We start from the raw sequence: 144,179 nt of genomic DNA, 5'->3' as shown, positions 1-144,179 counted from the left end.
ACAACTATGATTGAAGCACTGCATTTCGTAACCGAAAAACACAACTATGATTGAAGCACTGCATTTCATAACCGAAAAACACAACTATGATTGAAGCACTGCATTTCGTAACTGAAAAACACAACTGTGATTGAAGCACTGCATTTCGTAACTGAAAAACACAACTATGATTGAAGTACTGCATTTCGTAACCGAAAAACACAACTATGATTGAAGCACTGCATTTCGTAACCGAAAAACACAACTATGATTGAAGCACTGCATTTCGTAACTGAAAAACACAACTATGATTGAAGCACTGCATTTCGTAACCGAAAAACACAACTATGATTGAAGCACTGCATTTCGTAACCGAAAAACACAACTATGATTGAAGCACTGCATTTCGTAACTGAAAAACACAACTATGATTGAAGCACTGCATTTCGTAACCGAAAAACACAACTATGATTGAAGCACTGCATTTCGTAACCGAAAAACACAACTATGATTGAAGCACTGCATTTCATAACTGAAAAACACAACTATGATTGAAGCACTGCATTTCTTAACTGAAAAACACAACTATGATTGAAGCACTGCATTTCGTAACCGAAAAACACAACTATGATTGAAGCACTGCATTTCGTAACTGAAAAACACAACTATGATTGAAGCACTGCATTTCGTAACTGAAAAACACAACTATGATTGAAGCACTGCAATTCGTAACTGAAAAACACAACTATGATTGAAGCACTGCATTTCTTAACTGAAAAACACAACTAAAAAACACTAAAATCATAAAAGCATGTAAAAATCTTTTCAAAGCACATAGAAACAACTCAAGCATATCTAGATATTCAGCAAGAATAACACAAGATAAAGGATGCAAGCATATGAAATTTTTGTACTTGTATAGCGCACTGCTGCCCCAGCAATGGGGCGTCCTGGCGCTTGTACTCATACCGCTGTGGAACCCTTCCTGGCTTTCCCAGTGAAATGTCCACTCCTGGGTACCCCCAAGGTGAAGCCAGGCATCCCCAGTGCTGTTGAGGCCGTTGTGCAACTCAGTAATGCTCCCAATGTCTCAAATGGCTAATACTGGAACTTCTACTGATGAAGCAGCCGAACTCTTCAACTCAAAAAACATTTCCCACCAAATGCAGATCATTTTTGTGATTCTTTTTTCTATTTAAACAAACAGTCCTTCTGTTTGAAAGACACACAGCCTTCTCACGTTTAACTTCATCTCCACTAAACAGTTCATTGGTCTAGGCAAAGAAGTTCCCCATCTGGTTTGTTCAGCTACAGGACCTCAGCTTGCTTCGTCCGGTGATCACTCCAGGCTTGAGGGGAGGGGAGGGGAAAGGAAGGGTCCCACCCATATGGGGACATGGGCAGAGACATCAGGCACACCAATATGTCGCAGTATGATGACCTGGAAAAGAAACAAACATCACTTTTCTTGCAAACATTTTTTTTCCAAAAAGCACATGTTTTCCTGTCCCTGTTTTAAGTCTAAAGGCACAATATTATCATTCCTGTCTGCACGGTTCACTGCTGGTTCTGTGGAATTGTCTGAGAATTCTACCCACCCTTTAGCCTCTGAATTCTTGGTATTGGAGTGAAACTCTCTTTTTCCCTGCATAGTAAGAAGGGCTGGGGCAGTCTCCTTCCTGACTATTTCTCCACTCATTGCTGAATACGTGCTCCCTTTATCAATTGGCAGAAGCCCAAGCCCAAGGCAATCCAGCTGCTCTGTCTGCTCTGATCATTTTCCTTTCTTCAACTCGCCCCTCTCCTTCTGTGGGACTGGTCTGGCTTCTGTATTCTGACACAAAAGAATCACAATTCTGAGTAAGTCTAGGGGGATATTCATCCTTTCATTTTCTGCCCACCTGTTTGTATGGTCCTTATCTCCTAGGTGCCGTATTTAGTCATGCACACCAAATCTGAATCGTGTGTCACCACCTCTGTCTCCAAGAGTTTAGCCTTTTCCTCTGCAAGGGAATTAAATGTTCTGTCATGCACAGTAGCTGCGCTTTGCAGTACAATCTGCCACTTCACTGGGGAATCCTGTGTCTCAAATTCTACCCCTGGACTTTCTATTGGGACCTGCGTGAACTGTTCATGCAAAACTGCAGTCTCTGTCTGTATATGCCATTTTATAAAATTGGCTTCCTCCCATTGATAAATCACATTGTGTTCTATTACCTTCTTTCAATGCGCAAAAGCACAAAAGCATCTGTACTTGTTTAACGTTAAGAAATGTTACAGTCCACAACTTTAAAAGCATTCTTTTCTTTTCCTGTTCTTCACAGTACCTATAAAGAGCACACTGCTCTTGGACTGGCACACAAGATACATGTCACACTTCTGAATTGACCACATGTTTGAAACATTCTGCACAGTCTGTTGTGCAGATTCAAAAACACATTGCTGCATTTTCTTTTTAAAAATAGCGTCTTTCCATGTAAAGCAATATTCATAATTCACTGACATGTTTGATTTATACCTGCAACCAGCGATCGTTAAGTCTAAAGAACTGGTCTGTTTATTTTCCTGCACATCCACATCTTCTTGGTTCATTTCTGGCTGAGCAACGTCCTCAAAAGAATTAATTAAGACCGTCTGTGAAGCCTGCAGATTAACTGGCACGTTCTCCAAGTTCACATTTTTCACATATGACTCATCGCTGGTCTAAGCAAACGGCTTCAGAGCTTGGTACATGTTTAATTCTGTTTTCAAAGACTTATTTTCAAATTGAACATCAGCCAACTCTCTTTTCAGCTCACTACATTCTTGTTCTAAATGTTCACATTTTTTAAACAAGCTAAACAACACATTCAAGATGACACCACGGTCTCTGTCTGAAATACCAAATTGTTTTCCTTCTTTGAGAGAGACCAGCTCCCTTTGAAATAACTCAGTTGGCATCTGGGATTCTGTAAGCGTTTTAGAAAGCTTTTTCCCCTTTCAAAATTCAACGTTCGAATCCTGTCCGTGATGCCAAGATGTAATGAATGTGCTTTTCACTAAAAGGACACACCCAAAGCCTGCACTCCCACTTTGGAGGCAAATATATCACTGCACCTTTAAATAATACACTTTGAGAGGCAAGAAAACAAATTCAGGTGCATTTAACACAAGTTTATTAATGTAATGTTTAAAACAGAAGGCCAAATATATCAGTAAATGCAGATTCCCAAGTGCCAATTAACTACAATAAACAATTAGAATAAAATGCAGTATATATACCAATAGCAAAGAGTAGAAAATATATACATATAAATGGTTAGGAACACCTTACCGACTGAATTTGCATCATTCTTGCCAATTCAAGCTAGGGAAGCACTTCGATAACCCAGGATGGAGTTCAGTCAGGACTCAAGTTCCGTCACCTCAACAGCAATAAGTCTATTCTGTGGTGAACTTTCAACTGGCCCCCGCAGGTTCCCAGCTTTTTTTTTTTTTTTTTTTATTTTGTCACAAATTACAATTGGTACATTGTAGCACAGTAGTAGATATTATTCACTGTAGTTATATTCGTACTACATAGGTATACAATTTAAATCTTCTTATATATTCTTACGTTATTTGTTTACTTATACTAAGATCTACAGTTAGATGGGGTTGGCACAGAATATTTAGTCTTCCATTTAATCTCCATCAGTCACTGACATCTGATATTGTGTCCGCCGGGTGGGGGGGGGGGGGGGGGTTCACATATATTGCCGCGGAAGGTGTTCCATTTTCCCCATATTCGGGCCCATTTTTTTGGGCACCCTCTAGGGACATATACCGCTTTTTCAGTTATCATTGCATTGTCCAAGGTTCCCAGCTTTGATCCTATTACTCAATGTGAGGCGAAGCTTCTAGAAAACCTTGCCCCCTTCTCTCCAATTGGCTACCTTCCAGTGGGAGGTGTCCCGCTGATATGGCTGAACAAATATTGTTTACCGACCTGCAAGCAAGACCAGAATCCGCTAGTTGTGGCAAGAAGTTTACTACCAAATGCAACTGTAAATCCAAGGAATCAACACTACTCTTGTTGCACCAGCTAACCCATCTCCTCTATGCTGATTTATATGTCTGGCATGGTCCAACGTTCTGCGGAATTCTTCAAGCCAGGAATGCGAGTAGCACCATGGGGCTCAATGGATAAGGCTGACCTACCAGGTCGAACAGTAGGTCCTGGAAAGTCAGACATCTCACTGGGTAATTACACACCATACCAAGCAACGCCAGAAACCATGATTGAGCGTTCCACATCAGAGACACTAAGATTTCCTCTGCTTTCTAATGGCTCACTTGAGTCAAGCCCCTAGAGATCATTGCAAATCGAGGTAAAGCATAATTCGGTTCTGCAACCAGTCCTGGAAAAACACATCGGTAGCTTGCTCCATCGGATCTGGTCATCAACTGGAAAAGACAGGATGTTGTTTGTTCAGACGTGACTTAAACAGATCCACCAAGCAGTGGCCCCAGATCTGATTGAGGGTCAGGGCTGGACTGGCTACCGGGCGTTTTGGCATGCTGCCGAGCTGGGGGCTGATGTCACTGCAGTGGGGGCTAATTTCGTTGATGGAGACCTGCGTGTGCTTCGAAATAAACAAAGCAAAACGAATTTCATTCACCACACGCAGGTCCCCATCAACAAAATCAGCCCCCAGCTCGGCAGCATGCCAAAACGCCCGGTAGCCAGTCCGGCCCTGTTGAGGGTCTTGCATACCTGAGGTTGTAGCCTCTGTGCTGCTTCAGACTTGACACAACAGGAACACAACTAAGCTCAGAACTCTCAAAATGAGGCAAGTGTATATATTACTGCACCTTTAAAGGACACACGTTGAAAAAGTCTCAGCACTCTCAAAATGTGGCAAGTAAACTGATCCAGGTGCTTTTAAAATGAAACACGTGTATTTATTAGTACAACACTTTTAAAAGGAAGACAAAATATATTTAGCAATGCACCTTCCCAGATGTCAAATGAAAGTAGTCAAATATAAAGAGTATGTGTACAAAACAGAAAAACATATGAAATATACCCATGGAGTGATGAAAATTATAGTATATATACACACAAAGTAAGTAATCGAAATACATCACCAAAGGAGTGTCTTTCAAAATTCTGGCCAGCACAACTGGGGAGCCCCCACAGTCAGTCAGAAGTCTCGATTGGGAACACCGAAAGTTTCTGTCACATCGCGTCCGCTTCACACGCAAGCTCCTGTATTAGAGCCAAGATTGCCCTTCAAAAAGTCACTTAGCCCACATAGAATAGGCCCTTTTGGAGGAGTTGAATGTTTAGTCGCTGAAGGGCTCTGTAATGCAGAGGCTAAGGAAAAATCCCCTGAATAGACGATGCCAAAAGACCCACTATTCTGTCTGGATCTCAATAACACATTCTGGTTGCGCAACGCTGACCTCAATTCCTTCTTGATCATCTTGACTTTCTGAGGAGGCAACCAAAGTTGAGCTTTCACAGAGTCAATGTGGACTCCCTGGAAATCTATGTATTGATTCCGAGCCAATACCAATTTCTGTGCATTTATTATGAACCCCAGGTCCTGTAACAATTGAACAGTCCAGTTCAGGTGTAAAATCACGAAGTGTTAGTCCTAAACCAAAATAATCAGATTATCCAGGTACAGGATCTCCTCTGTTTGAGAGTTTCCACAATCAGTCTCATCAGCTTTGCAAAGCACCATAGAGCTGAAGAGTGACCAAGCCAAAGGGTAGTTCCCTGAACTCATAACAGATGTCTATACATATGAATTGTAGAAAATGCCTGTGAGGTGTAAAGGCTGGAATCGGCAAATAAGCGTCCTTGAGTTCTAATCGCACTGACCAATCACATTCCTAAAGGAGATTCCTTCGAAGATAGATGCCCTCCATCTTGAAGTGTCTATACATTATTCAGTCTTGAACTCAACTCCCTCATATCTAAAACCAATCTGAAACCCCAACCTTATTTTCCACGAAATAAATGGCATTGATGAGACCGTGGGGTGGTGGGAAGTAGAGCAAATCGCTCCCTTCTCCAGGAGTCCCTGAATTTCGAAATCTTTAAAAGTCTGCTCGCACAGGGAACCCCAGATTTGTCTTGGAGGGTGCTGTTGGAGTGCTGTGTGATGAAACTCTAGTTTTTAACATTGAACAGTCTCCAGGAATCCTCAGATTTCTGCTGCTAATTGTCCACAAAGTGTTGCATGCCCCCACCCAGTACCGCCTCGGTTTCTTGTACAGTTGCTGAGCTATCCTTGACCACCTCTTGACCTGGACCGAAAGAAGGGTCCTCCTCTTCAATTATCATACCATCCCCCACATCCTCGGGGGCACAGCCACTCTGGGGCCCTTGAAAGAGACCAGGGCCTGGCAATCGACCCCTAATTTGCCCAGACCTGTCAAAAAAAGCTCTGTTGGAACACCTTTAATAGAGATAATTGGGCCTTGTCAAGAGCACTGTAAGTGGAAACAAATTTACTTAAGTCTTCAATAAAAGGATTGTCACATAGGAGCCTTTCCACTATTGGTCCGTCCTCGGAGCTTGCAAAGTCATTTAATTTAGGGCTTATTCTCACCAATAGAATGCATCTTTCTGTCGAAACGGCACAGTTGGCATTACCCACCTAGTATCTTTGTGAATTGGACTGACATGTCCAGCATTTTGTCTTGGCAGTTACGCCAAGCTCGGTCCCATCCTTTTTTTGGGTCCTTGGCATATTTCTTCAAGGGACCATTGTGGGATCAATGTCAGAGGTCTTGGTCACTGTGTCTGGGAGGGAGGGCTGGTCTAGGACATTCTGCTAGCGAGCAGCCCAAGTCTTCTTTCTCAAAGCCCTTTTGAAAGCACGTCCATACATATCAAGTTTAATTGGCCGCACACTGCTCGTCACACCAGCAAGTTGCCCCAAGGAACTGTGGACGATGTAGTAGCGACGGCGAGTACGCCTATGCTACAAAGTGTATGAGTAAGTATGTGTCGCATTAGCCATCCCTGGACACGTGTTTCGAGGTAGTTGCCTCTCGTCAGCAGGGAGCAGGTAAGTGTAGAGGGGTGCCGCGTGGACTGCCAGTAATTAAAAACAGGTAGAGTACCTTTCACGGCGCGCAGGTGCTGGTCCAAGACTCGTCAGTCCGCTGGCTCAGGGGAGCCGTAATGTATCAAGTTTAATTGGCCGCACACTGCTCGTCACACCAGCAAGTTGCCCCAAGGAACTGTGGACGATGTAGTAGCGACGGCGAGTACGCCTATGCTACGAAGTGTATGAGTAAGTATGTGTCGCATTAGCCATCCCTGGACACGTGTTTCGAGGTAGTTGCCTCTCGTCAGCAGGGAGCAGGTAAGTGTAGAGGGGTGCCGCGTGGACTGCCAGTAATTAAAAACAGGTAGAGTACCTTTCACGGCGCGCAGGTGCTGGTCCAAGACTCGTCAGTCCGCTGGCTCAGGGGAGCCGTAATGTATCAAGTTTAATTGGCCGCACACTGCTCGTCACACCAGCAAGTTGCCCCAAGGAACTGTGGACGATGTAGTAGCGACGGCGAGTACGCCTATGCTACGAAGTGTATGAGTAAGTATGTGTCGCATTAGCCATCCCTGGACACGTGTTTCGAGGTAGTTGCCTCTCGTCAGCAGGGAGCAGGTAAATGTAGATGGGTGCCGCGTGGACTGCCAGTAATTAAAAACAGGTAGAGTACCTTTCACGGCGCACAGGTGCTGGTCCAAGACTCGTCAGTCCGCTGGCTCAGGGGAGCCGTAATGTATCAAGTTTAATTGGCCGCACACTGCTCGTCACACCAGCAAGTTGCCCCAAGGAACTGTGGACGATGTAGTAGCGACGGCGAGTACGCCTATGCTACGAAGTGTATGAGTAAGTATGTGTCGCATTAGCCATCCCTGGACACGTGTTTCGAGGTAGTTGCCTCTCGTCAGCAGGGAGCAGGTAAGTGTAGAGGGGTGCCGCGTGGACTGCCAGTAATTAAAAACAGGTAGAGTACCTTTCACGGCGCTCAGGTGCTGGTCCAAGACTCGTCAGTCCGCTGGCTCAGGGGAGCCGTAATGTATCAAGTTTAATTGGCCGCACACTGCTCGTCACACCAGCAAGTTGCCCCAAGGAACTGTGGACGATGTAGTAGCGACGGCGAGTACGCCTATGCTACGAAGTGTATGAGTAAGTATGTGTCGCATTAGCCATCCCTGGACACGTGTTTCGAGGTAGTTGCCTCTCGTCAGCAGGGAGCAGGTAAGTGTAGAGGGGTGCCGCGTGGACTGCCAGTAATTAAAAACAGGTAGAGTACCTTTCACGGTGCGCAGGTGCTGGTCCAAGACTCGTCAGTCCGCTGGCTCAGGGGAGCCGTAATGTATCAAGTTTAATTGGCCGCACACTGCTCGTCACACCAGCAAGTTGCCCCAAGGAACTGTGGACGATGTAGTAGCGACGGCGAGTACGCCTATGCTACGAAGTGTATGAGTAAGTATGTGTCGCATTAGCCATCCCTGGACACGTGTTTCGAGGTAGTTGCCTCTCGTCAGCAGGGAGCAGGTAAGTGTAGAGGGGTGCCGCGTGGACTGCCAGTAATTAAAAACAGGTAGAGTACCTTTCACGGTGCGCAGGTGCTGGTCCAAGACTCGTCAGTCCGCTGGCTCAGGGGAGCCGTAATGTATCAAGTTTAATTGGCCGCACACTGCTCGTCACACCAGCAAGTTGCCCCAAGGAACTGTGGACGATGTAGTAGCGACGGCGAGTACGCCTATGCTACGAAGTGTATGAGTAAGTATGTGTCGCATTAGCCATCCCTGGACACGTGTTTCGAGGTAGTTGCCTCTTGTCAGCAGGGAGCAGGTAAGTGTAGAGGGGTGCCGCGTGGACTGCCAGTAATTAAAAACAGGTAGAGTACCTTTCACGGTGCGCAGGTGCTGGTCCAAGACTCGTCAGTCTGCTGGCTCAGGGGAGCCGTAATGTATCAAGTTTAATTGGCCGCACACTGCTCGTCACACCAGCAAGTTGCCCCAAGGAACTGTGGACGATGTAGTAGCGACGGCGAGTACGCCTATGCTACGAAGTGTATGAGTAAGTATGTGTCGCATTAGCCATCCCTGGACACGTGTTTCGAGGTAGTTGCCTCTCGTCAGCAGGGAGCAGGTAAGTGTAGAGGGGTGCCGCGTGGACTGCCAGTAATTAAAAACAGGTAGAGTACCTTTCACGGCGCGCAGGTGCTGGTCCAAGACTCGTCAGTCCGCTGGCTCAGGGGAGCCGTAATGTATCAAGTTTAGTTGGCCGCACACTGCTCGTCACACCAGCAAGTTGCCCCAAGGAACTGTGGACGATGTAGTAGCGACGGCGAGTACGCCTATGCTACGAAGTGTATGAGTAAGTATGTGTCGCATTAGCCATCCCTGGACACGTGTTTCGAGGTAGTTGCCTCTCGTCAGCAGGGAGCAGGTAAGTGTAGAGGGGTGCCGCGTGGACTGCCAGTAATTAAAAACAGGTAGAGTACCTTTCACGGCGCGCAGGTGCTGGTCCAAGACTCGTCAGTCCGCTGGCTCAGGGGAGCCGTAATGTATCAAGTTTAATTGGCCGCACACTGCTCGTCACACAAGCAAGTTGCCCCAAGGAACTGTGGACGATGTAGTAGCGACGGCGAGTATGCCTATGCTACGAAGTGTATGAGTAAGTATGTGTCGCATTAGCCATCCCTGGACACGTGTTTCGAGGTAGTTGCCTCTCGTCAGCAGGGAGCAGGTAAGTGTAGAGGGGTGCCGCGTGGACTGCCAGTAATTAAAAACAGGTAGAGTACCTTTCACGGCGCGCAGGTGCTGGTCCAAGACTCGTCAGTCCGTTGGCTCAGGGGAGCCATAATGTATCAAGTTTAATTGGCCGCACACTGCTCGTCACACCAGCAAGTTGCCCCAAGGAACTGTGGACGATGTAGTAGCGACGGCGAGTACGCCTATGCTACGAAGTGTATGAGTAAGTATGTGTCGCATTAGCCATCCCTGGACACGTGTTTCGAGGTAGTTGCCTCTCGTCAGCAGGGAGCAGGTAAGTGTAGAGGGGTGCCGCGTGGACTGCCAGTAATTAAAAACAGGTAGAGTACCTTTCACGGCGCACAGGTGCTGGTCCAAGACTCGTCAGTCCGCTGGCTCAGGGGAGCCGTAATGTATCAAGTTTAATTGGCCGCACACTGCTCGTCACACCAGCAAGTTGCCCCAAGGAACTGTGGACGATGTAGTAGCGACGGCGAGTACGCCTATGCTACGAAGTGTATGAGTAAGTATGTGTCGCATTAGCCATCCCTGGACACGTGTTTCGAGGTAGTTGCCTCTCGTCAGCAGGGAGCAGGTAAGTGTAGAGGGGTGCCGCGTGGACTGCCAGTAATTAAAAACAGGTAGAGTACCTTTCACGGCGCGCAGGTGCTGGTCCAAGACTCGTCAGTCCGCTGGCTCAGGGGAGCCGTAATGTATCAAGTTTAATTGGCCGCACACTGCTCGTCACACCAGCAAGTTGCCCCAAGGAACTGTGGACGATGTAGTAGCGACGGCGAGTACGCCTATGCTACGAAGTGTATGAGTAAGTATGTGTCGCATTAGCCATCCCTGGACACGTGTTTCGAGGTAGTTGCCTCTCGTCAGCAGGGAGCAGGTAAGTGTAGAGGGGTGCCGCGTGGACTGCCAGTAATTAAAAACAGGTAGAGTACCTTTCACGGTGCGCAGGTGCTGGTCCAAGACTCGTCAGTCCGCTGGCTCAGGGGAGCCGTAATGTATCAAGTTTAATTGGCCGCACACTGCTCGTCACACCAGCAAGTTGCCCCAAGGAACTGTGGACGATGTAGTAGCGACGGCGAGTACGCCTATGCTACGAAGTGTATGAGTAAGTATGTGTCGCATTAGCCATCCCTGGACACGTGTTTCGAGGTAGTTGCCTCTCGTCAGCAGGGAGCAGGTAAGTGTAGAGGGGTGCCGCGTGGACTGCCAGTAATTAAAAACAGGTAGAGTACCTTTCACGGTGCGCAGGTGCTGGTCCAAGACTCGTCAGTCCGCTGGCTCAGGGGAGCCGTAATGTATCAAGTTTAATTGGCCGCACACTGCTCGTCACACCAGCAAGTTGCCCCAAGGAACTGTGGACGATGTAGTAGCGACGGCGAGTACGCCTATGCTACGAAGTGTATGAGTAAGTATGTGTCGCATTAGCCATCCCTGGACACGTGTTTCGAGGTAGTTGCCTCTCGTCAGCAGGGAGCAGGTAAGTGTAGAGGGGTGCCGCGTGGACTGCCAGTAATTAAAAACAGGTAGAGTACCTTTCACGGTGCGCAGGTGCTGGTCCAAGACTCGTCAGTCCGCTGGCTCAGGGGAGCCGTAATGTATCAAGTTTAATTGGCCGCACACTGCTCGTCACACCAGCAAGTTGCCCCAAGGAACTGTGGACGATGTAGTAGCGACGGCGAGTACGCCTATGCTACGAAGTGTATGAGTAAGTATGTGTCGCATTAGCCATCCCTGGACACGTGTTTCGAGGTAGTTGCCTCTCGTCAGCAGGGAGCAGGTAAGTGTAGAGGGGTGCCGCGTGGACTGCCAGTAATTAAAAACAGGTAGAGTACCTTTCACGGTGCGCAGGTGCTGGTCCAAGACTCGTCAGTCCGCTGGCTCAGGGGAGCCGTAATGTATCAAGTTTAATTGGCCGCACACTGCTCGTCACACCAGCAAGTTGCCCCAAGGAACTGTGGACGATGTAGTAGCGACGGCGAGTACGCCTATGCTACGAAGTGTATGAGTAAGTATGTGTCGCATTAGCCATCCCTGGACACGTGTTTCGAGGTAGTTGCCTCTCGTCAGCAGGGAGCAGGTAAGTGTAGAGGGGTGCCGCGTGGACTGCCAGTAATTAAAAACAGGTAGAGTACCTTTCACGGCGCGCAGGTGCTGGTCCAAGACTCGTCAGTCCGCTGGCTCAGGGGAGCCGTAATGTATCAAGTTTAATTGGCCGCACACTGCTCGTCACACAAGCAAGTTGCCCCAAGGAACTGTGGACGATGTAGTAGCGACGGCGAGTATGCCTATGCTACGAAGTGTATGAGTAAGTATGTGTCGCATTAGCCATCCCTGGACACGTGTTTCGAGGTAGTTGCCTCTCGTCAGCAGGGAGCAGGTAAGTGTAGAGGGGTGCCGCGTGGACTGCCAGTAATTAAAAACAGGTAGAGTACCTTTCACGGCGCGCAGGTGCTGGTCCAAGACTCGTCAGTCCGTTGGCTCAGGGGAGCCATAATGTATCAAGTTTAATTGGCCGCACACTGCTCGTCACACCAGCAAGTTGCCCCAAGGAACTGTGGACGATGTAGTAGCGACGGCGAGTACGCCTATGCTACGAAGTGTATGAGTAAGTATGTGTCGCATTAGCCATCCCTGGACACGTGTTTCGAGGTAGTTGCCTCTCGTCAGCAGGGAGCAGGTAAGTGTAGAGGGGTGCCGCGTGGACTGCCAGTAATTAAAAACAGGTAGAGTACCTTTCACGGCGCGCAGGTGCTGGTCCAAGACTCGTCAGTCCGCTGGCTCAGGGGAGCCGTAATGTATCAAGTTTAATTGGCCGCACACTGCTCGTCACACCAGCAAGTTTCCCCAAGGAACTGTGGACGATGTAGTAGCGACGGCGAGTACGCCTATGCTACGAAGTGTATGAGTAAGTATGTGTCGCATTAGCCATCCCTGGACACGTGTTTCGAGGTAGTTGCCTCTCGTCAGCAGGGAGCAGGTAAGTGTAGAGGGGTGCCGCGTGGACTGCCAGTAATTAGAAACAGGTAGAGTACCTTTCACGGCGCGCAGGTGCTGGTCCAAGACTCGTCAGTCCGCTGGCTCAGGGGAGCCGTAATGTATCAAGTTTAATTGGCCGCACACTGCTCGTCACACCAGCAAGTTGCCCCAAGGAACTGTGGACGATGTAGTAGCGACGGCGAGTACGCCTATGCTACGAAGTGTATGAGTAAGTATGTGTCGCATTAGCCATCCCTGGACACGTGTTTCGAGGTAGTTGCCTCTCGTCAGCAGGGAGCAGGTAAGTGTAGAGGGGTGCCGCGTGGACTGCCAGTAATTAAAAACAGGTAGAGTACCTTTCACGGCGCGCAGGTGCTGGTCCAAGACTCGTCAGTCCGCTGGCTCAGGGGAGCAGTAATGTATCAAGTTTAATTGGCCGCACACTGCTCGTCACACCAGCAAGTTGCCCCAAGGAACTGTGGACGATGTAGTAGCGACGGCGAGTACGCCTATGCTACGAAGTGTATGAGTAAGTATGTGTCGCATTAGCCATCCCTGGACACGTGTTTCGAGGTAGTTGCCTCTCGTCAGCAGGGAGCAGGTACCTCGAAACACGTGTCCAGGGATGGCTAACGCAACACATACTGTTCTTTATACATCGTGGCATAGGCGTACCCGCCGTCGCCACTACATCTACCACAGTCCTTTGGGGCAACTTGCTGGTGTGACGAGCAGTGTGCGACCAACCTTTGCTTAATTCATTACGGCTCCCTTGAGCCAACGGGCTGACGAGCCTTGGATCTGCACCTGCGCGCCATGAGAGGTACTTGACCTGTTTTAATTACATTTTGGCAGTCCATGCGGCACCCCTTTACACTGACCTGCTCCCTGCTGACGAGAGGCAACTACCTCGAAACACGTGTCCAGGGATGGCTAACGCAACATATACTGTTCTTTATACATCGTGGCATAGGCGTACCCGCCGTCGCCACTACATCTACCACAGTCCTTTGGGGCAACTTGCTGGTGTGACGAGCAGTGTGCGACCAACCTTTGCTTAATTCATTACGGCTTCCTTGAGCCAACAGGCTGACGAGGCTTGGATCTGCACCTGCGCGCCATGAGAGGTACTTGACCTGTTTTAATTACATTTTGGCAGTCCATGCGGCACCCCTTTACACTGACCTGCTCCCTGCTGACGAGAGGCAACTACCTCGAAACACGTGTCCAGGGATGGCTAACGCAACACATACTGTTCTTTATACATCGTGGCATAGGCGTACCCGCCGTCGCCACTACATCTACCACAGTCCTTTGGGGCAACTTGCTGGTGTGACGAGCAGTGTGCGACCAACCTTTGCTTAATTCATTACGGCTCCCTTGAGCCAACGGGCTGACGAGCCTTGGATCTGCACCTGCGCGCCATGAGAGGTACTTGACCTGTTTTAATTACATTTTGGCAGTCCATGCGGCACCCCTTTACACTGACCTGCTCCCTGCTGACGAGAGGCAACTACCTCGAAACACGTGTCCAGGGATGGCTAACGCAACATATACTGTTCTTTATACATCGTGGCATAGGCGTACCCGCCGTCGCCACTACATCTACCACAGTCCTTTGGGGCAACTTGCTGGTGTGACGAGCAGTGTGCGACCAACCTTTGCTTAATTCATTACGGCTTCCTTGAGCCAACAGGCTGACGAGGCTTGGATCTGCACCTGCGCGCCATGAGAGGTACTTGACCTGTTTTAATTACATTTTGGCAGTCCATGCGGCACCCCTTTACACTGACCTGCTCCCTGCTGACGAGAGGCAACTACCTCGAAACACGTGTCCAGGGATGGCTAACGCAACACATACTGTTCTTTATACATCGTGGCATAGGCGTACCCGCCGTCGCCACTACATCTACCACAGTCCTTTGGGGCAACTTGCTGGTGTGACGAGCAGTGTGCGACCAACCTTTGCTTAATTCATTACGGCTCCCGTGAGCCAACGGGCTGACGAGCCTTGGATCTGCACCTGCGCGCCATGAGAGGTACTTGACCTGTTTTAATTACATTTTGGCAGTCCATGCGGCACCCCTTTACACTGACCTGCTCCCTGCTGACGAGAGGCAACTACCTCGAAACACGTGTCCAGGGATGGCTAACGCAACACATACTGTTCTTTATACATCATGGCATAGGCGTACCCGCCGTCGCCACTACATCTACCACAGTCCTTTGGGGCAACTTGCTGGTGTGACGAGCAGTGTGCGACCAACCTTTGCTTAATTCACGTCCATACATACTCTGCTTCCTCAGGCAGAGGTATCCAGTCCAATTGTCGGGGTGGACAATGTCATCTGAGTCAATGTCCAATACCTTTATATGGTTCTTGAGAATATATGTAACAGAGCCAGTTTCCTCTTACTTGGGTCACGTTTGTCATCATCCTGATTGGAGTCCGAGTAGGAGGAAGCATCGGTGCCATCAAGGTTTTTGCCTTTGTCATGAGTCTTAGAACCTGAAACGCCTAGTATTTGTGACACACTATAGCTGTCACCATCGAGGTATGCACTAGACAACTTGTCCAGGGCCTCTGTGTATGAACACTTTTTTAGCTTTGCTTTGCCTTTTGACAGCTTGATGTTGGTAGTGCCCTTCAAATGAGGGGTTTCAGTACCTTCCAACTTCTCATGGCATTGGGCGTACCTCTGGAGTTGTTTAGTGAAGGGCTGTAAAGCGAAGTCTGAGGCCCTATTAACAGACCACTGGAGACTATTATCTAAAGCATCAACCAGTCCTTCTTTCTGCTCGAGCTCACGCTCATCGTAACTAGTTTACTTCAACATTAAATGTCAGCTATAATGCCATATTACCCAGTATCTTTAAATCGTCTGTACTAATCAGTGATAATAATAGCATCGGGGTTAGTGACTCCATGTCAGGCCCAATGGTATGGGCTAGGATATGGAGGGAGCAGCATGACAGAAACACTCCTCGAGCGACCCTTCTGAATTTTACAACCCCAACTGGACTTCAATGGGGAGCACTTACTGAAATTGTTGATGGAGAAATTGAGTACGGCCTGGTTTCTGTATAGGAGCCCACACTGAAACTGCAGGGGGTCGTGGCGTCTCTAGCTGCTTTCAAAATGCCATGGGTCGGAGAGCATGCATGTGTGATGGGGCAGTAGGGAATACAATAAGACTGCGCCTGTCTATGTCAGACGGCACAGTCTTCTCCCTGCTAGCCAAGAAAGGGACCCAGCTTTGAGCGCTACTTTTGGGGAAAAGGGAATGCGCTGTCAACGCTCCCACAATTGAAAGGGATAACAGGCAAATAATTAAAAAGCTACCAGACAGCCTCCTGAAGAACAAGGCGGTTACTCTTGTGATCGGCATGGTCGCGGCACTCGTGATTATGGCTTAACTTAAACAATTATCAATAACATCGCTATGCAAAGCTAAAACATTCATCTTAGAGACCTACGCGGTACCTAACGTGGCTGCGCAGCAGCAAAGAAAGACGAGGGGCTATGTACTATCTGATTGGTGGATAGAGCATGACGAAGTAAATGTGGTTATGGGGAACATTGTTTATTGAACGTAATGCTTTTCATTGGCTGCTGTCATAGTACCCCCAGGGGCACCCCTCTGTCCCCCCTCCCCCAACATGCATACCCAAATAACACACACAGAGACTGTTGAGTTGGGTAAAATTGCTGCAGGTTTATTACATAATCCAGAATATGTAATATCTGCGAAGCATGGTTCATGTCGTAGCTGCTCAAACACGTGCAGTAAACTGTGCTGACCTCGATACTGTGGGACTGTTGTTAAATAGACATGCTCCTCTATGGATTAATATTAGTCAAACAGTGCAGCACACACCACGGAAATTAATTCCATCATATCCCTCCTTATACCACTTCTTTCAGGCTTCGCGATGGTACAACATAGCCGCAGTGCCAACCGGTGGCGTACTATTTGCCACATGGGCAAGCCTAGAACTGGTGACTGTCTTGTGTACTAGAGCAACACATTCTAGATTAGACATTCAGTCCGCAAAGCGTGCGGCCTCGACCTGAAGGTATTGGAGAGCTGTACATGAGTACTGCCTTTGCATTGCATACTCAGGCACGGGGGGAGATTAAGTGATTTGCCCAAAATCACAGGACACGACCTTGAGGCTCGAACCCTGGTTTCCTGCACCAGAGTAGACGGCTGCACATGAGTACCATATTTATATTACATATGCAGGCACGGGAAGATAAGTGATTTCCCCATGATCACAGAACGCGACCTCGAGGCCCTAACAATGGTTTCCTGCAATAACGTTGGCGGCTGCACATGAGGACCGTATTTTCATTACCTATTCAGGCACGGGGAGATTAAGAGATTTTCTCAAAATCACAGGACGCAACCCCGAGGCTCTACCCTTGTTTCCTGCACCAAAGTCACGCTTGCTAGGCAAAGATGTGGCATCGGCGCGAATATATAATATATATATATATAATTTTTATTATTCTTGGCGCACAATCGGCTGGAGATATTGGGCGCCACGCATAAGCACCAGTTCAGTTACTCCCACATATTTATCTCCCAGCCGCCAAGCATCCTCGGGCTCTGCCTGCACTTGCCACTCGAGGAGACGTGCAGGCCCGCTCGAGGTCACAGACAGCAGTGTCCGTACTGCTAGCTCAGCGACCACAAGCTTGCGATGTTAAAGCTGTATATGTGCCGCCCCAGGCCTCGAGTCAGCTGAGAGAGGGGGGGGGTGCGTGGGCAAAATAATCAGGACGAGGCTTAACACACGTGCTTGCTTACTTAGTTTAGAGTGGTGAGTCTCCTGACCTGTATGTCGCTGTTCCTTCCGACATCCGGATAGAACCAGTAACATGCCTACGCGATTTTCCCCATTAGGCCCAAACCATAGGGAGCAGGCTGCCTTGAATAATGCTGTTTCTGTCATTGCATCCAGCTATATGAAAAACGTCACGTCGGACCTACCGCAAGTCAGCGCTATTGGCTTGTCAATGGTTGTATGTTGCAAGAGCTGAGAAAGGCAGTAACTATGCATGCACACACTCAACGCGTGCCGTTGCTGCGGTGGGGGGGCTCGAGATGCAGGTTACAAAGCGTCACGTGCAGCCCGGATCGAACTGCACGACCCTTGCTTTAAATAGCTCTTTTATATTGCGCGAACTCGATCCGAAGGTATAGCAGCGCTGTGCATGAGCACCGTATTTACACACATATTCGGGCACGGGAGTGAGATCATGATCCGACAGGTCCGCGACCCTCGGGAACCCAGGCAGACCAGGTCCAGCAGCTCGCATACATATTCCGGCACGGGGATATTCATTGATTTACCCAGACTCACAATCACAGCGCGAACTCGATCCGAAGGTATTGGCGCGCAGTTCATGAGCACCGTATTTACGTACATCATCGGGCTCGGGGAGATTAAGTGATCTGCCCAGAGTCACAGCGCGACTCGCCCGGCGGTATTGGAGCGCAGCGTATGGAGCTGGAGCACCCTATCGTGTCACAAGGTTGTCTACATTGTTTGTAAAGGTGCAAATTGTAGGCTAAACCTTATTTCATCATCCAAGCACAGTGCAAACTCGACCCGAAGATATTGGAGCGCTTTACATGAGCCCCGTATGTACATTACCATTCAGTCACAGGGCGATAAGTGATTTGCCCCGAATCACAGGATGCGGACACGACCTCGAGGCTCGAACTCTGGTTTCCGGCACGGGGAGATTAAGCGATTTGCATACCATCAGTGTGCCTGACATCGCGTGCGCACGCACACAACCTCCCCCCTGTTCCCGCATTCTTACTCGGGCTATCGATTCACGGGGGGGGGGTACGGGATCAATGGCCTGCAACGCTGAGCTCCCATTGTGGTGACCCGGCTCCAGGGCTCGCGCACACATCCCCGCACATTGGCGGCAACACAGGACCAAGCGGCCCGCACCGCATTCATCTGCCCAGGATCACAGGAAGGCGCCACTGCCACGAGGCCCGCAGCCTTCCCCCACCGCACCCTCGGCGGCAGCGCACCATTTGCCCCGGACCACGAGGCCTGCTGCAGCCAACGGGAGGGAATGGGGGGGGGCAAATAACTACCCATAAATCAGGTATGTGGAGGCGACCACGGGGCTCGGAATTCGCCTAGGCGCCCCCGGAAGGCCGTGCAGCAACCGGCCCCCACTTGACACTCCGCTCAGCCTGCATCACAGCGATGACCCTACCTCCCTGCTCGAAGCTGCTTCGCCGCCCCGTGGCGGCAGCGCAGCCGGATAAACCACCCCCTTTGTCGAGGATAGTAGGGACCCTTGTACAATAGATCTGAACACAGACAGAGACCATGGGACCTGCAGGCTTGAAAATAAGAGTCTCAGACCTTAACAGTAGGCCACAATGACTCTGCGAGAGCGGGCCACTCTGCCCCGAACCCCCCTCGGAGCCTAGCTCGAGGTGCGGGGAGGGTGACTGAATCGAACCCCCCCTCGGACCTGGCTCGAGGCACGGGGTGGGTGAATGATTATTCCGGAATTGCAGGAAGGCCGGCCCCAGCAAGTAGCTCGTGCACTCGATTACCAATTGAGACTGGGGGTGCGGGCATTGCTCCGGCTACGTGGTGCGGGTAAATGATTAGCCCGGGATCGCAGAAATTTGCTACAATGCCGGCCCCATCCCGGAGGATTTACAATTAAAAGTGGGGGAGGGGCGGGCATAGATCCCGCTACACGTCCGTGCACTGCTCAATGCCGCCCCTCTGCAGCGCCACCCACGGACCGCGGCAACCGCCCATTAAAAGCGCCAACCATGCTTAAATCTTGCGCCCCCTCCACCCGTGGCCATCCAAGCCACAGGGCCCCGTCGACCTGGTACTGCCCAGGCCCGGGGCGGAGTGGGAGCAGCAAGACTCACCCTAGATACTAGGTCACGGCGACGACGAGACGGGACAACGACCGATGCTGCGTAGCATGTGGCATGGTGGGCGACAAAGAGGTCGCCAGGAGGGTGGGGGAAGGCTAAATAGCCTCCCCTTCCCTACAGGGGCCGGGAAGTGACGCGCTTGCGCGTCACTTCCGGCCAGCACGAGGAGGGGGACACTGGTCGGCGTCCCCGCCCCCTCCCCCTGGGAGGGGGTGGGGAGGGGTGACCGGTGCCCCGGTGGCACTAGGGCGCTGACCACTTTAGTGGCCCCCTGCGGGGGCCACGGTCGGCGGCATTTTCTGCAGTAAAGATTGAATAGTATTGTTGAGCCTTCCCCAGCCCTGGAGCATGCAGATGAATTTCGCCACACGGCAGCCATAGCTAAACACTTCTTTATTCTTCAGCATACACTCACACTGCACATTCAATGTCGGGACCGGAGGCTGGGATTATGCATTTCTTTCTTCTCACTTTATTATACGGAAAGTTCAAAGATCAAGTAAAAAAAAAAACTGCGAACACTACATATCACATAAACCAAAGTAAGGAGTGTTCATGACAACCATTAACCAATCATAATACAGTCTGAATGTCCATATAAATCCATGCTCTACGAAGTCCTTTCACTTTCTTCACTGCTGCGTCAGTTAAGTCCCTAACTTTTCTTAACTACTGCTGGGTTGTAGCGGTTTTGGGGTTTGTAGAGTGCTGTATTGCTGCATATTGTAGCGTGCCTGCAGATTTTACAGTGTTTTGTGCTATCACTTGCTAATTATAGCACAGTAGGTTTCGGCTTGAGTGTGCCTTGGTACCACACAGGTCCCATAGGTGGCACTGTTTCACGCTGCCAAAGGTTCAAGTGAGGCACGTTGCAACCTGTTGAGCACGCTCCCTACCAACTCTCGACTGACACTGCATATGTGGTAAGTTTCTTCCCCGGTCATTGGGCCCTTCTGTACTGATGCCACCTAGTGGCTACTAAATGCATTTATTGATTTTAGGTACCTGTGAGGTAGCTACCCTTTTTAGTCAATTTTTGGCAATTTCTTTGCATTGGTGCTCTCACCCTTTACTATGGAATCCTACAGGGGCCTGGACTATTCCCCTGACCTTGCCTCTGATGAGGAATAGCCCCCTCAGTGCCGCATTCCGGCAGAGGCGGACAAGCTCCCTTCCCAGGCTATTGCCAGAGCACTAGAACACTTGCAGGAAAGTGTGGACAGGTTGGTGTCCCAGGTCTCCAGTGGCACTGGGATCCTTGGGGACATAAGCGCAGGGTCTAGTAGGCTCACCACAAGTCCATCTCATAAGGCCCAGAAACATGACGCAGGGCAACTGAAAGGCTTCGATCATTTGAGAGATGGCTTCCATAAGAGTGTGTGCATGTTGTAGAACACACCCTACTGAGAGGAAGAGTTCCTCAGAGAAATGAATGACGCCATCGCACCGTACTTCGATCCCAAACAAGGGGAGGGTGACACAGATGAGGATGGATCCTCTTATGAGGGCAGGACTCAGGGAGGCACTGATACCCCGGTTCGCCCGCCTCTGGATCCTTTGATGGGGACTCTGATCAACTGATATGTTCGAACCTGATGGTATCTTCCATCCAAGATCCTCTGAAGGGCTCCCTGACAGAAACGTGGCAGATTATGTTGCCTGTAAGATTCACCAACCACTGGATAAGGAGGTGCGCACACACCTGAGAGCGGAGTGCCCTAGGCCTGCCTTTGGGGATAAGGTAGAGGCCACTCTGGACATAGATCCCAAACTTTGTACCTTTTTTGAAGAAATACATAAAGGACCCAAAAAATATGATTGACCGCTCCTGGAGAAAGTGTCAGGATAAGTTACTAGACGTCATAGGGTCCTTGACCAAGATCAACAATCCGGCAGAACAGGTAAAGCAGACAGGGATTGTCATACCCACTGATATTGTGACAGGTTGGGCACAGTGAGCCGTTTGCCTCCTTGGCAATGCCAACTGCGCTCTCTCCACAGAGCGACAGTGCTCACTTCTTATCAAGATAGATCCTAAGCTAGGGGAGCTGACATCGTCTGAGGCAGGGGCGGCTGCATGAGGCAAACTGATTGGTGATCCCTTTGTGTAGAAGTTGGAGAAACAGCTCTTGACAAGCCGCAGAGGTCTATAAAAAAAACTGCCCGGGGAAGGTTTTTGGCGGGGTCGGAAGAGGCAGGGGTTGCTTCTACGGCTGCTCTTTCCATCCAGGCCCCATCAGAGCTCAAGCCGCCGCAACAATGGATGGAACAAGGGCAGACAGTGTACATTCTACTCCACCCGGAGAGACAGAAAGGGAAGGGCCAACCGCGCCACTGAGGCATTGTAAGCAATATCTTTTCTTTCCCTCAAAGACTGGGGGAGGACTGGGATTGTTTGTACACAAATGGATAGAATTCACTTCAGACCCTTGAGTCTTGGAGACCGTACAAGGCTACCACATAGAGTTCTGCGGAACACCAGTTCAGATGGCAAGGCCACATTCTTTGTTTTTTTTCTGAACAGGGCATGGAGCTTATAGACTTAGAGGTGCAGGATCTTCTCACCAAAACAACAATCCGGAGGTCAGTATTACATCCCTGAGGTTTCCTCTGCAATCTTTTTTTGGTGGAAAAGAAGGACAAGGGGGTTTGTTCGGTGATAAATCTTAGAGGATTCAACGAGTGGCTGGTTTATCGCCACTTAAAGATGGAGGGCATTTACCTCCTGAGAGATTTTTTGCAGTGGGACGACTGGTTGGTGCGTCTGGACCCCTAAGACGCCTACCTCACCATCCCTATTCTTTTGCCGCACGTCGCAGTTTTCTACAATTTGAGTGGCGGGATCAGATCTTCGAATTTCAAACCTTTTTGTTGGGCTTGTCCTCAGCACCTTGGTGCTTTACGAAGCTTATCAAACCGGTGGTGGAGGCGCTCATAAGGAAGGGTATCAGGCTGATCATCTACCTCGAGTATATCCTCCTAATAAATCAATTGCTCAATCAACTGCTGTCTCACTTGAGCACGACCATTGCGCTCCTCTAGGACATATAATTCATCATCAACAAACAGAATTTGGAATTGATTCCAACACAGACCATGAGCTTTCTGGGGTTTCTCATAGATTCCAGGTCAGCTACTCTGAGTCTCCTGGAACCGAAGATCCTCAAGATCAAGAAAGAATTGAACAAGGTCTTCAGGAGGGACAGGATTTCCCTCAGGCAGTTGGCTAGGATTATTGGCTTGTTGTCATCCTCGATTCAGGTCATCTCCCTCGTCCCTCTGCACTACAGGGTACTTCAGTGATTGAAGGGGACTCATCTACGGAGGGGCCTCACCTCTTCAGAACTGGTTTCCCTGATGACGGGGGCCAGGACGGAGCTACAGTAGTAGATAAACCACATGGAGGCGTGGAACAGTCAGGCGATGTTCTGGTCTCTCCCAGACCTGATAATAGAGTCAGACGCCAGCCGGCAGGGCTGGGGCGCCAGATGTTGCATGATCTCCATGGGCGGAAGATGGACAGAGGAGGAGTTGCGATTGCACATCAACTGCCTGGAACTACTCGCAGAATCTTTTGCAATCCGATCCCTGACAAGGAATAAGGTATCATGCTGTGTACTCCTGAGGATGGACAACATGACAGCAGTCCAATATATCAATGGGTTAGGAGGTACTCGATCAACAGTGTTGGCAGAGCCTCCATCGACAGATTTCAGTGACGGCCGAGTACCTGCTGGGATCTCAAAACACAGTGGCAGATTAGAATTCCAGACATCTCATGGATTCCAGCGACTGGATCCAACGATTTTTCAGGCTCTGATGGTTCTTTGGGGTACTTGCAATGTAGACTTGTTTGCCTCCAGATTGAATGCCCAGCTTCCTTGGTATATCAGCTGGAGACTTGATCTGGGAGCAGTGGTGGTAGATGCCTTCCTACAAGACTGGCTGACAGTATAAGCATATGCATTCCCACCGTTTCTTCTGATTCAGAGAGTGGTGGCTCAAGTCTGACGTTAGATCTTTTTTGGTTCTGATAACGTTGATCTGAAAGTCTCAGGCATGGTTCCCCACTCCTTTGGAACTGTTGTGGGTCACTCCAGTGCAACTTCCATCGCTCCCCGGGATCCTTCAGGACCCCCACGGCCATGCTCATCCAATGGTTCTACAAGGTCACCTCACCCTCATGGCTGGAGGATTTCAGGTGATGATGGGAAGACAGCCACATTTCTGACTGAGCTGAGAATCTCATTCAGCAGTCATTGGCCCCGGAGACAGTCAAGAGATATAAATCTGCATGGAGAAGATGGGTTCGGTTGTGTGTAGAGGCACCTGGATCCCGTGGGGACAAACATTACAGACGTCCTGAATTTCCTGGCAGAACTGTCCAGCGCGGGGCTTGCTTTTTGCACAGAGGATCCCTCCAGGTCGGCCATTTCAGCAGGACACTACCCCATCAATAAAATTCCGGTGGGGGAACATCTGCGTGTTTGTAAGCTGCTCAAAAGTGTCAAAATGTCATGAGCCCATGTAACCCAGATATTATGGGTTATGGGATGTCAATTTGTTTCTACATCTTCTTTCCAATTGGCAGGATAACCAATACTTTTCCAGGAAAGAGATTCAGCATAATGGCCTGTGTTACTCTGCCTCATCACTTGTAAGAGAGATTCGGCTGTCAGAGCGATTGACATCAAGGCAAGATTTTTCCCTTCAGAAGGGGTTACTTTCACCATATCTCGAAGGTCAAATCTAATACCAGGTCAGTAACTAATTCAGCTTTTGATGGTTCTCCCAAATTTGCGTGGTGAGATGCCTTAGATGGGGAAACAGCCTTTACAACGCTGTCAATACCACGCAGGTAGTTAACAACGTGGTCGTTACAACGACCATGTTGTTACCACGCGTGGCATTACATCACAAGACGTTTCAATGACTTGCTCTAGGTGGCGTACAACATCAGGGAATGTGTGGGATTTTAAATCCAACACCTTCCCTGCTGTTGCGCTAACTGGTGTAGGAATAGTAATTTATACTATTCCTAAGTCCAGCGCGCCACCTAGCGCAAGTCGTTGAAACGACTTGTGATGTAATGCCACGCTGTAACAACGCTGTCATTGTAACGACCGCGTTGTTACCTACCGCGTGGTAAAAGCACACGTTGTAACGTGCTACATTCCATAAGACATATGAGGAGGTAACTGCAGAAGTGAGGCCGCCAGATGAGAAGCAACTATTGATTGCCATCAAGCAACCGTTCAGGGTGGTATAATCTCCTTCCATTGCTAGGTGGGAAAGAATTATTATGGCAGAGGCTGGGATTAATGCACACCTTTTTGGGGCCCATTCAACCAGAGGCACCATGGCTTCCAAGGCAGTTCAGATAGGTGACAGACTAGAGGACATTATGAGTGCAGCAGATTGTTCCTCAGAGTTCACCTTCAAAAGTTTTTATTTCAAACCAATTTACGATGTTGCATCACTGGCAGTAAGTAAACTTTGAACATGCATAATCCTCCGGTTCTGGCATAGAATGAAAAAATTCCTAGTTGACAAGAAGGAAAGTTTCAATTATTTTAAGGACACAGTGGCGAGGATTATCCCACCCTTAGCATATTTACAATCTGCCATCACGCCCCCTTTTCTGAGTTATAAGGAATGTATCTAAATCTTGTTATGATTCGATGTACCCTGTCACCGGCATATATCAGGAAGTAACATGCACAGGTGTGTGCTGATCATTATTGAACTCTTTTTTTTTTTCGTGAACAGTGCATTGGAATTCATGTGTTATTGTATTGTTGTAACAGTACGTTTCATTTGTTTACTAGGAATCAAGTTCATGGATGAGATATTAAATGTTCTTTAGTTAATCGATGTGAGGATTGTACTATGGTCACTGGATTTGCGATTGTAACAGGTCAATGAATTACCATGTTCTGGTTTATTTAGTACAATACCAGCGTATGCTTAACAGAGTACGTTCTATTCGTAGCTTCGGATTCCAAGATGGATTGAAGCTGCTTGAACTTAACTTCCTACAGTGAAGAAAAGAAAGGACTTTGTGGAACATGGATTTATATGGACATATTGTGATTGGTTAATGGCTGTGATGGACACTCCTCCCTTTGGATCATGTAATATGTAGTGTTCATATGTTATGTTATGTTATGTTAAAAACTATTTGTAACGCGCACTTTCACCAACGGTTTCTTGGCGCTCAATGACAAGTGACGATGAGCCAGGAGGAGAGAGTTAGTCGTATGCAGAGTGGAAAAGCAGAGTTTTTAAAAGTCTGCGGAAACAGTCATATTTTGGGCAGAGACGGAGAGAAGATGGCAAAGAATTCCAGGTGGACGGAGCCAGGACAGAAAAGGACAGGCCACCGTGCTTTTTCCTTTTATACTTAGGGGTATCAAGGAGATTAAGAGATGCGGATCGGAGAGTTCTAGCGGGGATGTGACGGGACAGGCTCGAAGAAATAAAGGCGGGGGCTGCATCCGAGAGGGCCTTAAAGGTAGAACATGCCAGTTTGAAAATGCAGCGTTTAGAAATAGGGAGCCAATGCAGACTGTGGAGGAGGGGGGTGACATGCCGAAATTTGGACTGGTGGAAGATCAGGCGGGCAGCCTGATTCTGCACCAACTGTAATCGATGAAGGTGGCAGGCAGGAATGCCCGCGTACAACATGTTGGCGTAGTCGAGCCTGGAGGTGATAAGTGCAATGACCACCAGGGTCAGGGCTTCTTTGGTGAGAAACCTACTGATCTTGCGAATCCGCCTGAGATGGAAGAAACAGGCTGAGGTGACCGAGTTGATTTGCGGTTTCATCGAAAGGTCATCAGAAATGATCACCCCCAGGCTTTTGACAGAGCGCAGAGGAGTGGGTGCAGACCCTAAAGATGTAGGCCAGAAGGAGGAGTTCCATGGGTGATTGGGGCCACCTACCAAGACAAGCTCAGTTTTTGTAGGGTTAAGCTTTAAGTGGCTGTGATACATCCATTCCGCAATGGACAACATGATGGACTGGAAATTAAAACGGGAGGAAGGGAGGGAGTCAATGGGAAAAATTAACTGAAGGTCGTCCGCATAATTAAAAATCGTGGCCGGGGAGTTGCGGAGGGAAACTAGGAGGGGTTGGAGATACAAATTAAAAAGAAGAGGGGATAATGCCGAGCCTTGAGGGACGCCGCAAGGAAGGGATGTGTAGGGTGCGGAAAAGGTGGAGAGATGAACGGACTGTGATCGCTGGTGAAGGAAGGATCTGAGCCAGTCAAGGGCCACTCCCTGGATGCCGGCATTGTGGACACGGTCGATCAGGATGGAATGATCGACCGTGTCGAAGGCCGCCGAGAGATCTAGAAGAACAAGGGCCTGAGAGGTGTTATTGTCAGCGCCCTTCCTGAGAGAGTCCATGACTGCTACTATGACCGCCTCGGTGGAGTGGAGGGGTCTGAAACCCGCTTGTTGAGAGTCCAAGAAGGAAGATTCCTCTATGAAAGAGCTCAGACAGCGGGTAACGTAGGTCTCTAGAATTTTTCCTAGGTAAGGGAGAAGGGAAATGGGTCTGAAGTTACTGAGTGTAGAGGGATCGGTATTGGGTTTCTTTAGGATGGGTACAATGGCTGCTTGCTTGAAGGAGAGAGGGACCTCCCCCGTGGCAAGAGAGTTGTTGAGTAGTGCAAGGGGGGGGCCGGGACATGCGAGGAAAGCTTCTCTCAAGATCTGCGGGGGGCAGCAGTCATTTGGGGAACCCGACCTGACTTTGTGCAGGAGTGAGGTGAATTCTTGTAGGGAGATGGGAGGGAACTCCGACAAGGTGCTAGTGTTTTTAGGGGGAAGAGGAGGGGGAGTAGGAGATGCCGGGGTCGGGATGTTGTTTTTTATTGTAGTGATTTTCTCTATGAAATAGGAATTAAGTGAATCGCAGAGGGGTTGAGTCGGCTGGGGCTGGGGGGTAACCCTATCCGGCAGGGAGAGCTCGTTTACAATAGAGAAGATGACCTTTGGATTGTTATTGGAGTCCAAGATTATCTTGGAGAAATATGCCGTTTTAGCTGCCAGGATCGAATGTTTGTAGAGTTTCTGAGCCTCAGTGTAGACAAGTTTGAGCTGGGGGTCATAGTGGCGACGCCAGCGGCGTTCAGTTTGCCGCAAGGCAAGTTTGTCCGCTTTAAGTTGGTCCGTGAACCAACGTTGTGCGTCGTGGGGGCGCTTAGCTTTAATCTTTTTAAAAGGGGCTACTTTGTCACTAGCCTGGCGTAACCATTTATCAAGATTGTCATAGTTTTTTTACGTGCTCTTTGAACATGCTACATAATAACGAGTGAAGCAAGACATGCACAAACCTTGCCGCTGCATCCTCAATAGATTTGAAACTTTCCTTCAGGTCAATTAGGACTTTTTTTAATGATGTCGTAGTCAACATTAATCACACCCTAACATTAACACCTCCCCGCATATGATGTTCCTGTTCAGAGTCCGCCCTAGAATCACAAGGGTTCCAGTGCCTATAACATCCATATGCTACAAGTATAATCGGAGCCTCCCGTCCTGACATAGAATTGAAACTTTTCTTCCTGATAGGTAGGACATTTTATATAGGTGAAGAGTTGCAGACAACTGTAATGTAGTATGTCATTACCTGAATGATGACGCTGTGAGACGGTGGTATATGGCTTTTTAATTACTTTAATTAACTCTAAGGAGAGCGCCGGGCAATGCACGACCGCGCGGTCGATTCCCCGACTCGCGCATGCGCAGATCGTTCATTCGCGCTGTCCTCGCGCGCTACGCAGCCACGTAGCGTGCGAGGACTAGAGCGCAACACTACATATCTCCCTTCTTTTATATTGTCCAATGAATGTAAGGTCCTTACAGTCTTGCAGGGTGCTTAGCTCCCCTCTAGATCAAAGTCACGAAAGTGGCTGGGTCTTACCACCACTCTGCCTGCTCTGGTACGCCTTACCGGAGTGGAATAAGCATCTGGGGTACCGTCCTCAGCTGGGCTCCCCGCCCTGTCTCGGGGAGTGCCTTGTTCACCTCTCCTCGGGGTACCGCTCTCCTCTCCCTGCAGTTCCTCCGTCTCCGTTGTCCCTTGATCTTCCTGCTCCTCACGGGTCTCTTCCTCCGTCGTGTCTCTTTCATCCGCTGATTTACTTCCTTCATTTACGCTTGGCTTAGGCTCTTGTGGTGTCTTTTCATTCTCTTCCAGGGGCCATCTTAGGATCTTGTTGCATTTGGCCATGCGATCATGGGACCACACGTTCCCATCGCTGAGCAACGCTGCCCTCTCGTACACTTCCTTCACCTGTAGGGGTGGACTGTACTTGCTGTCACCTTTCCTTTTCCGTATAGCTAATCTGACTCTCACCCATTCCCCTCTCTCCAGGATTGTTTTCTTCACTTTCCTCCTCTGATTGTAGTACTCCGTGTATATCCTCTGGGCCTTCTCTAGATTGTGCTGTACCACCGCAGGAGACCATTTACTGGTGATCGTCTTCTCTCTCCAGATCACGTTGTCCTTGGTGAAGGGGTGTCTTCCTCTTAATATTTGGAATGGACTATACCCCGTGCCCTTGGGGGTGATGCGATAGGCCCAAATCATGTTCTGTATCTCCTTCTCCCAATCTTTTCCCATCATGATGGCTGCTTGAATGGACCCCATGAGGACTCTGTTGAATCGTTCCACCTGTCCATTGCTCGACGGATGATACACTGCGGTGTGTAGTAGTTTGATTCCGTTTCTCTCGGCGTACTTGTACCACTTTTCCGATGTGAATTGAGGCCCATTGTCACTCAGGATGGTTCTCGGAATACCTTCCCTTAGGAACACGGTAGTTAGAAACTTAATCACTGTCTCTGCATCCATTGCTTCTTGTATGTGTACCTCCGGCCACTTTGAATATTTGTCGACCAGAACGCATAGGTATTGGGGCGTTCTGTGGGTGTCCAGCACAGGTCCCACAATATCCACGGCCACTTCTTCCCACGGGCCACTTGGTAGTGTGAACTTCCCCAAAGCTGGTCGTAGGGTATTCAGTGTTTTGTCCGTTCTTTGGCACTGATCGCATTCTCTCACATGTCTTTCCACCTGAGCGTCCATTCCTGGCCACCAGTACATGTGCTTCGCTCTCGCTTTGGTTTTTACTATTCCTAGATGTCCTTTGTGTAGTAGTGCGATCAGTCGAGAGACTAATGCTGCTGGGGGAATTACTTTATCACCTCTGTACAGGAATATGCCTTTGTCCCCCACTGATAGTTCCTCCCTGACTTCGTAGTATTTCCTGAGCATCTCACCTAACCGTTTCTTTTCCGGCCAGCCATGAATTATGTTCTCTTTGACTTCACGAATCTCCCTGTCTTCTTCGTACGCTAGAGTCCAGTTTTGCTTACTTATCACTCTTTCTGGATCTTCCATCACCGCTACCATTTCTTCTTCTTCTGCTGTTGTGTTGAGGGCTTCTTCCATGGCCGCCGCTCTACTAAGGTAATCTGCTACTTTGTTTCGTGTCCCCGGTATGTACTCCACGTCATACCTGTACTCCAGTAACTTGAGTGTCATTTTTGCGATGCGTGGCGTGGCACTGGCATGCCCACTCGAGGTGAGCACTTTAACTAGTGGGTGGTTTATGATCCGTTTTGAGTTTGAACCTTGTGCCCCATAGAAATTGGCAGAACTTCCCCATGGCCCACACCACTGCTAGCATCTCCTTCTCAATTACGCTATACTTCTGTTCAGTGGGTGATAGCGTTCTTGATGCGAAACTAAGGGTCTCCGTCGTTCCTTCTCTCCTCTCCTGCATGAGGACTGCTCCCAGTCCTTTCTCGCTGGCATCCGTCGTCAGTACTGATCGACCGTGCTTGGCTGATGTCTTTCTTCAGGGTTTCAAATTCCTTTTGTGTTTCTTCTGTCCACTTGTACACCGTTTTGTCCCTCGTTAATTGTCGTAGGTGGTGTGTTTTGGTGGCAAAATGTTGCACGAACTTGCTGTAATATTCTGCCATCCCCAGGAAGGATCACACCTCTTCTTTGTTGGATGGGGCCATAGCATTGCATATCGCTTCCACATTTGCGCGTTTAGGCGTGATGCCTTGTCCTCCTATTTCATGACCCAGGTAGGTGACTGACGTCATTCCCAGTCGGCACTTCTCCCATTCCGCGGTCAGGCCGTTGTTTTCCAGCACACGGAGCACCTTCTCCAGCTTCTCATCATGATATTTTCTATCTGTCCCCATCACCAGTATGTCGTCTTGGAAGTACTGAATGCCCTCGATGTCCTGGAATAGTCGATGCATTAATTTCTGGAACACCGCCGCTGCTGAGGCGAGACCGAACGGCATTCTGCGGAATTGGTAGCATCCAAAGGGTGTTTGTCAGGGGGTCCCTGCCTGCCACGAGCCGGGGGAGGACTTTCATTCCTGTTCGTTTCCGCCCCGCTTGCAGGACAGCCGTGGTCCCTTTAAGAAGGACAGGCCATTCCCGGAGGAGGAGACGCCGCCTCTGACATCACCGGCCGTCCTCCAATCAGATGTCCTGTTGCCATTGAAAGATCGACGTCAGGACGAACACGGCGCGACACAGCCCCGAGAGGAGAAGCCGGACGAAGCAGTTGCAGGAGTGTTCGTGAACCAGGAGACGAAGGCATTTGGAGTAGAGCCGTCGGAACAGGCGAGGAGAGACGATCCGGAGACGTTGGCGTCCCAGGAGACGAGAAAGCCAGGAGGCCAACGAGACCATGCTCCGCCCCGCCACACTTCTGGAGAAGTGTGGCACCACAAGGTACGAGCCCGATTAAGGGGACTCGTTTTCTCACAGGGAGGGAACCGGTAGGGGTGGGTGACGGTAGTCAGAGGGCGCTTGGGTGGGCTTTTCACATTGTCAAAAGAGCACACCTCCCCTACACAACCATATTGTTGCACGGTAAAGGTTCCCTGGTGATCCCGTCACTTCCCCTCCCCCTCCTTTCAACATCGGGAATCCCGACATTGGATATAACCCCGGGTTTTGTTTTCTTTCCGAGGGACACCTCTGGGCCCTTGTCAGCCTCAAGCCAGAAGAGTACCGAGCTGCGACCAAGAACGACCAGACAGGACTATTGAGAGATTTCCGAGTACTCCGTCCTCCTCCTGGACTGTGGCATTGGTGGTCTGATTCTTTCCTTAAACTGGTACCCCGTTCAATAAAAGTCTTACCTTACTACTGTATCCTGGTCCTTACGTTCCGGGGCAAGGGTGTCCCCTCAACCCCCTCTTACAAGTGGCGAGCCAGATAGGAGGTTAAGACCGTCCTCTGATACAAGATGGAAACCATTATCCAACAAATGAAGGAAGGACAGGAAAAACTCGAATGGGCAATCGGACAAACAGCCACTCAAGTGGAAGCCGACCGCACAGCGTTTACTTCTGCCATACAGGCACAGGCTGCTAGCCTATTGAAGCTGGCAGAAGGTGTGGCAGCGCTAGGACAAGGGAGAACCAGTGCCCCTCTCCCAGGAACAGTAGTCCCGTTACAAAAGTTCACTCAAGGGGATGATCCTTTGGCTTTCTTCTTGAATTTCGAAAGGGCCGCTAGGGCCAGCGCTTGGCCCGCTGAGAGGTGGCCTTTTTATCTTGCCCCTCTTTTAACAGGGGAGGCGCAAGCCGCTTATCAGATAGTGAATAAGGATGGTACTTCCGGGTACGCTTTGGTGAAACAGTATATACTCGACCGGCTAGGGGTAGATGAAGAGACCCATCGCCTCAAGTTTCGCCAAGAACGCGGCTCCCCAGGAGATCTCCCAAAGACCTTGTTCTTCAAGTTGAAGGCAGCCGCCGACCTCTGGCTCAAACCCCAGGAAGGTAATATGGACGCAGTAATGGAGAAAATATATCTTGAACAGTTTTTGGAAGCATTACCGTATGGGACACAACAGTGGCTGAAACAACATGCAGGCTTAACCCTTGAACATGCTGTCGAGATGGCTACGTCTTATGCGAGGGCCCAGGGACGACACCCTATAAGAGAAATAGAGAAAACCAATAAGGCCATCCCGGGAAAACCCGAAAAAAAACTTACAAAGCCCCCTGTAGAGCCTTACCGACCACGACCCCTAAAACCAGACTTTCAACCCAACTCCGGTCCACAATGCTATGACTGTGGGGAGTGGGGACACATCTCCCGGTATCGCCGAAAACGAAAGGAAAAGGAAGACGAACCTATGGATGTGAGCTATGCTCCCTACTCACTTCTGTACGCCCAAGAAACAGGCCAGGTCTTCTATGTGAGTGTAACTGTATATGGGAAAGTGGTTCGCGCCTTACTTGACTCGGGATGCCGGCACTCGGTGGTTAAAAAGAAACTGGTCCCCCCCTCATGCCTCATACAAGGGAAACGGGTACACATAAAATGCGTGCATGGTGATGTCAGGGAGTATCCCATAGCCAAAATCATCGTTTGCACGGCCTCAGGCACCAGAACCGAAGTAGTCGTTGGGGTTTTGCCTACTTTACCAGAACCTGTGATCATAGGTACCGACAATCCGGGCTTCGTCGCTCTCATGTCTGAGGCTTTGCAAAACACTCCCCGCCCCACTTTTCTTGCTTCTGAACCATGGGCCAGGGATACCCATTTTCGAACAGCCCAACTAAACGACTCCTCCCTTACCAATGCTTGGCACATCGCCCGTTCAGGTCAGGATCCTGTAACAACTACGTATCCCACCTTCATTGAAAAAAATGGGTTGTTATATCGGCTGGCCAAGTCAGATGCAGTGCCCCAACTCCTGGTACCGGTTGCCTTTAGGGACCAGATTTTATTCTTTGCACATGCACACTTACTGGCAGGACACTCAGGGGTGGAAAAAACCGGGCAGGCCATTTTGCAACACTTCTTTTGGCCAGGGATTTACGCACAAATACAACGATACTGTCAAGAGTGTCAGATATGCCAACGTAGAAACCCCTATGTTCCACCTCCAGTACCTTTGAACCCGTTACCGATCATAGGCAACCCGTTTGATAGAATAGGCATGGACCTAATCGGTCCCTTACCTAAGTCGGCTAGGGGCCACCAGTATGCCCTGGTCTTAGTAGACTATGCCACTCGCTATCCCGAGGCTTTTCCACTCCGGGCAGCTACATCAACAGCCATCGCCCAAAAACTCATTGAGGTGTTCGCTAGGATGGGTTTTCCTCGCGAAATCATTACTGACCAAGGAACGCCTTTTGTCTCCCGCTTAATTTCACAGGTCTGTAAACAACTCCAAATAACTCACATAAAAACGTCTGTTTACCATCCCCAGACGGATGGTTTGGTCGAAAGGTATAATGGTAGCTTAAAACTCACCCTGAAGAAGCTCCTCTCTGGGGATGGTAAAAAGTGGGACCAACTGTTACCATTGGCTCTTTTTGTCCTTAGGAGCTAAAAACAAGCCAGCTTAGGCACGTCTCCTTTCGAGTTGTTGTTTGGCAGAACCCCAAGAACCCTATTGGAAATAACAAAAGAAAGCTGGGAAAAGGAAGGGGTACAAGAAGCAGAACCGAAAGAAACCGAATACCTGCCACTAATGGATAATAAATACGGCTCTAGAGAGGGTCCGGATAGTTAAGAACCACAACCAATAGGCAAAACCAGGACACAGGATGGACAACAAGACAAAGTCTAAGGGAATTTGAATATTTTTTAGAAAAGAGTCTTTTTATTTCATCATTGTTCTTTATATAGATATGAAGGTCATTTTTTAAGAGAAGTTTAACAAGGTAGATTAGAGAAAGTATTAAGGAAGGTAATCAAAATGATACAATTTCCAAATAACAAATTGCTAACAGTCCCACAACCACTCCTTCAGACAACCATACACTCATACTCTCTCACATCCGACAACATCATCAAACAACATATGACATAAATATGTGCTAATTAAAACATATACAAGTAGAAATGGTCATTTAACAAATCAAATAGGAAGAAATGGACTTTGAACAGCCCATACGGCTATAAAGCACCAATAGGCACGTTTACAGTAACAAGAATTGCGGTGACAGAGTGCCGACGCGCGTTTCGGTGAACAGGCCCCGACGGGGGCTGCACCTTCATCAGGGCGAAGGAGGGCCGAGATGGTGGGACAAGCGCACCTATAAACAAACAAAATGTTAAACAATAATAGGAAGAATGCAGAAAAGATAAACAGTATATAAATACATACATGTAAGGCTCCAGATACAAAAACAATCGAAACTACAACAATGGATATATAATACAATCTTAGACTCTAAACAGGGGTCTATTGGGAATTAAACCTAACGTGATAAATCATAAGTCATGAACAGGTTTGCCACAAAAGGTTGAAGCGATAATATATACATTTTAGCAATATATAAGTGTCAAAACATCGGAATAAAGTGCAGTCAGGGAGATCTGATCTCCATCCAGTAATATGAGAAAGAAAAAATATTATACATTAAATACGTATAACTCAACATACAGTAAATATAAGGACAAATAAAGAATTACTCTCTGAATAAGTAAGGGATGAATGCATGCTGGGACAGCAAAAGAGAGACGTGAGCCATAAAGTGTGATCTGATATCACTTCAGATCTATCGGAGTTGGAAGGACCAATAGAGAGGGGGCAGAGTGGAATGGTGCTCTCCTTATATCCCTTAGGGTCTGTGAGGGTTAAAAAGGCCACCACGAGGTGGGAGAAACAAATGGGTGCCCTCCTCAGGGGGGATGAGCCAATACCTAGCGGTCAGTGAGTCTCAGGATAAAGAATTCAGCCAAGGCCTGGCGGTACGGAGATCAAATGCCGACCAGCAGTAACAGAGTTTCTTCAAGGGGATGGCGGGCGTCTACTGACATGAGGAAGCCTGAAAAATTGTTTTAATATATATATATATAAAAAAAGGGCAATAGTTAAATAATAATAAGCCCCCACAATGGTAGCTGCACAGATGATAAACAGAGCTGACAGGGGGAGGGGCTCAGGATAACCTACCCGTATGTGGTCGAGATTAGTCGTCCGCGGGAAGAGGTTTTCCTTTTAGCGGGGCAGCGACTAGACGCACAAAGACACCCTCAATCAGAGGGACCAAGTCGGATTTAGGAAATATCGGCGGGAGGGATGGTAACGCCTAAAACGAGGCAGAGAGATAATATTAGGGCCTGTCATGGAACAGGTATCGCAGAAAGGAACCAGGTCTCGGGGGGGGGAAAAAGACTAACCCAATTTTAATCAGCGAAGCGATAAACAAACAGGCTTGCGGCACAGATCTCAGCGGGAGCACAGCGGGTGAGCGGCTTCCGGGGTAGGGGATGTCAACAAGGTAAAACAACTCCTTTTATGTAAGGGTGGGAGGTTGACTGGCCAGTGAAGGGCTAGGGGTGGGGAAAGCTAAACAAGGAGAAACGAAAAAGGATGGACATAGAGAAGGGGCTCGGGAGGAGACGAATGCGGCGGCCATCTTGGAACAGCCGAATAGGGGGTGCCTAAAAATAGGGAACTAATAAAGAGAAATCATAGGGGGATGGAAGGGGATGAAAGAGGACACCAAAAAAATGAAAAGAATCAATAAAGAACTAAATAGCGGAAACCCAAACAAATCTATTAAGGGAATAAGGACAGAAGAAGGGTCCAAAAAATGAACATGGACCAACAAATCTTAAGATTTGTTGGTCCATGTTCATTTTTTGGTGTCCTCTTTCATCCCCTTCCATCCCCCTATGATTTCTCTTTATTAGTTCCCTATTTTTAGGCACCCCCTATTCGGCTGTTCCAAGATGGCCGCCGCATTCGTCTCCTCCCGAGCCCCTTCTCTATGTCCATCCTTTTTCGTTTCTCCTTGTTTAGCTTTCCCCACCCCTAGCCCTTCACTGGCCAGTCAACCTCCCACCCTTACATAAAAGGAGTTGTTTTACCTTGTTGACATCCCCTACCCCGGAAGCCGCTCACCCGCTGTGCTCCCGCTGAGATCTGTGCCGCAAGCCTGTTTGTTTATCGCTTCGCCGAGTGAATTTGGGTAAGTCTTTTTCCCCCCCCCCCCGAGACCTGGTTACTTTCTGCGATACCTGTTCCATGACAGGCCCTAATATTATCTCTCTGCCTCGTTTTAGGCGTTACCATCCCTCCCGCCGATATTTCCTAAATCCGACTTGGTCCCTCTGATTGAGGGTGTCTTTGTGCGTCTAGTCGCTGCCCCACTAAAAGGAAAACCTCTTCCCGCGGACGACTAATCTCGATCATATACGGGTAGGTTATCCTGAGCCCCTCCCCCTGTCAGCTCTGTTTATCATCTGTGCAGCTACCATTGTGGGGGCTTATTATTATTTAACTATTGCCCTTTTTTTATATATATATATATTAAAACAATTTTTCAGGCTTCCTCATGTCAGTAGACGCCCGCCATCCCCTTGAAGAAACTCTGTTACTGCTGGTCGGCATTTGATCTCCGTACCGCCAGGCCTTGGCTGAATTCTTTATCCTGAGACTCACTGACCGCTAGGTATTGGCTCATCCCCCCTGAGGAGGGCACCCATTTGTTTCTCCCACCTCGTGGTGGCCTTTTTAACCCTCACAGACCCTAAGGGATATAAGGAGAGCACCATTCCACTCTGCCCCCTCTCTATTGGTCCTTCCAACTCCGATAGATCTGAAGTGATATGAGATCACACTTTATGGCTCACGTCTCTCTTTTGCTGTCCCAGCATGCATTCATCCCTTACTTATTCAGAGAGTAATTCTTTATTTGTCCTTATATTTACTGTATGTTGAGTTATACGTATTTAATGTATAATATTTTTTCTTTCTCATATTACTGGATGGAGATCAGATCTCCCTGACTGCACTTTATTCCGATGTTTTGACACTTATATATTGCTAAAATGTATATATTATCGCTTCAACCTTTTGTGGCAAACCTGTTCATGACTTATGATTTATCACGTTAGGTTTAATTCCCAATAGACCCCTGTTTAGAGTCTAAGATTGTATTATATATCCATTGTTGTAGTTTCGATTGTTTTTGTATCTGGAGCCTTACATGTATGTATTTATATACTGTTTATCTTTTCTGCATTCTTCCTATTATTGTTTAACATTTTGTTTGTTTATAGGTGCGCTTGTCCCACCATCTCGGCCCTCCTTCGCCCTGATGAAGGTGCAGCCCCCGTCGGGGCCTGTTCACCGAAACGCGCATCGGCACTCTGTCACCGCAATTCTTGTTACTGTAAACGTGCCTATTGGTGCTTTTTAGCCGTATGGGCTGTTCAAAGTCCATTTCTTCCTATTTGATTTGTTAAATGACCATTTCTACTTGTATATGTTTTAACCCCTTCGCTGCTGCGGACATTCCGCTGCAGCGCTGGGGGGGCAGGGGGGCAGCGCGGTGGGCCTGTGCTCATGACGGAGCCGCTCCGTCATGAGCCACAGTTGAGCTGTGCTCATGACGGAACGGTTCCGTCATGACTCCGCCCATTTGCGTTATCCCCCCGCACAGGCGGGGAAACAGCGCCGCGCAGGCGGAGCGGCCGCCAACGGGCGTGTCATGACGGAACCGTTCCGTCATGAGCACAGCTCAACCATGGCTCAGGGAAGGGGTTAATTAGCACATATTTATGTCATATGTTGTTTGATGATGTTGTCGGATGTGAGAGAGTATGAGTGTATGCTTGTCTGAAGGAGTGGTTGTGGGACTGTTAGCAATTTGTTATTTGGAAATTGTATCATTTTGATTACCTTCCTTAATACTTTCTCTAATCTACCTTGTTAAACTTCTCTTAAAAAATGACCTTCATATCTATATAAAGAACAATGATGAAATAAAAAGACTCTTTTCTAGAAAAATATTCAAATTCCCTTAGACTTTGTCTTGTTGTCCATCCTGTGTCCTGGTTTTGCCTATTGGTTGTGGTTCTTAACTATCCGGACCCTCTCTAGGGCCGTATTTATTATCCATTAGTGGCAGGTATTCGGTTTCTTTCGGTACTTGTTTATTCCCCTGGTATACCTGCCCGTATCTTTGCTCAGGGGTCCCCCTTCTTAGTGGAAGTACAAGAAGCAGAAGCCTTGCTAGATTACACCCGACAGCTTCAAACCCGGTTACACAAATTGAGGACTATGGCACATGAGCACCTAGCCATAGCCCAGACAAAACAAAAAACGTTTTATGACAGAGGCAAGAAGTGGAGAGAGATGGATGTTGGGGAGTGGGCCTTGGTTCTGCTGCCCTCGTCAACACATAAAATGAGGAAAGAATGGAAGGGCCCTTTTAAAATTGTTAGGAAAATCGGTAAAACCACATACATCTTACAAGTCCAAGGTAACAAAACACAAATGTGCCATATAAACTTGTTAAAAAAATGGCTGGGAACACCTCCTCAAGCAGTCAATTCTCTTACCTTAGCCGAACATACCGTGTACGACACCCCTATCGACTCTGACCTATCCCTGGACCAACGGGAAGAAATACTAGCCCTTCTTCTCCAGTATGCAGACGTCTTTTCTGATCAGCCAGGGAAAACCAACATAGCAATGCACTCCATCCCTACGTCTCCGGGGACGGTGGTCAAACTAAAACCCTACCGTGTCCCCGAAGCTAGGAGGCAGGCCTTCCAAGAAGAGGTGAATCAAATGTTACGCTCTGGTGTGATAGTACCCTCCCGCAGCAACTGGTGTTCTCCAGTTGTCCTCGTCCCCAAACCGGACGGCAGTATTCGATTTTGTATCGACTTCAGAGCAGTAAATAGGGTGTCCAAACAAGATGCATACCCCCTTCCTAGGGTAGACGAATTGCTAGAACGCCTTGGGGAGGCTCGTTATATCACCACTATAGACCTCACCAAGGGATATTGGCAGATTCCCCTTAACCCTGCTGATCAAGAGAAAACAGCTTTCTCTACCCCCTCTGGCCATTATCAGTTCACAGTCCTACCATTTGGACTGCACGGTGCTCCGGCAACGTTTCAAAGTGCCATGGATACGGTATTGTCGTCCCATACTCTCTATTCTTCTGCGTACTTAGACGATATTGTCGTCTACAGTAAAACGTGGAAGGACCATATAACACATCTGAAAAACATACTCAGCAGTTTAAGAACAACAGGCTTTCACATAAATGCGAAAAAGACTAGAGTAGCCTTCAGAAAGGTGAAGTATCTAGGATACGTCTTGGGAAACGGTAGGATAGAACCACAGCTAGAAAAAGTCAAGGCTATCCTTGAAGTCCCCTATCCCAAGACCAAAAGAGACCTACGAGCTTTTTTGGGCCTAGTGGGCTATTATAGGAGGTTTATTGCTCAATTCGCTGACTTGGCTGGCCCTCTTACAGACCTTTTAAAGAAAACTCAGTCGTCACCTAGACTACCTGCTCCTACTCCCAGAGAGACTCGTGCATTCGAGGCATTGAAAACCATCCTCACCACTGCACCCGTGTTGATCTCCCCTGATTTCTCGAAACCCTTTATCCTACAGACGGATGCCTCAGGGGTGGGTATTGGGGCGGTCCTATCCCAGGGGGATTCAGAGGGATCAGAAAGCCCGATACTCTTCATCAGTAGTAAACTGTTCCCCAGGGAAGTGGCTTACTCCACTATCGAAAAAGAGTGCTTGGCAGTTCGTTGGGGAGTGGACAAACTCAGGTATTACCTGGAGGGACGACCGTTTATTTTGTATACGGACCACGCCCCGTTAACCTGGCTACAAAGGAACCGGGGTCACAATGATCGCATTCTTCGATGGTTCTTGGCTCTGCAACCCTTTCAGATCGAGGTTCGGCATCGGAAAGGACTGGAGCAGGGGAATGCAGATTATTTGTCTCGATTCCCCTTTTCCCCCGATCGGGGAAATCTCGGGGGAGGGATGTGTCAGGGGGTCCCTGCCTGCCACGAGCCGGGGGAGGACTTTCATTCCTGTTAGTTTCCGCCCCGCTTGCAGGACAGCCGTGGTCCCTTTAAGAAGGACAGGCCATTCCCGGAGGAGGAGACGCCGCCTCTGACATCACCGGCCGTCCTCCAATCAGATGTCCTGTTGCCATTGAAAGATCGACGTCAGGACGAACACGGCGCGACACAGCCCCGAGAGGAGAAGCCGGACGAAGCAGTTGCAGGAGTGTTCGTGAACCAGGAGACGAAGGCATTTGGAGTAGAGCCGTCGGAACAGGCGAGGAGAGACGATCCGGAGACGTTGGCGTCCCAGGAGACGAGAAAGCCAGGAGGCCAACGAGACCATGCTCCACCCCACCACACTTCTGGAGAAGTGTGGCACCACAAGGTACGAGCCCGATTAAGGGGACTCGTTTTCTCACAGGGAGGGAACCGGTAGGGGTGGGTGACGGTAGTCAGAGGGCGCTTGGGTGGGCTTTTCACATTGTCAAAAGAGCACACCTCCCCTACACAACCATATTGTTGCACGGTAAAGGTTCCCTGGTGATCCCGTCACTTCCCCTCCCCCTCCTTTCAACATCGGGAATCCCGACATTGGATATAACCCCGGGTTTTGTTTTCTTTCCGAGGGACACCTCTGGGCCCTTGTCAGCCTCAAGCCAGAAGAGTACCGAGCTGCGACCAAGAACGACCAGACAGGACTATTGAGAGATTTCCGAGTACTCCGTCCTCTTCCTGGACTGTGGCATTGGTGGTCTGATTCTTTCCTTAAATTGGTACCCCGTTCAATAAAAGTCTTACCTTACTACTGTATCCTGGTCCTTACGTTCCGGGGGAAGGGTGTCCCCTCAACCCCCTCTTACAGTGTTATAAAGGATGTAAGTTTCCGGCTTGTAGGATGTAGATCTATCTGGTGATAGGCCGAAGTAAGGTCAATGGTGGAGAACCACTTTACCCCTTTGGTCTTGGACAACATTTCTTCGATGCGAGGTAATGGGAATTTCTCCACGACTAGGCATTTGTTCAGTTCTCGAAGGTCCACACACAGACAGACTTTCCCATTGGGTTTCATTGTCACTACCAAGGGGGCGAGCCATTCCGAGCTGTCTATGGGCTCTATTACTCCATTTTGCTCCAATCTACGAAGTTCCATTTGCACTGCTTCTTTTATGGCTAGGGGCACGTTGCGGACTTTGTGGGATACTGGTCTGGAGTTCTCTTTGAGTTCAATCTTGTGTGTGAATTTCTCCAGTTTCCCTACCTTCCCTCCAAATACCTTCGGGAATTTGCTTTTCATCTCTTCCAGTCCCGGCCAGCTCCCGGGCGTGTGTCCCCTCCTGGATCCAACTTGATCCCTAGGTCACCTTGATCCATCCATCCTAGGACGGATGGGCCCTTTTCCGCTACATATAGTTTGCACTCCACGCTTCTTCCTCTGAATTCAAAGATCAGCTTCCTGTATCCCACCATGGGAATCGGTTCTCCAGTGTACGATACTGGTCGTATATCTGGTGGTTCTAGCCTTGATCCCAAACTGGGTTTGAATTCTTCCTTCCACGCTGCTCTTTGGATGATGGTGTATGGGGATCCCGAGTCAATTACTATCTTGATTCTCACTCCTCCTATGACCATGTCACATTGTGGTTTGCGGGAGCGCTTTCCATCTATTCCCAGTACTTGGTCTTCCACGCATAGTACCTCCACATCTTCCTCTTGCTCTTCTTCTTCTTCCTGTTGATCTTGCCTGACGTACTTCACCATCGGTCTCTTCATTTTCCGTCGACAAACCTTTTCATAGTGTCCCATTATGCCGCAGAACATACACTTCGCTCGAAACGCAGGGCAACGTTTGTCCTGGGCTACATGTGCTTGACTCCCGCACCTGTAACATGACGCGTTGTTGTCTCTATTCTGCTTCCATGTTTGCCCTTGTTTCCCTTTCCATTTAGTTGGTCCTTTACCTACCGGAGGCATGGTTTTGCTCCTTCCCTGTGGTTCGCCGTCGTCGACTTTGTTCACCATGGTCTTCTGGTGCGTCTCCCTTTTCGCTGCATCAGCGCACCTTTTTGTCAATTCCGTCTTTTTTACCATGGCTATTACTTCTTTTAGTGACGCCTCACTGTTTGCCCACAACTTATCTTGTACACTTTTGTTGGTGGTGTGCATGACTATCTGGTCTTTTATGAACTCGTCATGCAGAGCTCCATACTTGCATGTCACCGCTAACTTCCTCAACGCTGCTACGTAATCGTCTATGGATTCGCCAGTCTCTTGTTTCTTTTGTTGGAAATTGTATTGGTCAATGGAAACACTCACCGCTGGGCGGTAGTGGGTGTCGAGATCCTCAATGGCGTGCTTAAATACGTCGTCGTCGGCAGCTTGTCTGGGTGCAGGGACTAAGTTCTGAAAAACTCTTATGCCTTCCGGGCCTAAGTTGTGCAGGAGAATCCTTTTCTTCCTCGCAATGGGGAAGGGTTCTCCGTTTTCATCTTCTAGAGCTGCGATGTAGTTCTTGAAATACTCTCGCCAATCCTCCCACTTCATTTGGGGTTCTCCCGGTCTCAGCAGGAACGGGATTGGTGTCGTCAGCGAAGATCCTTGCGTGCTCATCTCGGCGCGTCTTTCTGGCGCCGCCCCTGGGCCACTTGGACTACCTGGCACGTCCGCGCTTCCTTTCTGCGCTTGCTCCTGTCGCGTTTCTTCTGCTCCCCTGTCTCCGCACGCTGCTGCCTCCGCCAGGGTCCCGATGGGTTGGAGCCTTCTGTGTCCTTATCTTGCTTTCTACCCCCACTGCTGGTTTCTCACCCTGTGGTTGCTCCTGTCTTGTCTTGTTGCCTCTGCCGCGCTCTCCCTCGTTTATTTGTACCTCAAGGATGGTCTTCCTACTTGCAGTCCCCAGTGGTGGCTTCCAGGCTGGCCTGTGCTTGCAGGATAGATGGGTATGTGTTGTGTCCTGCTGGACACAGTCTAGTGTTTCTGCCAGCCACTCCCCCGAGGGCTGGCCCACACACACACACACCCTCACCCATCCAACACGGACGTCACCAGTCAGGTGACCCCGCAAATAAAAGAGCCGGAGTGCACGTGCTCTGGGCTAATTACCAGTACCACACTCCAGTGTCTGTGTCTTCCTTCTTACACTATGTGGGCCTAGGGCCCAGAACATAACACTGGCGACGAGCGGGACCTGCCCCGTGTGTACGCTGACAGCAGCGTTGATGTGCCGAGAGGAAAGTGTGGCCGGAGTTCAAGGTGAACTCCCCTGCGCCTGCTGCCAGCTTGTAAGCTGCTGTACTATGGTGAGAAGACACACAACCCGGCACGTGAGGATGGTGCCTGTGGTGGTGAGGAAGTCGGCAGGAGGCGTGTGAAGACGGTAGGAAAAAGCGCCTTGTATCCCCCTATGACCGGAGAAAAAAGGAGCTGCTCGAAGATACGGTGAAAGATGCCAGGCAGCCCTGGTAAGAATTCACTGGCACGAAAAAGCCACAGTGGTGCCTGGAGACGAAAGCAGGACCGTGCGCAAGGGAGGTACAGCTTTTGCAAGAAAAGGCACCCTGGGCTGGTCAACGTGTGGAGGGACTTGTGCATGCCCAGTTTCCCGCCTGTGAAGATTCCCGCAAGCTGCCCCGATAACGGTGTATGGAGGCTGGTCTGCCTACGACGCTGACCTCACAGTGCCCTGATGAATAAGGCGCCAAAGCGGGCAGATGCAGCAGATCGTTACACCCCACGACGAGTGGGAATGACACAGCAGCAAGAGAGCAGCCCGTCTGCTCATGACGCAAGTTAATCAGTCCACGCTGACCGTGTGAGCACGGGTACAGCAGCGCCACCTAGCGATAGTCCATCGCACCTTGCCAAGCCTCAGGGAGTAAAGTGAAAAGAGAAATACATAAATAAAGAAACCGACACCGCCGAGGGAAAATAAACTGCCCACACAAACTCAGGCCGACCCTGTCCCCGACCTGAATAAAGAATCTGCACCACCTTACCTCAACGACTTCTGGACAACAGGCCCTGTTTTTCACCAGGGCAATCCGCATGCAAGAGCTGCAGCGCCCAAACAAAAAGTAAAAGAGCAGGCTGTCCAGTGCCAACAGTTTTTAAAGTCAAACCTGCAGTGTATATCCCCTCCCAGCAGGTGAACGTAGCAGCGGAGCTCGAGGGAGAGAGTGTGCATGAGGCACACAGCGTTTGGAAAACTGCAGAGGCTGTGATCAAAGAAAGAAAACACTTACTTCGAGAGGTGACAGCCCCACTGCCGTGTCCTGGGGCGTGCAGATGCCTTGCAGTGTGAAGGAGAGACGAGCACCGGCAGCAGCAGCATGGGTAGCTTCCCTACGGTGCAGGCAAGAGCTGTAGGGCCGCATATCAGAGGAGGACTGCCTGAACCGGCAAAATAGAAGTGCTGCACCGCCACCTAGTGGCCTCCAGTGGTACTGCAGTCGCCCCAAACCAGTCATACTATAAATAAACACATGCAATGGCCGACTGGTAGATTTGTCAAACAAGGGAGATGCACGGATATCCATTCACAGACACGCTGACACCAGTGGGCCACATGCCCAGTAATCGAGGGTAAGTGGGGAAGGAAGTTCAAGGCCCACACCCAAGAAGAGGGTGCAGTCAACCTACCCACAACACAGAAGAAAGCACTGCTCGGACTCCATCGGCAATCACATAGAGTGCAAATACACGCCTCTACCTATTCTGAGTGGCTCTTCATCCCCTACGAAGTAGCAAGCATTTGGCCATACACCCCTAGTGGCTGCCTATTATCTGAAGGAGAGACAGTTAAAATCCCCAAGGAGCACCAGGGACCCCAGAGCTGCACATCCAAAGAAGCTGCCAAGGGTCCCATGAGTTCGAGAGCAGCCATATCCCAAGGCCTAAGGAGAGCCAATGCACAACTGCACCAGAGTGAGAGAGTACCCAGACTGTTTTCCACAAGAGGCAGTTCAGATGAGTTCATTTGGATTGTCCATAGAGATGACTAACTCTCACGCCTGATTGCTAGGCCCAACGTTGGCAGCCAAGAAAGCTATCCTAGCAGTGAAGAGAAAACTTATCGAACTTTATCCTCAAAGGGAGGAAGAGCATTTCATGACCCCGGTAGCTGGGCATACTCTCTGCAACAAAAAAAAACAAACAACAAAAAAATACACAGGGCGCAAGCGGCAGCTACACAATGCATGGCTAAATAGAAAGAGCAGCACCAGCTGCCCAACCAGCACTACCTAGCCACCCTTCGACATTCAGGGAGAATATCACATGCCGTGACTAAGCATGCAGGAACCAATGTCATGACGGAGTGGCCTCAAGTGCAAGAGCAATGCCCTTGACCGAAGAGTAGGCGGAAGGGTAGCACACACACAGCCCTGTACCTGCCAGTTGAAGAGCAGAAAGACTGGATACCTAAGCAGAGAAGCCCAAGAGGAAAGGAGACTGTACAGCAAGCACCACTGCCAATGCCTTCAGCCAGAGAATTACCTACCCTGGAAAGCTGAAAGTGTAGTGGACCGAGAGAGAGAAGAAGAGACCCCCAGGCCGGTGGAGAGAAGAGATCCCCAGGCCGGTGGAGGGAGACAGAGAGACCCCCAGGCCGGTGGAGAGAAGAGACCCCCAGGCCAGTGGAGAGAAGAAGAGAACCCCAGGCCGGTGGAGTGAAGAAGAGACCCCCAGGCCGGTGGAGTGAAGAAGAGACCCCCAGGCCGGTGGAGTGAAGAAGAGACCCCCAGGCCAGTGGAGTGAAGAAGAGACCCCCAGGCCAGTGGAGTGAAGAAGAGACCCCCAGGCCAGTGGAGAGAGAAAAGAGACCCCCAGGCCGGTGGAGAGAAGAAGAGACCCCCAGGCCGGTGGAGAGAAGAAGAGACCCCCAGGCCGGTGGAGAGAAGAAGAGACCCCCAGGCCGGTGCAGAGAGAGGGAGACCCTCACCCCAGGCCGGTGGAGAGAGAGAGAACCCTCAACCAGAAGGGAGACAGAGGCCCCGGGCGTCCAAACACCGGAAGGAGAGAGATCGTGATCACCCCACCTGCATCAAAATCGCCCAGCAGTGGGCCAGAGATTATTCAGGGTGTGCCCCGTTATTGCCTTGAGACTGTGGTGTGCAACAGTCCGTTGCAGGCAGGAGGAGAGTCCAGCACTCTGAGTGGCACGTCACCACTACTGATGCAAGAAAAGGGAGATACTTACCTCCCACAACAATACTCAATTAGAGCCGGAACATACGGATCCCTCAAAGCACGCCTACTTCCACTACCGTCCCTGAAATTGGAGGACGCACCAGAGAAGACGCCCCATCCTATCTGACAGGACTGGACCAGTGAGAGGTCTGTGGCGGGAGCAAATGCAAAGCTCAGAGAACACGACGGAGTGAGCAGGAGATCCCTACAAGTCTGTGTAGCCTTCTCAACACATTTTCAGAAAAGATACGGAGTGGAGAAATATAGGACGGTAACGGCCCAGTACAAAAAAGCAGACGACAACTGCTGCGCAGTGAAAGTCAACAAAGGGACGCCGTTCACCAGAGTGCACCTTCTAACACACGCCAGCCACTGGGGTGCGGGGTCGTCATTCTTCTCAGTGACCATCAGCCACCTGTCGCCGGCTGCGTAAAGAAAAGGGCATCCCTGTTCTGCTTACACAAATGCCAAATCAGAAGAGCTGCACCAAGTGTCCGACGAGTATCATGACTGCAAAGATTTGCCAGTCATCCCTACTCACTGCCAGTCATCGCCAAATGTTTTGCGAGTCGTCTCATGGCATCCACTCCATCATCTGTCATGTGCATCACTACCATCCTTGGAGTATCAAGTACAATAACTGGAGTCCTACACCACTTGCCAGAACAAGCGATGATCCGAAAATACAGTAACCATCTGTTTAACCGGCGCATGTCCTGATCCTGGTAGCGAGAGCATGTTTCTGACCAAGACACATCCACCCCTGAAGTTTGCACGAGTGGCGACACGGTGGCTCCAGAGTCAGAGCCCATATGCAGTCCCGGGGCAACTCATCCAAGGGGCCTCCCAGAGCGTGAGAGATGGGCTTTACTGTGCCCCACCAATGGATTCCAGGAAGTAGCCAGGCCATCCAACCGAAAATTTCAACAGGTCACAGAATGCCAAGACTGTCTTCAAAGGATCAAGCGACACAATCGTCCGGTGTGTTACAGTGGACTCATCTATACGCTCCTGATGCACCCATGTTTGAACAAAAGGACACGAATTGCATCACAGCAAGAGTACGCTGGACCGATGAACATCACGTAGGTGGACCATCCCTCAACTGAAGCGAAGCTGAAAGGTCCGGATATCATCATCACCGTGTTCGTCCCCAGATATACCTGGTTAAAGTATGGACATGTGCCAAGACGTCCGGGTGCTCCCAGCTGCACCTGTCCACCGCTGTCCTGCGAGCTACATCTCTGAACTGTGAGACTTCTTTTATTTTAGTTGTTTTCTCATTCCTTCCCATAGGTTGGACTTTTGTTTGTTGTTTTTCGTTTTATTAAAATTTGGGAGGAATGTTGTGTCCTGCTGGACACAGTCTAGTGTTTCTGCCAGCCACCCCCCCCCCCGAGGGCTGGCCCACACACACACACACCCTCACCCATCCAACACGGACGTCACCAGTCAGGTGACCCCGCAAATAAAAGAGCCGGAGTGCACGTGCTCTGGGCTAATTACCAGTACCACACTCCAGTGTCTGTGTCTTCCTTCTTACACTATGTGGGCCTAGGGCCCAGAACATAACAGGTATGGTCTTTCAATTCTTCACCACGTTCATTAAGATCCCTTAACTCGTCGCCACTGTAATGTAGTATGTCATTACCTAAATGATGACGCTGTGAGACGGTGGTATATGGCTTTTTAATTACTTTAATTAACTCTAAGGAGAGCGCCGGGCAATGCACGACCGCGCGGTCGATTCCCCGACTCGCGCATGCGCAGATCGTTCATTTGCGCTGTCCTCGCGCGGTACGTAGCCACGTAGATGCGAGGACTAGAGCGCAACACTACAACAACCATCAAGGCTTTTTATTTTTTTAGGATATTAGTATACATATCACCTCTAGTGACATCATGGAAGGCATAGGTTACGTGATCACTTTATCTGACGCCATACATGATATTTATTACCTAACTTTTTTCCTGGCTGAACTAGGAGTGACAAAAGGCTCCAAATTCGCAGTGCGCCTGCGCACAAAAGACAGCGTCTCTCATGCGAGTCAGCGAGTCACAGGCTCCTCATAGGACGGTGCGCATGCATCGTGCCTTTCCGACTGTCAGAGGGCGCTAGTTTGCCAGCGCGTTTGCGCATGAAACTTGCCATGAGAGGTCAAACGTTGGATTTCACCTAGCGCATGCGCACAATGTTTCTAACGTTGGAGTTTTCAGACAGAGGTCTTGCATCGCATATGGTCCCCGGAGCAGTGCTGCTTCCTTGCGCATGCGCCCCAGAGCAATGGCTCTTCACTGCGCATGCGCAGTCATTCGCATGGGAGTCTGCGCAGGGCACTGTATGTGAAGCGGCCCTGGCTCTCTTCTCCTCTCTGTCCCCTCCGAGGAGTCCGGCGGGCGCTGCCGCGACCGAGCCTGTGCTGCGAGGCGCGATGGAGGCCAGGACAGGCCTGCAGAGGCAGGATTCTACCCAGGCAAGTGCGCGATGCTCCTGTCCGTGCACCGGGGCCTTGACCCTGCTCTCACCGCTCCCTCCGGGCTGCCTGTCACATCCGCCCGCCAGTGCCCTCCCCTGACTCTCCCGGCTGCTGTCACAACCTCCCATCCGGGCCCTTCCATGACTCTCCCGGCTGCTGTCGCACCCGGCCCCTCCCCTGACTCTCCCGGTTGCCTCCTCCTGTCACGAGCCTGGCGCTCGCCCTCAGCTCGAGGCGGGCCTCCAGCCCCGGGGCTCACTCTTTCCAAAACCCCAAAGCGAGACCTTGAAACCCCCGCCCCCCCCGCTCTCCTGCCCGGTATAAACTGTTCACAAAAGCTCCTGATCTCCGTCTTCCTTCCTCTGTTTTTGTCGTTCCTCCTCTTGGTTTATATTCATTTATAACCTGTATTACTGTACTCTTTGACCTTTTTCCACGTCGGTTAGTCAACCAGTCAGTCAGGATTTATCAAGCGCTGCAAATCACCCGTGAGGGTCTAAAGGCGCTGGAGTTACTAGCAGCTTTGCGGAGAAAGCAGTGAATAATGAGGCAAAAGCAGGAGAAAGCACTCAGAAAAACAGGGAGAGAGGAAGGAGAAAGCACTGAAAAACAGGGAGAGAGGAAGGAGAAAGCACTGAAAAACGGGGCAAAAGCAGGAGAATGCACTTGTGGTGTCCGGCCTCAGGCCCGCATGACGGCAATGATTGACACAGACACCAGGTGGTAGGCTACAGTAACTGGCCATGAGCACGTGCACTCGGGCCCTTTTATTGACGGGGCCACGTCACTCGTGGCACCTGTGATGGATGGGTGTGGGGGTGCAGTGTGTCCAGCCTTCGAGGGAGTGGCTGGTGTGACAGCTTCCTGCGGGACGCTAGAACGCGTCTCGCAGGACACTAAATTCCTCCCCAACTTTATTGAGGGGCAAACAAAGTGTCAGTCCAACCTGTGGGGAAGAAACAAACAATTAACTAAATACCACTGGGTCCATCAGTCTCTCGAGTCAGGTGGCAGGACGACATCAGACGTGGGCTGGTGAACTTGGCTTGCAGCAGGACCTTCTCGGCGGGCACCCGTAATTTAACCTGAGGGACTCAGGTCACGACCGCTGGCTTGGAGACGTCCGCTGCATACCGTCAGTTCGCTGACAATGACATGTCTTGCATGGCTTCCATTTTGCTGACGTCGGTGATGGTCTGTGGTGAGTTCTAACAGTTCCTTTTAGTGGGCTGCGTCGTAACCATGGATGGAGTCTCAAGTCAGATTTCACAGAGATGTTGCTGGACCGACTGTCCCTGTTGAACTACTTGGCTGTGGCCGGTAACCTGTCGGTGGGGCAATGTCTCTCCTCGCTTTCCCGCCTGGGGAGGCCCGTCGTCTTGGTTGCTGCGGGACTGTAGGAAGGCTGCGCTGGAGCCGCTGCTTGTGTGCCGTCTGGGGGCAGCTGCAGGACCGCCGAGGAGCCCTTGCTTGGTCGCACGCACAACCCTCACGGGTGGATGAGTCTTGGTCAAGTCTTGCACTCGCTGCCGCGGTTCCGGTGTAGGCCAGGTTCACAGGTGGCTTCTGGTTTCTTTTAGTCGGCTTGTGTGGCAACCGTTTCGGACTCCAGTCCATCGGTACTCGGGGAGTGGTGTTTGACGCATGTGCTGGTGGCTGGCGTGATGACGGTTGCCAGCCATGTGGTGGGTCGGAATGACAGGTGGGGGTGACTTGCTGGGAGAGCTCGGATGTCAGGATGAACCTGGGCAGCCACGTGCCTCCGCCTTGCTTTTTTTATGTGTCTGTGGCGGCTTAACTCGTACAGTGTGTTGATCCTCTCTTGCCTGGCTTGGGGCCACTGCTGACTCAGTCTTGAGGCGGTGTGAGGACAGACACTCGGTGCTGATCTTCACCCGTAGCATCTGCGGACAGGAGCAGGGATGCCACTTGACTTAGACTGCCGCCGCTTGGGGATGGACGGTCGCCTGGGGAAGCGTAAGGATGAGACGCGGTTTGCGCTTGCTGCGGCTTATGTTCGGTTCACCTGTGGAGCTGTATCCAGGGACGTCGGTCCGCCTTGGTAGCTGCCTGGTATATCAGGGTGTGCTCTTGGCTTGCTGTGAATCCTCGGTCTTCTCCCTTTTCTGGTCTGTTCAGCTCACCTGTGTTTATCCGGTTTTCAGGGTGACAGGGCTGTCACTCTGCTTTCTTCGAGGGCGTTGCGCTTGGACCTAGAGGCGGCGCTGTCATGGTGCCGGCTTCTGCCTTTGCTCCGGCGTGATCCTTGCTTGCTGGGCGACGTGACATCCAGTCACGTGTCGCTGGCGTTGGAGCGCCTGTTGCTGTGGCGGCCTGCCACGTGGTGTGTGCGACTCCTGTCGTGGTTCACCGCCGACTCCATCTGGAGGCAGTGTTGAGGAGGACACTGTTGCTTTCGGCCCACTGCGGGGCTTCGCTGGTGCAGTGGAGACGTGGTCATTCTATGTGCTGCGTTCAGCTGTGTTTCTTTGTTGAGATGTCTCGTTCTTGGACGCTTTCTTCTGGCATTCGGGGTGCCTGTGGTGTTGTGGTGTGGTTGGCGATTGTGCCTGTTCACCAGTAGGGCGGGTGATGCAACCTCTTCACTGGCGGTGGCTTTGGGCAGCCATGTGTGTGGTGCGAGCTCTGCACCAGTCTTTCTTGCGCTGTTGTTGTGGGTAGGTACCTTGTGACGATGCTGTCTGTTCAGCTTGCTGCTTTTGGGACCTTGCAGAGTGACTGGCACATTTTTTCAGTGTTCAGTGGTTTCGGAGCTTCGCTGGTGGCGAATGAAGCAATGCCCTGCTGGGGTGTGCGGCTTCTCTTGTCTAGGTCCTGGCTTCTGTGTCTGTCTACTTTCTTGCAGTGGCGGTCGTTCGCTACTCGGGGCATGTGATGTAGTTTCCTTGCTGGCGGTGGCGTCAGATAGCCACTGGGGGGTGTGTAGCATAACACCTGCTGGCTGTTGCACTGGTCAGCCACTGATAGTTGCATGCTCTGCGCCCACCCCTTTTGTTCCTTGGGGGGGGGGGGGTGGCTTGCTTGCTGCCTTTTTAGGCCTTGCTGTTGCTGTGGTTATTTACAGCCACAGGCGGCGTGTGGTGTAATCAGCATCAGTCCTGGCTGTGTCTTTCATAGCCTTCCTCTCCATTTCCTGTGGAAGCCTTTCATGCCACCACTCCCTTTTGTCAGTCCATGTAGTGAAGGAGAGCGTGACAACAGTTCACGTTTGCTGCTGTGCTTGCAGTGGAGGTAGATGCTAGGGGGTGTGCAGCGCACAGTATCCTTTGTGGCTCGCTATCTAGCAGGGCTTCTTTGCTGTGTGCACCATTCCTCTCCTCTTGAAAAAAGTAGTGAGCCTAGTTTGTTAGTATGCTTGTTGTGGCACTTGGGAGTGCAGGGCACTGGAGGTGACAATGTGGGGTTTGTAACGTGCATTAGCAGGCTCAGCATGGCATGAGTCTCTGTTTTATTGGCACTAATTAATTGCCGATTTGCCATCTGGTACACTGCTGCAATTGGCTTGTAGGTGGTACTGCAGGCTATTCCTTGGTGCATGTGTCTGCGCTGGCCTGAATATGCACAAGTGGTTTATTATGCTGGGGCCATCTTCCTTTCAGTCAGTTATGGCTCTGGTGCTGTGCAGTGGACTTTACGTGCAATGCCTCTTGCTGGCCACTAGGTGGCACTGCGGTGATCACGAAGAGGCCAGGTAGGTATTCCAGAGTGCTGTAGGTGTTCTCGAGTGCTGCAGGCGTTCCTTGTCTTTCTCGGTTGCTGCAGGAGGCCACAAGAACTCCACTCGTGCTGTGAGCCTCAGGTGCATTCGAGATGTCGGCGTTCCTCTCTGTGAGGTCTGGCCGCGAGGATCGCGCTGTGGTTTACGATGCGGGGCAAAAGCTTAATAAAGCTTGAGGAGCGCTTACTTCTTCCCCATATCACTGCTGAGGTGTGGCGCCAGAAATCACCGCTAGGTGGCGGTGCTGCCACTATTCACAGACGCTCCCTACGGCTGCTGGTGGCCTCGGCTGGCGTGCGGCTTCAATCTTCACCCCTTAATCAGGAAGTTTGTTGGAGACAATCCCGACGGCATTGCAGCTACTCCTTCCCCGTTGCGCAGGGGTTGACGATGCAGGTCTGTGCGTTCTCTTTTATTTATTTTCCGTGCACTAGCCCTTTGTCCACATTGCCCTTTTGCTTCCGATGCGCCGCATGGTGCGATTCAGACCCGGTGGGTGCCAGGGCCTCTGGATTTTCACGCCGCTTGGGGGGCGCTTTGGGGGTGATCTTTACTTAAGGCAGAGGTCTCCTGGCGCAGGCGTGTCAGCACTCTCTTGCGGGCATCGCGGGGTCTTTAGCTGGGGACACAACGGCAGGCAGCTGCCGCAACAGGTGGCACCTCATTACTCGAGCTCACACTTGTAGGGTTGCAGCCATATTCTGTGCAGTTCCCTTCGTTGTGGCCATTCCTCCTCCCCTCTTTCGTGAAGACAACTGGCGGTATGTGGATGGCAGCAACGTCACAGCGGTTCAGCAGGGAGGCACCAGGGGCCCACCTCTCTCACGCTGCGGCTTCCCTTCCGCTTACGGGAGCCTCATCGCATGAGCATAGTTTCGCCTAGGCCCGAACATACCTGGAGGGGCTAAAACACCTTCTCCCTCGGCACCTTGCAGATAGCGCTGCCTGTCTCACACCATCAAGCGATAAGCACGGCGTTAGAGACGGCTCTTCTCCATCTCCTCCGCCATTCCGGCGAGGCCAGGGTTCACCCTCTTGTCGGGGGGACGTGCGCATTTCTACAGGCAGGCAGTTGCGACAGTTTGTACGTCCTGTATATCGCCCCTTTTCCACGGAAGCTGAGGTACGATGTGGCACGCAAGTGGGGTCTGACCCCGTCGTCGCCAATGTGGTGTCGGGCCTCAGGCCCGCATGACGGCAATGATTGACACAGACACCAGGTGGTAGGCTACAGTAACTGGCCATGAGCACGTGCACACGGGCCCTTTTATTGACGGGGCAACGTCACTCGTGGCACCCGTGATGGATGGGTGTGGTGGTGCAGTGTGTCCAGCCCTCGAGGGAGTTGCTGGAATGACAGCTTCCTGCGGGACACTAGAACGCGTCTCGCAGGACACTACAGCACTCAGAAAAACAGGGAGGAAGCAGAGCGGTGCAGCAGCACGGGAGAGCTGGGCCAGGGGACCATATAGGCAGGTTTTCGTTAGCTGCCTGCACTGCACCCAGAAGGGACATGGGAGGCTTTAGTGTGCCTGGCAGTCAGCTGCTGGGGTTTTGCTTTGGCACATTTTGATATCTACTACCCCTGCAGTGCAGGCCTAAAGGTGGGGTGATAAATAAAGTGACATGCTTCATCATCGGGTTCCCACCAGAGAGGCCGAGTGCCTCTCTGGTGTGCTACAACGCCTGAATTACAGCGGAGCTGGTTTTTGAATGTGGAGGGGAGTGGAATTAAAAGGTAAATGGTTTTAACCATCAACTTATTTAATGTCTGCAAACCAAAGACCAATAAAAACGTGAATTGGGCAAGTTCTGGCTTGTTAGGTTAACCAGAGCTTAACCAATTAGTGATAAGGTCGACATGACATGTTTCTGCTTAAATTTGCCCAATTGGCTAAGCTTTCATCAGGACCACAAGGGTCTCCACGGCAGTATGCGCACGCTAAGGCGCACCCTAACCTGTGGAGATCAAAATGGTAAAACTCACGGTTTTACCGAATAGCCATCCTAGTATTTCCGGGGCTATAAAAGTCTGAAAAAGAAAGAAGACAGACATAACATATATAAAAACATAAAGAGACATAAATTCGTCGATTTACATTTGTTTCGATTTTGCTCGTTTTGGTGAATAAGCAATTTGATAATCCCGTGTTGTGGAGCGGGAGTGGGTGTCTCAATAGCAATTGTAGCTTGAAACGCTCAAAAGCGAGTGATTACTCGTCGCAGAAAAAGGGGCTCATAGAGGTGTTCTCCATAAGACCCTGTGCACTATTTGTGTCTGCATTCGATTACATTTATGTGGTGTCAGGGTAACTGACAAAGTGCAATCGTAGTAGCTAGTCTGCCACTGTGTATGCCGTAGGAATAGCGGACTCGTGAAGTGATAGGCATGCTGAAAACAAGCGTCTGTGGTGTTTGCCAGGCGCCGTTTGCTCCAGAGCATGTCTAGCGTTTACAAATTAATTGTGAAAAAACAGCTGCATGGATAAAAAAGGGGTTATAACCATCTTACTTAAGTACTCGATGTTACTAACATCATGGGTCCGGGAGGGGGGTAGTGAGCTATAGTTTCTGTCAGAATGGAAGACAAAAATTAGAATGTTGCGTTCTTTTTCAAGAGATAAGTTGAACGAAACTAGTTTCTAGCCAAGGAAAAGTTCCCCAACTTACTTCCATGCTCGCACACTCCCGCAGTCAGCCTCGATCTGTCCTCCTCGGCCCGGATATTAGTGAGTGAATGAGGAACGCGGAAGTAAATACTCCGTGGTTCCAGTCACGTGGTTTGTTTAGGCGTATGGGTGTGCGTAATGCATTCCGTGTATGTAAAAAGTTTGTAGACGTGCTCGTATTGGTTCATCCTTCGTAATGGACAAAAATGAACCGGCGTGCTTAGTTCGCCAGGCGAAGAATGCTACAAATAACCATGTTGTTGGTGAGCAGGAATACTTATAGGAATACACCGATTAGAAGGGAACCCATTACAGTAAGGTGCATACGTTTTGTATGTTTGAAAAACTTGGTGAAAGCGTTCATTTTAGTTCTCCTCTGTCATGTGAATTTAAAAATGGCGTTCATGTACTACAGATTTTTAATGCTCCCAGTAAACATGATATTACCAACTGAGATTATTAAATCGAAAAAGCGCCATCTTACAGGGGGAAAAACAAGAAACGCAAAGAGCATATTTCAAACTGTCAATGACTAAGGGCAGGCCTTGTCACCATGAAGTTGGAATGATGGGGAAGTCTAGTGACAGCGAAAATTGGCAAATCTAAAGGCATTTAATGTGGAGAGAACTGCACGGAGGCTATTTAGGTTATACCGCTACAGTGGCTTGGTAGGATCTGTAATTCAGTGTTTTAATATCGAACTCCAAGGAATATTATCATTCAAACCCTGAAGATGTGTCGATAAACGATAGATCCAACGTTGTTCTTTTTCGAATAGTAATTGTTGCTCTGGAGCAAACGGCGCCTGGCAAACACCACAGACGCTTGTTTTCAGCATGCCTATCACTTCACGAGTCCGCTATTCCTACGGCATACACAGTGGCAGATTAGCTACTACGATTGCACTTTGTCAGTTACCCTGACACCACATAAATGTAATCGAATGCAGACACAAATAGTGCACAGGGTCTTATGGAGAACACCTCTATGAGCCCCTTTTTCTGCGACGAGTAATCACTCGCTTTTGAGCGTTTCAAGCTACAATTGCTATTGAGACACCCACTCCCGCTCCACAACACGGGATTATCAAATTGCTTATTCACCAAAACGAGCAAAATCGAAACAAATGTAAATCGACGAATTTATGTCTCTTTATGTTTTTATATATGTTATGTCTGTTTTCTTTCTTTTTCAGACTTTTATAGCCCCGGAAATACTAGGATGGCTATTCGGTAAAACCGTGAGTTTTACCATTTTGATCTCCACAGGTTAGGGTGCGCCTTAGCGTGCGCATACCGCCGTGGAGACCCTTGTGGTCCTGATGAAAGCTTAGCCAATTGGGCAAATTTAAGCAGAAACATGTCATGTCGACCTTATCACTAATTGGTTAAGCTCTGGTTAACCTAACAAGCCAGAACTTGCCCAATTCACGTTTTTATTGGTCTTTGGTTTGCCGACATTAAATAAGTTGATGGTTAAAACCATTTACCTTTTAATTCCACTCCCCTCCACATTCAAAAACCAGCTCCGCTGTAATTCAGGCGTTGTAGCACACCAGAGAGGCACTCGGCCTCTCTGGTGGGAACCCGATGATGAAGCATGTCACCAACTAGGTTGGTGAGTGAGGGTTCTTTTAACAATTCCTTTTGGTTTTTTCCCGTGTCTTTTTGCTCCTTCTTTTTCCCTTGTCACTCTTTAGTTGTTTAACTGATTTAACCCTGGGGGAACAAGAGTGATATTCCCTCACCCTCTTAGTGTTTTTGGTGATAAATAAAGTGACACTGCCAATGTTTTTAGGCATTGCCCCCCCCCCCCCTTCCTGGCCCACTGCTGCACAAAGAGGAGGACCACGATAGTGGCAGGCCTGCTTTACACACTTGATTTTAGTCATTCACGGAACCCAGGGTGGTGAGGCCTTGACACATGTGCGCACAAGACGTGTTCTTGAATAATATTGTTCTCAATTCAAATAACAACGCTCAACTCCCTGTGGCCCACCGCTCGCAGGCCACAATCCTCAAAGAAACAATACCAATAGGAAAGGAGCGTATCCCCCTTCTTTCAATGTTATCAATCAATTATTGAATTTCTCAAAAAAAGTCCAGTCCACAGGCCATTTTTTTTAGTTCCAAAGAATTTTTGTTCCAAATTTATTAAAGAAAGAACATTGTATGTCATTCATTCAATTTCATCAAATCTTTTCAGACAATTTCATCAAATCTTTTCAGCCTATGCGTTTTGTCCTAACCCGGACTTCATCAGGGCTAAAAAAGAGAAATTATATACACCAATCAATTCCATGCAATGTGATTCATTATTATGTTATACATTATACTGATACCAAAACACTACTCACAAAAATCAATTCAAACCCACAATACTACATAAACTTTTAGATGCCTGCGCCAGTCCAACAAACATACACCCAGGACGGGATTTCAATTAGTCCAATTGCTTAAAAAAAGATGCACGTTTGACTTGTGATATGAATAGAGGTCCAACAAGAATTGAACAAGGTACTTTTTTCAAAGATTATTTAAGGGAAATAGGAAGGTGCATAAATAGGCTTTACATTGAAAAATTACACAGTAGGTCTCTGGGTAAATTTAGAACATTTTTGGAGAATTTCTGACTCTTCCTTAATGAGCAGTGAACAATAGTTAATAAGGGCTTGCAATAATGCAAAGTAAGGGAACAGGGATGTCCCTGGTATTTTGGAGAGAAACAATGAGGCAGTGGAGGTTTTTCTTAGGTAAATAACCTAGGTATTTCAATGTCATAATCATGTCGAATGCGCAAGAATGTAAAAATGACGTTAAAATGTCAATAAATATGAAGAGTCTTTTGATAATTTTACAGATTTACTAATAAGTGTATTATTAATGACAATTGGACTAATTAAAATCCCGTCCTGGGTGTATGTTTGTTAGACTGGAGATAAGCAGGCATCTAAAAATTTATGTAGTATTGTGGGTTTTAATTGATTTTTGTGAGTAGTGCTTTGGTATCAGTATAATGTATAACATAATAATGAATCACATTGTATGGAATCGATTGGTGTATATATTTTCTTTTTTTTAGCCCTGATGAAGTTCGGGTTAGGACGAAACTCATAGGCTGAAAAGATTTGATGAAATTGAATGAATGACATATGATGTTCTTTAATAAATTTGGAACAAAAATTGTTTGGAACTGAAAAAATGGCCTGTGGACTGGACTTTCTTTGAGAAATTCAATAATTGATTGATAACATTGAAAGATGGGGATACGCTCCTTTCCTATTGGTATTGTACACTTGATTTTAAAATAGCTTTTGTTCAGTGTGGTGTGCATATGTACTTCTAGTGTTTCATAAATGTGATTTCACTTGACATGAATCAGCGTTTACCAAACCTCACAAGCATCCAATAGCATTGATTTGCTGTTCATGAATCCTTAGAGATACATTTGCCCAAGTGCACTATGGATTTAGGGGATACAGACAGCATTTTGAATACTACGGGTGTGCAGCAAGGGTGTGTTTTGGCCCCTTTGCTCTTTTCCTTATTTTTGTAATGATGTTGGGTCATATCTTGATAACTTGAACTTAAATTGTCAGATGCTTGGTTATACACGTATCATTGTGTTATATGCATACGATGCAATGTTGATCTCTCTTACTGAAAGTTCTGTGCATAAATTGATAAAGGGCTTTCCAGATTATTGTGACATGAAACATATAACTATTAATATTCCAAGACTAAATGTATGATACTGGAATCTAGAACTAATTTAAATCTCTCCTACTCGGTGAAAAGTGACTCATTTGAACAAGTAAACTATTTTAGTTACTTGGGAATCTGGTACAATAATAAAATGTCATGGAAACAGCGTAGGGAAACAGTGGCTGCAATTTTGAGGCAGGCAGCTGCCGCAGTTTTTAGGTGCAAACAAATAATAGGATGGCAGTCTCAGAGCTCATTATTACATGGGTACAGAGCAAAAGCCGTTACAGCTGCAATATATATGGAGCTGAAATTTGGGGCTACACAGATTCCTCTGCATGTCAGAAAAAATAGAATAGACTTCTGAGGGCACCATTATGGCAGTGGCCGGGGTATACCTTTAGTATCGCTACATTTGGGACTGGGCATTAGACCAGTTTCAGATATTATTGCCCTAGCCCCAGTAATATACTGGTTATGCCTACAGAAAATGGCCCTGGCCTGCCAGGAAGCCCTGGTGTAAGCATGTTTATAGTACATTAATGCAGCTGAATCCTGACATTATTCGTAAGTATCCCACGGTGATTGACGGGGAAACATTAAATAAGGTAAAGGATGTCTATTGGCAATATAAGAATTAAATTACATTTTAGTTAAGTATGAATTGGATCCTGGGTTATCTAAAACAAATCTAATGTTGGTTTTGAACCCTGGTTGGATGACCTCTACCCTGAGCTACAATGTTCTTTCTACATACATTTCTGCCTGGGGCTCTTCCCTTTGAAGACTTATGGAGCAAGCCCAGGGGGACTGATGCGGTATGTGATTATGGTGAAATTGAGACCATTACCAACTTCATGCTATTTTGTCAAATGTAGCGGAGTGCACATTAAATGGCTTGCTCCTTTATTTTACACTTAAAACTTTTTAAACTAAATGGACACTTTAGGTCTCAGTTACAGAACTGATTGCCGAGAGATATACCTTGCAGTTTCTATGTTCATTTGGAGCACTCGGATTTTAGCTGGGAAATGGGTTTTTAACAAATTTGTATTACTATAGTATTATAAGCACTTAGTAAATGTTTTAAATATTTATTGGGGCGTGGTACTATTTTTCCAATCCCTTTGGTTGGTATTTGTGTTGGCAAATGCAGAGAAGAAGAAATAAATAACATAAGGTATCTGCAAACGCACAGACATGTCTGAGGCCCGTGGCATGGCACCTCAACCACTGCGCTAGCAAGAGTAGAATCACAGGACCTGTTGGGTACTTGGCTGCCTACACCACCCTTTTCAGCAAAATAGGGCATGGAAATGACCCTTTATCAGGAGCAGCATCAAGGACAGAACCCGTGTTGTCATAACTGAGCTGCAGGGTTTTAAGTACTTTCTCAATACTTCATGAAAGAGGCTGACCAGTAATCCGGCCTCAGTCTCAGACTGCCAGAAGGGATAAAAGAAAAGCATAACGTAAACATGGGGCCTTTTTCATTTTTGAAAACCCAGCTTTTTCTTCATTTATTCAGATTATTGTAGGTCTCGCGCTAAACCATTTTAAAAATGGCTGTAATAACTGACAAAAACTCGACCGCAGCCTGGATTAGATTTTATGTCAGTGATGTAATCGCATTGATATACAATGTGCCTCCGTGCAGTGGTATTGCAGTGGCAGGGGACATTATGAAGGACCAGATATAAGAGTGGGGCCAGTGTCATGGGCTGCTCAAGGTGTGCTGGCAGTGCATGGAAGATCTAATTAGGTAGGTTACAACTGTGAAGCACTTTGTGTGTAACTTGTAAAAGCACAAATGATTATTTTGTGGTGGTTTAAGGTGTTTGCAGTTGATCATGTTGCTATGAAATTCAGATGTAACATTTTGAAACATGTTAGTCGCCCAGATGTTTTAAGCTATATGCGTTATAAAAATGTATGTACTTGTTTTAAAGGTTGCCCTTTTGAGTCACCGCTGCACCATGAATCTCGTGATGAATTAATATAACATTCAAGTTTCAAAAGTATCCTTCTAAATCTGTATCACATATGAGTTTATGTAGCTGAATAACGTGTGATTTGAAACGTTCTGTTCCAGGCGCCACTTACATTCTGCGACGTCGCAGCCTGTTTCTCTGACGAGGAGTGGAAGCTCTTGCAGCACTGGCAGAAGGAGCTGTACCAGAATGTGATGAAGGAAATCCAACAAGCGTTCACCTCCCTCGGTGAGGACACGCTGCCAATCTTTGTTTTATACCATAGGATGTATTAATCCATCCAGCCTGAGTCTGTTTCAAGAGTCAGAAAAGTATATTTGACATTTGTAATATGAATGTGTAAAACCAAATAGTGCTTACTCATTACAATATTGGATTCTTTTGATTTATTTAGGATTTGACATAAAAGCTAAATATTTCAGTGAACGAACCAGAAGAATCCTCCCACTGCACTCTAAGCTGTGATTGCAGAGTTCTAGTGACCACTGTTTACATTTTCTAAGGAGAATGTCTGGGATTTCGGTATCTCGCAATTCTCCTCAACTACTGCACACATTTTCTAAAGTGCAGTTCCACTTACAAACAGAAGCCGTCGGAGATTGTGGCCCTCGTTGAGTGGGTGAAAGTCATATACCTTTTGGGTTTTGTGTTAAGGTTTTCTACAAAGTGGGGGAAGGATGACTGTTTGTGCCAGAACGAAGGGTGAATAAAAATAGAAAGCGCCTCCAACTCACTTCACATAAACCAAGTGATTTATTAAATGAAGCACAAACCCAGCCTTTATGGGAAAATAAAGTAATCCAAAAGAGGAAGAGAGGGCCCCCCTTTACCACAAAGGGACAGGGCACACAAGGAGTATCTACCCGGCCAGTATTTTGAAGGTATATGTTGGACCTATCCTAATGGCCTTTTAAATTCCTATATCCCTAAGGTGTGGAGACTGCATTTCCCACTTGAGACACCTCAAGGTTTCTTTATAGATTACAAGCACTTGTTGGGCCTAATCAATTTGGAATATCTACAAATCAACATTAAGCGGATTGAAGAGTGAAGACTGTAAATCCCACTGAAAAATCGACAAGAAAATAGAGCGAGAAAAAGGTTACAGTTTTATCGTACTGGTCCAGATATCTATGCACAGTACCTTCAGGGACCAAGGAGGGTGGCTGTTTCAGTCACCAATTAAATGTAACGTTAGTGGGATATTGATTTTTTTCCTGAAGAAGGTAGTTGAGAATTTTAAGAATCCGCCGAAACGCGTCGATGCAATTTCTCCACTAGATCATCTAAGCATTGATTGGAATTATGAAATAAGTATAAGGAACCTTATTTGAAAGGGGGTTTGTTCAATCGATGATTTACTTGATATTGGAGTTTTTGAATGACAAAGTCAATTGTCTAACGTATTCTTCCGTTTTTTTATAAATGTTGTGTGTAATAATGTTTTAATTGTTTTTAACCGTTTATGGTTAGAGTTAAGAATCATGAGGCTGTGTATTTTATGATATTGTATATTTGTGAATCATACAAAATTGAATGAACGAATGTACTGTTTTTAACTAATACGAAGTTGTACAAATAATGCAAACATCTGATTTAATATAATTTTTGAGGTTTTATCTTGGTGATATCAGCTAGATTCTTGGATGAATGATTGAAATCAGGATATTTATGAAAGTGGGTTTGTGAGCTAACCCAAAGGGAAACTATTTATTGACTTATTGTTGGGGAAAAAACGTAATGCCATACCCTTGTGAGGGACATATATTCCTAACTTGTAAAGTAATTCTGTGCAGCCTGAATCAGTCACCACGGAGCAGAGGACATCATAACCTTTTGTTCTGCACATATCAAAGGCAAAACATAATCTTTCCCTTAGTATCCTTCAGCTGAGCCACCTTCTGAGTAGAACGTCCCATGGCACCTTTCCCCTCAGTACCCAGATGGGACACAAAACCTCTCATCCTACAGAAAAATCTCCTCTGAACATAGACAATTTGTCACGTTAAAGATCCATTGACCTAGCTCCCCTCTGAGCAGACGAAAAACACAGCCTCTCCTGAAGAAGGCCCTATCGCATGTCTTCCTTCAGAGTGGAAGAAACGTACACCATCCTCACAGGAGGTTCTTCAGCACAGTTCCTTCTTCCCAACTCCTCCTTCCCCATCCCCACTAAAAGGCGTAGTACAAGCCCCTTTCATTGGAGATCCTTCAGCACAGTTCTCCCTCAGAGAACAGGCAAAAGTAATTCTACATCCTGTAATTACAAATCCTGTGGTATTGATCATTTTAGGTGCCAGATTACTGTATCTGAATTCCAGCGGAACTCAGAATATGGGCCTGTGTTGAGTTCAGCTGTTTAATTTTGCTGTTTTCTCAGCACAAACATAATTACTGTATTTTTACAATTACGTGCATTCATTATGTTCTGTTTCTCTTCATGTAATAGGTCCTTTGATTGCCACCTCTGTCTTTTCGTTAAGACCTAAAGAAAAGGAAGACCAGAGTTTTCAGGACATTGAGATTAAAGGCACTATTACCTCTATCTCAAGTGAGTAGAAGTGACGAGTGAACTACTGGCACATCAGACAAGCAGTTAGTATTGTTTTGAACTCCTGGGCGGTTTCCAACTTGGAAGGACTTCAGTGTTAATATATTTTGGCAACACTGTATACATCACTTTTATGATCCTCATTTTGTAAGCAACTGTTTTTCAAGTTCTGATTCACCCCTCCCTTACCTACACAGCAGACCTCCATTCTTCTCTCCCATGTGTGCATGTATGTACAACCTAGTTCCCGCTGAGTCTTGCGTTTAGGCTGGGTGATAATTTGTGCACAATCCTATCTACTTCTGACGTATTCTGATGATCCCTTCTAAAGTTTGCCACTCCTCTACGTACAGTAGGCATTGCCCAGTCATATGATTTAAAAAAAAAAAAAACAGAAATCCAAAAAGTGTTAGGCACAGTGGACAAAACCACAATCTTACATTTTTCGATGTTAAAAGCAAACATAGAAAATCCAGTACATTTTATATTTATATAACTCATGCCCAGGTGCAGATAGATACACAATTTCTACACACACGCTCTCTCTCTCTCTCAAACACACACGCTTCTCTCTCATCTCAAACATTCACACTGTCGCTGATGATACATTCATGGCTATATCTGGAGAGCAATATGCCCACAGATACTCATGGCTACTTGGACCTGCTGAGAAATAGTAACCCTTCTCACGCCCCCAACCTCACACCAATAGTTCCCAGTAGTAATTAACACCAAGGGTCCCAGTTGGTAATTAAAACCAAAGGTCCAGTCAGAAATTAACAACAATGGTCCCAGTCAGTAATTCCTACACACACAAGGCGTGAGAAGTGAAATATTCTTATACTTTCTCCCTACTTAAAATACCACTACACACAAGGTAAAGCAAGACCAGTCATCACTCTTGTGATACTACAATTGTTTTCACGTACGCTCAAATCACTTGTGGAGGGACAATAGAGCCCTCAACTACATTTTTGTGATCTGCTTCATCATAAGGCCTAAGTTCATCCACAACATTATTGTGTCTAGATGGGCTCTACCAAAAAAGTAGGAGCTCTTGTTTTTATATTGGTGATCGGAATAGATTTATTCAGTAGCAGAGGAAATCTGACTAGAGTAGCCTAAGAAGTAGTTAACTGGTGGTGGCTCTGGCAAGATTAAAAACCTTCAGAAGAGCAGATGGTTGTGAGATACAGTTATCCAACTATCCTGTTTTCATTGTCGGCATGTTTCAGCCTGTATAGATAGCTCTGTGGGTCAGTTGGCCTTCGTCAGGACTGAAAAGATCCATGTTGCATTGCCTCGTTAGTATAATGTTCAGTTATGTACTTGTAGGTGGATGAACAAACACAAAACATACACTTGGTACTCGCTCATATCATTCATATTCATTGGGATTTCCTGTATACAAAAATATAAAACGCTCACAAAATGGTTAGTATCGTCATTATCTTTCGGATAATTATCGCGTGCAGATGCGTGGGCCAATGCTGTGGTAATATACTGCACTCCAGTGAGAGGGTGGGTTTCCATGAATTCTCACCTCACACACATGTATCAGTAACACAATCCTTCCCCTTTACTACTTGTCTTTGTGCCACATGGGAGCAAGAGAGGGAACATTTTCCAGTTGTCTGATACCGGATGAAGGAGGTAAATAAGTTATGGCCTGCTTCTCTTTGGCATGGAAGTCAGTAAGTATCACAAATGGTCCCTGTCGCTAGTTCACACCTGTGGTCCCGGTCAGTAATTCACACAAGGGCTGTCCGTTAGTAATTACAACCAAGGGTCTAGTTCATAATTAACACCAAGGGTCCAGTCAGTAATTAACCCCAGTGTCCCAGTCAGTAGTAAAGGTCCAGGGTCCCAGTCAGGCATGACCGCAATAGTCTCAGTTAGTAATCCGTATCCGCTGCCTCGGGCAGTGACACCCTTTTGACCAGTGGTCAGTCACTCCGCATGAGGAGGCAGAGAGTGGTTTTTGGACTGATGGCGCCTGCTGCTCTGCTGACGGGCTCATTGCTTAGACTGGGGGGCATCAGGAGTCGCTTTATCATCCCATAAACAGGCACAGAAGGCAGCAACACATCAATTTTGTACAAAATCCCACTGTTTATGTGCACACCAAGTCTAACTACTGAGACCGCTAGGAGGCACAGAGAAGTGGCTGCAGTCTGTGTTTCTGAGCTGTGCTAACTGTGGCTCATGCAGTATTATTGAAAACGGTTGAAGCTGCAGTTTGTTGACTCCGTGCTCGCCCTGGTGTGTTCCTCCCAGGATGCCATGCGTGTTGCTCATCCAGGCGCTGCGGATTCGTGCCCAAGACTACCATCAATTATACGCACAGTGTACAACATATTTTAAAAAAGGATTTCTCTTGCTATGCAGACTTCTTCAAATGAAAAGAAAGTACTCCAAAAAGTCATTACTTAACCTTCCACTACGAGAGGTAAGAGGCCTTTACCTTCAATCAAGCCTAAAATATCCTTCAGCACAGGAAAAACCCCACAAAAAATGTGGTTTTCATATGAAGATTTGAGGGGTACAGGGGCAATGACCATAACACAATAAGAATTTCCACTATAATCCAGAGAAAAGCGTAGGGCCTCCACATAGGAAACCCCAATGAGGGGCAGGGTATGGCAACCAACAAAGAGGGGTCAGAAGTACAAAGGGGTAACCTGTGTAAAAAAGACGGTATGTTTTACTCCCCAAAGAGTCCTAAAAGAAACGTCACTATGATTTTAAATATATATTGTGTAGATATGCAGGATTATACATTCAGTAAATAGACTCACAAGTGTGGCCATGAGCAGAGCCACACCATTGCGCTCACATACACTCCAGCACAGCTGCACACGGCATACGTTTGGCCAATTGGATGTTGTTGGGATTCTTTTCATCACAAGCTCACACCGTATGAGATTTTCAGAATGATCCCTTTTCCAATCAAGCCAGAGCGGGTTGTAGTTTACTTTGGGGCCAGTCAGGACAGCCTCCAGGTGAAAGGCTTCTTAAGTATTCCTAGGAGTTCATTTGTTGACATTCTTGGAAGGGAGTTGTGCGGGGAGTTTGTTAAATGGAAAAGGTCCTCATCTGAATGGCATACTTCAGACCATTCATTTAGCGTTAAAGATGGAGGTTGGACACAGGGACTCGCAGGTGTCTCCAAGCACCACATCTCTTTGGTCTTCAGTAAAGAATAGTCCAATGTTAAGTTCTCTTTCCATCCCATGAACTTCTCAAATTCTGTGCTTTTTATAGACTGCATTTTTAAGTGGATTCTAGTTTATTAGTAATACTCTCTATGTACGCCCCGTGGTTCCTGTCCACCATGCTGCATGTGTTTATCCTCTGTGTGCTCCCCCCCCCCCCTCAGAAGTTGATCCTTTGTGTTTGTAAGTAAAATCCTATGTTTCTCTTTATTTTACAGGAGAAGCGGCTGCTAAGTCGGATCTGTCCTTTGAGGTAAACCAATGTCTGAAGGATCCTCCGGGTTCAGAGGAAAAGGGAAGCAGAGATGGTCCCAGTGCAGGTTAGAAAAATGATGGGAATAATTGCCTTTTCTGTTTAAGCTTCGAAAAGCATGTATTAAACATTAAAAAATTACTCTCTGTGCATGCCGCTGAATAGGGATAAGTTGTCCCGATAACCATTTCCACTCAAGGTGAGCGTGAGCAACTCCAAAACATGTTTTTAGCTTTATTGAGTCTAGCAATCCAGGAGAGAATGTTTGAATTGGAACAGGGCGAAGGCTGCGTTGGTTCATGGCGGGTCCCTTTTTAATATCACAGATGAGCAAGATAAATACGGTGTGCCATTCTCCTAAGGTAATTTCCAATGGTACAAATTAATTCAAGTATTTCCTTGTTTGCTTTTTTTTTCGACACAGTTTAGCATGCTTTGGTACCTGGCATGGTTTCTGCTCGGGTGTGCAGCATGGCAGTGCCCTCATTTGCTAGAATTCAGGTGATATTTATAGACCGAAGATACTTTTTTCCCTAGTTAAAACAATATCCCCGAATTTGCATGCCCAGACTACGGCATAGTTGCCGCATTTCATGCCTTTGGGCAAGTATCACTTTGTTGTAGCATGGTGGCCTAGCGTCTTGCGAAACACGTGAATTTTTAAAACATCATGTTCACAAAGCAGCCAGTTCTGGTCACAATGATACAGAGAATGAGCCATTTGGAAGTGAACTTATCTTCACCAACTCGTATAGTACACCCTGGTTCAGGATAGGTTATTTGTCCATTGAGAGATGCTGTGAACCACAACCACTGAGGTCAAAATGAGAGTGATTCCCATTGTTGACTCTAAATTGAGGAATAAATATTTCCTTTTGGTGAACAGTAATCCTAACCTCAAAGACTCAAAAAACAATATATATATTGCCAAATCAAACCATATATGGTGGTAACTAATGTTACAAAATGTACAGGAGGGATTGGCAAAGTTAGGTTTGTCGTTAGTTTGTATCGTCTTAAGAATAACTACTAGAAGTTACTGACCGAGTGCTTCCTCCTTCAGGGTGACAACTTTCTTGACTCATTATTCTTCTCTGTGTCCATCTGTAGGAATGATCAGGGCTTACCGTAACTCATTCTTTGCAAGGACTGCTTCTCTTATTAAATGTTTTTGTTTACAAAATATCAAAACTAATCAATTTATTGCATGTTTTTATAACAGGGCTTGAAGTTACTGCACCTGTTTTCTCAATCAGCATTAAAAAAGAGGGAGAATTAAGTTCCATTGATCGGTCGGATCCCAAGAGTGGAGGCAGCGTCTCCAGTAAAATACGTGAGTGGAATACTACATATTGGAACAGAATAACCTGAACACATGTATTTATCCACATCTTCAATGGGTGTCAAGCGTAGAACTTCAGCTGCCCCCAGTGGGCTACATATTTCCTGCACGCTCTGTTTCCCACCTCAGTTGAGGTTTCCATATTGTGTCGTGAAAGAATTGAGGGAGGTAGCAGCATACTTTTTACTTTTTAATTACTTAATAAATAACCCATTTAGATCCGCTCCTGTCTCGGACGACTTGGTTACCCTCTTAATCAGTAAACCACTGTGAATCCATTGGATGCAAACAATTCTCGACCTGTTTTCGAATGTACTTTTTCTTTTTTTTTTATTAAGCTTCTTGTAAAAGTAGCACATTACAATTTTAGAAACGTCGTACAACTCACAAAACATTCGGGAAATAGCTGCCTGGATTTAATAGGAACTAAGTCCATTCTAATCGACATGCAATCCTCTATATCGGTAGCAACAGATCAAGGTTATCCAGCTATTCTCATGCTGCTTTGTTTCCCTCAACAACAGCATTGTGCGAGGCGGGCTAAGGGAGTCGTTGAAGGTGTCAGATAACTTTAACATTTTATAATCGTGCTGAGGAATGACATCCACATGGTGTTTTATCTTTCTAAAGATCATGAAGCAGATAGGGAAATCTTCATCGAAATGAAAAAATTGATGCAGCATCCCATTCATAGGATCAGAATAGGAACTTAAAACGATGAAAGACCACACCTCTCCTTCCCAGCGGGCCTGTTGCAGATCACGCAGAAGAGTAAGGTGTGAACATTTAAAGTTTATTTGATAAAACTATATCAGTAAAGGGCTTAGTGAGTACCTTGGTTGTTTCAGTAAAGTATCATCTGTGCCTTCTCAGGGTGCAACTTTTGACGGAAGAGCAAGGCCGGGTGACTAAAGCCAGGGCAGTAGCTGAAAAACGCTGATTCCTGCATGCACTCTTTTTAGGGTCAACAAAGTAAAACCTGAAGAAGCTGTGAGCAGTACAGGACTTATACTTGCTGTAATAACCTTACTACTGTTTTGGTATTTAGAAACAACGATTGTAATACAACTATCACTAATTTTACAAGTGTAATTTTACTACCAGAAAAGGTACTGGTAGTAAAATGACATGTAGTTTGTGAATACCAAAACAGTAGAAACTTACTACAGCAAGAGTAAACGTACATGAGTGTATGTTTACCTGACTTTACTACTGTTTTGATATTCACAAACTACAAGTTCAATTTTCTGCTACTAATTTTATTTTAGTAAAATTACTAATAGTAAAATTACACTCGTAGCTTGTGAATTCAAAAAAGTAGTGAAGTTGCTACAACAATTGTAAAATGTACCTTTGTGAATTAGGGCCCAAGTGTGTAAACCCGTTAGGCACTTGAGGCCAAATGCATTAAACTTTCATCTGTAATTTTTGGTACGATGGCTTAGATACAAAAGCAGTATATGGTTACGTCCATCAGACCCTTCTGGTCGCAAGGATGTGTAGGGTTTGTAGGTTTTCCAAAAACAGGCGATAAGCAGAGCCAAAAACGGAGCGGTCTGTTATGATTTTTCATCATGTACCGACCATGCAGTAATTCATACGGTAAAATCCAACATGTGAAAAATAGGTACGAAGGAAACCTATGTATTTCTGAATTGTGCTCAAAATACTGAACTTGGGAACAGTGCTCATTTGACCCTTCTGGTCGCAAGGATGTGTAGGGTTTGTAGGTTTTCTTATATACAGTGTTCTTCAAACCTCAATCGTTGGCAAAAAACATGCATTTTTCTCACATTTCTGTGAGAGCAAGTTCTGGATTCTGCAGGGATATACACAATCTTGCCACCAAGGTTTGGTAAATTTCCCTGAGTGGTAGCTGACCCTGGGTCTCAATACCACAGCTACCCCTACTGTCAAGGTGTCTACATTGTGTTTTGGGGCCTTTTGTTTTGCAAGCGCTGGCTGAGCCACACTAGTGGGTGTAGCATTTTTATCAGAAGTGTGGGAACTCTAGGTGGTAGAAAGATTGTGGGCCTCCACAGTTTCTGGAAGTTTAGCTTACAGAAATGTGGGGAAAATTTGTGATTTGATGCAAAAGTTGAATTTTGATGGACATTGTGGGTTAGAAGACTTTGTGGGATCCGTGCATGGCACACCACCCTGGCCCTCACTCTGTGTTCAATTTTGAGAAATTCCTGGGTTTGGTAGATTTCCCAGGGTGGCGTCAAATCACAGACAGAATAATCCAGCCATTGAGCATGGCAAATTAGAAGAACTTTGGATTTACCTCCGCTCTGCCGGGCCGTATGTCAAAACTACTTACATAAGAATCCAAATGCCCTCTTTTGTACTGTGGGGTGGGGATGCCCTGCACGCAAGACAGGCAGAAACATAGTTGGGGATGGACTGGGGCAACCTGCCAACACCCACATTTATTTCCTAACACAAAAAGCATATTCCTGGTGTCTAGTGGGCTTTTTGACAAGTCATTGCAGTTGAACTCTGACGTCACAATGCCTGCTGCCAGAGCCAGAGCCAGCAGCCAAGGTGAACGGTACATCACAGAACATAATTACATCTGCACTTTAAACAACAAAAACGAGAACTGGGATTACATTCTTCTGATACGTTTTTCTTAACTAAACACTGATCAACAGAAGGGAGATATTCAAGGCAGCATGTTTATTTTTTCCATTATATAGATCATACAGGAAAGATGGAATCTCTGAATGTTTCTACACCATTCGGAGGCACAGAATATTTAAAAATCGGATTAAAATTAAACGTAACTTCTTGCAACAAATAGTTTTTTGGGTGTCTTTAATTTTGCACTACAGGTTCTACTTTAATTCTTCATGTTGAAAACATACTGCCTCGTATGAAAAGCAAGACACCAAGCCGTTTGGGGGAGGAGTGATGGGGGTGATCGTGTATTAGAAAGAATTCAATACCCTCTGCTGTTCTTTAACAAGATATTGCAGTCACTGTGGAGCTCTTTGACTGTATAAAGGAACACAACCATCTGCCTTCCATATGGCCATGGACCTCCTTGGTGACTTGCAATATCTTTATAATGTACAGCAGGGAGACTTTCTTCCGTATATCCAATTCTGCATTGGAACCTCATTTTATAAGTCAGTGTTCTATTGCTAGCACTGAAATATTGTTTGCAATAAAGCAGCTGTTATCTTTTGTGCAACAGGAGTTCCATTTCAGAGCATTGAAGCAGATGGAAGTTTGGGGGATTATTGTTGTGCAGAAAAAGAAGAAAGCGGGCGGTGTCTCGACTCAGGTAGACTCCAAACATTTCACTGTTGACAAATACCAAGATTGAAAGAATGGGAATAAATATGCAATTGTTCCTCCACACACTGAGTGATTTTGGTTTGCTTCACAAACTGTAACAGACAGATGTGTATGAAGAATTTGAAACCTGAACAACAGATTTTCTGAGACACTTAAGACCCACCTGCTATCCAAGCCTTTACTTTTGTAAGATATAGAGGGACCGGAAATGTGGGACCAGGGCAAATGAGAATTGCATATGAATGAAGTAGAAAGAAACAACCCCCTGGGGAAGGAGCAGATGTGTGGCGCTCATGGTGGATTGGTTGGCTGAAGACCATCATGGTGGATTGGGTGAACATGCGCTGGGCTACCCACTGCTCGCATGGTTGTGGTGGGTTTCAGTGGTTTATAATTGCAGTAATGCACAAAGCAATAAAAAGTTCAAATTTACATACTTCAATTATAAAAATAAAATCTCTGCACGCACCTCAAATGAGGCTTGTGGCCTAAATGTATGTACTGGACAGATACCACGCTTCATATTTCATGCCCTTCAAGCTTTTAGCAATGAAAAACAATCTTTAAAAGGATGTAAACACATGCATTGGCCATAATAGGTGATAGCTGGAGTCGCATTGCTGCATGCGGTGTGCAGTTATGGTAATAGATATTTTTAGGTCTCGCCTGACCCAGCACATGCGCTGGTCTGGCGAGACTTATTGAGAGGGCTCCAAAAAGTGCTACCCGGCCAGCCTAGAGCTACAGTGCATGTGCGCGGGCGCGCGCGCCCCGCTTTACCGTGATTACTTTCACTTTTGCGACCGCTTTGAGGTTTGATTGCGATCACTTTCACGGCCGCTTGTTCTTTAATGCTGTAAATCTGTGGTCCCTGAAATTGAAACTAGTGGGTGTGAAACCTGAAGTCCCAGCCTAAACGTCACCAGTATAGGAGGCATCTCCTTTCTGGAGTCTGTAGCTTCCAGACCCATGAGCTCATGCCATAGGAAGAAATATATACATATTGTAGAACTACAGGAATTACTATTTGAATGTAATGTTTAGGTGAATCTTCGTAGACGTGTAAGTGGAAGGCAATGAGCCAAAATCAGGAAGTCCCACCTTAAAATGTGATTGATATAGGCAGGACACCGTTCTTGAGCCTTTAGGCTTCCACTTCTGGACCCGCAAGCTTACAGGCAGGACATCGTGTGTGAGCCTTTAAGCTTCCACTTCTGGGCCTGAAAGCTACCAGGCATGACATCTTTCTTGAGCCTTTAAGCTTCCACTTCTGGGCCTGCAAGCTTACAGGCGGGACATCGTTCATGAGCCTTTGAGCTTCAACTTCTGGGCCTGAAAGCTACCAGGCATTACATCTTTCTTGAGCCTTTAAGCTTTCACTTCTGGACCCGCAAGCTTACAGGCAGGTCATCGTTTGTGAGCCTTTAAGCTTTCACTTCTGGGCCTGAAAGCTACCACGCAGGACATCTTTCTTGAGCCTTTAAGCTTCCACGTCTGTGCCTACAAGCTTACAGGCGGGACATCGTTTGTGAGCCTTTAAGCTTCCACTTCTGGGCCTACAAGCTACCAGGCAGGACATCTTTCTTGAGCCTTTAAGCTTCCACTTCTGGACCCGCAAGCTTACAGGCAGGACATCGTTCATGAGCCTTTGAGCTTCAACTTCTGGGCCTACAAGCTTACAGGCGGGACATCGTTCATGAGCCTTTGAGCTTCAACAAGCTTGCAGGCGGGACATCGTTTGTGAGCCTTTAAGCTTCCACTTCTGGGCCTACAAGCTACCAGGCAGGACATCTTTCTTGAGCCTTTAAGCTTCCACTTCTGGACCCGCAAGCTTACAGGCAGGACATCGTTCATGAGCCTTTGAGCTTCAACTTCTGGGCCTACAAGCTTACAGGCGGGACATCGTTCATGAGCCTTTGAGCTTCAACAAGCTTGCAGGCGGGACATCGTTTGTGAGCCTTTAAGCTTCCACTTCTGGGCCTGAAAGCTACCAGGCTTGACATCTTTCTTGAGCCTTTAAGCTTCCACTTCTGGGCCCGCAAGCTTACAGGCGGGACATCGTTCTTGAGCCTTTGAGCTTCAACTTCTGGGCCTGAAAGCTTACAGGCAGCACATCGTTCGTGAGCCTTTGAGCTTCAACCTCTGGGCCCGCAAGCTACCAGGCAGGACATCTTTCTTGAGCCTTTAAGCTTCCACTTCTGGGCCTGAAAGCTACCAGGCGGGAACATCGCTTGTGAGCCTTTAAGCTTCCACTTCTGGGCCTGCAAGCTTACAGGCGGGACATCGTTTGTGAGCCTTTGAGCTTCCACTTCTGGGCCCGCAAGCTTACAGGCGGGACATCGTTTGTGAGCCTTTGAGCTTCAACTTCTGGGCCTGAAAGCCTACATCCATAGACTGTGCACATCTGGGGAGTGGTGGACTGCAGGGGGTTGGGCACTGGCAGCAGGTTTTTCTTGCTGACTACAGACAGCACTGGAAAGCTGACATTCCCTAGAATCCTTTGGTTGTGGGACATCCTGCAACACCTCCCTAGTCTCCACAGTGACCCCCATATCAAAAGTTATTTTTAATGGTGGCAATCCCAATTTGTTTAGGGTTTTCGGGACCACCTGCCTTTTGAACCTATTGATTTAGGTCTGCCCTCCGTAACTTATCCTCAAATGAAGATAAAACCAATGTGTGTCGTGATGATGAAGAGCCTCTGAATGAGCTGATTGGGTTAAAACGCTGCTTACACGTTGCAAGTTGGAGTCAAGAAGCCCAATATAGGCTTTTGTACTGTTCAAAAACAAGTGACTGTTGCTGCGCTATGAGTCAAAACGCTTTTCCTCACCATATGGTGTTTCCTTTGGCACTGGTTGTTATTCCTTTTTACTCAAGTCTGTTTATTGAGTTTTACACCAAAAATAAGGGGGTAAACGGCATTACAATGGAGGTGTCGTTACATAGTGAGAAGTCCTTCCATAGTCCGACATATTGCCACACTAGCGTGTGTATGCAACATTGACATAGCTATGTAGAAGGCAGCAACGCTTAGGAGAAGCTTAGGGTAGGCGAGATCTGGCCCGCTGATGGGGCAATGCCAAGGTTATGGGGTCTTTCAAGCGCTGTGGACACCAAGCAGGAGTCACATGTGCGAGGTAAGGGGGTAAACCTGGGAGGTGTGAAGGGAGAATGGGTGGTTGGGAGGAGCCAGTGGTCCCTAGCGAGGTCTTCAGGGCCATAAGTCACGGAGAATACCGGGGGGGGGGGCTTTGCTTACAAAGGAGCAGTGTGCCAAGTCTGCTTGGTCAGAGCAGTGTGGGAGGGTGGTCCGTATCTAGACATCAATAAAGGTGGAGAGCCCTTGGTGGGGTTGAAAGCATGAGGATTCCAGACGAGTTAGGTAATGGATGAGGGGTGACCAGAGTCTCCCCTCATCCACAGTGTTATTTTTCTGATTAGTATGGTTTTATAATGACATTTAAATAGTAATATATGATGAATGTTGAGGAATTTAGGGCAACAAATTTTCAAATAATTGCGAAATAAGGCTATCGTTTGGAGTCTAACTGCTGTCTTTTCCGATGGTATAAAAGTAATTAAGCATTCATTTTTATTTCAAAACTGTATTACCATTTGATCCTCCATCTTGATGTTTTTCTACTCTGGCGTGCACACAACTTTGTACAACTGTTATTATTGATGTTGGCTACCAGGTCCTGAAAAGGGTCTCCGCCAAAATTAAATGGAAGCGGCCGCTGCATGGCAACATGTGAAAAAAGAAATGGAACCATTAATAGTATGTGACACTGATCTTTGAATTCCATCAAAATGTTATTAGTAAAAAAATGGAAGTCAGTTATTTGTAACACTAGGTTCATAGCTTGTGTGGCTGTAGTTGCATACATGTTGTGTAATGATGTCTTCTAGTGTTGGGCATGGATGTTTTTTCAAGTTCTTTTTCCTTAAGGTTATTTTGGAGTCCTACGACTGGTTGTGACTCAACCCACAATCCACCAGGACAAAGACTCAAACTCAGATTGTTATTTTTCCGCTGTCGATTTCAGACATTCTAGTGCCAGATCCAGGACCACCTACGTTTTTGTTTCCCATGATGATTCAGTGCCAACTGACAGGGCTTCGTCCCCGGTGATGGGAAAACTCCTGTGGACAGAACTTATCTTCTGTGCCAGCCGTCAAGACCTTCGATTCCAACCACAATATACCATTGCCAGACTGTGACCATCATAACTTACCTTCGAGCAGCATTGTGGTGGCTTTTTTGAGGAATCATATTGTGTTTGGAGAAGGACTGTAGGGAGAGTGTTAATGGAGAGACCTCGCTTCCAGTTTTGCCCTAGGGTCAATGTCAAATTGTGTTGGTCACACCTACACAGGACCAGAAACCTGAGCTTGTTCCTCAAGCACAATGAGGCAATTTACTCAGTGTGCAAATTATTTCAGTGCAAAAGACTATTCGGCACGGACGTGTGCTGGGTACACTATAAAATGTAGCGACAGTCGTCAGCCTATGCACTAAATCTGTTTAGGCCGGATAACCATTTGGGGCCGAAGAGGAGGAAGAAGTACCATCAGGCCTACAGCCAGAATAAGGAGAAGAGAACCCGGAGGTGCTGTGTTCAGATGCCTCAGAGTCAGAAATCGAGGAAGAGGAGCTCCCTGCACATCAGAGCACAGGCCATGGATCGAAAACCACACCCACGTCCCCATTCCTCCCCCTGCGCTCAAGGGTCAACCCCATGGGGTTCAAGCTCGGATGCACCCACAAATTCAAACCTAGTGTTGATCCCAAGGTAGTTGGACTTAGAGTCCCTCAATCTAGCCTCAAAGACACTTCCCTTTGGATCCAGCTCATGCGACTGACACTTCTTTCCTGGCCAGGGGCGTTGAGCTGCCCGACCTAACCATGTTGCCTTGATCCTCAGGCTCCGAAATACTTGAGCTGGAGCTGAAATAAACTTCTAAGTTGACACACAGACCTGTCTCTAGACTTATTCGAAAAGATCTGTGGTACCTTGCATACATAGTTATATCAAACCTGGGGGCTTTATGATTAAGTCGAATTCCATGTATTCTGATTGGTTGTTTATATGTTCTTTATTGGAACATCTCTTTTGTCATGTGAGTTCAGTGGTAGTTTTATCTGACTGGGGCTCCTTTTAGTTCTGCTTACTCTACATGTCTTCTAAAAAACTTCATTATACAAATTAAGTGAAGTTTTATCACTTCACAAGAGCCCTTGACTTCGTGGTCGGACTTAAGTGTGTGCAGATTGTCCTTTGACTCCCCAAAGTCCTTGCTGTAAGACAGAAGGAAACCTTTATTCATGTCTCCACAGGGATGATCCAGACTAGACTCCTCTTACACAGACCATCACACACTCCTCAGATCCCTAAAAAGAAAAGGCTTAATTTTGAGGAGCAGCTCCCACAGGAGCCATAGACCCTCCCTGTTCCTAAGAATCTTGGAGACATGGCCACTCACTTCTCCCCCTCCCCCCGAAGCCCCTTGCCTCTAGGTCTCTTAGACCACCACCACAACTTCCTCCACCCCACACACATCACTTCCTCCTAAAATACCACACTCCTCCTTACAGTCAAGGCACACTGACTCTGACCAGGGTAGCCCATATGACCACCAGGAATTGTACTATGAGCCCGGTGCACCGAGAGACGTGCATGACGCCCGTGAGGGCTGTCACATACATGCCTCCTCCCCTGGACAAACCAGTCCTAGATCCCTGCCCTTTCAAGGCTCCCCAACCTCTGATTTGAATTTGAATTTAATTTGAATTTAAAAACATTTATTGAGCGCACGTTTACCATGCGGTTTCATGGCGCTTTAAGTGATGCAGTAGCGGTCGGCGGAAGGGCTAAACAGTATAAGCTTGCTCAAATAACAGGGTTTTAAGGTCTTTCCGAAACTGTGTGTATGACGGAGAGGATCGGAGAGCAAGAGGGAGAGAATTCCAAAAAAACGGAGCCAGAACAGCAAATTTCGCTCCACCAGATTTCTTTTTCTTAAAGCGAGGAATGTTGAGAAAGGCCCTGTGGGCAGAGCGAAGTTCACGGCCTGGGAGGTACGGTTTTATGGCGGCGCAAATGAATTCAGGGGCTGTACCTGCTCTAGCCTGAAAGGTAAGGCAACCCAGCTTAAAGAGGGCACGCTCCCTCACCGGGAGCCAATGCAAAGCTTTAAGCAGGGGAGTGGCACGATGGTATTTGGGTAGGCCATAAATCAAGCGAGCTGCTTGATTCTGAATGAGCTGCAAACGATGGACCGCATATGCTGGAGCTCCATTGTAAATGATGTTACCATAGTCAACTCGACAGTACCATGGCCAGCACAATGATTTTTAAAGCAGGAAGGGAGAAAAAACGGGATACTTTCCTAATTAATCTTAAAGAAAAGAAACCAGCAGAGACCGCTGAACCCACCTGTGAGTGAATAGAAAGTTGTGTGTTAAGAAAAATCCCAAGAGTTTTAACCTTAGAGACAGGAAGAGGGGGAGCACCAAGTGACAAGGGCCAGTGAGCAGAGGTCCATGGACTGCAACCACCTCCGGTCAGGACTAACTCAGTCTTGTCCGGATTGAGTTTGAGGTGGTTGCAGTTCATCCAGTCTTGAATGAAGGTCATTACGGTCTGAACATTGGAGGCAGAAGAGGGGGAATTGGAGAGATTAAAGATTAGCTGGAGATCATCAGCGTAGTTAAACACCGTGACCTCCATCTGCTGTAACGAAAAAATGAGGGGGTAAATGTACAAATTAAATAAAAGTGGGGAAAGTGAGGAGCCTTGGGGAACTCCGCACTCCACTTTGCGAGGGTCAGCAGTGAAGTTGGCCAAATGGACGGCTTGGGCCCTCCCTGTGAGGAAGGACTCAATCCACGAGAAGGCAGAGCCTTCTATGCCCGCCGCCCTGACACGGCTAAGAAGAATGGAGTGATCCACCGTGTCTGATGCCACTACTGTGTACTATAACTGTACCACGCAGTAACGCAGAGAGCTGCCCAGTATCAACATAAAACTTTGTGCACTGCAGGAAGAGGGTGACTTCTTGATCGAGACTATCCAGAACTAAAATGTCTGTCCTCTTCCTCCCTATGCTTCAAAAGCATTCTCAAAGCCTCAACAGGCCTGGTCAAGACTGGGCTGTTACTTCTCTCCTCCGGTTCGAAAAGAAATGCAGAGCAGCCCCAGATCACCCAGTTTACGTCAGGCCAGTACCTGTCTGACTCTATAGTGGTTCATACCGCTAGAAAAAGGGCCCCAGTGCAGGAGACGGGATATTTCTTCCCTAGATAAGAAGAGTACGAGGATTGATTTGCTTGGAAGTCTGCGGCATTGGGGGTGGCCACAAAATGGAGGATCACCAGTTCGGTCAGATTACTCCAGATATGAGCACTGTAGGAAATGTGCCCTTTCTGCAGGGTCACCCCAGATATTTTGCCTTTAGCTGGACCTTATATTTTTGCTGGCTGTAGAACTCTGCACTTTACCTCCGCTAGCCAGTGACAACGTGTCTGTGCTCCCCCTTTCAACATGGTGAAATTGTCATATCCCTGATTGGCATTTTTTATTTACCTGTACGTCTGTCCATATTATGTGGTACAAACTATCAGGGCCTGTAAGTTAAATGCCACCACAGTAACCCTGTTTTCATCCACTACAGTGAAACATGACTGCAGGCCTACCATGTGTAGCCTGGCTGTTGCAGTTTTAAACTGAAAATTCTTCCTGTCAAAATAACCCCTTTTGACAATTCAAAACCTTCCTTTTAAATATTGATAAGTCACCCCCATGTGAGCCTTGTTACCTTTAAGGCAGGGTACATGGTATTTAAAAGTAGGACATGCAGGAATTTAATGTTAAACATGTCCTTCCAGTGAAAAAGCCCAAAAAGCTATCTCACTGTAGAAAGTCTGACTGTTCCATAGGAAAACACTGGGTTACATTAATACATTTAATAATGCTAATTTCTTTTTTTTTTTGTCCACATATCACCATGGCTACTGCATTCTGAACCGTTTACATGCACCCTTGATCCATCCATGGTCCATGCAGACTCCGACTACTGGCCGCCCTGGCACTGGTCTTATAAAGAGCGAACGGGGTCGACCTTCATTTAGCCCATGGCATGATGTAATCATTGGACCCTAAAACCAATTTCATAACCAAATCATCAAACTTTACGATAATGCCCTATGCTGACCACAACTGGTAGTCTTTCTAAAACTCTCTTGACCTGTGTGGGTTACATTTAATGTCTAGTTTGCATGTCCAATTTATTGTATTTAACCATGCAACAGGATGGGGGGGCAAAATGTCTATCCATCTTATACATATCTCCCTTTTTGCCAAGAGCAGCAGATAGAATAGGTCCCTTTGCTTACTATTCAAAACCTGTCGGGATACATTATCCACCCCAAAAATCACTAGTGTTTCGGTCAAAACGATGTTCTTGGAAAAGATAACCCTTAAAGTGGTTTCAACATTCTTCCAAAATTCTTGGATGCCTGGGCAAGTAAAACAAACATGGACATCGCTGACCCTTAAGAGATTACACCTCCTACAGCTGGGGACCGGTTGCAATACGAACTTAGCTAATCTTTGAGGAGTCCAATATATCCTATGGACCCCCCCCCCCTTTTTTAAGGCTGCTCCGTAGTTTTTTCCATGACAGGCGCTCACCTCGGGATGCCCAGATAAAGCTCTATATTTGCCCTGGATTTTATTTATTTCTTCTTTAGAAAAACTAAGGGAAATACCGTTAAAAAGATATATGTGAGTTTTGGTAAAACAGACATCTTCATCAGGTTTACTCTCCCATAGATAGAGGTAATTCTTCCACCTGGTTAGTTGTTTCTCAATCTCCATGACTCGCTAAGGTTACAGGAAGGGATCTCTTCAATTTTATCGGTGATGACTATCCCCAAATATCTAATTTCTTTACATCTTATACCTCCCCAGTCCTCCATATTCCAACACATCACTTCTGTCTTTGATGCATTTATGGAATAGCCTGAAAGGGCCCCATTCTCATTTGTAAGCTGTTCCATTCTAACTAATGTTTGGGCAGGATCGGAGGTATATATTATTAAATCGGCCACATAAAGCGCGATTTTACTATGTGACGGGAGTTGATCTATAGGTATAATTTGGTCATCGGCTCTCAGGAGATGTGTTAGGGGTTCTATATATAAATCGAAAAGGAGTGGGGACAGGGGGCAACCCTGCCTTGTCCCTCTAGAGATCTCAAAACTCCTTGTCAAAACACCATTTATTACAATTTTAGCTGCAGGATGTTCATACAGCTTTTGCATTGCCCTTATAAAGTCTCGACCAAAACCCATAGTGTCCAGCACACCCCATAAAACCCCCCAGCTGACTCGGTCAAATGCCTTGGCGGCATCTATGGTCATTACCGCCAACGGAATTGATTGGGCTATTGCTAAGTCAATGGTTCCAATCAAGGACAGTGTAAGGTCCTGTATTTGTCGCTGTGGAACAAAGCCTTTCTGATCCATATCGATTAATTGGGGGACAACCTCAGCCAAACGTCTCGCCAAAATACCTGTATATATTTTGTGGTCTGAATTTAGTAATGAGATCGGGCGATATGAATCAGCCCTCCTCGGCTCTTTGGCAGGTTTTAGAATTAAAGTTAATTATGGCCTCACTCCAAGACCTCGGGATCATCCCTTCCTCTCTATAAATTAAATTAAAGGGAGCATTCATTTCCGGTACTATCTCATCTACTAATAATTTATAGACTTCAACTGGTATAGAGTCGGGTCCCGCTGCTTTGCAGGTTTTCATACGTTTGAGCTGCTCTCTAATTTCCCTCTCTGTAATGGGAGCCTCAAGTTTTTTCCTACCCTCGGTTGTTAAGGCTGGGAGACCTACATTATTTAACCAATGTTTCAGCGCCTCATCGTCTGTCTGCTCTGAATCTGTATATAGCTCAGAAAAAAGGGAAACTAAGTTCTCCTGAATTTCATCTTCTTTATTTGTGATAGTTCCCTCCTGGTTAATTATCAGCTCCCTAATGTGATTTTGCGTTCTCTCAACCTTGGACTTCCAAGCAAGAAGTACACCGGCTTTTTCTCCATACTCAAAATGCTGTATGCGCCCTGCGGCCCACCTTTCCCTGCATTTTAACTCTAATTTGATTTTATAATCCATCCTTACTTCGAGATTTTTCAAAATCTCTTCCCTCTGCTGTATGTTATGTTAACTGCTGCGCTCTTCCTTCTAATATCCCGATCTCTTCCTCCAGCTTTTTAAAGTCAGCCCTTTCGACCTTATTCTTATAGGAGTCCGAACTTTGTAATACCCCCCTGAGATATGCTTTAAAGGTATCCCATATAATTCCTATTGGGGCTGATTGGGTGTTAATCTGAAAGAACTCAAGGGAGGATTTTTTCGGGTGAGCAATCGCATCCAAATCTAAGAGGGGGAGAGGGAAAACAATCTCCCCTATACAACCCAAAGTCACTCCATCCTTAAAAACCTACTATAAAGTCTTAACTCACGGGATGGCTTCTGGAGAAAATGGGGTCGTTGGGAGTGCAAGTGGAAGCTTAGGGGAGTCGCTAACGCAACGTAATGATGTCGAGACAGCCAACACAAATGGAGTAAATCCCAGTGAACCAGAAAGCAGCAAAAGCAAAGAGGGGCTAAGGGGGAGTGAAACAGTGAGTAAACATGGAACTGGGTCCTTTTTTCAGATTACTACCAAAAATAAGTTTAGCGCTTTGTCTACCCATGAGGATCAACTAGAAAAGGGATTAGAACAAGAGAACGTGACAACCCTGTTAAGTAGTTCCTTACAAGCTGAGCCCCCAGAGACAACTCGATCTGACCCAGAAAATTTTGATTCGCCTTTGGCATCTATTCTTCAGGGCCTCCGGGAAGAACTTAAGACGCAATTCGAAACATCTGAGGCTAACCAAGCTGATATTCAGGCCTCTTGTTCAGTGCTTGCGCAAAAGTTAGACGGTGTGGTTGCTCAGACTGGGCAGTTGGAGGTGGAAGTCAGTTCAATGAGGAACGACATCACCAAGAACTCTAAAGGAGTAGAGGCTCTAGTTAACCTCTTCTGTGCCCATGACGAGATAGTCTCGTCATGGAGCACGGTCGCGCTGTGCCCATGACGAGACTATCTCGTCATGAAACCCACCCGCGTGGGAAACGCCCGGCACAGGAGGGGGAAAGGGCGTGGCACCGAAGGGGTTAAAGAAAAAGTCAACCTCAGAGAGGACATGGAGCGAATAGAAAATCATTCGTGAAGGAATCATTTGCGGCTTATCAATATCCCGGAAGCAGAGGAAGGATCAAATATCAAGGCTTTTGTTATAAAGTTATTAAAGGAGACTGCCTTAAAGGAGAGTCTGGACATCAACCTTGATTTGGAGATTCAACGGGTCCATAGGGATCCATTTAAGAGAAATATGCAGCAGCAAAAGCCAAGGAAAATGTTGGTAAATTTTCTATCTTATTCAGTTAAAGAGACTATCTTGCTAGCTGCCCTAAAAAACGGCCCCTACACGTATCAGAAGTTGACGTTCAATATCACATCAGACATCTGTCATGCCACAGACCAGAAGCAATGGGAGTTGGGGAAAAGAATGGGGGAGCTAAATAGCCTAGGAGCTAAGGCTCAACTAAAATTTCCTGCCATGCTCCGTGTTATGTTGAACAATCAAATGCGTAACATACGGTCTGTGGAAGAGGCAGATAACCTGATAGAAGACATTAAAAAAGGAGGGCGGCTTTGAAGAAGAATTTGCTGATTAGATTACCTCCAGCATAAGGAAGAGGTGAATATCCTATATAATTAAGATGAGCACAAATATAATGTAAATAGGGAAATCTATATAAAAAAAAAAATATATATATATATATATATATATATATATTCACAGAAAAAACCATAGGTTTCAGGCACGTTATAGTTAGGAATTAGCATTTAAAAAACCTCAGAAATTCACTGAAAAAACCATAGGTTTCAGGGGTGTTATAGTTAGCTGGACTTTTCACTTGTACAAAACCATTGAAATTCCCCTGTTATAGTTAGTTCAGCTAACTATAACTCGCGCGCCCGCAATGCACTGCTGATGACGTCACATATTACATCACTCATGACATGGTCAGTGACATCACTCATGACATCACTGATGACATCTCAAATGACATCACTGATGACATCATCCAGTGAATGTGTTTTTCTGAAAATTAAATATGTTTTATATATGTATATCTCAAGGTCGATGGAAGAATAAATTGGTATATAAGTGTCTAAATGGATGATTTGTTTTTGAAAAATTGATTGTGTAACTGACTAAGTGTATCATAGTGAATACATGGCTTAGTGAGTAATGTTTAAATATGTAAATATCTGTATCAGTCTCTCACTTTGTGTATAAGTGGCTGCATGGGTTGGTGAGTAGCTACATGGGTGTCTATATAGGTTATTAGTCGGTTTTTTGAGTATCAGTCTGAGTGTCTGCATGGTTCGGTGGGGGGATTACGTAGTGCATAGGTGCATGAATGAGTGACTCACTCTTTGTATGTGTTGAAGACAGCATGTGTGCAGGACTGTATGGGTGGATGAGTGTGTGTATGGGTGTGTTAGTGAGTGAATGACTGTCTCAATAGTGTCTTTATGAGTAACTACATATGTTTTAAACTAGTATATGTGACTATTGGTGTATATAAGTGAGTATATGTGAGAGTGAGAGATTGAAAGAGTTCCTGTATGAATAAGTATGTGTTTCTATAAGTGATTGTTTAAAAGACTAAGTATGTGTAAGTTTCCGTAGAAGTAAGTGTGGTGGTGTGTGTGTATAACTGTATATGCAAATAAATGTATGTTTGATTCTTTATTAGCATGAGTGACTATGTGTGTGAGTAACTCTGGATGAGTGGCATTGTGTAACAGGATGTATAGGTGTAAGAGTACATATGATAAGTGAATACATGTATGAGTGACTGTATAGGACTGTTGGTGAATGAGTGGATGTGTATGTGGATCTTAGAATTACTGAAGAGGTTGTTGTAACTGGTATTGGTATGTCCATTGTTTTGAAAAGTTTAGTCTCTATTTTTGAATGTGTGTATCAAAGGTTATATTAGGGTGAGAGGAGGTCTGCCACTCTATCACAAGGATGATGTCATCAGTGATGTCATTTGAGATGTCATCAGTGATGTCATGAGTGATGTCACTGACCTTGTCATGAGTGATGTAATATGTGACGTCATCAGCAGTGCATTGCGGGCGCGCGAGTTATAGTTAGCTGAACTAACTATAACAGGGGAATTTCAATGGTTTTGTACAAGTGAAAAGTCCAGCTAACTATAACACCCCTGAAACCTATGGTTTTTTCAGTGAATTTCTGAGGTTTTTTAAATGCTAATTCCTAACTATAACGTGCCTGAAACCTATGTTTTTTTTCTGTGAATATCAAAGGTTTTTTAAATGCTAATTTCTAACTATGCCTACAGAGATAGGACATGTGAAGAAAGAAGAAAAAATGCACAGAAAGAAAAAAAAGAAGTGCAGAAAGAAGCAACAGAAGTCCTCTAAGACGAAGAAAAGTGCAGGAAGAAGGATAACGTGCAGAAAGAACAAAAAGAAGAGCAGAAAGAAGCCTTGTTGCAAAATCATCCTGTACCCTCAACTTTTTCAGACGGATACTGGTGGTAACTGAGTCTGACTAACCAGTCCTAGAGCCAGTGCTATGTTAAAAGACACTTAGAATACAGTGAAAACACCTACATACACTAGGGAAAATTATGCGTTGTGGTCCCCCTGTGATTAGCATGACCTCCTCTGTAAGCCCCTAGTATATAATAGGGCAGGGGGATTAAAACTACCTCTTAAAACAGGCCACAGGGCGTTTTTGCACACGTTAACTCAGGCCCCGTCCCCTCCCTTCACCACTGTGTAAACACGCCCTGTGTCCGTTTTTAGTTGGGAGATTAAGTTCATTTGAATCCTGAGGGTCCCTAGGGTCCAACTAGCCCACTAGGTACCTCCAGTAAGTGCCACAGAGCTGCGTTGCAGAGAGGTGTAAAAAGTGGCACGGCCTGGACCACCTCTCTGCAATGCAGCTCAGTGGCGCTTACTGGAAGCACTTGGTGGGCTAGTTAGCCCCCAGGGGCCCTCAGTATTGAAGGAAAATTATATCCCCAATTTAAAACGTGCCATAGTGCGTGTTTGCACACGTCACCTCCGGCCCCGTCCCCTCCCTTCACCACTGTGTAAACGCGCCCTGTGGCTGTTCTAAGTTGAGAGATTAAGTCCCCTTGAATCCTAAGGGTCCCTAGGGTCAAACTAGACCACTAGGTACCTCCAGTAAGCGCCACAGAGCTGCGTTGCAGAGAGGTGTAAAAAGGGGCTTGGCCTCAGAACACCTGTCAGCAGCGCAGCTCCCTGGTGCATACTGGAGATGCCTGTTGGGCTAGTTGGCCCTCAGGGACCCTCCGTATTGAAGAGGAATTAATTCCCCAACTTACAACTCGCCAGGGGGCGCGTTTGCAGAGTGCTGCAAGGAGGGGGCGTGGCCTCCGGCACGATGCCAGTCTTTTATTTATTTTAATTTTTTAAGAAGGGGGGCTGTGTGGTTCCCCTTCTAATTCTAATTTATTGGCCCTGATGACCCCATCCCCCAGGGCCTGTCTCCTAATTATATTTTTTTGACCCCAATCCACAGGGCCGGCCACTGTTTTTTATTATTTTTAAAAAATATATATTTATAGACACACCTAGGACATGCTGGACAAACCGTACGTACCTATCACCATGATTATTTGCGTGATATTCATTAAAAGGCGACTATGCATACAATGAATCCACGTGGAATGTATTTACACCACTAGTGAAGCTCTGACATGTCTGATGCCCTACCGTGCCTAATCCTGGTAGACACTCTTGTCGTTTATTTATACAAACATGGGTAGCTATTGACGGGCACATTTAATACACATGCACACCAAGCCATTCAAAGGGGATTCGACAAAAATTCGACCAAAACTATGCAAGAAACCCCCCTCACGGTTAATACAACACACATCCACTGCCGGATGTGTAATACTTTTTATTTTACTCTCTGGAAAGGGGACGAACATCACTTGAGAGTCACAGCGCGCTCCTGGCAGAGCCCAATGCTGTGTTACACCCACCATTGCCTGCTGAGTGCCACACACCTCTGTGTTGTATTCCACTAGCTAGTGCATATGCTATGACACTCTCTAGCCCATGTGCACTGTAACACCACCCCGTGAATATGTCATGCCACACTTGTCTTCGCACGGGTTATATTGCCCCATCTAACGTGCCTTCCTCGATGCCTATGTTATAACGCACAGTGCTATGCCATACATATTACAATCTGGGATCCATATCTTTGTCACAGTGCATATGCAACGTTACACTCCCCAGCACATATTTTATATTACAACTTTAGAGACTAGTTAGGTTACACAACACTGCCCTGTGCATATTACACTCCAAGGCGCATATCGCATAGCACGCGCTAGTGCCTGTGCTATCTCGCGCTCTCCAATGAATCTGTCATTGCGCACAATGTATTGCATATTATATTTCACGCCCGGTTCATCTTATATCACACTTTTTGGTGCATAGTTTATACCATACACTATATCTAGTTTTCATTTTCAATCGTGCTCTCAGGACTATGTTCTATATAACACTGTGTTCACCTACCCTTTTCACAGGCATTACATTTTGCGATAGGGGGTGGAGGGTCAGGGGGTGTTTCTGCCAAGTGAGCCCGGAGTCACAGTCACAAACGTCCTCTTCTTCCTGAATAAAAGTGAGATTATGCTGCATACTTGTTCATATTTTAAGTAGTTCGCACAGACACACGTTTTAAAAACAATAAAGTTCCTAATACCCGCCTTCTCTGAACAGTTAGCTTGCTGCCCCATCCCCCTCCTCCCTATCCTCTGTTGTGTGAATCCATGGACTAGCCTCCTCCCTCCTGCCATGCATGGTCTGATGTGCTGCCACTGCCCTCAATTTAGTATGATGTAGCAGTCCACTCCTCCTGCCCTCCATTGCCCAATTCTATGACCCATCATTGACCTCATGCTTAAACTCTGTGCTTAGCTTGCTGCCCCTATTCTCCTTCCCCCTGCCCTCCGATGTCTTTGTGTATGCCCCTGCTCCATCCTTTTTGCCCACCATGTTCCATGGACCTGCCACTCACTCCTATCTACTCTGAGTGTTCTGTTGAGCGCCACTCCCCTCACACCTGCCTAGCATTGTCAGATGACTGTAACCTGTCCCTGCCACCTCCACCCTGCCTGTCCACATGCCATGCCCCTATCCTCTTCCTCCTGTCCTACATGGTCCATTGTACTGCCACACCCTTCTGCCCTCCCTGGTCTGTTGTGCTGCAACTGCTCCTCCTGCCTGCCCCATGCGGTCTGTTGTGAGGCCCCTTCCCCTGAACTTTCTTGTCTGTGCACAGGTCCTGACCCTCCCTTCTATCCTCCATCGTCCTTTGTGCATGCCCCTGCACCCTCCTTCTTGCCCATCATAGCCATTGTGCTACCACTAACCCTCCCACTTGCCATGCATGGTCTTCTGTGCTGCCATGCCCCCTCCCACCTTCCCTCCATGGTCTGTGTGTATGCCATCACAGTCTCACTGTTGCTCTTCATGGTGTGTCTTGCTTCTAGTGCCCATCCTGCCTGACCTCCATGGCTATCTTGCTGCTCCTGCCCCCTTGCCCCCAGCCCTCTGTTTACATGTGCAGACCCCTACTCCCTCCCTCCTGGCTTGTCTGTTCCATTGTAATGCCCCTGATCCATCCCTCCTGCCCTTTATGGTCTGTTATGCTGCAGCTTTCTCTCCTGTCTGTCCATTATGGTCCTGCCTCTTGCCCCTCTGTTCTCTGTTGTCCATGTGCATGGTCCTGTCCCCTCCCACTTGCTTTCTATGGATTGTTGTGCTGCACTCCCGTCCCGCATGCCCTGTGTGGTGTATTGTGCTGCTGCAAACCCTGATGCCTGCCCTGCAGGGTCAGTTTGGTGCACCTCTCCATGTCCCTCCTGTCCTCTGTTATCCAAGTCCATGTCCCTACCCCATTTCCTTCCATGATCCAATGTACCATACTTGCGAACATTTTGAACTTGGTAAGAGGGAGATTTTGAAAAAAAACTGGGGTATTGATTTTCCCCTTTGAGTTACATTGAAAAAGAGGAGATTGTAGACAGGAGACAGATCAAATAAAGCCCATTTGAGTTTAAAAACATTGGATGTTTCCTGGCTGAATCGGGTCTGTTGGCATGTATGGTTGTACTACCATTGCCTCTTCCTTCTGCCCACAATGATCTATTACATTGCCACATCCTCTCTTGCAAGTCCTGTATTGTTGCCCCTGCCCCCCTTTCCACTGCCCTCCATAGTCTGTTGTGCTGCCACGGCCCTTCCTGCCTGCTCAGTGTGGTTAAATTGTTGCCTTTGCACCCTCCTACCTGCCTTCAATTTTCAGAGTCCGTGCCCCTGGCCTCTGCCTCTCAACAGTATCCTAATGAACAACTAGATTGCTAACATTCTATATTTATTACAAAAGTGTGGAACGCCTGACGTCATCTTGATGTAATCAAAACTGTAATACCTAGAGCATTTCCTTTAGAAATTACATATATGAGAGGGTCTTATTGGCATCAAAATTATGGTTAGTGCTCTAAAAGACTAAAATAAGGACATATTTTCTGAGTTTTCAAATAGCGAGAAAGCACTTTTAAATTATTTGTTACCTTTATGTTTTTTTATCCAGTTGACCACTTGATTAAATGTTGCACTTAGGGGAGAGGATGTGGTGTTACTTCCAGAACTGCAGACTTTGCAACTGGGGAACCAGGTTGGAGTTTCTGCTTCAGCTCGACATTCTGTGATTCTGGTCAAATCACTTAGTCTCCCCATGTCTACAACCAAAATGAATTTGTTCTTGTGTGATGTAACCAATGCTCATGAAAAGCACTCCAATACCTGACAAGTCTGCACTATATAACACTGCAAAAACACAAAATAATAAGTGTTTTGCACACTTCTGTCATTGGGCTATATTTGGGCTACATCTGGGTGATTTTGGGCTACATTTGGGCTCTTTTGTCTCCGGTGGCCATCTTGGGAGATTTATTTGTTATGAAGTTTCCTAATTTCCTCATGTACTGCAGTCTCCTCAGTAGGAAATGCTTTCAGTTTTTTACTTTGATTCCATCATGAAGGTATTCAGATATGTCACACATTTGCCATAAATTCTGAATGTTAGCACTCTAGTTGCTCATTAGATCACTGTAGTAAAACTACTGTTCACCATGGAAGTCTGCTCCTGGTATTAAAAGTGCATGTTTCAGTCTGCATGTCAGAATTTTTTAATGAAATAGAAGAGGATTTGAGAAGTCACTCAAAATGTGCCCTCATTTTCTTTCTTCAGCATTAATCATAATTTCTATGGCAAAATGAACCCCCTCATTGTGTTCCTTTTTAAATTAAATGTTTTAAGTGTTACCAGTTTATTCCAATCATGATGGCTTCAGGTGTGCCATACTTTTGTCATAATGAAGACAGTAAGCGCTCTAGTTGTTTTTAAGAACACTCTGGGACATTCTGTCATTGGGCTATACTTGGGCTACATCTGGGTGATATTTGGGCTACATTTGGGCTCTTTTGTCTCTGGTGGCCATCTTGGCAGACTTATTTGTTATGAAGTTTCCTAATTTCCTCATTTACTGCAGTCTCCTCAGTGGGAAATACTTTCAGTTTTTTACTTTGATTCCAAAGGCATTCAGATGTGTCACACATTTGCCATAAATTCTGAATGTTAGCACTCTAGTTGCTCATTAGATCACTGTAGTAAAGCTACTGCTCACCAGGGAAAACTGCTCCTGGTATTAAAAGTGCATGTTTCAGTCTGCATGTCAGAATTTTTTAATGAAATAGAAGAGGATTTGAGAAGTCCCTCAAAATGTGCACTGCAGCACTAATCATACTTTTTATGGAAAAATGAACCCCCTCATTTTGTTCCTTTTTAAATTAAATGTTTTAAGAGTTAGCACTTTAATCCAAGCAAGATGGCTTCAGGTGTGCCATACGTTTATCATAAGTAGGACTGTTAGCGCTCTAGTTGTTCTTTGGAACACTCTGGGAAGCTGCAGTAGAACACAAATGAATCAACTGACAGTCTCTGCCCTTGTTGGATGTACATGTTTTACTGAGAATGTCAGACTTCATTCTCACATGACTGAGAAAGATAATGTGAATTTACAGAAAATAAGCTCTCAGTTTAGCTTATAGATCACCTTCCAAACCTCTGTGGGAAAAGCATGAGAAAATATTTTTCTCTCAATCATGATATCCCAGCAGAAGGCTTTTTCACATGGTAAAATCACCTTAGAACATACCACAATTCCTAAAATGAGTATGGTACCATCAACAAATGATTTATAATGTAACTAAAGTCTTAAAACCTTCTATTAACTGCAATGCTTTTTAATGAGGTGCTATCATGTATATTGGTCCCAAGATGGCTGCCAACACTTCTTGGATGAAGTGCTGACAGCCAATCAGATCTCAGGATGAGATGTGTGGTTAGGCTCCGCCCACATATATATATATGATTTTACTTTTGATTTTCTCAGGAACTACTGAACAGATTGACACCAGACCTGCAAAAGGCACATCCCTGACCTGAGGACTACCTCTCTGCCAAATTTCAAGTAATTCTGTTCAGCCGTTCGGGCTGTACCTTGGACTAAAGGTCCCTATGGAAAATTGCATGGGGAAAACGCGTTTTGGGACCCCCCTTTTTTCTCAGCCCCCGCTTGACGAATCCCCCCGAGACTCTCAGGGTAGGAGCGGAGCGCCCCACCTATTTTGAAAATTTCGCGAGGATTCGTCAACCGGCGCCAAAGTTATTCCAAATAGAATGTTGCGGATATCCTATGGAAACACGGTCCTAACTATAACTATCTACTGGCGACTGCCAGTAGATTATTTATATATATATATATATATTTCACTGAAAAAACCATAGGTTTCACACACGTTATAGTTAGGAATTAGCATTTAAAAAAACCTTGCAAATTCACTGAAAAAAACAGAGGTTTCACACAAGTTATAGTTAGCTGGACATTTTACTCGCAAAAAACCAATAAAATTCCCCCGTTATAGTTATTTCAGCTAACTATAACTCGCGCACCCGCAATCCACTGCTGATGACGTCACATATTACATCACTCATGACATGGTCAGTGACATCACTGATGACATCTCAAATGACATCACTGATGACATCATCTAGTGAGTATGTGTTTTAGAAACATTTTAATGGGTTTAATATATATAGGGAAAGGCCTGTTTAAGAATGAGTGGGTGTACAAGTGTGTAAATGGATCATTTTCTGTGGTGCATAACATGATTCTTTAAGTTAGTCATTAAATGTATCTTACTGCAGACTAGTGACTAAACTGTGTAAATGTGTGTATGTGTCTGTATGTTGGTGTATAAGTGGCTGCATGGTTTTGAGAACAGCTATATGAGTGTCTATATGAGTTTTTGATTGCTTGTGTGAGTATCTGTATGGGTTCATAAGTGTTTGTGTGGATAGGGTGTGTGTGACTCTGGATATAGATGTGTGAGTGGGTGATTCTATGGGTCCATGGTTTTAAGAGTGCATCTGTGTTGAACTGTATGGTTGGGTGAGTGTATGTATGGGTGTGTTAGGGATTGCATGTATATCTCAATGGTACATGTGTGATTAACTACATATGTGAAAGTCCGTATATATGCGTGTAAGAGTATATAAGTGGGTATATGTGAGAGTGTGTGATTGTGAGAGTGGCTGTATGGATGAGTGTGTGCTTGCATAAATGATTGTATAAGAGCGTAAGAATGTGATACTATTTTTATGAGTAAGTGAGTTTGAGTGTGTTTCACTGCCTAGGTGAGTAAATGAGAGTGTGATTATTTGCATGATTGAGTAAGTGTGAGAGCATCTCTATGGATGATTTGTAGTGTGTGAGTGTCTGTGTGTATAAATTCATATGACACTTTTTTTATGAAGGGACTGTAAGTATGAGTGACTGTACAGGTGAGTGTGTGGAGGTGTATGTTGACCTAAGAGTTAATAATTGGGTATGTAGTTATTGGTATTGCAGTATGTATGGTTTTGAGAATGGAACTGTTAAATTTTTTGTCGGTGTTTCAAAGGTTATATTATTGTGTGAGAAGATGTGCTACTCTATCACACAGATGATGTCATCAGTGATGTCATCAGTGATGTCACTGACCATGTCATGAGTGATGTAATATGTGACGTCATCAGCAGTGGATTGCGGGTGCGCGAGTTATAGTTAGCTGAACTAACTATAACGGGGGAATTTCATTGGTTTTTTGCGAGTAAAATGTCCAGCTAACTATAACGTATGTGAAACCTCTGGTTTTTTCAGTGAATTTGCAAGGTTTTTTAAATGCTAATTCCTAACTATAACGTGTGTGAAACCTATGGTTTTTTCAGTGAATTTCAATGGTTTTTTAAATGCTAATTTTTTTTTTTTTTTTATATTTTTGAAATATTTCTTTTTAAAAAACTTCCCTATGTATACATTTATATATTATCTGTATCCTTTAATTTGGTGTGGCTTTTTTAAAAAAAAAGTTTTTTTTAATTTAAAGTTGAACAGCATAGTTAATATCTTCTATTAAGTTATGTCCACTTTTTTTTTATATATATATAAATTCTTGGGGTGCGCGCTCAGAGCCCGCTCCTAGTATGTTTGCGTACATTTTTCATGAATTCCGGGGTACGTTATTTACGTACGCATACATACGTATTATTGCGCGCTCGGAGCGCGCACCTAGTACGCATGCGTACGTACGCACGCTTACGTACGTCGTACGTACTCCACGCGGTATACTTCCTTATACGCGTAGAGTACGCGCGCTGACGTTTACGCATACGCGCGTGCTGCGTATGCGCGTTACGTACGCGCATAGTACGTAAGCGCATGCGCGCATACGCGTTCGCGCATGCGTAATTGTACCGTGCGCGCAGGGAGCTTGCTCTGTGCGCGCACGTCGGGATATGTGATGAATAAAACAACACTTCTAATTGGTTTTCATTACTTTCAGTTTCAGATTGTTTCAACACCACACCCAATCCCCTCATGGCAAGTCATGTGATCCAGAAACATCACTTTTCATTGGTTCAAAGTACTTTCAGTTCCAGATTCTTCCAAAATCACACCCACCCCCCTCATTGTTAGTTCTGATTCCCTAGGAGAAGGAGCTAATCTGTGTGTTGAGATACAATGGTGAGGAATTTTACAAGATGTCCCTATTTGAACAAATTGAATTGCTTATAGGCAGGGTATTGAGACACAGTTATTCAGGTATATGCAAACACTATATATCATATAAAAGCACTTTAGAAAAGCTCTATGTGAGACAAAATTATTAAAAATATCATTTATTTTCATCCATATGGTAAAAAATAGGCAAATGCCTATGGCTCCCTAAATCGGGTTACAATCTATAATCCTTTTAAAAAACAGATAAATCAATGCATATTAAAACATAAAAGTTAAAACTTTTATGTTTTAATATGCATATGGATGAAAATAAATGATATTTTTAATAATTTTGTCTCACATAGAGCTTTTCTAAAGTGCTTTTATATGATATATAGTGTTTGCATATACCTGAATAACTGTGTCTCAATACCCTGCCTATAAGCAATTCAATTTGTTCAAATAGGGACATCTTGTAAAATTCCTCACCATTTAACCCCCGTCCCGCTGTGTTTACACACTGGGGTAGCTCCCCTCCTCAATTTCTTCTCTGTTGAGATACAATGGCAGAGCAGCAGCCTCCTTCTGAGAGTGAGCAGGACACTCTTGAGAGACAGAGGTAGAGGAAGCAGAAAAGCTCCTTTATATGGCAGTTTTTCACTTTTCCAGAGGGACAAAAGAAGGTGAATGCACCAAAGGTCACCTGCAAACTGTGTCAGTGCGTCTTGTCACGTGGGAATCCTTACAAGAAGTATTTTTTTAGTATTCATACTATGACCAGACACGTTGAGAAAATGCATCCAGTGACTTTTCGTCGAGCTTCTGAAGCAAACCCTCCACCTGCTCAACCGACGACATCTGCAGCAGCTCAGCCGAGCACATCTTCGGCAGCTCAGGCAAGCACTTCTTCTGCAGTGGTGCCTTCACCTTCTACCACACCTCTGGATATTCGTCCTTGTTTTTTGAGGATGAGTACTCACTGCATGGATTGTGGTCGTCTTATTACTTTGGGTGAGAGCAGTATTGATCTCATTCAAAGAAAATTTGAGGAGCATCCTTGTGAGAGGCCATAATTTTCTTATTTTTTTTTTTTTCGTTTTTCTCTTCCTCTGTCCCTACATTAACTCAAGGGCTCTTTTTAGAGTCACCTAAAATCAAAACACCACAACTTGTTTTTTACAATCTATTTCATTTTTTTTTTTTTTTTTTTTAGAGTGCGCGCACCCAGCGCGCACCCAATGGGTTTTAAAAAAAAAAAAAACACATTTTTTTTCACCTTTACTAAACCATCAGGAACTCCATGAGAAAGAGAGGGGAGTGACAAAGTAATTAAAAAAGAGATGGTGTACATTTCAAAGATGAACGTAAGACAGTTTTCCTATTAAACTTTAAACTCTGCATCAGTATTTATGTATAGGTACCGAAAAAACATAATAGCTCATTTTAGTGTTGCATTTGAATTGGCTGTATTTACAAGGAGAGGAAAAGACACACAGAGAGGCTTATCCTCTCCTTGTAAATATGGAGGAGCACCCTGCGCCACTAGTACGTCAAGAAAATTGACGTAGTGGTGGCACAGGTGGCTTGTAAATGTGCCCAGAGATGTTAAGGAAATTAAGGGTGAAACAGACAAATCAAGAGTGACAGATACAGACACAGAGAGCAAACAACTGAGAAGGAGTAAGGCAGTTAAAAAGACTAAAACATGTGGATACAGAAAAAGAAACATGGATGACAAATTAGTGATGGAGGTAGTAAAGGTAGGGGAGTAGTATAGAAGGAGTGAGGAAGTTACAAAAGAGTAGTAAAGCAGGAAGAGAGAGTGAGAAGAGAAATGAGAAAAGTAGAGTAAGGACAGGTGAAGAAAAGGAAGCATGAAACGAAACCAGTGACACATACAGATATGTTAAACTTACCTGACCATCAAAATAAATAATTTCGTATTAAATGTTTTTATTTAATTGCAAAGATAACTGAATAACATCTTTTAAATTTTCTTTCTAGTTCTGTAAAAAAGAAAAAAAGTATTAATATTCAACAATACACTTTATTAAACAGTACATGTTTTTTCATATTTAGCAAAGCAATTTTTTGCCCTTTTTTTGCTGTTTTCAGAATGTTTTGATTTTCACTGAAAATAGTGAAATCAATTGTATTCATCATTTAACAGCGGGCAAAAAAAAAAACAATCTCAAAGATTGTTTAAAAAAGCCCCAAATGTATCCTCACTAAAACATACCTTAATAGAAATGTTAAAAATACCCTTTAAGAAGAATAACAATTTCTAAAAAATAACGTCTGTAAACCTTGTTGCAAAAGAACATTTTCCAAAATAATATCTGTCAAAGAAGTCAACAATTGTTTGTTTTACCTTTCCTTACGGCCAAATGATAAGTTTAAAATCCCTTTTGAGAGAAATATCCAATTTTAATCCTTTGAAATTGTAATAATGCTTTCTTCCAATGATGATGTTAGTATTTAAAATTTGGGTTTCAGAAAAATTAGGTAACAATTGGGTAAATCATAAGGCAAACGTTGCTTGAAAATCAATTGAGAATCATTACACAGTGTCCATCCTTTTTCACATTTAAGATAAACTGTGTAATGACCAGAAGTTATAGAACGTCCATCATGAAAAATTATTGCAACTGCAACAAAAGTTTTTCCAGATATTGATAATTGTTGTCCTGTAAACTTCTTTATTAAAGTGTCCAGTTTTGTTCTATCAGCTCTACAACGTTGCATCATTAAAATTACATACTTTCCATATTTCTTTAAAAATAACGTTGATAACATGTCTGATTTACATTGAGAACATTCCATGTTGTGATTAGCATCTTTAACTAATTTACTAAAAGTCACTGTTTTACTCTCTGGTAATGGTAAATATATGAACCTTTCAGAATCAACATTACTACTGCTTGTGTTCATACAGTTATCACAACAATGTTCCCATTTATAAGAGACACCAAATACATTTTCTACTTCTACCCCTTCATCTTCCAGTACCATCAGAATATACATCAAGAATTCCTGTGCATCTTGCTGGACATTTTGTGTAAACTGTGTACGTCCAGAACATACATCTAAAAGATTTCTAACATCAGAAGCACTTTCTATTTTAGTTTTATCATTACTCAGCTTCTCATAGAGGAGACTCCGCAAAGAACAGAATCTTTTTTCTTGATTTAGTATTATCTGCTCTTGCAAACTTTCAAGATAAAATTCAACATTCAGCACTACATTTGCGTACCAGTTGACACCAGAGCTATTTTCAAAATGACAACCAACAACCTCTTCAGCATTCTCCTTTTTCTTTTTGCTTGCAGTCACATCACTATCTTTTTGTTTTCTCTTCTGTACACCCTCATTACAGATATCCTCAAATCTCCTTTTCCGACAAACACGTTTTTCAAACACAGGATACTGACCTAAATGAGGAGCATAGCTTCTTCTTAATCTATTATACTCCTTTACACAGTTTGCATCAGCACTTACTTTTGAGTCATCAAAGTCTATCATGAATAATCCAGATAATTTTTTCACGCGTGATAAAGCAACATATGCCATACCTTGTTTAAACACACTAGATCCAATGTTTACAAAAGCACTATCAACAGTTAATCCTTGAGACTTGTGAATAGTTACAGCATATGCTAGAGAAAACGGAAACTGCTTCCTACGCACATATAAGTCTTTCAGAAGCAAGAAACGAACTGAACAACGACAAATGTCTTTAACCTCTTGTATCTGATCAAATTTTATTTTTAAACATTCAATTCCAACTTTTTTCTGGTAATTAATAAAACCCACAACTCTTCCCATAGCTCCATTCACTAAACCTTTCTCTACATCCCAATTCCGTCTTAAAATTACTCTACAGTTCATACACACATAAAGATTCTTTTCCAAACCTGTTGTTTTAGAAATGTTTTTCTCCAGAGAATCCAATTTAGTACCCAATTTGCCAGTCAATATAACAGTTATTCGTTCATGTTCTATTTTATCCACAGCTTCCAGTTTTATAATCTCTTCATTTTCCAATTTCAAAAGTTCTTGATTGAATACAGAACATTCATGTAGTGTTGGCATTAAGCAGATTACAGTATTTTTTTCTGCAATTTTCTTGTATATTTTCTCTGGAACTATTTGTTCTGTTGGAAACAAATTACTCAGCAATCGACTCTGTAATGCTTTTCTGCCATGTTCTGTGAGTAGTCCAATTCTTATATCTTTCAGAATACTTGCATAGTCCTCATCATTGGCTTGCCTCATATTGGTAATGAGTTCCTTATACTCAAAATATGTCCAAATATTTACATTGCCTATACTTCCTAATGACTTTTTTGTGTCTTCATGTGTAAGTGTATGGAATACCGGTTGTCCTTTAACTGGAGTAAGTTGCAAAAGATCTCCAAAAACTATGACATATTTTCCTCCAAATAGGACGTCAAAGTCTGTCTTCAGAATTTGCTGCATTCTTAAATGCACAAAGGCAAGCATTAAGTTTGATACCATGCTTACCTCATCAATAATGAGTACTTTCATTTTCTTCAATACTCTTGAAACTTCCAAGCATGCTTCTCCTGCTAGTTTGTGGTACTGTATTTTGTTCTCATGCTCTACTGGTAACATTAGCAAACGATGTAAGGTAACTCCTTTGATGTTATACGCTGCTAACCCAGTTGGAGCAGTAACAACACAAGACAAAATGGAATCCAATTTCTTCTGTAGGTAGCTTCTAATTACATTAATTAAGAAACTTTTTCCAGTTCCTGCTTGTCCACTTACATACATTCTCATTGGTTCAAAAGATGTGCATGAGCACTCTTTATTTTCATGTAGTAATCCGTGATCAATTTTTTGTCTGACTTCTTCATAAATTTGTTTTTGTTCTTCATTCAGTTGCTCCTCCAAATATGTTAAGTCTACAAAATCTTCCTGAGCTTGATTCATAGCTGTTTCCACTTCGTTCATGGCTATTGCTGCTTCATTTTCGATGATCGGTTGTCCTAGAGGATCTTGACTGAATGTCCCAGAACTTTGACTGTCTTGAGAACTGTCTCTAGCTACTTCAGCTGCAATTGTTGCTTCTTGTTCAATTTCTTCATTTAACATTTGAACATAAGTTGTGAAAGTACTGCATTCAACGTTGTCTTTGTTAGCATTGAAGGAATCTTCATAGCTCTGAAATTCTCCAAGTAGTTCCTCCTCTGTACGCCATGGTTTAAACAGCTGCAAAAGTACCAAGTAGTAAAATTCCTTTTTGTCAGGAGTGTCGCAACTCCGCTTCCGGTGATTTATCAAACTTCCTTTTGTTTGCTTCACCAAACATCCTTCCTCACCAATGACTTTATATTTTCCATTGTTGATATCTTCTGTGACATTCCGTTTAGAAATAAAGTTCTGCAGCACTTCATAGAGACACATGTTCTCAAGGTGATGACTTCTTTGTGGGTAATATGTGTCCAACATGTTTGTTCTTAAAATGTCTGTACTTTCTGGTTCGAACTCTGCTAAATATTCAATTTCTCGAATAGATTTCAGAACCCGATTTCGCATTCCTGCAAGGCCTAAACTTGCCCAAATTATTCTTCTGGATTTCGAGTACAGACTTGCAGATGATAACCTATCTGAGCATTCGTAGGATCCAATTTCTCGATGCGATAACATCTTTAAACTGAAACTGTATAGCTTCTTACTGATAGTCTTCTCGTGAGAAATCTCTTCCCACATTTCCTTCAATTCCGTTTTCTCAGATTCAGTGATGTAAGATGTGACATAGCGAGCAACAGCAATAGAATTGTCAGCCACATACTGTATATCCATGTTAGCATTCCACATGGATAAAATGACTGGGTTGTAGTCATTTATATATTTTGACTCTTCTTTTCTTCTTAGGTTGTACGTATTCTTAGGCGATTTTCTTGTAATGGTATGTCGCACAGCTGACATAAAACTGTTTACTCTTCCTTTTGAAAGAACAGGTCGTGGAAATCCAAATCGACATTTTGTGTAGAATTTATCTTTACTCTTGTACTTCCGTCGACAGTATTTTCCACACCGATGACTTTGGAATCGTAAAACTTGCTCTTTTAAATTTTTCTCTTCTGTGCTTTTAGGTATAGCACATGTTGCATATCCTTCGATGAAACTTAAAACTGCATCATCAGAATCTGTTCCAAATTTTGGAGCATCCTTGATCCACAACAGCATATGAATATGAGGAGCACCTCTGGCTTGGTACTCTTTTCTCCAAAAGAAATCCACAACTTCTCCAAGAGGTGGATTTTTTTATTGCAGATGAAGGACATCATAGCCTCAAATCTATGATTGAAATATCTGCAAATATTAACTGGATCCAATGAGCACAATTCTCCTGCTGTCTTGTATTGGATGTTTTCAATATTTGAATTTGCCTCTCGAAGAAAATCCAGAAGATCATCCCAAGCGTACTCAGCACAGCTTAGGGTAAGGAACCATGTAGGAGTTCCTAAATTCCGTAACATACATTTCAATTCTCCATGGCGTTGGTACCAATATTCATTCGTCCCACGCTGACAAGCCATCAAATTGATCAATTGAGATTCCAAATGATCATCTCGCTGTTGCACTTTGTTCATAAAATCCTTTGCAGTCACATTACATAGATGTACTCCAGTTTTCAAAATGTGATTTACTGCATAAGATAGTGCTGACAAGTCACTTTCAAATAAAAGATGGAACAAATAAGGAATACTTTGACGAAATCTCGGATCTTCAGCATATAGTCTTGTAGTCCGATACTCAGAAGCAGGAATCTGTACTGGACGTTCATCATATCGTCCTCCTTCTCCTGTAGGAAACAGCTGGGGAAAACAACGAGCTTCCAAGCTCTCCTCCCATACACTCACGGGAGTTCCTTGTGCTTTCTTCATCTGAAACAGATCAATAGCGTTTCCCATAACTTCTTTAGAATGAAGAGGATGTATGCTGAAATGTTCATAAATTTCTTCTTCTTTTGACTTATCCACTTTTTCAAGTTGCCCAGTTGGTATTCCTGTATCTTCTAGTATTTCTTCTTCATCCATATAAATAAATACAAATTTGCTCTTTGTACTTTTCGTACATCCACCAGCTCCTGCCAAATTTTCTTATTCTTTGTAGGTACACCATTAACCAGAATAACTAATGGTTCAGTTTCCAAAGTATCTGCATCAATTGTTTCCATATTGTTTTTCAAATCTAATGGCAAATAGACAACTCTTCCTTTTAAACCTCTCTGTAAATCCGAAGGAGGTAATTTACCAGTTTTTGGCTCCATACGCACTATGGTCTGAAACAGATGGACACATTGAATGAGTATAGACTCATACGTATTTAAATCAGAAAGTTCTGGAGGAATATCAACCAATTCTAAATTATTATGTACAGCTCTAGCTGGCATTCTATTTTCTTCTAACTTGTTATAACAGTATTTACAAATACGCTGATCTTCACCCAAATCAAAACAATTTTCCAGAAATATATATGTTGCAAAATCTTTCCACTTATAATTATCTTCATTTTCACTTTTTTTATACAGATCAACATTCCTTGTTTGATTTTTGTAATGGCTTCTCCGGCAACATATACAAGTAATATTTGGTCTTTCATTAGAGATGATAGCAAATTTTGTCATTTCATCATCAAAATTTTTACTAACAGTGAGTTCTACATTCTCTTCCACATTTTCATCAATAACTGTATCATTTTCTGCACTTTCTTGTTCTGGACCAAAGTAACAAAACTGAATTTCATCAGTAACCTTCACTACATCTGATACAGATCCACGGAACAGAGCATTATTCAACTCATTTAACTTTAGTGCTGGACTTTTAGCAAAATACAATGTTCTCACAAACTTTCTCATTTCAGTATGATGAACTGCCAGCATCCTAAAATGGTGAAAAACACTTTGACACACTTTCCGAGATAGACAAGCCAGAGAATGTCCTTGCAAACCAGTATTCTCTCTCACTCTGCATGGATCTAGTCTTTGAAGCACCTTAATCTTCTGTTTAACACTCTTTTTACTATATTCTCTTAGAAAGTCACGTAATTTATCAATAGATTCCTGACGCACAGTACAAATAGTACTACAATTCCAAGTGTACACTGGGGCTTTAGGACGTCTTCCCATAACCTCATCATCCATCACTTGTTCCTCATTTCTTGGAACCATTTTCTCCTTTTCCATTACACACCCATCCTTAACTTCATATGCTCTACCATTGGTGTCAACTGCATGCAACAAACTATTACTTTGAAGATAACTCTCTTCATTAAAAAATGGTTCAGTACTTGAACTATGCTTCCATTCTCCTAAGAACACTTTACAAAAGTTTTTTTTTTTACTTCTCTTTTCCTTTTGCTTTGTGACTTCATTGCATTGACTAATTTATCTAATCTACGCATCCTGTTCAAAATTAAAATGAATAGTTTTTTTTTTATTTCTAATGCCTTGGTAACAATATTTTCAATTAATTTCTTTTTCTTATAAAAAAATTTTTTTCTTATATTTTTTCATATCCTTCAGCAAATTTAACATCACTCTTCTCTGAAACATTTTTCTACTAATGTTTTTAAAATCTATTTTCCGTGTTAAGTCACTCTTCCTAACTTCTGAGTCTATATTAGCATTTTGTTTTTGCTGTCGACTCTGTTGTTGTTTTGTACTTGAAACGCTGTTTGAATATATCTTCCGATCATTTTTCTTTTTTTGAAGATATTTTTTAAAAAATCTTTAGTTTGCTTACCAGAAGACTTTTTCTGTTTTCCAACACGTGCTTCGCCTCCTATTTTTTTTTTATCAGTCGTCTTCAAATATAGTTGTTGTTTCTTTTCTTTTGTTTTTCTTGACTTTATAGGCATCTTTATATTTTTTCACTGTTGCTCACCAATACCTGCAAAAAACTAAAAAAAATACCTTTATGTAATTTAAATTCATTACATTTTAAAAAAAAAAACTTTTCAAATCCTATCACATGAGCTGATCCTTTGCTACGAGTCAAACTCTTTCAAAATAGAAGAAACATGAAGTAAATCTCTGACAACAATTCCTGTGTCCACACAGACTCATGGTCTGATTCTAGGCAGAAAGCGATATTTCCTTTGGCAATTTGAAAGCACATTTACTACTGGGGTAGAGTAAGTGATAATTACTGTAACAGCCTGACACATGTTCCTTCTAGTTTAGACGGGCAGAAAGGAGCACATGTCCTAACAGCTCCTTGAGACTATGACCATGTGTTAGAGGGTGAGTGATTAGACTAGAGCAAAGGAAATGAGCCTTTGTGACGTTGAATCTGTTTGCGTTACACACTGCTATCTGAAACACAACACAGAGCTGAGTATTACGCATGGGAGTGTAGCAGAAGCTGCTGCGTGTGTGCAAAGAGTGTGTTTCTGGAGACTGTGTATTGTCAGCTGCAAGAGACATCTGCATGGAGTCTCCCACAACTGCATGAAGAGTACAGACATGTGTGTAAGAGTACATGTGTGGTAAGGGTTAATTGGAGTTTTCAACATGTAGGAACCACCTCAGCCATTGCAAGAATTGATGAATAATCTACCATGCTATTTTCAAACGTGTTTGCATTTGCATCACATTTTTGAGATACTGCTTTCTGCTGATTGCTAACCAACACATTGGAAGAAAACAAGCTGAGCCTTTCCTGAATGTGCAAGTTTTTCTGATCAACAGCAACACAAATTAAAACGCTAACAACAATTCCTGTATGCACACAGACTCATGCTCTCATTCTAGACAGAAAGCGATATTTCCTTTGGCAATTTGAAAGCACATTTACTACTGGGGTAGAGCAAGTGATAATTACTGTAACAGACTGACACATGTTCCTTCTAGTTTAGACAGGCAGAAAGGAGCACATGTCCTAACAGCTCCTTGAGACCATGACCATGTGTTACAGGGTGACTGATTAGACTAGAGCAAAGGAAATGAGCCTTGGTGATTTTGAATCTGTTTGCGTTACACACTGCTATCTGAAACAGCACACAGAGCTGACTAATACACATGGGAGTGTAGCAGAAGCTGCTGCGTGTGTGCAAAGAGTGTGTTTCTGGAGACTGTGTATTGTCAGCTGCAAGAGACATCTGCATGGAGTCTCCCACAACTGCATGAAGAGTACAGACATGTGTGTAAGAGTACATGTGTGGTAAGGGTTAATTGGAGTTTTCAACATGTAGGAACCACCTCAGCCATTGCAAGAATTGATGAATAATCTACCATGCAATTTTCAAACGTGTTTGCATTTGCATCACATTTTTGAGATACTGCTTTCTGCTGATTGCTAACCAACACATTGGAAGAAAACAAGCTGAGCCTTTCCTGAATGTGCAAGTTTTTCTGATCAACAGCAACACAAATTAAAACGCTAACAACAATTCCTGTATGCACACAGACTCATGCTCTCATTCTAGACAGAAAGCGATATTTCCTTTGGCAATTTAAAAGCACATTTACTACTGGGGTAGAGCAAGTGATAATTACTGTAACAGACTGACACATGTTCCTTCTAGTTTAGACAGGCAGAAAGGTGCACATGTCCTAACAGCTCCTTGAGACCATGACCATGTGTTACAGGGTGACTGATTAGACTAGAGTGTTACAAAAAAACAAGCTGCCCCTTTCCTGTGAGTGCAACGCTAATAGAGCAAGACCAACCGGAATGAAAACTCTCTTTACATTTCCTATGTGCTTACTGTCTCATGGTATGATTCTAGGTAGAAAACAGTATTCCTGAGTGATACCAGTACACATTAACTTATAATGAAGTCATACTCCATAATATATAACATGTTCAAGCCACTTAAATATCTTCCTTTACATAAAATGTTAAACACAACTTTTAAAATGGTAGGAAAATGTACCATACTATTTTCAAATGTGTTTGCATTCGCCTCTCACTGATCAGTAAATGATTTCTGCTGAATGCTAACCATCACACTTTAACATAACAAACTACCCCTTTTCTGCGAGTGCAAGGCTAACAGAACAAAAGCAACACAAATTAAATCTCTGTAAAAAAAATCCTGTGTGCAGACAGACTCATAATGTAATTCTAGTCACAAAACAATCTTCCTCACTAATACCACTACACCTTAACTTACAGTGAAGACATACTCCATAATATCTTACTAGTTCTAGACAGTTAAATTTCTCCTAAATCACAAAATGTAAAACACAACTTAAAAACAAGAATGAGAATTCTATTATTTATATCAAAATACACCACATACTTCCCCTCTCAAACTCATAACTCACCTTTAAAATTAATTAGCTGAGAAAGAAATGTGGGACTCAAACAGCAGATTATCAGAGCCAGAATCTCAGAGCTCTACACCTCTCTCCTCTCTGCAGAACCAGTAAATGGCAATTGTTCCCTCTCTTTTTTCCCACATATACAAGTTAATATAAAATCACAGTCCTTCCCACATTTTTTCAAATGGAATCACACATTTCTATTGGTTGCAACTTTCAACCCCTTTGCAAATCATTCCTTCCCCCAACATGACTTCTGCCTGCTACCATAGCAACAGCTCATGGAACACTGGTGTGAGCACAGAGGTCAGAAGTTCAGCAGACATTGTTTCAAATCAAAACCACAAGAGTGCTTGACTTTTCAAACCTAACAGCAAATCCAAAGTAATGTTCAGTGGGAACACATTTTTCTGTAACAATCCAAAACATGCTTTTAAAAATGTAAACATACAGCCTAGTTTTAACTGTAAAATGGTTTAAATCAGCCAATGGGTTCTTTTTATCAAAATAAAGTATGTATGCCTCCATTTTCCAACTGTGTTTCTTTTCATATTGCCATTCTACTGAAAGACACCTTCTGAGTGCATCCAGATCTCCTTGAAACATGTTCACAGTGTGGATTGTAGGTCATAGCTATGTCTTCTGGAGTGAAAAATTTGCAGAAAAAAGAGGTATGGTGAGAGACCTTGCTTTGCCAAATGTTGACATTAAATGGATTGGTCAGAGAGGGTTAAAGTGGCACCAATTAATGCCTTTGGTGAAAACCTTTCTACATTTCCCACAGCCTAACCTTATTATTGTGCACTGTGGTGGAAATGACCTAGGCACTTTAACTGGGGTAGGTCTGGAAATGCTTATTAAGGACACCTTTGTGCAATTGATGTCTGTTAGAGAACCCCGGGCAACCGGGGTTTAGCAGTCACCCGGGGGTTTCCCAGCACAAGGGGTAGCTTGGCTCGAGCGGTCGGGGGTCAGGCACCGTGTTAAGCGTACGTCACACCCTCACAATAACCATGCGTTCATCCGTTCCAAAAACGACTCTACACCGTAAAAATTTATGAAAATATCTCTGTGTTTATCTTGTTTCCTCTTAGTTGCAGGTTAAATAAATAATAACACACTTACAGTACACAAAGCTTCTTCTGTAAAAAGGGTAGGTCAATTAAATAAGCTCAGATCATAAATAATCAATGAATAAATAGATGTGCATAAAATACATAGGCAAATAAATACTGTGAGACAATAAATACTGTGAGACAATAAATACTGTGAGACAATAAATACTGTGAGACAATAAATACTGTGAGACAATAAATAGGATAAATACAAAGAATACAATACTCTAAATAAATATAAGCCATCAGTACACTTTCAAATCGGGTCACATTTGTGAGGTACTAAGGGTTGATTTGGCCCAATCACAGCTTGTGGTTATGTGGATGGCCTGAGGGTGTCTCACCTAGCTTGGATAAGGCTGAGGCTAAAACTGAGGTAGATCAAGGGTAATCTAGGAATCTGGCTCTCCCAAACTACACAACCCCTCACACAGGTCACTATCAGTCTCAGTCCACCCCTGGCACTCCCAGACTGGTCCTAACACCTCTCTAGCCCCTAGGATGGTCTCTTAGGGCTCCACAGGGCCTTAGGCGCCCTCTATTCCACTTACTGCCCTCTTTATGAACTTCCGACTCCACCGGAGTCGTGTCGACGCCGTGAGGCGGTTCCGGTTCGATGTCGCTAGCCGGCCTCGGCTCGATGTCAGTTCTTGTCGACGCCGTGAGGCGGTTCCGGATCGATGTCGGCGGACGGCCTCGGCTCGATGTCAGTTCCTGTCGACGCCGTGAGGTGGTTCCAGATCGATGTCGGCGGGCGGCCTCGGCTCGATGTCGCTGGACAGCCTCGATTCGATGTCGGTCTCCGGCGTCACAGGGACACGATCTCCCTACTTCCGGGTGTCTCCGGAGTGCGACCTCCACTCCCGACCTCCGGTGCTCTTCCCTTCAGGTTCCGGCGACTCCGGAGTGCGATCTCCACTCCCGACCTCCGGTGCTCCTTTCCTCAGGTTCCGGCGACTCCGGAGTGCGATCTCTACTCCCGACCTCCGGCACAATTCACCTCGGTCTCCGGCGACTCCGGAGGGCGGACTTCACTCCCCCGTCGACGCCGCACACTCGACCTCAGGTGACTTCCTCCTCGACCTCTGGCGTCTCCACGACCTCCGTCGGTGCCCTCTCTCGACCTCTGGCGGCTCCGGGTACGACGTCTGCTTTCCAGTCAGCGCCGCTTCTTCACCTCCGGCCCCAGGTCTCTAGGCTTCTCGGCGTCGGACTCCAGGAAGATACCAATAGACAGGTCAGGAACTTGCTGTTCTTTACTTTCAAGGCCTGTTCCGGCTGTTCAGGTCCTTGAGTTGGTTCTTCTTGACTTTATCCCACACAGGGCTCTAGGCTGGGCTCAGTCAGTAGGGACTAGTATCAAGGGTGGGTTTCTGGACCCCACTCCAGGCACAAGTTTCCACCCCTGCTGCCTCACTCCTTCCTCCTTCAGTGTTCTGCTGCTCTCCCTTCACCAGTCAGGTGCCAACTGCCAACTCCAACTGCCAACTCTGAGCTGGCTTCCCAACATTCTAAACCTGCCTCACACTGTCACAGGGTTCTAGAATGTTCTGGAAGGTACTAGTAGGTTCCAGCTATGTCTCAGGTGACAATGGGTGGCCACCATTTTGTGTTCCAGGCCCTCAGACAGAAGTTCCAGGGGTAGGGAAAATGGCTCCCTGACCCTGCATCAACACTAAAAAGTCTGGTGGTTCCCAAAAAGGAAAAATACTAACAGGGTTTGAGGCAAAAGTGGGACAAAATAAATAATGATGAGGAGGGACCACCCAAAGGGCTGACAGGTCTAACACGCGTCCCCCCCCCCCCAGCTGAAAGTGGGGAGAGCTACCCAACCCCTTGGGAGTTCTCATCACTAAGGCGGAAATACCTTGAGAGACCGTCTGCATTGGCGTGGTCCACTCCAGGCCGATGTTCCACCTGAAAGTCCATTCCCTGTAGGGAGATAGACCACCTTAGCAACTTGGGATTCTCCCCCTTCATCTGCATCAGCCAACGAAGGGGTCTGTGGTCGGTCTGAACTAGGAAGTGCGAGCCAAACAGGTATGGCCGCAGCTTCTTCAGAGCCCATACCACTGCAAAGGCTTCACGCTCTATTGCACTCCACTTCTGTTCCCTGGGAAGTAGTCTCCGGGATAGGAAGACCACGGGTTGATCCAGACCCTCTTCATTGAGTTGCGATAACACTGCCCCAATGCCATGTTCCGATGCATCCGTCTGGACAATGAACTCCTTGGAAAAGTCTGGGGCCCGTAGGACCGGGGCCTCGCACATGGCTTGCTTCAGTTTTACAAAGGCCTGCTGACAAGCCTCTGTCCAGACTACCCGTCGAGGTTGTTTCTTGGACGTAAGCTCCGTGAGGGGGGCCACAATGGTACCGTATCCCTTCACGAAGCGGCTGTAATATCCGGTGAGGCCCTGAAAAGCTCGGACCTCAGTCTGAGTCTTGGGGGGTTCCCAGGCCATGATGGCCTCGATCTTCGCCTGGAGGGGTTGCACCGCTCCCCTACCCACCAAGTGTCCAAGGTACACTACCGACCCCTGCCCGATCTGGCACTTGCTGGCCTTGATCGTTAAACCAGCTTGTCTCAGGGCCTGGAGAACAGCTTGCAGGTGACGCAAGTGATCCTCCCAGCTGTTACTGAAGACGGCTATGTCATCCAGATAAGCAGCAGAGAAACTCCATTCCAGTGAGGATCTGGTTCACCAGACGCTGAAACGTGGCAGGTGCGTTCTTGAGCCCAAAGGGCATCACACAGAACTGGTAGTGGCCTTTGGGCGTGGAGAAGGCTAACCTTTCCCTAGCTCCGTCAGTCAGAGAGATCTGCCAGTACCCAGAAGTAAAGTCAAAGGTACTTAGATATTGGGCAGCTCCCAGCCGGTCAATCAATTCATCCGCCCTTGGGATGAGCATCAGTTTTGGTTACTGAGTTCAGTCCCCGGTAGTCCACACAGAACCTCAGTTCCGGTAGTGCGGCTTTTGGTACTAGCACCACCGGACTGGACCAGGGGCTGCTGGAAGGTTCGATCACTCCTAGCTCCAGCATCTTAGTGACTTCACTGTGAATGCTGGCCTTCACCTTGTCTGACATCCGGTAGATCTTGGACTTCACAGGTGGGCTGTCTCCTGTGTCCACATCATGGACGCACAGGTGAGTCCTACCCGGAACAAGGGAGAACAACGAAGAGTACTGTCCCAGGACCTGGCGGCAGTCCTCCTGCTGTTCAGGAGTTAGAGATGGGGAGAGAATCACTCCCTCCACCGACCCATCCTTCTCTTGAGACGCAAACAACTCTGGGAGAGGCTCGCTTTCCATGTCCTCTGCTCCGTCAGTCACCATCATCAAAATGAGTTCGGGCCTCTCGTGGTGGGGTTTGAGGCGGTTGGCATGCAGCACCCGTAGGGGCTGACGAGGGGTCTTTAAGATCCACCAAGTAGGTAGCCTTACCCTTCTTCTCCAATACCTCAAAGGGTCCTGACCAGCGATCCTGGAGGGCGCTAAGCTCTCCTGGTTCGATCACCCACACCTTCTGGCCAGGCTCCAATTCCACCGGGTGAGCGTTGTGGTCATACCACGCCTTCATTACTGCTTGGCTGGCCTCCAAGTTGTCAGAAGCTTGCTTCCACAACTTAGCCATTTGGCTCCGGAAGGCCAGCATGTAGCTCACCACGTCCTGGGGAAGCTTTCTGGGAGTTCTTTCCCATCCGTCTCTCACCAGGCTGAGAGGTCCACGCACAGGGTGCCCATACAAAAGCTCGAAGGGGCTGAAGCCCACTCCCTTTTGTGGCACTTCCCTGTAGGAAAACAATAGACAGGGTAGGAGGACGTCCCATTTCCTCCGCAGGCTTTCAGGCAGACTTCTGATCATGCCTTTCAAGGTTTTGTTAAACCTCTCCACCAGACCATTGGTCTGGGGGTGGTAAGGAGTTGTGAACCGGTAGGTCACTCCACACTCCTTCCACATGGCCCGCATGTATGCTGACATGAAGTTGGTCCCCCTGTCGGACACAACTTCCTTGGGAAAACCCACTTGGGTAAAGATTCCCATCAGGGCCCTAGCCACAACAGGTGCTGTAATGGTCCTTAGAGGTATAGCCTCTGGGTACCGTGTGGCATGATCCACCAGAACCAGGATAAACCTGTGACCAGCTGTAGTAGGCGGATCTAATGGACCCACAATGTCGATGCCCACCCTTTCAAAGGGGGTGCTAACGACAGGAAGTGGTTCCAGGGGAGCTTTCAGCTTCACCCCTGTTTTCCCACTGGCTTGGCAAGACACACATGTCCGGCAGTAGGTGTCGGACGACACTTTCATTTGAGGCCAATAAAAGTGTGGGACAAGACGGGCGAAGGTCTTGTCTTGCCCCAGGTGTCCTGCCAAGGGGATCTCGTGAGCCAATTCCAGTAGGAAGGTTCGGTAACGTTGAGGGACTTCTAAGGCTCGTGACGATCCATGTAGGGGTGCCTTGGGTTCACTGTAGAGGAGGCCATCCTCCCAGTAAAGATTGTAGTTCCCCTCAACGTTCCCTGCTGCCTGGGCTTCGGCCTGTCGCCTCAGTCCCTCAAGGGTAGGGCACTCCCTCTGGCCCTTGCAGAATTCCTCCCTGGTCGGCCCTCCCTCCACGTGCCACTCGGCCGGGATGGGTAGGTCCTCCAGTTTGGTAACATCCCCCACCGCGGACTCCTGGTCCACCACCTCCAGTGGCCTATCCGTCACACGGGGCGCGGATGCCGAGGCAGGCTCCTCCTGTCCTCGGTTCTTCCCTTGGTCGGCAGCCGGCTGTGCCTTTGTTCCAGGCTCCAGTCGAAACAAACTCCCTCTCCGGGTAGTCGCGGACCCTGTGCTAACACAGGCCCAGTCAGGTGTACCCAGCATCTCAGCATGAGTCCGGTATTCCACCTCCTTCCAAGCATTGTGCTCCATGTCATTCCCCGGTAGACAATCGACCGGCACGGCAGGGCTTACGGCAACTCGAAGTGAACCTGCAACCCCCTCCCATTCAAAGGGAACCTCGGCCACCGGATAGTGGCCGGTTCTGCCGTCAGCCATCGCGGCTGGGTGGAGTACATCGGGAATTACCTGCTCTGGAGACACCAGTTGGCTACGTACCATAGTCATACTGGCTCCTGTGTCTCTCAGAGCCTCCCCTCTTTGGCCATTGATGGTGACCCACTGCCCATACTTTATAGTATTTGCGGGCACCTGGATCTTAGGAACCATCTCCCGTTCTCCCAGGGACACTAAAGTGACACCCGCCCACTCCCTTCCCTTAGTTAAGGGCATCTCCTCCCCGAGCACTACACTAGCTACTCCGGGGGCCTTTCCTCCAATGGGAGGGGGTGGTCTTTTCGGGCACTTCGCATCTCCCTTATAGTGTCCAACGCCACCGCACTCGAAGCAATGGACAACCCTTGGCTGCTGACTCTGGCCAGGATTAGGGTTTCTGGGTGGGTTAGCCCTAGGGATGAATCCTATTCCCTTTCCTTGGAAGTTATTTTGGGGGCCTTTAGAGAACTCCTTTTTCTTTTCCCCTCCCTCTTTCTTCTGGGGGGCGCCCTGTCCGGCCTTTTGAGTATCCCCTCCAGTCCCCCTTGTGGACACCCGGGTACTAGCCCAAATGTCCGCCTCCTCAGCAAGCTTCCGGGGATTGGTCAGCTTGCTATCCACCAGGTGTTGACGCAGTTCAGGGAAACATTTTTCGAGCAGGTGTTCCTTCAACATTAAATCAAACAACCCCTCGTAGTCCCTCACCTCACTGCCCTGAATCCAACCCTCTAATGCCTTCTTTGCATAGTCCAGGAAATCCACCCAATTCTGTGTGCCCAGTTTGTGGCTACACCGGAACTTCTGTCTGTATTTCTCGGGTGTTAGTCCAAACTTTCTTACGAGCGCCACTTTCATGGTGGGGTAGTGGGTCTGCTCCTCCTGCTCGAGGGCCAATAATGCATCCCTACCAGCTGGAGGCATGTATTTGTACAATCCCCCTCCCCAGTACTTCTCTGGCACCCCATGGGCCCTTAAAGAGACCTCATAGGCTGCTAGCCACTTGGCAATATCATCCCCTGCACTATAGCTAGCTACTATGTCTTTTGGCAGATAGGGTTTGGGTTCCCTGGTGATTTCTTTGTCTTTGCTGCCACCATTAGGAACAGTGTGTGCCCCGACTTGTAGGATCTGGAGATCTATTTCCCTCAGCCTCAACTCGTGAGCCATCCTCTGTCCCTCCTTCTCTTTCTCCAGCTCCGCCAACTTCCATGTGAGCTGTCTTTTCTCCCTCCGGTCAGTTAATTCTACTTCTGATAAGCCACCGCTAGAGACAGTGCTGCCCTTCCTGGAAAGTGTTCTGGGCCCCGCTAACAGGTTCCCCACCTCAGGTTGGTACAACCCAGCCCCCTCGCCATCAGGCTCTCCATCCCTGTCCTCCTGCTCAGCCTTACTTTCTCGTCGTGCCTCCCCCCAAGCCCTCAAGCTGGTCTGGAGTTCACCCTTCTTGGCACCAATACACCCCCTCTCTCTGACAAAACTCTCTGAGTTGGGCCACAGTATAAGTTTCCAGGTCTTCCAACACAAACTCCATTTTGCCCACTCAGAATAGAAGACCGGTGTTTACAGAAGCTATGCAGGGGGGTACCTTTTGTAATACCTCCTCCCACCACCAGAGTAAATTTGGAAAAAACAAAACTCAGAATTAGGAAGTCCGCTTTGAGAAAACTCCCGGTGTAGGCCTATGGACTACCCACAGTTATTGTCGAGTGGACGCAAGCACAGCTCTATCCCACCGCTGAACACCAATTATGTTAGAGAACCCCGGGCAACCGGGGTTTAGCAGTCACCCAGGGGTTTCCCAGCACAAGGGGTAGCTTGGCTCGAGCGGTCGGGGGTCAGGCACCGTGTTAAGCGTACGTCACACCCTCACAATAACCATGCGTTCATCCGTTCCAAAAACGACTCTACACCGTAAAAATTTATGAAAATATCTCTGTGTTTATCTTGTTTCCTCTTAGTTGCAGGTTAAATAAATAATAACACACTTACAGTACACAAAGCTTCTTCTGTAAAAAGGGTAGGTCAATTAAATAAGCTCAGATCATAAATAATCAATGAATAAATAGATGTGCATAAAATACATAGGCAAATAAATACTGTAAGGGAATAAATACTGTGAGACAATAAATACTGTGAGACAATAAATACTGTGAGACAATAAATACTGTGAGACAATAAATAGGATAAATACAAAGAATACAATACTCTCAATAAATATAAGCCATCAGTACACTTTCAAATCAGGTCACATTTGTGAGGTACTAAGGGTTGATTTGGCCCAATCACAGCTTGTGGTTATGTGGATGGCCTGAGGGTGTCTCACCTAGCTTGGATAAGGCTGAGGCTAAAACTGAGGTAGATCAAGGGTAATCTAGGAATCTGGCTCTCCCAAACTACACAACCCCTCACACAGGTCACTGTATCAGTCTCAGTCCACCCCTGGCACTCCCAGACTGGTCCTAACACCTCTCTAGACCCTAGGATGGTCTCTTGGGGCTCCACAGGGCCTTAGGCGCCCTCTATTCCACTTACTGCCCTCTTTATGAACTTCCGACTCCACCGGAGTCGTGTCGACGCCGTGAGGCGGTTCCGGTTCGATGTCGCTAGCCGGCCTCGGCTCGATGTCAGTTCTTGTCGACGCCGTGAGGCGGTTCCGGATCGATGTCGGCGGGCGGCCTCGGCTCGATGTCGCTGGGCAGCCTCGATTCGATGTCGGTCTCCGGCGTCACAGGGACACGATCTCCCTACTTCCGGGTGTCTCCGGAGTGCGACCTCCACTCCCGACCTCCGGTGCTCTTCCCTTCAGGTTCCGGCGACTCCGGAGTGCGATCTCCACTCCCGACCTCCGGTGCTCCTTTCCTCAGGTTCCGGCGACTCCGGAGTGCGATCTCCACTCCCGACCTCCGGCACGATTCACCTCGGTCTCCGGCGACTCCGGAGGGCGGACTTCACTCCCCCGTCGACGCCGCACACTCGACCTCAGGTGACTTCCTCTGGCGTCTCCACGACCTCCGTCGGCGCCCTCTCTCGACCTCTGGCGGCTCCGGGTACGACGTCTGCTTTCCAGTCAGCGCCGCTTCTTCACCTCCGGCCCCAGGTCTCTAGGCTTCTCGGCGTCGGACTCCAGGAAGATACCAATAGACAGGTCAGGAACTTGCTGTTCTTTACTTTCAAGGCCTGTTCCGGCTGTTCAGGTCCTTGAGTTGGTTCTTCTTGACTTTATCCCACACAGGGCTCTAGGCTGGGCTCAGTCAGTAGGGACTAGTATCAAGGGTGGGTTTCTGGACCCCACTCCAGGCACAAGTTTCCACCCCTGCTGCCTCACTCCTTCCTCCTTCAGTGTTCTGCTGCTCTCCCTTCACCAGTCAGGTGCCAACTCCAACTGCCAACTCTGAGCTGGCTTCCCAACATTCTAAACCTGCCTCACACTGTCACAGGGTTCTAGAATGTTCTGGAAGGTACTAGTAGGTTCCAGCTATGTCTCAGGTGACAATGGGTGGCCACCATTTTGTGTTCCAGGCCCTCAGACAGAAGTTCCAGGGGTAGGGAAAATGGCTCCCTGACCCTGCATCAACACTAAAAAGTCTGGTGGTTCCCAAAAAGGAAAAATACTAACAGGGTTTGAGGCAAAAGTGGGACAAAATAAATAATGATGAGGAGGGACCACCCAAAGGGCTGACAGGTCTAACAATGTCGCTTTTTCCTCAATCTGCCTTTGTATATTCTAACATATGCCAAAGGCAAAAGTGGAACTGGTCCAACCAATTTTGTCCACAGATTGACAAAGCAAGAAAGCACGTCAATAAGTCTGTTTCTGCTTTCCTCAGAGACTATGGTATGGGTTCTATATACCACAACAACTTGCGTTACAACATGCAAGACATTTATAGAGGAGATGGTGTACATTTCCATGATGAAGGGAACAGAGTCTTCCTCTTGAACTTTAGACTCTGCATCGGTACTTACTTGTAGGTACCGAAAAACACTCAATGAACACAAGGGCTCTTTTTAGAGCCACCTAATATCGAAACACTTAAAAGTGATTTTTATTACTTTTTTTTATAATGTTTTTTTTTCGGGTGCGCGCTGGGTGCGCGCACCTCGTGATGTTTTTTAGGTTTTTTCGGGTACGCGCAGAGTGCGCGCACCTCGCGATGATTTAAAAAAAATTTAAATCTTTTTTTGCCCTTCGTGGTCCTACTGTGCCCCCCTGACAATGACTAGGGGGTCTACAACTCCCTACCCTGCCCCCTCTTCACGGTCTCCACCTTTCCTTTTTAGTGCGACAGACAAAATGTCGGCCGACACTTCCTGATTTCGACCGATTCGAATGTTTACTGACATCTAACAACCAATCAGAATGACGCTCGCGCACAGGGCTTGCTCAGTGCGCGCACAGTACGCGCGTATAGATATTGATATGCTTTTAAATGCTATTTTCTCAGGAAATACTGAACAGATTTACACCAGACCTGCAAAAGGCACTTCCTTGACCTTATGGCTACCTCTCTGCCAAATTTCAAGTAATTTTGTTCAGCCGTTCGGGCTGTAGCTGTGTCTAAAGGTCCTATGGGAAAATGCATGGGGAAAACACGTTTTGGGACCCCCCCTTTTTCTCGGCCCCCGCTTGACGATTCACCCCGCGACTTTCAGGGTAGGAGCTGAACGGAGCGCCCCATTAGTTTTGAAAATTTCGCGAGGATTCGTCAACCGGCGCCAAAGTTATTCAAAATAGAATTTTCAGATTTCCTATGGAAACATGGTCCTAACTATAACTATCTACTGGCGACCACCAGTAGATTATTTATATTAGAAAGGTTTCCCGAACGCGTCAGCTCCACTCCTGTCGGGGCCGGTGCGAGTTCCCGGGTTCGGGTCCCGGTATATATTAATGAAAACTCCTCAAGGCTGTATCCAAGAAAAAGAATACTCGCACTCCAAGGCTCGGTCATTCAAAAATAGATTTATTGGCAACGCGTTTCGAGCAGACGCTCTTCTTCACTAGCCACCATTGTAAATCACAATATATCATTTTGCTCGAGTCCAAGAACCCTTTTGGCCTCAATGAGGATGAGGAGCTTTTTGTTCATATATGATGTTTTATAATGCAGCTGGAACATCATTACCATTATTATTATATTTTTTGTGTCGATATGAAACTTTTTGTATCTGCTACTTGATTTTCCCTACCTCCTGTTAAACTGTGTACATAACTCTGTACAAATATTCAATTTCATTTGTTTTTTCACTCTGTTTTCAATAGGACAGGTGTAAAAGGCCACTTGACCTGATTTTTGAGAGTAAATGAACTGGTATCTGTTAATGCCACTGGGCAATAATACTCCCTTGTGCACTTGCAATTGATGTAATGAGAATTATGTTTTTTCCTTTCTCACTGTGAGGGGTTTGTAAAGTTTTCTTTCTATTGCCATGCTCGGGTGACGAGCAACATTTAGTCCTCTTTTTATGTTTATTACACACGATAAATAGTGGTAGAGTGATTTACAATGGTGGCTAGTGAAGAAGAGCGTCTGCTCGAAATGCGTTGCCAATAAATCTATTTTTGAATGACCGAGCCTTGGAGTGCGAGTATTCTTTTTCTTGGATACAGCCTTGAGGAGTTTTCATAGATAGATAGATATATATATATATATATATATCTATCACAAAGGGTGGAACGGGAGGGGTGGGGTGGGATCTCCACAATCACTACAGTAGGTTTAAAACAAACCCCAACCTCCCCGGCAGTCCTAACAGGCTCATGCCTGACGGTAGTGGGAGGGTTCCCATGGGGGAGTTGATGGGAGGGGCACGGGGTGGGAGCAGTGGGGGGGAAACAAATTGTCCTCATTTCACACATTGTCCTTTTGTGAGAAATATGGAACAGAGATCCCCGGGTCCAGGCCCCTTAGATGGTAGGGAAGGAAGATCACCTACAAATTACAACGTGGAACGTAAGTGGTTTAAGAACAAAAAGCAGACAGGGTCTGGTAATGAGGTATCTGAAAGACTCACTAGCTCATATAAGTATTATTCAAGAGACCCATCTTACAGCAGTAGAGAGCAGAGAGCTTTACAGAAAACAAAAATGGATACAGAGCTATGTTGCCTCCGAGCAATCTGAATATTCCAAAGGAGTGGTGATAATAATTAGGAAAGGATCAGGAGTTGAGATAACTTCCTCAAAAACGGACAGCTCAGGCAGATGGGTCACGGCCACTCTTAGAGGTACAGGCTTCGAAATCGTCTGCGTAGGGTTTTATGCCCCTAACGTTGACGATCCCCAGTATATAGTAGACCCGCAACTTAGGGTAGCTTGGGCAGCTGCACCAGTAATAGGGGGGATTTTAATACGCTATTGGAGCAATATTTGACAGGTCCAACAGCAGGAGTGGCTTCCAACACCAAGGGACCAAGACAAGACAAGCCTTAAATCATATGTTATCTGAACTGGGCTTGGTTGCCTCCTGGAGGCATTTAATGCGAGACAAAAGAGAATATACCTTCCATAGACAAAAAATACCGTCACTTCTCACGACTGGATGGGGAGTTGGTAGGATGTCTTAAAGATGTACATATACTCTCAGGACATATCTCCGACCATGAGATGGTCAGCACCCTACTGAAAGGTGTAAGAAAGATAAATAACGCCAGTGCTAATTTCTGCTAAGAAACAGAAAATAATTAAACAATTATTTTTAATAGCTATTTAAAATCCAATTCAATGGTGAAGTTGGACTTGCTATAAATATTAAGGTAAAGGTACTTGTAGAGAGTTACTTTTTCCCTATCTAAAGCCTCTAGAGGCCTGTTTGCATTTGCTCTCCCATTATTGCCAACCAGTAATTAGCATTTGAATGAGTGTTAAGTGTTTCCCAGGAGCAAACAATAGGCTGACCTGAATAAGCAGAGATGACCCCTCCAAACCTGACAGAATATGCAGGGTGAGGTTGTTAGCAGTGTCCCATCCTGTTTAATGTCCAATCCTGCTTCACAGGTGCTGGACCCGGCCCTTTCTGCCGGGTCATCCCCAAACTTTTTGCCTTCACCCCCCTGTTTTCTGAACTTGTTTGTGTTGCCTTTTAGGCCTCTGCACACTATACCACTGCTAACCAGTGCTAAAGTACTTGTGCTGTCTCCTTTAAGCATGGTAAAATTGTCTTACACTCAGTTGGCACATTTAATTTACTTGTAAATGCGTCCAGTGGCTAAGAAAAGCACCTGAATTGGGTATAAGCCTGAAACGTAGGGGTAAACGGAAGTAGTGAGAGGATGCATTAGCCTCTTAGTATAAGGATTTTTTTTTTTAAAGAGTTTTGAAGTACACAGTATCATCAGTGTAGAAATGAGGTAATGCATAAAAGCTCAGGGTTAGCTACGTGTGGCATATAAACATTGTTAGATGTGTCAGCCTTAGGGTGGTCTTCCCCCAAACATTTTGCCTTACTCCTCATTTATGCTGATTTTGTATTTGTTGGCCTTAGGACTTGGTACACTTTACCAGTGCTAAAGTGTTGGTGCTCACACCCTAAAACATGGTGACATTGGCCTGCACACTATTGGTTCATTTTATTTCCTTATAAGTCCTTAATAAGGTGGTACTACATGCACCGGGGCCTGTAAATTAAATGCTACTAGTAGGCCTGCAGCACTTATTGTGCAACCTACTTAAGTAGCCGTTTAAACATGTCTCAGGCTTCCCATTGTTACCTGTAAGTGCAGTATTAACTGCCATTTTGACCTTGCAAAATAAGCTTTTTGTCGGGCCTAAAACATTTTTTTCATTACATATGTCACTCCTAGGGTAGGTCCTAAACAGACCATAGGGCAGGGTGCAGTGTACTTAAAAAGTTGGACAGATACTTCTAACTTTGACATGTCCTGGTAGTGAAAAACTCTCAGTACTGCCATGCCTACCCCTCCTATAGGATAACATTGGGTTACCTTATTACATTTAATAAGTGATAACTTTCAATTGGGAGCAGGTAGGAAAGTCAAGTTTGGTCTCTAAAGAATTGTAATTTAAAACCCTCTTTATTGGTAAAGTCGGATTTTAAGTCGCAATTCTGAAAATGCCACTTTTAGAAAGATGCCATTTTCTTTTCCCAACCATTTGGTGTCAGCAGCCTGTATCCTGGGTCACATGACTAGGTGCAGCTGGTCTTTGTGGATTACTTCCAGATAATTAGACAAAGGGGATATAGGTGTTGGTAGGATGGACCATCTCTGAGTTGATAGGGAGGATGAACTGTCACCTACCACATTTACACATAACAAAGACTGTGCCTCAGCACACTCAAATAGTGTTTGACACTAGCCGTTTATGACCCCAGACAAGCTGGGGCTGAGCAGGGAGACAGGAATTCCAAACACCTCTGGGGGGTGGAAACCTCCAGAATCTTCTCCTACTTCAAAGCTGGCACCAAGTATGAATATTGGACCCAACTTCTCTGTACACCTCTGGACCTGTGGAAGACTCAGAAGAACTGTTGTGCTGCTCTGCTGCAAGAAGGACCGCTAGTCTGGTGCCCTTCAATGCTTTTGCCCTGCTGGTCTGTGGCCTGAGTTAGAAGGACTGGGCTTGCATCTTGAACCCAGGACCACCGTAGTGACTGCAAGGGCTAGTTGGCAAAATAAGCTTTTTGTCAGGCCTAAAACATTTTTTTCATTACATATGTCACTCCTAGGGTAGGTCCTAAACAGACCATAGGGCAGGGTGCAGTGTACTTAAAAAGTTGGACAGATACTTCTAACTTTTACATGTCGTGGTAGTGAAAAACTCTCAGTACTGCCATGCCTACCCCTCCTATAAGATAACATTGTGTTCTAATATTTCGATTACAATCCGTTGGTCAAGTGGTATGGATCCTTGACGGGGATCTTTTGCGAGTACCGACCCATTTCCGTCCGCAATACCCTCCCTGTTTGTGTTGTTACTTTGCAAGGCAGCTGAGCAGTAACTGGTCTGCTTCTGAACTATATGTTCATGGCCCCTCACCACCGACTATGTAGCCCCATTGTACCAGTTCATTGTACAATGGCACTTTGACTTTGGACTAAATCGTTTGGACCTCATAAAGCCATATTTTCTATGGGTGGGAATTAGAGTTCACTTTTGAGTGGGGGTTTTCAGGTGCTTAAAAACATTTGTGGAATTCTCAGTTGCCTATCTTCAAACCTATTGAACACTGAGAGGCCACGATAACAGCAGACATATCCCACCATACTGGATTCACAGTTAGAATGTTACCCTGCACCTTTGTTCCACTGACCGGACCTGGTGGCTTAGTGGACTGGTGCGTCCACTGTAGGTGTCTGTGTTCAACCTCATGGTCACAGGTTCAGATCCCGGCGGGTGAACTCAGCCTTTCATCCTTCTGAGGTCAATAAAATCAGTACCATTGAGTTGATTAACAATGAACATCTGTTATTCAGCACCAAGATAACCTTTCTGGGTGAATGTGTGCTTTACAAATACACATGTTATGTTATGACCAGAGGCTGTAATCAAGGTTCTTGTCAGAAGACTCCGCCCCCAAGTTTTTCACGGACAGCATTATCATAAAGACTATGGTGTTATTGTAAATCATTTTAGGATTGTAGTTCAGTTTCAAAATGTTCTAGGGACATCTTGATTTGTACTATTCTGAATTTGGTCGTAGTAAATAATGCTTCTTTTTAAGATGTGAGTGGGAAGTTTCCTTTATTGGTAGTTATTTCATATCCCTCCACCTAGTTTCATTGCAAAGCTGCTGGCTCCCAGATGAAACTAGTATAGACTTAACTGTGTGAGATTATTAGCTAAGGGCTGCTAACATGCTTATTCAAAGGGGTCCATGTGGAGCACTGAGGTGGGATTCCATCTACTTAAATCGGTGTTTTCATAACAGGGCCTGACGTTACCGCAGCAGCTGCAGCAATCGGTATCAACGAAGAAGGAGAGACATATGACCTTGGCATCCAGAACTATACAAGCAGAGAGAGCGTATCCAGACCTACAGGTATGTAACCTATTCTATGCTGCTTACAAGTTCATGAGTAACATTTGTAAACTATAACTTAGTCAACCAGTAGGGCATTTCTGGGCCCTGTGATTTACCCCTGGCAGTTGGCAAATACCAAAGGATCACACTGACGTCATGCTTCTATGCCATTAATCATCTTCTAATACATGGGATTCTGCAATCCCTGTATCAAAGCCTGTCTCTAATTTCTTTATAATCAGCGACTTGTGATGCGCTCAGTTACCGATTATAAAGAAGTGACACAAGAACTCACCTGTAAGGAATTCTTACATTGAGTTCTGACTTCACAACAAAAATGAAACATGGCTTTTCTTTCTTCTGCTCTGTTTTCTAGCTCTACAGTGACAGCACAAAATATTTTTATGGCAACATGTTTGTTTTTTGCACTCCTTATGGAAAATCCCGAATCATTATTCATGTTTCTACACCTTCTGAGCTACTGTGCCTTTAAAAATAACCCAAAAAACCTGACTTGTATTAAACTTATTCTACTATCTTCTTCCCAAAAAATATCTGTTTTTTGTGTGTTACGTTCTATTTTTAGTCTTCAGGTGTGCAAACCTGCGCTCTCTTTTATATGAAAGAACTGTGCATCAAGGTTGTGAGTGGTTTGTGGGATTGGCGATTGTGAGACAACGTTTTATAAGGAATAAAGTACTCCCTGCCATGCGTAATAAGGATATTGCAAGTCGCTTTGGAGTTCCATAGTGTTTGAAAGGTACTCAACCTTCTACCCTCTTTGTCTATATGGTCATGGAACTCCTCTGTGACTTGCAATATCCTTATGATGTAAAGAAGGGGTACTTTTTCAGTACACATTGCAGTTAATAACTCTAGTAAACATTGAAAACCCTATGACATCACATGCACAATCCGGGCATACGGTGCCATGAGTGTTCCTTTTCTGACCCTTTAGGAAGTTTGCATTACCTCCTTGTATAAAAACACACCAAGGAAATCTGGTGAGTTCCACAACTGCTCCACGTGAAGAAGCCTACCTTTTTATTTTTCCTCTTTTTTTAACTTTTGTACTGTTATTTTACAGTGTCTCACCTTTCTCCTGCATCTCTGTTCTGCAATGTTTGCATATTCTACACACCAGATGGTGGTAGGGGTGCAAGAAGCAAACATTTATCCATCTCAACTTACAACAGTGGGTTGGGATGTCTGATCAGTAGGACCCTAAAAATATTTAAACACTTTGATCCATCTTTCTTATTATGAGAAGACAATTATAAATGAATGATTAAATGAAAAACGTATCATGCAATAGTGTGATATACCTAAATATAATGTAGACTGTAATAGAGCGGAAAAGAAAAACTGTCTAAATGTAAAGGCTGCAGTGTTCTATCAGTCTTGCCTTTCCATCACACTGTATTCTCCAATCCGGTTATTTGCAGTTTATCCACTACTGATTCATAACCAATTTGATGCATGCTCTGCTTGGATGCTAATTGGAAAAAATGAGCCAGTGATACCATTCTCACATCACCTTAGCATGGTGCGCCTGCCACTTAGCTGCCTTCTAGTATGTGCTGTGCAGCCATTGGGTATAAGAGGCATGATGTGTCTCCTCAACATGTAGCCTGCCTTAACTCTCTGTACTTCCTCCTACAGGTGCCATTGCTCCTTCAGCCCTAGCACTGAAGCACATGTTTTCAACACTTCTAGCTGGTCTTGGGCTCCTGAAAGATTAGACACAGCTCTCCTACATGACAGTTCTCATGCTTCCTTACATATGCCATGGACCTATTGTTCTTTGCAATGTTTAACATGGAGAATTGTAATAATGTAAATTTATTTCTCATCCAACAGGCAGTGGAAGCAGGAAAAGAAATGCTAGCAGTTCTTTATATGGCTCGAGGGTGTACAAACCGAGGGCAAAAAATTCCAGTGCACAGAGGCTCCAACGTGCTTATGGAAGAAAGGTTTCCATGAGCCAGCGGGTTTCTGGACATCACCCGGAGCCCAGAGGAGAGGAAGCTGCAGAGCTGCAGAGTGATAGCCCCCAGATAACATCTTATGGGCAGAGATCAAGAACATCGGATAAATCTGACCGTACGTTCAGAAATTACATTGTTCCCCCAAAATTAAACCTGCTGCCGGGTAACGAACCAAGTACTAAACCTGAGGGTGAACAACTTACCATAAAACACAGGCCTGCCGGACGGCCACGTGCACATAACCATAAAGGAAAAAACACATGTTCTGAGTGTGGGAAGAGCTTTTTTTCACAGTCAAATCTTAACAAACATATGATTATTCATACCGGGGAGAGACCCTTTCACTGCATGATTTGTGGAAAAAGTTTCAATCAAAATGGAATTCTGCAAAGGCACATCCAAATGCACACAGGCGAAAAACCATATCATTGCAATGTCTGTGGCAAACGCTTCACGCAAAGGTACCACTATTATAAACATGAGGTCAAACACAAGAATCAGCAGCAGCACTGTAAGATTGTTGTCGTGGAAACGGAGTGAATACTGGAAAAGAGCAGTACTGAAAACAAGAAAACCGAGCCGGACAGAATCCCAGGACACAATGAAGTTTTGATTCTGCTGAGTATCCCACGTCGATTGTATCAAAGTATAATTGCTTCTCAATGTGACTTAAAATTATACTGATAGAAGAGCTACTTGCGGACATGAAAAGATATCGGACATCGCAATCAATCAGAATATAAAAATAGATTTAACTATTAAACCTCTGGTTATACCGCTGCTTTGGTAGTTACAATAAGGAACCCATAATGTTTGCCCACCTAATTGGGATATGTTTGAAGACATCCTGCTTCAACAAGTTAATTCGGGGACACACTGCTGGTAATTTGCTGTGCAATTATCATATTTGTAAGACAGTAATCGTGCCAAAAAGTCGTCTTTGCAAGTGAAATAGAAGCATATTTAAAATTGTAAAGCATCTAAGCTAAATGCTTATAATAGCCCTCTACCCGATATCCACCCCCAACATGACCAGTGTTCTCATCTGCAGGTTTTCTGGTACATACAGGTGTGACGATTAGAGATTTCCTTTGTGATCATATTCCAACTCTGTTAGCCATTTAAGCATCACGCGAGTCACAGGTCATCGTTGCACCCTTGTTCCATGATGTCATGCAGGATGGGAATCAATATTATTATTTAAAAAGCTAAGGTGATGATCCATCTGAGGGCGGTAATAAAAAGCTCCTGACTGTAATTATTGCTCAAATTGTTTGTCAAGGCCAATGCCATTCATACCGCTTTGAAGAAATCCTCGGTCTCACCTCGTTTGGAAGAGATGACCAAATCCAACCTAGTCTGCCAAATGTCGTTCTATTTCTTGTATTTCTCTGCATTCACTTCTCAGTTACAGAAGTTTCCTTAAACTCATAAAATCCTTAATAACAGGCAATCTGAGTTCTGTTCAGACAACGGCACAGCCCGTATGCTTCTCCTTCAGGAGATCTCTATTGATGATCAAAGACACTGATTACCACCAATTTGAAGGATCCAAGAGCACTTTATAGAACTATATATTTCTCTGTAGAAAAGCAATGTTTGTCAATTAAAACAGTTGACAGCCTATTGAAGGCCATACTGACTATTTCTGGTTTACTTTTCTTTAAGAATGGAGCCAATTTTCAAAATGAGAAGACAAACTCTGTGATAGACCTCTTTTAAAAGAAAAAGGTAGAGAGTTAGAGGACAGATTAGCTAGATAGGATGCAAGCTAAAGAGGCTAGAAAACTCTGTCTGCTTGTTCAAAGGAGCACATACCACCTGTATTCCCTCATGTCCTGCCGGTGACAATAGTTCTAGCTCTTCTTTCCAGCTCCTTAGAAATAGGATCCTGGAGCGCTGAGTTCAGCTGTTATCGGCTTTTTTGTTGAAAAAAAATTCCAAGCCTTTGTACAAATCATTCATTCGATGTCTTTAGAGGTCTTGATGTTTATTTTCCATTTACTTCGCAGAAAATATTTTTTCTTTCACAGAGAAATGACCTTTCTCTTTGAGAAATGCCCTTCCTGCATTAGGTGTAGACTGAGCCACATGGTGGCTGCATAGTTGTTTCCATGATTCTCATTGTCCCGAGAATTGTCCCCACTGTCCAAATACGTGAAGTAAGACCCTCAAGGATACAAAAAGATTTACCTCCTCTACCTTGAAGAGGAGGGGACCCCTTCTACAGCAGGGCACTGTTCCTTCTCTAAGCACTCCTCCTTAGGAAGACCGCGGGAGAGATACAGGTGTGGACAATGTCGTTCCCTTTTCGCATTTCCAGACTTTCACCACCTGTTTTACTTTGAGAGCATGAAAACATTGAGCCACTCAAAGCAGTTGACTGCGAATACACCAAGGTATTCAATGTCGAAATCTCCAACGTAGTTGACATGGATTGAGGTCTCCATATTAAGGTATGCAAAGTCCATGATGTTTAGTAGACTAAACTGGTCCATGAACTGGGTCAAGAGGCTTAAAAGGGGAACGTGTTGCAGAGTACTCCTTTGTGGACTTCGCCACATGCTCTTTGAATCCGTGCTAATGGCAACAGTGCAAACTTCAACACAACAGTCAGTGGAGCTTCCAGCCCCGTTTCTTCCGCCCAGATACAGAGCTCCAGACAAAGGTTTCATCAGAGCATTACAGACGTCGCTTTAACCACTCGAGGCTTCCCAGGCAGATCTCTCATGGCAGACACCGAATGCTTAAAACCATCTCCTCTAGCAGACACTGTATGCCTAGAACCATCTCTAGCTGACACCGTATGCCTAGAACCATCTCCTCTAGCAGACACTGTATGCCTATAACCATCTCTAGCTGACACTGTATGCCTATAACCATCTCTAGCTGACACCGTATGCCTAGAACCATCTCCTCTAGCTGACACTGTATGCTTAGAACCTTCTCCTCTAGCTGACACTGTATGCTTAGAACCATTTCCTCTAGCTGACACTGTATGCCTAGAACCATTTCCTAGCAGATACTGTATGCCTAGAACCATTTCCTCTACCTGACACTGTATGCCTAGCACCATCTCCTCTAGCACACACTGTATGCCTAGAACCATCTCCTTTAGCAGACACTTTATGCCTAGAACCAACTCCTCTAGCAGACACTGCATGCCTAGAACCATCTCTAGCAAAAACCATATGCCTAGAACCACCTTCTCTAGCAGACACTGAATGTCTAGAACAGTGACACACACATTATGGCCCTTGGGCCGCATGGGCCCCTCCGGACCTTTACATGCAGCCCCTGAGCAGCAGCCACACTGGGCTGTTGTTTACTCGACTCAGCAGGAACATTTAAAAAATGTTAAATATACTGCAAGCACTTATTTAAAGGTCAGTTGCAGGTAAACAAAAGGAAGTGACTAGACCCTTAACTTTAGGAATACCTTCATTTTTGAAGACCGTTAACATGTAAAAATACCAGTCTTTTTAAAATACAAAAAGTGTATTTCATTGACCTGTAGAACCATTTCGCCTTAGTAAATCAAATTATAGCAGTGCATTCAGAAGTATTTTTTGAAGTGATGGTTTTCAAACATGAATTTAGAAACATTCATGCTTCCCACTACACACAATGCCATTAGTGATTTTGCTGACACCGTATGCCTAGAACTATCCCCAGGAGACACTGTATGCCTAGAACCATCTCCCCTAGTTCCCCTAGCAGACACTGTAAGCCTAGAACCATCTCCTCCAGCAGAGATTGTATGCCTGGAACCATCTCCTCTAGCAAACACTATGCCTAGAATCATCTCCCCTAGTTCCCCTAGCAGACACTGTAAGCCTAGAACCATCTCCTCCAGCAGATATTGTATGCCTGGAACCATCTCCTCTAGCAAACACTATGCCTAGAACCATCTCCTCTAGCAAACACTATGCCTAGCACCATCTCCTCTAGCAGACACGTATGCCTAGAACCATCTCCTCTAGCAGACACTGTATGCCTAGAACCTTCTCCTCTAGCAGACACTGTATGCCTAGAACCATCTCCTAGCAGACACTGTATGCTTAGAACATCTCCTCTAGCAGACATGTATACCTAGAACCTTCTCCTCTAGCAGACACTGTATGTCTAGAACCTTCTCCTCTAGCAGACCCTGTATGCCTAGAACCTTCTCCTCTAGCAGACACTGTATAACCAGAACCATCTCCTAGCAGACACTGTATGCTTAGAACCATCTCCTCTAGCAGACACTGTATGCCTAGAACCTTCTCCTCTAGCAGACACTGTATGCCTAGAACCTTCTCCTCTAGCAGACACTGTATGCCTAGAACCTTCTCCTCTAGCCGACACTGTATGCCTAGAACCATCTCCTAGCAGACACTGTATGCTTGGAACCATCTCCTCTAGCAGACACTGTATGCCTAGAACCTTCTCCTCTAGCAGACACTGTATGCCTAGAAACTTCTCCTCTAGCAAACACTGTATTCCTACAACCATCTCCTCTAGATCTTCTGCGTCCTTTTCGACGATAGAAGATATTCTCCAACCCTTAAAGATTAGCCTCAATCCAGCGTGTCACCTATTGAAGACATTAACACCTATAATGAAGTTTTGATGCGAAGTGCAGCAAAATGTAAAGTACCAGTTCCTACAGTAATTTTTAAGATGCACTGTCGTCCTTCTACAGCTGGCCGTTACTTCTCCTTGTTTCTGAGCATCTAAAACCAGCAGTGGGACTTTTCTTAATACTAACTTCAACCAAAGCAGCTCCTGCACAATTACACAAAGCCCCGTATCATCTGCTCTTAAAAATGAGTCTGCAGTCAGATTCTGTCATGGTTTCTAAAGCAAGGAAATACCATTTCACTGATCCAACGTCAAATGTCATCTGACAAAGAAAGCAAATGCACGGACTGCCAGTGCAGCAGCTTCCCTCAGCAGAGATGACAATGGGACTTGCTGCAGTAGTGCGGTGCAAGACTCCCCAGTGAAGACATAAACGATTTTTAGAGAGTAGTGATGGTAGTGATGGTGGTCTCAAACTCCATCTGAACTTGTTGTCGTGACTACTGGCTTGGCTAGTCGTGTGACACTGATCCTGGCAAATGCTCACATCCCTGAACCCTGGCGTGCATCAGCATATTTTAAACATGCCTTTTCTTGTATTACACTTGTTGGCACTCACACCAATTAAGGATTATGATCTATGAAAACCTTGATGGAAACTTTGAAAGTCATGGACATAATGGTAGTAGCCGCTTATTTGAGAAAGCAAACTATTTTCACGTACCCATACTTAACTGGCTCATAAAAGTGTCAACAGCTCAAAAAGTATTGTTCTATTCCCAGAAAACTCTACACTGTCTGAATAAGCTGGGCTGACACGCCAGCCATGCTAAATCAACATCAATATTACTTGGCTGGAGACGGGCAGGACAAGCAGGGGGAAATGTATATACATTTGTGGGAGACATTGCTATGCATCTGAAGTGTAGAAATCTGAAGAAATCATGGCTCACCAGATGTGTTTGCTACCAAGGTCCATGGCATCCTGAATTTTCCTCATACCGTCCGCATATCTTCTCAAGATGTCCTTTGAGCACTGTCTGGACAGTCATCGCTGGCAGCGCTGTGATAGTTTGGATACATATTCACTCTTACCCCTTCAGCAATACAATCTCATACGCTTTGGTACAAGGCAGAAATTCCCAAGGGGGGTCTCATTTTATCAGGGCATTCCAATCGGTGTATCCACAGCTGGGTGGCGGGAACACTGGGTACATGGCCCCAGTAGGAGGCTCTGTACCATATCAACCTGCTGGAGTTGACCTGCTTTTTTTCTGTGCTTATGATTTTCAGTGGGGATCGCCTCAAGGAGAAGGATACTTTTTTTTTTATTTTATGAAGTGCTCTGGGATTCTGCACTTTTCAGTTCAGTGCTTCTGATTCCAGTGAGATTCTCCCCTGGGAGAACAAGGATTAAAAGTGACCCACTTTTTCTTCTTGATGTTCATACTTCCACCTACTACATTATTGACAAGGGAAATGCAGCATTTTGATATTACTCGCCCTGTCAGCTGCTTTCTTCACTCCTTCCTTCTGTCTAGAATCAGGGAATCGGTTGAAGTGGCAGAGCGTGCAGACAAGTGTCTTCGCTCATTTCTGACTGGGTTGCTGAGGTAATCTTTGATCTGCCAATAGGTGCAGTTTTTCTCAGAGTTCCTGTTTGTTGTCATCCTTGTTTACCATTTCGATGTAACCATTGCATTAGCTTCTCTTAACCAGGGGATCATTTTCATAGTTGTGGTGATGGCACAAGTGGTATTCTAGCTTACAAGCTGTCCTGTGCCAAATCAGTCGTGTGTGCATCACCACCTAGACTAGGCTGTGGACAAGCCGCTGGGTTTAAATGCTACCTTCTATTGCATCCAAAGCCAAAAGCAAGAAAATAAAAGATAAGATTCAAGGGGGAACTGTTGACAAGCTAAACATAACTGCTGAAGAAAATTTGAATAAAATTAGACTGATTCAAGGGGGAACTGCTGACATGAAGTTAAACAAAACCGCTGAAGAAAATGCAGAATAAATTAGACTGAACTAGAGCAATGGACAGACTTGTCTACTCTTATTGTGGTGTCATACTGCAATAGCAGCAGCAACAACAACATGGTCAGGGAAGGAATGCTTGAACTAAGCCTACAGGAACATGCTGCCTGCTAAGCTGACATAACTTGAACTGTGTTTGCACAACATAGGTGCAGGGTGAACACTTGACATTCGTTAAAATTATTTGCGTTAATGCTCACTTTATCTTACCTCAGTCTGGTTAAGGTTTGTTCCTGATGTACCTCTCCTATACATAGGAACCACATTTTGGAGTGACTGTTGTAGATCAAACAGATCTGAAGAGGCAGATAGCAATACCGCTTACCTAGTGAACCTCTAAGTAGCTACAAACGCAGCAAATTTGTGTATCCGAAAACCAAGGAACACCAACGTTGCCCGGAAAATCATGATCAAGTAACTTTATGGATTGTAACTAAACGTTGTATACATAAACGAGTTCTGCAATAAGCTAAATCAGTAATTCCGTGAAAAACGTGACCACATGATGAGTAGATTCAGGAGAATGAAAGGGGGTATTAATGACCTCCGCTAGAAAACAACGAAAAGGCGTTATCCAAGATTTCAACAGTGGTCCAAACAAGATCAAAAACAGTCCAGGAAACGCACCAAATAAAATGCCAAAAGGACAGCGTTAATCAAACCACCAGGGGAAATCCAAGAAACACAAATACAGGTTCTGTGTCAAAGCACAGCTGGTTTGCTAGCATAACAGCAAGAGCAATGCCGCGCAGTGTACTCCGCTATCTCCAGTCAGGATTCAGGAAATCAGAAGTACAGAGATTAGCACTTTCCAATAACACTTCGAGTCATGCTTTACTGTCCTGCTAAGCGTACGCACACGCTACTGAAACATTTAGTTTGACAGCAAAGGAGGGCTCATAATGTCTGTTTCAGTCTCCTGCTAACCAATCAAAGCACTAAAGAGGGCCAGAGGAGATTAAATACCAGCAGTAGACGCCCCAATGTAATACTACGCAACACAAAAGAGCCCCTGGGTCTAAACAATGAGAAAAAAGTTCATGGGAAACAAAGTGAAATAACCTAGCTCGGGTGGCGCATTCCTTCTATTTCCCTCACCCACCAAAGGTGCCATGCCTCAACACGGGAACCTCCTCACATCATGATGGCTAGTCACGGCGCGGAGTACAACCCCCTCACTGAGAGGGAGGAGCACAGCGGATGTTTTTAGATGTATAGTAAATACCCTTTAATGAGCTCAGGGTAGTCAGATGCGCAGAGCGTGTGAAACATTGAGGTGAATCAAAACTGACTACAGAGTACGCAAGCACGTTTATTTGTGAGTCTTATGGTCAGGATCAAAAAGCCAGACCCCGCAGGAAAGTTTAAACCTGATAGGTTACCCGACTTTGTTTTCCATAAACTTATTTCTCGCGGTTTAGACCCAGGGGTTCCATTGTGTTGCAGCCTGCTAACAATCCACATGCATGGAAGGAACATGGTGCTCATGTCCCATTGACAGCAATCTCTGTCAGGAGAAGCATATTGGTGAACCTGATTTCTTCAATCCGAGCCCTCAGCATGCGTGAGCCACAGGTCTGATTCTTGGCACTCCCACACGAGAATAACTGCATATTGTATGTGAGAGAAAGGTCGACAGAAATCATAGACCACATAGTAGCGCTTTAAACCGAGGGGATCGACGTAGAAGAATTGGGAGTAGACAAACAGAAAAAAAAATCCAAGGACCTCAGCTGATCTGCAAAGACCAATGTACATGAAGATCCAATTCCCATGTGGTGAAGGAAGCATACTAGGTGCAGGGGGTGAATCTAACCTCCTGCTCTATCTGCAATCTGTGCCTTAGAACGTCGGAAAGCAGAGATGGCGATAAGGACAAGAAATTGTAACTGAGGCCCATGCATTAACAGACGTGCACAAATGTCCAGCACAATGAGGCACCACATCCTGCAGTAAATGTGAAAGGAAGCAATGCATGCTGGATGTTGTATTCACCTGAGACATCCCAGTGGAGGCCAGTGGCATGGCACTGACTTTACAACTGATGAAAGAAACATAATTCTGGATCAAATCAGTCATCTCTTTCCAGTGGCTATCGCTACTCCGTAAAGCACGTTCTCTGAATTAATCTTTAGTCCCTGAAATGCAGCAAAACATAAAACTACAAAATCCCAGGCGTACTTAGTCATGTGGCTCACACCGGGGGCACGATGTAAACTCAAGAAACAAACAACCATCATTGGTGCAATGTAATTGCTCTCAAGAGGTGCCAAGCTTCTCTTGAGCAATGAGGATATTTGGATAAGATGTTCTTCTTTGGCCCTCCGCTCTGGCTTCCAGGAAACTCATGGTTTGTATCTAGATGCATGTACTGTTGGTTTTCAACATTAAACATTGGAAGTGTGGACACTTATTTTTTTGTTTTAACTAAATAAATATAGGATGTACAGGAGTGACATTCACACTTGATTCTATTTTTCCTCAAATCTGCTCCTTATTATTGCTGGCTGATTATATTCTCAATATTTGTGAATAGTGACTTTAACTCTTCTTTTAATCAATCTGCAATTGAAATTTGTATGAGGTTTACTGTTGCCTACTATTTGGGAGGGGTCATATATCAGTAATGAGTGGGTGTACACTGTTATGCTGCCCTTGTGGTTAGGTACTTGCTTGAAAGATACTTGTATAAATAAATGCAAATAAACAAATGCATTTTATTCTGCCCATGTGTTGAAGAAAATATGTACTACCTCTATCGGAATAAAAATCGGATTCCTTTTCAGACTTACTTGATGCCACTTCTGCACTGAATGGATGTGCATAGATTTTCAGTGGCAAGCAAATAAAGTTCAATTTAATCTACTGGTACTATTCTGAGATTTTTACTTCAGTGCCACTTGACTTTTAGCTACTGATTACTTCAATTTGAAGTGTTTCGGTATAATTAATCTCAAATCCGTTTAGAGCTCTCCCAACACTTATCCTCTTGCGCGGGAATGCAGCTTCCCTCCCTCGTATCAGAGACATTTGTAGGTATAGCATGAGACTGGAGAAGTTGAATTGCCCGGGATACCTATACTACGAGGAGTCCACAGCCTTCTTCCGCGCCACAGATGTTCACTTCTCGGAGAGGCCTGGTATGCTGCCCCCTAACCTTATTAGACTGTGTTGGCTACACATCTAGATTCAGTCTAGCCCACCATGGTATGGTCTACTACATCCCATGATGAACTCAGTGTTGGGTCTTTCTCTTGAAGAACTATCAAACCACTTTCTTTTTGTTTCTCTCTGGATTACATTCATTGTTACCAATACACTACTTCAATTAAGTAGACGTGAAATCATGTCAGGTGTTACCTTTTTTCTCTGCATTTCATATGACTACTCATTTCATTAGGAGTTCATCTGAAATGCAATTACTTGAATGTAATTTCAAATCAATTAAGTCCAGTTTGGGCTGCTCCATTGCAACCTTAACCAGTACTTGGTATTAAAGCTGCCGCTCAATTCAGAATGGAGTGCATTAAGCAGCTGTTAAGATTGTATAGGAGATAAAACAGTCCATCACCCTCCTACAGTGCTGCCCATATGACAAGAAGAATGCCTTCCTGTTGTACTCGGTGTTCATGGATGCCAGACATCACTCCTTCCACCACGTACGTTGCAGATGTCCCCCTGATTGGCTGTTGTCTCCATGAACAAGCGATTCAGTGGTCTTATGAACATTCCATGCTCGTGCTCATCCCAGATAAGGCCAATGAAATCTCCTCACCAGTTCAATAGTTTCATGAATAACAAGATGTAGTTTTGATCACAAACTACACAGAGTGTATGCTTTTTATATCCTGCGCATAGCTGCAGACCTGGAATGGTGTGATGGTCATTTTTCATTGATTCTTTATAGAAAACAATGATTTTTCTCTGGTGTGTTATCTTTCCATAACAAATCTGCTTATTTGTTTAAAATCTTCGTCTCCTCGCCAGTTTATATATTCCACCAAGTCTAATTAACTGCATACCACAGTAAGCTTTTTGTAAGATATTTCTGGTCCGAATGTTATGCCACTGGCCTCTAAATAAATTAAAATGTTTCAGACCACTTTAATTTCTGATTCTGACACCTCAGCACAGTTCTCTCTAGACTATGATGATAAATGTGCGCTTCGGGATAAAGTATCAGCATTGACATTGCTCTTCCAAACATTATATGAGATTTGGAAATTGGGGCGAGCAATCTGTGCCCAATTCCATACAGCTTAGCTTTTTTAAACAGTGTCACAGGCCCAGATAACCATTTATGTAATTATTTCCAGACGTGGTTGCACCTTGTAGGCAAATGAGTTACTATAAAGGTGAAGCTAAATAAATTGACAGACTGCCTGGAGGTCTCTCCATTTTTTTGATTTTGATTCAAAAAGTTTTGCTTTCATGCCATCTACAAGTCTTTGCAGCACTGTTGCATTGTAGATCAGAACAAAAGGCGTACCTGAATGGTAAAACCACCAGAGTTGTTATCAGGGTGCTGGTTATTAGGGTAGTGCCTTTAGGCCAACAGCTATCCAGTTAGTACCATCTTTTACAACAATGGCTGCACCACACATGCAATTCCATCACATGCAGAACACCTTTACAACAAAGGTAAGTGTTTGTAGTTTTACAAAGGGAGTCACAACAACACATATGGGGTTTTGCAGTGCAGGTAAGTAGATCTAGTTGAAAGATATATGTGGGTTTTTACAACTCTCTCTCTCTCTCTCTCTCTCTCTCTCTCTCTCTCTCTCTCTCTATCTATCTATCTCTCCATATATATATATATAATTTTGTGGGGCTGAGAGTGGGTAGTAATTGGCTATTAGTGCTTTTTAGAATTTCAAGCGAGTGTTATTTTGGGTTGTAAGCAGATTTTAGGCATCAGGTGTGGGGTGGGTAGTACCCAAAGGTGATTAAAAAACTGGGAACAAAATGCTACCTTTCGGAACATAAGAGAATGTTTAGGTTGACGCATAGATCCCTTACCCCCTCCAAGTTGTGTGTCTGATTGCTGTCATAGCACAGACCCTCGAAGTCGACTTCCTGCGACAAGTCTTCCAGTGAGTCCAAACTGAAATGTAAACATAAACACAAGAAAGCCAGGCAGGATTTGCAGCCATCCCACCACTGGAAATCTTGCAAAAAGGTGCAAGGGCATCAAGCCCTCACTCTTTCGATGTCTCCTAAATTCGGACCAATCCCTCAATTGGTCCCAGTGCATCCTCAGTTCTCCAAGCTGCTGACCCTCTTGGCATTGTTTCGGCTGATGCATCTTCGGGCCCCAAAGAACCACAGGTGACTCCAGTCAGACTTTCAAGGGTAAGTCTGCCACTTAAGGCCCCCACAGGCCCACTGCTATGCCTTTGCTAAGTTCGGTAACTGACTTTCACTCTGGCGCCAAGGTCCACGTTGGTTCCTTCCATGCCGACACAGACCAAACCATCGCTGGTCATATATCCAACCCATACGCAGATTATTGACCGTAAATCGACTTTAGCTTGACCTAAGCCTATGTTGCTCTATGAAATCAAAAAACTCAATCAGTGGTCATTCAACAAGACTGTAACACCTTTCCTACGGCACCTGCATCAGCAGAAAATTTGCACAATTTGGATTCCGGTTCAGATCCAGTGTAAGAAGCACCCCAGGCTCTTCAGGACACTGATGAGGAAGAAGACAGGTTACTTCCCCCTCATACTGGAGATTTTTTCTATGTTGATTTGCAAAGTGCTAGAGGGCTTGACGCATCCCCTGAGACGGAGCTAGGTTCTAGGTTCGCTACTAATGCCAGCAACAAAAGAAAGCTTTGTTCAGAGTGCAGCTGAACCACTAGAGTTACAGCTGCTCTCTGTGGAGACAAAAACAAATCCGTTGACTAAGATTCTTCCGTTTCTCCGAGCCTGTATTGCCATTTAAAGAAGCCCTTACTATTGCTGTTTTGGCTACGTGAGTTAAGCTTTGCACACCAGTGAGTCGGCCTGTGGCAAGGTGACATAGATGATCCAAATTTCTTTACAAAGCATCCTACAACTGAGAGTTTGATTTTTCATGCTTCAACAAGCAAGGTTCATCCTCACTCCTAACTCTTGTGACTAATGCTCCAGACAAGAGTCAAAGAGAATTGATGCTTTCAGGAAGAAGATTCTTTACCTGTGCAAATCTGGCACCCAAATCTGTTAATGCAGGCTGTCTTCTGGGATTGTACATCCTTGCACTATGGGGCTTTTTACTGGCCATACCGAGTAATCTCAGGACCTCCTTAGCCCAAACAATACAGGAGGAACAGAATGTAGCCATGCCTGTCCAAGGAGTACTGGACGCCACGGACTGCAATGGCTGAGCTATTGACACCATTGTCATGCCCAGAAGTGTATGCCTGAATGCATTTCACTGGGTTTTCTGGGGATGTGCAGTGGAAATGATCTTCAATAGTTCTACACTCTTCAGAGAGAAGGCTGATTTGCTGCTGGAAAGATTAAAGGTTAGCTGTGCCACAGCACAGTCCCTGGGGCTACTGATGCCAGTGAAACTGTTTTTCCACAAGTACAAGAGCTTTAAAGGCTACTCTAGGGAGTTAGCATACAGGCAGTGCCAGATGTCACAAACTAATCTGCAACAGCCTTTCCACTTCTTTCGAGGCAGTGGTTGCTATAGAAACACCAGCAGAAACCGCTCAACCAGGAGGGACAGGAGTCTCCCTTTTCACCTTTTGCACCCCACAGCTGCAATATCTACCAAGCTGCTTCAGATTGCCCTCAGTGCATCATACCAGGCTGGTAATCCAACATTTGGTCTCTATGGTTTTCACATCAGACACCAGGGTCTTAAAGATTGTTCCAAAGGGCTACACCCTACTTTTCATTTCTTCTTCACCCTGCGTTCCTCCCTCACTAATGCATATTTTGAAAGAGCAATCTTGATGCAGGAGGTTAATCTTTTACTCTCAAAAGGGAGCCATTGAATAAGTGCAGGGCTCTGAGAAAGGAGCACGGTGCTATTCACGCTACTTCCTCATTCTAAGGAGGGAGGAGAGGCTCAGGTCCATTCTGGACTTTTTCTTATTGATAAGCTTTCTGTGAAAAGATAGATTTGGAGCCTAAGTGAGTATTTTGAACCTATCTTCTCTGGACGCAGGAGAATGAAGGGTGTCCTGGGACTAGCAGGATGCATATTTCCATATACCCATCCTGTCCCACAGGTGTTACCTTTGTTTTTTTCAGTGAATTTCTCAAGTTATATTTCCTAACTAGAACGTCCCTATAATCATAGGGTTTTTCAGTGGGGAAAAAAAATAATATATATTTATATATGGTGATCAAGGCTGTTGTATCGGCCGAAACGCGTTATGACTTTTACCGTTGTGGAATAAAAGAATTTTTGCCTAAACTGCAGAGGAATTCGTGCTTTTCATTTCCAGTGCTACGAGTGGAATGAAAGCCAAGCAATCGAGTGATATATATATATATATCTGTACACACACACACATTATAGTTAGGCTCACATTTTACTCGTACAAAACCAGAGAAATTCAGCAGTTATAGTTACCTGAGCTAACTATAACTTATGCCCCCGCAATGCGCTGCTTATGACATCACATAGTACATCACTCATAACATGGTCAGTGACATAACTGATGACCTCTCAAATGACATCACTGATGACATCATGCAGTGAGTAAGTTTTTTCTAAGAGTTTGTTTGTTAAACATGTAAGCTACTACAAAAATGTAATTAGTATACTAGTTGTGCAACTAATTAGTGATACTATTTCTAACATATTATGTGAGTGGCTGTGTGACTGCGTGTGTGAGTGGGTGTCTGAGTGGCTGTATCGGTATGTGAGTGGCTGTGTGTATGTGGGAGGGATGGGCGGAAATAGAAGCTAGGAGGCTTTATGTGTTTATCAATGGTTCTGGTTTATTTATAATTTCTATGAAAAACCAATAAAAGTCTTCTATAGTGGTTGTCCTGGTAGGTGGTGGGAGGTCTTCTTCTGATGTGTTCTCAATCACTTGATGGTTCCCTTCTTTAGTCCGTCCCCCACTTATCTCGAAAAGAAAGGAAAACAGGATGGTGAGACTCAGATTCTTGATAATGTTACAGGATTAGCTAGGATCCTTCACCATACCACTTCGAAGGTGAAAAGAGAGAGGAAGTTGGCCCCCAAGCTAACGTGGCCCGAGCAGAATAAGTTAATGTCCTTCACCACACCACTTTGTGTATGGAAAAGGTTTAATGCCTAGATGAATGTGGCCACGGTTTAACAAATCTCTCCCCCCCCCCCAAGACAGTAGCCAACCAGTAAAAGGGAGAGAACTAAAGAAGGATGAAAGAAAAACTCACAATATTGCTAAGTGCCACATTCTTTTAGAGTGCACGTATTGGGGGAAAAAACACCAACATAAAGTAGTTTCAATCAGGCGGCCCACTTTGCAGCAGTTTGACCTCCGTTTCCCTTTAAATCTCCTACCCCTGTCTTAAGTCCCCCCCCCCCCCTCTTAGTAGGGTGCCCACACTACGCCTGGTTCACTCACCGTCCTAGCCGCAACCCTCCTGAGCTACGGCGACGTTTCAGCATCTACTGGGGGAGGGAGAATCCACCACTGCTCGCTACACGTCTCTCCATCGTCTTCGTTCTCGACTCCTTCGTGGTCCTGGTCTCCCGGCAATTCTTCTCGCTTGGCTTCTTCAGCGTCGTGCCTCTCCACCTCGCTCCATCCTCTTGTGTCTTCCTCGTAGATTTCTCTCTCCTCTTCCGCCTTTTCCTCCTCTGTCCTTCCTCCTGATTGGTCCTTTTTTCTGGTCGTCACCTCCTTCTTCCTGTAAGGGAGAGGTTGGGAGTGATTGTTTAACCCTTTCTGTCTCCTGGCGTCCCGATCTCTGTGATGACCTCCAGGGCAGGTAACGGGGTTTCAGGGTTCTCTTCTCGGTGTCCTCCTCACAGTGTATAAGTGGGTGTGAGAGTGGGTGTAAGCAGCTGTTTGGGTGAGTGAGTGGCTGCATTGGTGAGTGAGTGGGTGTGTCACTGGCTGTATGGGTGAGTGAGTGGCTGGGTGTGTAAGTGACTGTATGGGTGAGTAGGTGTCTGGCTGTATCAGTGAGTGACTGGATGTGGAAGTGGCTGTATAGGTGAGTGAGTTGGTGTTTGGTTCAGTGAGTTGGTGCATTAGTGGCTGTATTGGAGAGTGTTTCTGTGTGAATGGCTGTATGGGTGAGTGAGTGAGTGGATGTGGGCATGCTTGTAAGGATGTATTAATGTGTATGCAAGTGTTTGTGTGGGTGTGTAAGGGATTGAGCGGGTGCTTGTATTGGTGAGTGAGTGGCTGTGTTGAGAGACTGGATGCGAGTAGGTGTGTGAGTGGGTGGGTGTGTGAGTAGTTGTATGGGTGTGTGGCTGTGTTAGTGTATATATAGTTGAATGACTTGTGTGAGTAGCTGTATGGGTGAGTGATGGGTTGAATGAGTGCTTGTATGGGTGAGTGAGGGGTTGTGTGAGTGGCTCTATGGTTGCGTGAGGGGTTGTGAGAGTACTTTTATGGGTCTGAATGAGAATGTGAGTGGCTGTGTGGATCTGTGAATGTGTATGTGAGAGGTTGTGTGGGGTGTTAATGGGTGTGTGTATGATGTCATCCATGATGTCACTGACCATGTGAGTGATGTAATATGTGAGGTCATAAGCAGTGCATTGCAGGGACATAAGTTATAGTTAGCTCAGGTAACTTTATCTGCTGAATTTCTCTGGTTTTGTATGAGTGAAATGTGAGGCTAACTAGAACGTCTCTGTAGCCTTTGTTTTTTCAGTGATTTCTAAGGATTTAAAAAAAAATCTATTTCCTAACTATAATGTCTGTGTAGCCTTTGGTTTTTTTTCAGTGAATTTTTAAGTTTTTTAAAATTCTATTTCCCAACTATAATGTCCCTGTAACTTTATTTTTTTTCAATTAATTTTGATGTTTTAAATATTATTTTGTAACCTGCAACCTTTGAGAGGAGGTTTGTGAGTGGCTGTATAGGTAGGTTAGTGGGTGCGTGAGTCTGATTGGGTTACTTAGTGGGTGTGTGAGTCTCAGAGTGGGTCTGTGAGTGGATTCGTAAGTGTCTGACTGGGTCTGGGAGTGGGTGTGTGAGTCTGTAAATGTTAACTAGGTCTGGGCGTAAAATTCCATTCCACTCATGGAGTTTGCTGAATTCGGCAACTCCACATTCCGCAGAGAACACAGAGTTACCGATAAACTCCGCAATTGATTGGAATGTTATTTGTGCCATAGGTGAGCGGGAGTGATTGTGGGTGCAACCACTAGTGTGCCAATAGACCTGGGCCCTTTGCAGAGTGGTTGACAAAGGGGGCGGGGCTTCCGACGACGTCTCAGCAATCTACCTGTGGGGCACATACTTATGGCAACAATATGGGTTCTTGGCTCCCAGCAACCCTGAGCAGCCAAGGGGACTTCACCCCTTAGCCAGTAGTGCGTCAGGAGCTTCACTTGTTGTAAACATAGGAAGTCTGGGCCCCCAATGACCCTCGGCAGCCAAGGGGACTCCATCCCCCACCAGTAGTGCACCAGGAGGCCCCTGTGCAGAGTGGTTGAGAAAGGGGACAGGCCTTCAATGACATCTCAGCAATCCAGCAGTGGGGAACTTACTTGTCGTAACAATAGGGGTTCTTGGCCCTCAACGACCCTCAGCTTGAACCGTGAACCAGCAGTGCATTAGGAGACCCTTGTGTAGAGTGGTTGAGAAAGGGGGCAACGCATCTGATGAGGTCTCAGTAATTCTCGGCAAGCTCGTTTCTGACCTATATTTTGCCACTTTCTGTTAGTTTCGGCCTTTTTTCTGCTCGTTTCCGACAGGGCCATACTGGTCGTATTTGACATCAGGTTTTTTCCTGGGAGGCTGAAAGAGTGGCAGCCGGTTTTGCAGCAGTGGGGGGCATTTTTTTGGTTTCTGGGTGCTGGTTTCGCAATATCGGCCCCAGTAACAAAAGCAGCAGTGCTCGTTTCTTACCTTTATCTTGCTTCTTTCTGCTCCTTGCTGACATTTATTCTACCTTTTTTTGCTAGTTTCTGACCTTTACTCTGCCTCTTTCTGCTCTTCCCTGAGACAATGGGGGGAGCCTCAATACCCCCACAGTCCCATCTAGCTCCCTGCCGCCTGTGGGAGCCGTACAGTAAAGATGTGGTCGTGGTAGAGAGTTGTAATACAGTTTGATAGCACTAAAGCATTCACCACTAATATTTTATGTAATGCTCTAGTCCTATTTAATTCCAAGTTTTGACAAGCATTAAAAGCGAAATAAATTCAAAACATTAGATGGCAACACAGTTGCTCCAAAAGATAACAGTGAAATTGTTATTTACAGTGCTCTCGAAGTAGAAAAAGAGGGTGTGGGATAGGAGGTAGTGAGTCAGTGAGTGAAGGTCAGAAAAAGGTATGTGACATATGTACATCATTTACACATGAAATGTAAACTTTCCAGCCTAACATAGGTCGGCTGTTCCTGTGTCTAAACATAGCTCAATTATACATGTTAATCCTCACATTTAGTCCATTGAGCTTGCCCTATAGCAGAGATGTGGAATTCCTATAGCCCGACGCCCAGGACATATGGTTTGGGGTCAAAGGCAACAAGTTTTCATGTGTATTTTGTCCTTGGGACAAGTAGGCCCACCCCCCTGCAGCACAACCCCTTTGGCTGCCAGTTTGCAGAACCACATTATGGATCAGGGAAGGGCCCTGTCTGCAGTTAAGGTAATATTTTTGCCCTTATGTTAATGATGTCCAAATTTGAATTTATGGTTCATTAATTAAGAATCCTTTATTAATAGGGTAAGCGCTCTAAGTAAATGTTTTAAGCTCCGACTGCACTAAGTAACGTGTTAATGCATGCTAGTATTTCCCAAAAATATTCATAATGGAAAATCAGTGTTACTAGTTTCAATAAGATTATGGGAAACATAAACAAGCATTGGCAAAGCCAGTAGGTCTAAACCTGATGGTCAGCTTTTTAGTTTTGTCAATGTGTGGCATGGTTTTTGTAAAACCTTAATGGTGTGGGAGCAGCTGGGTCCTCACCATTATAACAAACATTGGCAAAAGCAGAAATTGGTTTTGGTCTCATAAAGCACACACTGCCACAGTAGTTACTTGTCCTGAACAAAACTAATTTATGCTCCTTGTGAAAGAGCAGAATGCGGTCACTCACAGTGAAGCGGGCCGATACAGAGAGGGAGAGAGACAGAATTTTAATAAACACAAAAGGCCACGGCCCACGCCAGACCAAATTAGGGGCACAATTATTAAGAAAGTCTCAAAAGGGCACTAATGGTATATGTCCTTGCATTAAGTGCAGCTATACGGCTTTCATGAATTCCCAAGAATTACCAGAAGTAGGAAAAGAAATAGTACTCCTAGAAAATATTTATGAACTGCATTTTAGCATGAGCAAATGTGCATGTGTAGATTTGCTCATTTGAAAATCTGAGTGTTTGCAAGTTTACTTTCCCTCCAACCACTTTTTTCCCCAACTCTGGAAGATGGTTTACATCTGCCATTGTCAGGAGTAAATTTGAGACATTTCTCAGTATGGGAAAACATTTGAGAAGAGTTGTTGAAAACCCTTAAAACATGCACGTTAGAAGGTTTGCACGGACTCAAAAAGGGCATTCTAACCCTGGAACTATTGCTTACCACTACCTTCAGCCTCAGTATGTAGATCTGCGGAAACGTGGCAACATAAGGGGATTGCAAGTATTCAAACACTACTATGGTATGAGCCCTTGCATAATCAGAGAGGCTATATCAGAGCTCTTATATAATGAGATTGATGCCATAATTTGTCGCTGCATTACATAGCACCAAAGGGGCAAGTGGATTTTGTTACAGGACAAGTAGATTTATGAAGCAACTTGTCCCATGGACAAGTAGATATTTTATTAATTTCCACACCCCTGCTATAGGTGGTAAGTAGTCTACATTTCAACCCCAGAATAGGAGGGTAACTTGTGTCCTCGCGTTAGGGTCTTCTTCAGGACAGGGCGGTGAAGAACACTTGTGAGCGAAGCACGGCGAGTGTGCGTCCAGGAAGGAACAGAGCTCATACGTAGCTTTGTGTGGGGAGTATCCGTAAGTGAGGTAATCAATCTCTCACAGGGGGGTATGAATCTAGCCAAAATCTCATCCGCGGCTGTCCGGCATTGCTTTCTCACACAGGGAGCTGCTAAACATGCAGCTCCCTTGTGCGAAAGCAATTTGTCTGTTTACCTGCTCGCTTGACAGCATTTTCCCCAAAAAGTGCACCCGTGATTCTTATCGTGTATGGAAAGCTTTGGGGCGATCCTGTCAAGCAGGGGCCAAGAAAAGGGGGTTAAAGTGTTTCCCATTTTAATTCCCATAGGCCCGCAACCCGAACCACTGGACGGAATTTCATCAAATTTGGCAGAAAGCTAGCTTTTGGAGCACAGATTGAGCTTTTGGTTATTTTTGTGTAAATCTGTTCAGTAGTAGTTGAGAAATAATATCTGGGATCGCGACAACTTTGCGAATAATAAAGAGCTCATGCAGGGAAATGCAGAGCTCGGATTGGCTTCCAACACTTCAACCAGGAAATGTAGGCAGCCAGCCGAGTCCCACAAAAAAACTGGAAAAAAAGAAAAAGGGGTAGGAATACCCTGACCCCCAAACCTTGGTCTTGGGGTTCCCTTGCCCATGCCATGTTATAAAAGCATTTTCTTTTTATCTATGGTGATTTTTGCGATATATTCACGAATATCACTGTGAATTAAAAATAATAAAAGCGCGGACTCCCGCACTTGTTTTAATTGTAGCCCC

The 144,179-nt window shown here is 45.6% G+C and overlaps 1 protein-coding gene across 2 annotated transcripts; it reads left to right on the top strand.

Moving 5' to 3' along the window:
* The first annotated feature begins 48,997 nt into the window (after positions 1–48,997).
* LOC146813483 (uncharacterized) lies at positions 48,998–124,650 on the top strand. 2 transcript variants are annotated; one of them, XM_085620279.1, is made up of 8 exons: positions 48,998–49,179; positions 61,387–61,513; positions 63,735–63,836; positions 67,270–67,371; positions 68,527–68,637; positions 71,849–71,938; positions 121,637–121,747; positions 123,590–124,650. In XM_085620279.1, exons 1-8 carry the CDS (start codon positions 49,138–49,140, stop codon positions 124,255–124,257), a joined length of 1,353 nt encoding a protein of 450 aa, XP_085476405.1. In that variant the 5' UTR covers positions 48,998–49,137; the 3' UTR covers positions 124,258–124,650. The 2 variants fall into 2 exon arrangements, with proteins under 2 accessions (XP_085476405.1, XP_085476406.1); XM_085620280.1 differs by lacking the exon at positions 71,849–71,938 and having other exon boundaries at positions 49,025–49,179.
* The last annotated feature ends 19,529 nt before the right edge of the window (positions 124,651–144,179 follow it).

The sequence above is a fragment of the Triturus cristatus genome, chromosome 7, assembly GCF_964204655.1.
Source record: "Triturus cristatus chromosome 7, aTriCri1.1, whole genome shotgun sequence".
Lineage (NCBI taxonomy): Eukaryota > Metazoa > Chordata > Amphibia > Caudata > Salamandridae > Triturus > Triturus cristatus.
Note: the sequence above shows the minus strand (reverse complement) of the source record. Positions and strands in the feature narration are given on the sequence as shown.

Bases quoted from the DNA above. Each gene is read 5' to 3' on its own strand.
- LOC146813483 (XM_085620279.1), top strand. From the start codon at position 49,138: ATGGAGGCCAGGACAGGCCTGCAGAGGCAGGATTCTACCCAG. The intron at 49,180-61,386 runs GCAAGTGCGCGA...GTTCTGTTCCAG, and splicing joins AGAGGCAGGATTCTACCCAG to GCGCCACTTACATTCTGCGA. The intron at 68,638-71,848 runs GTGAGTGGAATA...TTTGTGCAACAG, and splicing joins CAGCGTCTCCAGTAAAATAC to GAGTTCCATTTCAGAGCATT.